This window comes from Ursus americanus, chromosome 21 (assembly GCF_024610735.1).
Source record: "Ursus americanus isolate L20-20 chromosome 21, mUrsAme1.1.p, whole genome shotgun sequence".
Taxonomy (NCBI): Eukaryota; Metazoa; Chordata; class Mammalia; order Carnivora; family Ursidae; genus Ursus; species Ursus americanus.
In genome coordinates, this window is record NC_142147.1 from 21,704,032 (window position 1) to 21,845,349 (window position 141,318).

The window sequence follows — 141,318 nt, forward strand, 5'->3', positions numbered from 1 at the left end:
GGTCCAAGAACATAGGCAGGTGTATTGCCTCTCTTGGCTCTGCTGCTCACCATGTCACCTTCATTCTCCCACAGGAGCAATGGCTGTGGATGCCCCAAGTCTATGCTGGCTGGCTCGTGACCCAGCCCCAAGGCCTATCTCACTGCTGAGCTCTGACATATCATCCTCTTCCCCGTCCTTCCCTTCCTGGACTGTCTCTGGGTGTTTGAACCATCCCTGCCAGACTGGGGGCCCGGGGGCAGGACTCAAGCTGGTTCTTCTCTGGGTGGTGAACCCTGGGGGTGAGGTGGGGGGGCTTGTAGAGTGGACAACTGGCAAGAGCATTCAGTTCAACTATGATGGAAACAAATTCCTCTCTGTATGTTACGGCCTTGAAGATATTAAGTGCAGAGTTCCAGGGCTTGGGAGCCCCTGACCAGGCAGCACCCACTTCTGGAGTCCCTGTGGCCTCTGAGCTCCTAAACTTTGCAGGGCACTTGGGAGCCTTTGGGCAGTAGAAACAACTGTGAGGGAAGCCTAGGTGCTGGGACATAGTGCTTGGCTGTCCCTGCTTCTGTCATCAGTTCACCGTGACTTTGAGCCAGACCCCTTCCTTCTCTGGGCCTCGGGACCCCCTCCCCGCAAACCCCCACTGCAGCTCCTGCATATCTCCAGTGCCCCCCTCACTTCCCCCCATCTCCTGCATAGTCACCAAGTTAGTCAGCCTGGCAGGTGGAGAAAGGTTCTCACTAAGCCAGTCACTCACCCGAGGGCCCAGACAGTGTAACACCATGCAAGTAACACCAAATCCGGCAGTTCAAGAGGTCGCAGAGGTCCAGTGGGAGGGAAGATAGCCCTGGAGAAGCTGAGCTGACTCCAGCACCAGAGGACAGAGAGGAGAATGGTTCCAGGCATGTAGCCCAGGCTTCCCCACCATGCTCTTGGGCCACCCTAGAGAGACAACTTACAGGCATGATGGGCTCCCCAAAGCTGAGTGAAGTGGTTACATCAGTAAGTAACTAAAAGCAATAGAAGAATCACATGGGATGGAGGGTGAGGGTGGAGATTAAGTTGTGTGTACCGAATTGTTAAACTTTGGCTATTAATAGGAAAAAAGGGGCCCCTGGGTGGCTCAGTCGGTTAAGCATCTGCCTTCGGCTCAGGTCATGGTCCCAGGGTCCTGGGATGGAGCCCCAAGTTGGGCTTCTTGCTCAGCGGGGAGCCTGCTTCTCCCTCTGCCTGCCGCCCCCCTTCTTGTGGTCACTCTTTCTCTGTCAAGTAAATAAAATCTTTTTTTAAAAATAGGGGAAAAAATACTGGCCACTCCAGCCCTCTCCTCAATGAGCAAATCTGTCTGGGGCCAAAGGAGACAGAAGCAGAGAGAGAGAGAGAGACAAAGAGACAATGAGAATTAAGGCCCTTCTGTTTTAGACACACACACACCTCGTGACCACCACCTCCCTTGGCCTGGCGACTGTCTCTTCAGCACAGCTCTGTGGCCTGGAACTCTGCATGACCCCTCGTCCAAATCCGCCATTCCCCTTCAGTGCTCTTATAAATCTTTGGCATCAAGGAAAAAGCATAGCTCTGGGCTCAGGTAGCTTTGGCCCGGTGAACTGAATAATGGCCTCCAAAGATATCCAGGTCCAAATTCCCAGAACCCGTGACTATGTTAGCTTCCATGGTGAAGGCACTCTGCAAATGTGATTAAGGACCTTGAGAGGAGGCAATTAACCTGGGTCATTCAGGTGGACCCAATATGATCACAAGGGTCCTCCCCAGAGGGAGGCCTCAGGGTCAAAGTAAGAGAAGACATGCCAAACTAAAGCGGCAGGAAGAGAGAAGTGAGAGATTTACACCTGCTACGCTCCAGAATGGCCTCGGGAGGAGAGCTACTGCTCCCCAGGGACCCATTTTCAAGTAGTAGGAAGTGGCTTTCCAACCACAGGGACAGGAATTGCCCTGGTCTCGGGGCTCAAGAGAGGTTGCAGAAGGCAGGGAGCTGAGGGCAGGGAGCAGGGAGCCCCCAGATGTGGTGAGGCCAGCTCTGAGGCAGCTCCAAGGCCAAGCACCAGGCAGGTGACCTGCCTCGTGACTGGAGGGCCCGGAGGCCAGCACAGTGTCACAGAAAGCTGGTGATCAAGAATCCTGGACTGTGTTACTACAAAGTCACACTACCCCCTCAGTGGGGCTCTCTGGGCTGTGAGCCACCCAAAGGCTGGGCCTGTATCTTGTTGGCTTCTGAAGCCCCCAGGCTGGCATGGATGGGGCCACAGGCTGGCTGCTCAAGGACAGCACTTCCCCAAGCAGCACAGGACGACATGAAAGGGGACCCAGCATCTGAGAAGTTGGGAAATAGTGCATGTGCTGCCCCGTCCCAGAAATTCACGCCCCTATACACCTGCTCCATGAGAAGTCCTGAAGCCGAGGAGCCTGGGGACCTTCCTTAGCCCAGCAGAATTTATTTGGCCACAGGAAACTCTTACTCACATAAGACTGATTATGAACCCCCAACAAGGGCTCTCTGTGGGGCACACTTTGAGAAATGCTGACCTGCATGGAAGGAGTGATTCACTGAGTGGCTGAATGAGTGAATCATGACTTAATTAAGTATTGGGTGAATGAATGGAAGGAAGGAAGGAAGGAAGGAAGGAAGGAAGGAAGGAAGGAAGGAAGGAAGGAAGGAGAAAGGAAGGCAGGGAGGAAGCCCAGCTCCGAATACTGACCCCCACCCACATCTCTCCAAATGCACCTTGCCCCACCACGTGGTAAGGAGCTCAGACAGTGGGGGTGAATCCGGACCCTAATGGTGCTGCCCTATTTCTACCTGGGTTTGTATGAAAAGAGAAAATCTCCTCTGTTGTCATCTTAATCTACTTCCTCCTGAGGGGAGGCTGGGCTATGGTGAGATTCTAGGATGTTCCCCACCGTTCCGGGGCCATAGGGCATAATTTGAATCTCAAGTCTGAGAATACACCAGTGAACTATAAAACAAAAACAAAAACAGATGGCAGAAGGCGGGGAGGGAGGGAGATGGTAAGTGGACAGAGGAAGGGGCAAGGGTTGAGAGAACATTGGACTCTGTTACCCCAAAAGCAGTCCAAGGATTTGTGTACATTTTCTTCAGGAGGTGATCGCAGGAAGCACAAGAGAGGTAGGGAATGAGGACGAGGGAGGGAGGAGAACCAACAGAGCATGCCTTCATGAGCGGGTTATTGCCGAGGTGTGGACAAGGCACCTCAGACCTGTCCTGCCAAGGCCAGGAAGCAAGGGCCTCCGTGCACTCACCCTCCTTGGTTGGCCGAGGGTTGGCCCTGCGTGTTAACACCCTGGCCCTTGCAGTTGCTCCCCACACCAGCAGAGCACATTCTGCAGCCAGAGAACATTCTCCAGCGTGAGCAGGAGAACCTGGGCTGGTGACATCCGGAGTGGGCTGAGGGTTACGGCCGGTGCAGCAGCACCTGTTGCCCTGGGGTGCAGACGGATGTGGGTGTCTGCTTTCCCATTTGTTTGGGGACAGGGCGAGGACGGAGCCGGACCTCAGCTCTGCTGCACCGGGAGGAGATGGCACAGCCCCAGCCAGCCTCAGGTTGGAGCCGCCCCAGAGGGACAGGCCGTGGCGGGACAGGCGGCACGCAGCTCTCTCTCCGGCTTGCACACTTCCTCCTCAGCTTCCTGACTGAGCACTGGGGCGGGCCGGAGGCGGGCCAGCCTGGGCCTGGCCTGGGGAGGCCCACATAGCTTTCCTCGGCACCAGCCCCTCGGAGCCACCATGAGCCAGCCCCGGCCCCCCGGCCTCGGCGAGGCTGCTCCTGAGACCCTCCTGGCTGACCTCATCAGCTACTACCAAGAGGAGGCAGGAGTGGGCCGGCTCCGGGTCTGCAGGCAAGCAGCCCTCACCCACAGGGCCCAGCAGCTCTTAGACACAGGAGCACCCACTCAGTTCCGTCCGCCTGAGCTTCCGGTCCCTGGTCTGGGGACCACTCACTCCTGGGGGGCACCCGGCCCTGCCCAGCACGTCTGCCACAAACTGGTGCAGGCACTAGAGTTCCTGGAGCTTATATCTGTCAACCTACTTCTGTTTCCCTGGAGGAAGGAAATCAGGTCCCTAAAGGTAGGCACCACCATGCCTCTTAGCAAAGGGGTCTCGGGTAGGGGCCAGAGCTCTGCCTCTGGAGGGAACAGCATATCCATCCTGCCCACTGACTCTGGTCCCATTTTACAGTTGGAGAAACTGAGAGCTGAAGAGGTTACTGCAACTTATCTCTGGTCACCAGCTAATGAGTAGCACAGATAGGCCCCAAACTCAGGCAGTGCAGCCTGCAGCCCTAGACCATACTGCGTCCCAGAAGAGGAGGGACCGAGGAGCTCATAATACACAAGGGAGGAGTCTGGCTCTGGAAAGCTTTCCTCTCTTCTGGCCCCCGGCCAGGGCTGCTGGGTTGGGAGCCAGGATATTGGGGCCTCACCCCAGCTCCGTTATTGTCTTGCTACGTGACTTGAGACCAGGTCCTGTCCAGTCTCTAGGCCTCAGTGTGCCCTTCTGTAAAATGGGACAGAGGGTAATCTGATCACGGACCAGATTTCTATTCTGGCCACATGCTCCAGCCCAACTGCTCTCAGGAGCCTCCAGTGCTCCCGGGGCCTCAGCCCTTGGTCCTGCCTGGCCACTCAGCCACTCCGCTGGGTTGTGTCCCATCTCTAATAAATACCCCTGTTTGTTCCAGACATACACTGGGAGCTTCACCTACCAGGTGCGGCCTGTGCTTTCCGAACACACACTGCACACGCTTCTGGGCAGGCTGGGCTACGCAGCCACCTCCGAGGCAGAGTTTTCGCTGGTCCAGGCCATCAGCAAGGAGGACGCCAAGCAGGTGGTGTTTGAGATCTTCCTGGTGAGAGTTGCATGTGAGGCCATTCTGGAAACCTCGAGCAGGCGGGTCCTGGGACTGGGCAGAGAGAAACTGGCTAGACCCCACTTGAGGCACAGCTCAGGGAGAAGGCTGGTGAAGGCCCACAACTGCCCCAAGGGTGCCCAGCCTGGTCCAGGGCTCCCAGAAGGGCTGGGGTCTGAGAGGGCCCTGGCCGAGGGCCCTGACCCTCAGAGCGCTGTGCCAGTGGCCCTGAGTCTTCCTGAGGTCTCGACGCTCCCCTGTGCCCCCCTTGCTGGCCCTCTGCTCCCCTTGGACTCCCAGCGCCGAGCCAGAACACGCTCAGACAGTGAGGAGTTCTTGACCTGCTACAGTGACCTTGTTCTGCACCGGACACCCTTGTTCCCCAAGGACCTTCTCGTGAGCAGCCTGAAGGGAGACCAAGTCCAGGGCCCAGGCCTGGCTCCCAGCCCACCCTCAGGTGAGGCAGTCACCTCCTTAGCTAGCAGCGCTGAGTGGGCCCTGGTCTCTGATGCAGCTCCTGAGGACAGAGTGGTCACCACACCCAGCCAGCTCTGCCTGCCACCCGGTCCCCAGCTGTCAGGGAAGTCCTTGGACCCAAAGCCAAAAGCACAGAGAGAGCCGGCCACCCCAGGGACAGACACTGTTCCTCCAAACACTTTCTCTGAGATGGATGAGCTCTGTGAAGGCCTCTCCCATCTCCTTGGACCCCCAATTCTAGCAGGCCATCCTAGGGGCTTCCCAGGCTCTGGGGTTGAGGAGAATGGATGACCAGAGCCTCTCATGGGGCCAGCGCCAGCTGGCGAGGGTGGCAGCCCAGACAGTAGGATCGCTCAGCTCTGGAGGGCGACTCAGACCCCCTCTCATGTACGAAAGCCCCCCAACACTCACTATGTCCCTCCCGTGGGAGCTGGAGGTACCAGTTCCCACCCAACACCACCACTCAGGCAACAGCTGAAAATGTCACCACTGGATGGTACAGGGACAGACAGCCTGAGACCATGGCTCTTCCACCAGGAAAGTGACTACTTAGAGAGGTGGCAGATCTGGGACCCACAGCTTGACAGGCGCAGGGACCAATCTGCACATCAATCCCTCTGGTCTCAAGTCCCAGCCCTGCCACCTACTGACAGTGTGACTTTCGGCCACTCTCTCTCTCTCTCTGAGCTCTGTTTCCTCACCGGTCAAGTGAGTGTGGTCAGAACTACTCACAGGGGGCTGGGAAGAGTTAGAGAGATGAGGTATGCACAGGTCCCCTCAGTGCCTCCCTCAGGGCGCTTCCTGTCCCTTCACATCCCCAGGCATCTCCAAGTTTCCTTCGGCATTTTTAAGGTACCTGTCACAGGGCAGATGAAAAGACAGCTGTGTAGATAACTGGACACGTAATATACCCTTAGACTCCTCTGTCAGCCTCCCTTCTCTCTCTACGAACTTCTGGTTAACAGAGAACAAACGCACACTCGGGAGCTCAGGATCATATGCCAGCTCCCCATCCAGGGGTCGGGACTCCACTCATCTGGGCTGTGGACCCCCCCACCAGCTGTCTCTTGCCCCCATGTGTGCACGCACATGTACACACACACACACACACACACACACACACACACACACCCTGCACATAAGTGGGCACATCCACAGGTGCTGCTCTCCCCACAGGATTCCCCACCCAAGCAAATGACCCCATCCATGCACGAGCTAAAGCCAGAGGATCCTGTCTAAACCAAGTTCCAGGATTTTCTTGCAAAGTTTTCTCCAGGGGCTCCCAAGGCCACACCAAGCGCCAGAGGCTTGGCCCCTCACTATCCTTCTGACCTCATCTCGTGCCCCTTCCCTGCCCCCAACCCACTTCCGACAAGACACACTGGCCTCTTCTAGGTTTCCAAACAAGCTAAGTCTACCCCTACCTCCCAGCCTCTGCGCTGTTCATTTCCCCACTCCGCACCCCATCCCCCTCTTTCTTGTTACTCACATCTCACCTTAAATGTCACCTTCTTGGAGGGGCTTTTCCCTGGCCACCCACCTATCACATCAGCTTACTTTAATTTTCTACACAAAGACATTTCATTAATTTGTTTTGCATTTCCCCCACTAGAACATAAGCTCTCTGAGAAACTTCACCTTGACTCATTTGCCATTGATTCCAAGGATTCATCAAATGAAACCATCAAATGAGTAGAAAACTTAGAAAATACAGATGAGGGGCACCTGGGTGGCTCAGTCGGTTGAGTGTCCAACTCTTGATTTCAGCTCAGGTCATGATCTCAGGGTTGTGAGATTGAGCCCTACGTCGGGCTCCATGCTCAGCATGGAGTCTGCTTGTCCCTCTCCCTCTGTTCCTCCCCCACTTGCACTCTTCTAATAAATTGATAAAATCTTTTAAAAAAATAAGAAAAAAAATACAAATGAATATGAAAACAAAAGCAGAAGTTACCATAATATCCACCACTGGGAGATACTTAATGTTATGGTGTTAGTGTAATTTCTTTTAGCATGGAAGACGGGGCTCGAACTCACGACTCCAAGTTCAAGACCCAAGCTCATATCAAGAGTCAGACGCCCAACCAACTGAGCCACGCTGGCTCCCCTTGGTTCTTTTTTTATAAATGTGGAATTGTAGTATTTACAGTGTTGTGTTCTGCTTTTATTTCCCAGGCAGATAGTTATTTTAACTAATTTTAGATTTAGAGAAAAGTTGTGAAATAATACAAGGAATTCCCTTACTGTCCTCCCCCCTGCTTCCCCTGAAACTGACATCTTACATAACCATAGTATGATTGTCAAGAAAAGGAAATTAATACTGATACAATATTTACAAAACCACAAACCTTTTTTTAAATTTCACCAGTTTTCCCATTACTACCCTTTCTCCATTCCAGGATCCTATCCAGGATCCCACATTGCATTTGTTACTTGTCTTTCATCTCTGGTCTGTAACACTGTCTCAGCCTTTTCTTTGTCTTTCATGATCTTGATGCTTTTGGTCAAAACTTAATACTGATCAGTTTTATTTCATTGAGTGTCCCTCAATTTGGGTTTGTCTGGTGTGGATTTTTTTTTAAGGCTGGAGTGAAGTTATGCATTTCTGGCAAAATACCATGAAAAACTGATGCTATGTCCTTGGTGCCTCTTATCCAAGAGTTCATGACGTCAATACACCTTCTTACTGGTGATATTTACCTGCTGCATCCCTGGAATAAAGCCCTTGTCTGAGGAACCCTGGTTCCTTTTACTGGAGATCCAGGTGCCTGGTGTGCTCACTGTTACTTGCTGTCACTGTTTCCAAGCCTATTCAGGGCACAGTCAGGAAACCTAAGATGTGTACTAACGCATGCATATACACATGCTCTCTTTCCATATCTACATAGAATTTTAAAACCATGAGTTTATGCTGCTACCTCTGCTTCTACTTCAACACCACAGGGTTTAGTCTACCTGTCCCCCTTTATCTCTAACTTCTTTCTCTAGAAGAGAATGAACCCAGCTCTCTTAATCTAGTCTACTTATTGGTTCAAGTCTATTACTATAGTTCCACAATTGCTAACCATACCTCCATGAGAAACACTTTTAAAACTATAGGACAGCATTTAGGAAGAGTGATTTTTGCCTCGACTCTTCCTGTTGATATCCGGTCGACAGACTGTTTTCCAATTACTCAGCTACTTCTTTATCTTTCCACCCCTCCCGTGTGTCCGTTTTTCACTGGGCATGCTGTCAGGGTCAGCTGTGTTTGTATTCTGTGTTCCATTCCCCCTATATCCTGGTTGACCTTGTGTATTGACGGGGTAACATGCCACGTTTCCTACAGTTCTAAGAGTCAGTTACACAAAAAAGACACATTCACACAAGAATCATTCCCTTCTCCCTGCAATCCCATCCCATCCTTCCCTCTCTCCAGCCTTTGCTCACCAGTCTGTTTGGTTTCTGGGTTATCCTTCCTGCACCTTCTCTGCATCTGTGTCTGTGCTTAGGTCTCTCCTTTCTTTTTATATAAAGGGTAGTGTGCCATAGATACTCCTTTGGATATTGCTTTTTTCACTCAACATTGCTTTATGTCCTGGAAATCACACCTGTTCAGAGACAGCCTCCTCCTTTTTTCTACTCCACTGGGTGGCTCAACCATAGTTTATTTTGCCACTCTGTTACGTAAGATCTTTAGGTTGTTTCCAATTATTTTGCAGTTAAAACCAATGCTCCAATAAATAACCTGGTGCATAGATATTTTCCTAGTGGAGGAAGTATACATTAGACCCCAGAAGTGGGACTGCTGCCTTGCTACCTAAGTGTGGATGTAGTCTGTTAGCTGTTGTCAAACTTCTCTCCAGAAGGGTTGTACAAAATTATACTCCCACCAGTAATGTGAGTACTTGTGTCCCCACAGCCTCACCAAAAGAATGTGTTTGTTGTTTCGGTTTGGTTTGGTTTGGTTCGCCAGTCTGGTAGGTGGAAATGGTATGTCACTGTTCTTTTAATTTGCTTAGTCCATTTGGGCTTTTATAACAAAAGACCACACACTGGTGACTTATACACAACAGAAATTTATTTTTCAAGTTCTGGAGGCTCGAAGTCCAACGTGGTGCCAGGATGGCCGGGTTCTGGCAAAGGCTCTTGGCCAGTCTGCAGACTGCTGACTTCTTGCTGTGTCTTTACATAGTAGAAGAGGCCTGGGAGCTCTGAGAGGTCCCCTCTTACAACAGCACTGAGTCCATTCATGAGGGGTCCACCCTCATGGCTTAATCCCCTCCTGAAGGTCCTCCTAAATACCATCGCCTTGGGCACTATGTTTTCAACATGTGCATTTGATTGGGGGAGGGGGGGACACAAATATTCAGACCATAGCATTTGCATTTCTGAGTGAATCTGGGTGTTTTTCACATTTTTAGATCTTTTTTGTAAATTGTCTTTCACATCTTTTTCTCACTTTTCTATTTGATATTTGGTCCTCTGTCCTTCATTTTTAAAGAATTCTTCATGGGTAGTTAGGAATAGTCACCCTTTGTCTGTTACATAGGTATGTTACATTTTCTCCCAGTTTCTGGTCTTTTGACTTTGTTCATGATGGGTTTTATCACACAATTTAAAAATTTTTTTATTTGGTCAAATTGATTAACCTTTAGTTGTCCCTGGATTTTGAGTCATAGGTAGGAAGCTTTCCCTAAATCGAGGTATTTGCATGTCCCAATTTTTATATTTAGATCCCTAATCACTTGGAGTTTATTCTTGGGTATGGTGTGAGACGTGAATCTATCTCTATCTTTCTCCAAAGGATCATCTCAGCACCATTTGTTAAAAAGTCCATCTTTACTCCAATGATTGGAGATGACATCTTGATCATGTACTAAATTTCCACGTGTGCTTAGGTCTATTTCCGGGCTATTCGATTCCACTGCTCTGTCTATTCTCGCAGCAGGTACCACACTGTTTTAATACTAGAGGTTTTAGAGTATGTTGGAATGTCTGCTAAGGCTAGACCTCCATCAACGTTTTTCTTTTTCAGTGGCTTCCTGGTTATTCCTGAATGTTTGCTTTTCTGTATGAACTTTAGAATAATATGTAGAATTCCATAAAATAGACTGCGGTGTTTCCACTGAGGTGGTATTAAATTTGTAATTTACTCTGGCAGAACTGACATCTTTATGTTGAGTCCTCCTATCCAAGAATGGGATGTCTTTACATTTGTTCAAGTTTTATTTGCTGTCTTTGAGGAGAGTTTTTTGCATTTTTCTTCTATGTTTTTGTACGTATCTTGTTAAATTTATTCCAAAGTATTTAACCTTCTTTGTTGCCATTGTAAACGGGATTTTCACTACCACTACCACCACTGTTTATTGTTTGCATATGCTAATTTTGTATCCTGTACTTCACTAAAATGTTATTGTTTGTGTTAGTTTTACCACTGATTCTTTGGGCTATATTATGGTGTTAATTCTTGACCCCAGCAGAAGGGAGTGCTGAGGCTGCTGGTGCCCTACCACAGTGTGGGTTTTCTCAGGGATATTTCAGGACGAGGGCATCTATGAGGATCTAAACTACGTGCTTCACGAGTGGAGGGGCGGTGTCTTTCCTGTTCACCAGTGCGCACCTGTCGCCCAGCACAGGGCCTGGCACAGGGCTGATGCATGGGAAGTGCTGTCGAAAGACAGGGACAGAGTAGACGCCTGCTTACAGGTGGCCTGAGGACTCCAGGCTGAGCAAATGGCTGGCGAAGACGCTGAAATACTAGCTCCCCGATAGCCCTGATGGAGAAGCAGGTCTTAACAATGAGAATGAAGCATCTCCACAATCCTGGCTTGGAGCAGCCCACCAACAGCTTCCCCCTCCAGGAAGGTGCAAGAAAGTCTGGTCTCTTGTCCGGCCAACTACAGAGAGTTGAAAGGGGTTTGAAGGAGCAGGGAGTAGCCTGGCACCGCTCCAGACCCTCTGTGCCCAACCCTCATTTAACTTACCCCTTCGGAGTCTGTGCAGCTTCTCTCCTCATGAGGGAGAAAACAGAACCCCAGTGTCCAGGGGAGAAAGAAGAAACAGGACCAGAGAAGTGAGGTGACCTGCCCAAGGTCTTGCACCCAAAAAACAGGGGAACTGGGATCCCAGCCCATATTCTGACCCCAAAGCCCAAGTCCCACCCACAAAGCCAAGTGGATCTCAAAAGGTAAAATTCACTTAAAACTTAACCGGCCATTGCCCATTTTTTTTCTGGGCATTTCCTAAGATGAGCCTGGAGCTGCCAACATCTACCCGTCCCAGGCTACAAACAAATCTGCTCTGCCTTTAGGGAAAGGACGAGTGAGAGGTCACCTGAGCCCATTGAGAAAGAGATCTCCAAGAAGACAGACAGACTAGAAAACCATGAGTTTATTGTGTAAGGAATCCAGGGCCTTGCTGGTACAAGGAGTGTCTGTTCCCTTGGCCTGAGAAGCAGTTATGTCTCTCCAGGCCTCTCTCTCGTGCCACAGGATGCAAGGTGCCAATCCAGAGTCCCCATGAGAAGCAGGAACATTTTTAAAAAGAAAAGAAAGGCCCATTGCCTACCCCAGGCTCTGTTATTCCAGAAAAGCCATGAGGTACTTTTCAGAGGTATGGTCCCGAAGGTCAGCCTCAACCAGGCCTGTGACCTGTACCTACTGAAGTGATTAGTCAAGGCGGCCTGATTAACCAGTGACAGCACGCATCCACGCCACTCTGATGGAAAGTGCCAGTCACTGCAGCTGCTGCCATTACTCAGCCAAGTAACCGCATTATGGCCCCGTTTTCTGGGCCACATCAGATGAATGAACATTTACAGGGATGCTTGCTGCATACCGGGCCCTGGTCCAGATCCCTTCCATGAGCCAAGTCCTGAGTAGTGAGCAATTCTCTCAACTGACAGACAGGATACCCAACACTCAAAAGACGTCCAACAACCAACAAGGTGCCAAGTCTTCTTGGAACTCTGGGATGTCCAATTCTAGAAAGTATCAGTCTAGAGAGGTGGCTGTCAAAGGGTGGTCCCTGGACTACAGCCTCATCGTCACCTGGAACGGTGTTAGAGAACAGATTCTTGGGCACACCCCAGACGTGCTCAATTGGAAACTCTGAGGGTGGGCCTCGTGATCCATGTTTAACATGCCCTCCCGGGGATTCAGATGTGCTGACGTTGCAGAACCAGGAGCTAGAGACTCCCAAAGGACACAAGAGCCGGGAGTCAGCAGCAGCTGCAGGTCCCCTAAAACAGTGCTCTTCCCAATGCGCGTTCCGAGGAACAGTAGCACACGTGGAGACTGTTAATGGCTATTCCCAATGAGGGGTTCTACTGTCAATGAGTTTGAGAGTCCCTGGCTTAAATAAAGTTGAAGAGGTGTTTCTATCCCAGGACTGCTTGAGTGTAACTAAACTACTGTACCTTGGGTGTCTCAGAGAAAGTACCCAAGGTGGTGCTTCCCAAATTTCCCGGACTACGGAACCCTCCTTTCTCAGAACACCTATTAGTATCTTCCAGGGCACCTGTGTTCCACAGACCCCAGCCTTGAAGAAGAAAAAGCCAAGAAATGCAGAAATTCAGGAAGACAGCAGTAAATGTGGATACCCACTCTGGACTCCACAAGACTGGCTCTCTCTTGGCTTCTGTTTAATGACAGCCTTTGGCAAGCTCACTATCTTATGTAAACTAGAGGAACACGGAGTTCACTCGGCCTTAGGGGAGCTGCGGGGTTGGGGTTATGAGGGAAAAAAAAGCCCCGTGCCAGTGACCCTGGGGCCCCGGGTGAGTAATCCACTGCCAAAGCCCAGAGGCACCAGGCAGGGTATTATTGTTATTAGATTTTCAACAGGGAGGGCTGACATTTCCAGGAGCTCGTCAATTACTTTAATAACTGTAATTCTTCAGGGTGGTGAGGCCACAGGGATGAATGTTACTCATTCCACAGATGGGAGCATTTGAAGTGAGCACCCCCACCCGGCCCCAGGGCTCTAGGAAAACAAGAGGGCATAGAGTCAATAGCACCCAGGGGTAGACAGGTTCTAGAAACATCTACCTGCTCTCAGAGTTGTAAATGCTTCAATCCTTCCCCAGGTCTGGTGGTGGGAGTCTGTGGGAGGCCCTGGAAGGGTCTCTGACTGAGGTATTCCACAGGCAGGGAGAGGGGTACTTCGCATCTAGGTGAGGGGCTCAGGCGGAAATGAAAGGGGGTAGGAAGAGAAACGGAAAGGTGACATCATTTCTCAGGGTCCACGGTTAGGGAGGGCCTCCTGAGAGCCACGCAGTGGGAGTGCGTCGGACCGGGTGGTCTGTGCCCTCACCCGGCTCCACTCAATGCGGTAGGCAGGTTGAGCCAAGGACATCGTAGCACCAGGCAAGGAGGGAGATGTGATGTGAGGGCAAGAGGGAAGGACAGGTGGGGCCAGAGGGCACCACAGCCGACCTGTGGGTCCTGACTTCCCAGGTCCTGACTTCCTTCGTGCCTTTGCCCCACCTCCAAGGCCTCTGGCAAAATCCTGTTAGGACCTTCTAGCTTATCTCAGTTGTGCCTTGCAAAGGTCATCATCCACATTAGAATTAATATGCAAGCTGATGCCAACAGTAGCCAGATTAGGAGCTCTGGCACCATCTTGGACAGGGAAGTCCCTGCAGGAAGGAAGCCACGCACCAGGAAGTTGAACTGGGAACAGAAAGCCAGAAAAAGCCTGGGACCCTGACAGCCTCAGAGCCACCACACCAGCCCTGAATCACCCACCTCTGCATTTTCATGTGACACAGAAATACACTTCGATCTCATTTTTTTTTAATCACCAGGTACATGAAATATTTCGGAATGATTCTAATCATGTCTCTTGCATATAAAATTAAAAAGCTGACGTGTAAATTAGAATTATTTCACTGAAAATACTGACTAAAAGAAAACCTATGTGCTATTCCAAAAAATTTTGTAACTACCAAGAGTCAAAGCAGCTGCGGCCATTCTGGGGTGTACTCCCCTAATGTCCAACGGAATCCCACCTCGGGGTAAAAATGCGGCGACACCAGCAAATCAAGGATGTCATTGCCCTGGCTTGCTCTGTTGGCAATTCAGAGACGCCAGCCCTTGCCACGCTCCTCCCAGCCATTCCCGAGAGTCCCTGCGGCGTGCCTCCCTCTGCTCTAAACACTAGGCCCCATGCCTACCATGTGCCATCTGACCTTTTTCTGCCCTGACTTCTATAACTGCTCCGCGACCCCTGAGGCCACCAGCCCTGCCTGTCACACGGGGAAAGCAACCCTCGTCCGTGCAAGCTGGGCACCAGCCGATTCGTGGGACACAGCTGGGCTGAGAGATCTCGGCCCCTGCCCTGGCCACTGCAGATACGTGGCATCCGCTCCGCGATGCCAAAGCAAGAGGATGGTGAGCACTCCGGCACCCACACATCCCATGTTGGGAAAGATGGGGCTTAAAAAATGAAAACACATTATCCTACTGGCAAAAGGATGCTGCTGCCGGGAGCTCAAGTCACTGGCCTAGGCAGCACGCCAAGATTAACACCAGGTTTTAGGTGAAGGATTTACTGGCTACCACAAGGCAACACTTTACTTTTTTTTAAATCACATTTCTCCCAAAACAGATGCTCAAATTGAGCTGTGGGGAAAATACTGGACTGTTCGCTTACAAATTCCCAAAGACTGCCCTGGCTCATCAACACACCTGGTGCACCGGCGCTTGCCTCCCCTGGACTTCTGGTCAACCCCTGACATTTGGGAGACACGTCCCCGCTGAGCTCCTGCCCCTCATCCTGCCCACAGCGTCCAAGAACTGGTCCAGGAGTCACAGTGCTCGCCTCCGTCTGGGACAGGACCACCAGGCCTCCAGTCACCCACGTTGAGTCAGAGAGCTGCACGCACAGGTGCCACACGCACGCAGAAGCCAGGATGAGGCCTTCCAACCTTCGTCGATGTCAACCGCTGCTCAGGAAAGGACGAGGCCAGTTTCCCCAAAGTCACAACTGACCCTTCCCAATGTTTACGATCAGTCTTCTCAAAGCTCTCTCCACCCACCTCCAAAATATCAGGAGCACCAGTGCTCCAAGAGCCTTTGCTTGCAAGCCCTGATCTTCCTGTCCAGACTGCCCCCAAGAGAATGTTCTTTCTTTCTCTTACTTCCCACTTGACTCAAGAGACAGCTGTGGCTTTGACGCATTGTTGCAGCTGAGTGAAGCTAAGATATTCTCTGAACCAATAAAGATGATTTCATGCTCTATGGTCCAAAGTGTCTCCTTGGATGGAAAAACATTTCAAAAAGACTTAAGGCCACTTGTGTCTCTTCCCTGGGCCCCAAACTCTCAGTAACTGCAAGGGCAAAGCTCTCACACAAGGCCAGTACAGAGTACGGAGGCCTCAGAAGCCAGGACTGGTGGCTCCTTGCCCCAGCTTGGCCCTGGGCAAACCACCCAGGCACCAGAGCCATTTCCCTGACATAGAACTGGCAGCAGCTCAGGCAAGGCTTTCGTCACCAAGGAGACCAAACACAGTCAGGAGCCAACGCATGATTCTCCTAAGGACGTGGAAGTCCAGATGCCGAGGTGGTAAATGCCACAGCAGCCTCACGCTGGGAAACCACTGAACGATGAGCTCAAGCCAAACCCAGCACAATTTTGTGAAAGTCTAAGACCATTGACTGTCCTCGCGAACTGCTCAGATAACAAGAAAACGATGATACTGGCTCCAGGCACTGCTGGCTCTCCCCACACAGATGTGTGATCTCTAGCAAGGGAAGATGGGCTCTCAGGATGAGGCAGAGAGTGCTTTAAAGTCACCAAAAGTCTGAATTGTGCCAACGCCACTATCACCAGCTGTGTGACCCTGGGGGAGTCCCTTAGCCTCTGCGAACTTCAACTTCTTCCCTGGGAGATGAGGCCACTACCTCACCCTCCTGGGTAGTTGGAAGGGTTAGAGACCCTAAGGCCAGCACAACTTCAGGAGGTTCTTCCCTTAATCACAGGGACCCGGCAGTGGGAAACCATGAGAAGAGGTGCTGGGGGAATGAAGGCTGCAAACACCAAAGGGCATGACAAACCCATTGGTCCCATTTGTCATTTACCCTCAAGGGCCAGAGACCCAGGATGAAGACACTGGCAAAGAGGAAAAGACCATCAGGAAAACAAATGTGTGGGCGCCTGGGTAGCGCAGTCGTTAAGCGTCTGCCTTCAGCTCAGGGCGTGATCCTGGCGTTCCGGGATCGAGCCCCACATCAGGCTCCTCCGCTGGGAGCCTGCTTCTTCCTCTTCCACTCCCCCTGCTTGTGTTCCCTCTCTCGCTGGCTGTCTCTCTATCACATAAATAAATAAATAAAAAATCTTTAAAAAAAAAAAACAACAACAAATGTGGCCAGATACAAAGCCCTCCTGAGAGTAGCTCTTTCCAAATTGTTCCTAACAGCTAACTCGGCAGCAGCGGGCATTTTTGTGCCATGATCTTTCCCATCCTATGAACCACGCTTCTGATTCTCTGGAGTTAATATTCGGTCCCGGTTTTGTTCAAAGAGTTTTAACATTTTCTGCATGTCGTGGTCAGCCTCAATCACCTGGAAATTAAACACACAAGTCACAGGACTGCATGTGACTTCAACATCATCCTCCCTTCACAGATGAAGAGGGATGAAGCGGGAGAGAGATGAAGGCAGGCAGGAGGAGGCGAGGAGGCAGAGAAGTCCAAGGTCACAGGCAGATAAAAAGGAGGGTTAGAGCAGAACAGCACCGGGGTCTAGGTCAATTCACATTCTGAACTATGTTTCCACTTACGAAACCACTACGGTTGCCCCTGCAGCCAGCCCATGAATGATTTTTTTCCCCATCATTTTATATCATCCAATAATGATGGGGGGGAAACAGATTTTACATCCTCAAAAATCCAGTACGGTAATATTTCACTTTCCAGCAACCTCATGGCCTGGAGGCACCATGAGTAGAAGTGTCCGAGCAGCCCACACAGATGTCCCCCATAGAAGTTTGTGCGTGGCTCTCCCTCAGATCCCACACTGGGTGCACATCTCCAACCATCTCGGGATCCATCTGCCTGCCTAAAGAAATTCAGCAGCAGCGAATCGGGAAAGGAGAGGCGAGGGAAGCAGGGAAAGGCGAGGCAGGGTGGGAACAGCACACAGTTAGAAGTGGCAAGTGTCGGCAGGAGAAGCTGCTACACGAAGCCAACAGGGGACTCAAAGACATGAGTGGTCTGGGGCAAACCATCCTACACACCTCAGCACCTCCTAAGGGCGCCACTGTGTAACAGCCCAGGACAGCAACTGGTGCTCCTTCAGATGCCCTGGGTCACCGAGGAGAGGGGCAACGAGGCTCCGTGGCTGCCATCCACTGAAGAAGGGATGGTTGCATCAGAGAGACCACCATCCCAACGGGTTAAAGCCAAAACCCACGTCTAGAGGCTTCGGCCATCTGGAACGCTCCCTCACTGAACTGACAATGCTGGGTAAGTGAGATGCTACTGTGGCCACCGGTGTAATGACACAGGGACAGGTCACCTTCTCTCGGGTCTGTCCGACAGACCCGGAGACTCAGTCCAGAATGGGGACCAGGAGAGAGAAAGGGCCCCTTCTACCCTCCCTGCTTCCTTCTTCTCGAACCTCCAGCTCTGAAGGACGTGGCCCTTCCCCAGACTGCAGAGTGGCTGACCTGCCCTGGGTCACTCCTTCTTCCAGAAAAGTCTCCAGCCCTACCAGGGGGACTTACCAGAACAGGGGCTGTCACAGGGAAAAGGGCCCCTTTGATGAGCCACTCCTCATAGAGGTGGTGAATAGCATTCAGGTATTCCTGCCGGGAAACACACACACACACACACACATATGCACATAGGCCGTCACGAGTGGGGAGGGGAGCAAACCTCTCCACCAAGGATCTCGGGCAGGGGCGTGAACGTTCATGACCACGGGGAGTGGCTTGGACAAAGAGGTCTGCAACCACCAACCTGGCTCAGGTGGACAGCCACAAATGCAGCCCCTCCCTGCACCAGCCAGCCTGGGCATGGAGGCCGTGAGAGGCACCACTCCAGCTGCTTACCGCCTCCCTCCAGCACCGCCCTGCTCACCTCCCCCTCCCACCCGACTTCTCACACTTGCGGCCACTTCTCCATCAGCAAAGCCACCAGTTCCTTCATGGTGGGGTCCACAGGTGCTCCACTGGCCAAGCGTCCTGCGCTGGGCAGCGTCTGAGCCTCCCAAGAGGACTGTGACCCTCACTGGCCTAGGAGACCTAATCCCGCTGCTTCCACCCCACCAGACAACTTGTGACCTGTGGGCCCTCTAGGCCATGAAGACCAATGTCAGAAAGCCCCACCAGGTGGAACCCAGGGGGAAAGAGGCCCGGACACGCACCAAGCCATCGGCGCCTCTGCACCAGGCAGAACTGGACAGACACTTTCTCATACACAGGCCATGGTGCTCTGGCCACCCACGGCCACCTTCCCAAGCAGCAATTTACTGCCAGTCCAAAAGCTCCCAGGGAAACCGCAATGCCACCTTTTCATCTACCACCGAGTTATCCCTTGGCAACGATAGATTTGTCCTAGAGGCCTTGTCAGAAATGCTAAGATAATGGCCCGGTTAATAATGGCTTGGAGGGACTCCAGACTTGTCATTTCTTCAGAACATCTGGGTCACCACACAGAGCGGCTGTGCCCTACCACGGACTGGCCAGGCCCCGCTCCACTGTGCCCTTCCTCCAATCACTCCTGTCTCCAGATTTCAAAGGAGCTACCTAGAAGGAGGCCTATGCCTTCATGGCTGGTATCAACCTTACTGGTGCCTGGGGAAGACAAGCCTGGGTGAGCCTTGACAGCCGGGTGGGTCTTCCAGGGCCCCCAGCCCAGCCCATCCTGAGCTCAGACCCCCATGACATCCCAGGAAATGCCTGCCCAGCCTCTGTCTGTGTACTCCCAGTGGCATTCACATGGGGCATTCAGTTCAGTATTAACTGAGCAACTCCTAGGTGCCAAGCCCTGGGAAGCATGATGGGAATGCAGAGGGAATAAGACCTGATCTTAAAAGGCTCACAGTTTGATGAGGAATGGGGAATAAACGTATAAACAAACAGTTTCAGTATGCTTGTCCTTAGGGCTGTGATCATAAGCCCAGAGGTTAGGAAAGAACAATGGAGGGAAGGTCAGGGAAGGCTTCCTGGAAAAGGTGACATCTGAGCTGAACTTAGAAGGCAGAAGAAACCATTACACAAAGGCACATTTGTATAACTGCAGGGTAAGTGTGAGCGTGTGTGTAGCCACGACTAGTCTCTGTGGCCAGACCATGAAAGGCAGGGAGTGGAGGGAGATAACGCCGATCAGGCAGGATGTGGGGTGGCATGCTATAGCAGGGACTTTACTCTAGACAGCAACAAGACGCCAAAGGGTTGGTGGCCGGGAAATTGCATGAGTGGTGTTCTGTACTGGAAACATCACCGCAGCAGCAACGTGGAGGCCAGGTTTCAGAGGGAACATGGGGAGTGAAGGAACAGGATAAGGACAGCAGTCCACCAGTTACAACAGTCCTGATATAGGCCCTGTGGCCCTGAGCCAGCACCCAGAAGGGCGAGGCACTGGTCAAGTACCAGAGAGGATGGCCTCCGAGCCCAGCACTGCCCTCAGCGCTGGGGATGTAGTTGCAAGCGGGAGGGAGGGTTCTAACGAGGCTCCAGAGCTGGGCACAACGGCAAGCCATCCTCAGGAGGCGGACAGGACACGCCCTGGGGGTACCTGGCGGGGAGCACAAGGGACGCCGTTGGGCACAGAGGGTGCCAACCACGGCATCCCGGACCCCAGGAACTGAGGCAGCTCTGGACTTCACACAGGCTCTCCAGCCACTGAGGAAGTCCGAGTTCACCCTGCGGTATACTCAGTTCCCATTTCTCTCTCCGCAAGGACAGCACAATGATCTCACGGAGGGAGGGGCCGGGCTGGGATGGAGGTGGTTTCCCGGCCATTAAGCGGGTTCAAGGGGGCTCTTACCAGGGGAATGACTGTCTCCTCTTCCCTGCATCTCAGCCGCAATCTCTGGTAACAGGTCTCAGGAGTGGTCCGGAGATACACTGAGATTTAAAAAAATAATATGTGGCTCTAATTACTCTGTTTGTGGCTTGGAAGTGGAGGGCAGGGAGTGGGACAAGGAAGACATGTGGGCAAGGCGTGGAGAGAAACATCTGCCAGCCGCTCTGAGCAGGAGACACAGACCAAAGCCAGCTCCCAGAGGGACCACTGACCAGCCGTGTGGCCGTCAGGCATCTTGACCCTCATCCCGACTTTCATTTTCTTTCCATGTGACCAGCCCCACAGGGTTGCTGTGAGGCTGACCGAGGTTCCACTTGTGCACGAAGCTTCGCATGGATTCTGGCGCAGCGGGTCTCAGTCAGTGTCCTGGTGCTGTCCCTCCTCCCTCCCTCACACACTGAAAAAACTCATTAAATCACAATGGACCCAGGGGAGAAGAGCTGGAGGAACAAAGACAAGGAGGGACCAGAAGCCCCCAGGTCCCGTCTGCCCTTGGAGAGAAGGCTGAATGAACGTGGGAAAAGAATCACCAGTGGTCAGGGCCGCGGCCGCTGCTCCTGCTAGCTGGCAGGCCCGCCAAGCACATCCTCCCTGGGGCCCTGGGACGGAGGTTGGGAGGGGCCTCTCACCTATCAGATCAACGGACATGTCGATGTTCCTCACAATCCAGTCAAACCATTCCGACAGAATCACATAGTCCACTTCAGGCATCTTCCCACTATAACGAGAGGTGTCAGGGTTTTATGCATCAAAAGGATCTGCGGGTGGCTTCTGTGTAAAGGGCGAGGCCCAGGGCGCCAGGGCAGAGCATGACCCACGATACTGGGCCCACGACACCTCCAACCCTCTGCCACCAGGGGACGGATTCTGGTCTAACACAGCAAGTGTCATGGAAGTGCCCAATGAGAGAGCTCATCTGGGATTTAAAAAAAAATTTTTTTTAAGATTTTTATTTATTTATTTGACAGAGAGAGAGACAGCCGGCGAGAGAGGGAACACAAGCAGGGCGAGTGGGAGAGGAAGAAGCAGGCTCCCAGGGGAGGAGCCCGATGTGGGGCTCGATCCCAGAACGCCGGGACCATGCCCTGAGCCGAAGGCAGACGCTTAACGACTGAGCCACCCAGGCGCCCCTCATCTGGGATTTAAACTCCAAGCAGAGAAAGGGGCTTTGAGGCCTGTCCCTGGCGAGCAGGGACAGTGCTCAGGTTGGAAGGCGGAGCAGCAAACCAATTTCACCTCCAGAAATTTATTTTGTGCAAATAATCATGGATGCCCACTGTAGCACCGCCAAAAATAATGAAAAAAAATGAAACCTTAGCACGCCGATATAACAGCAAACCAAGCAGGAACTGAACGAAGGTGTCATAAAATAATATTTAATGACGTGGAAAACGCTCACAATTGAGTGTTTAGTGAGAACAGCAGGACATAAAATTGTGTGCAGTATGACCCAGCTGTATTTTCATGAGAAATCGTTCACACATTTTGAAAAGAGACTGGAAAGAAAGACAACAAAATGCATCCAGTGCTTTTCTCTGAGCTGTGGGACTATAGGAGACTTGAATGTTTTCTTTCTACCTTCCTGTATTTTCCAAAATCAGCAACATAGTACTTCCCAGATCAGGGGTTGGGAGGAGGGAAAGTAACTGCATATTTAAAATGTTAACTGAAAAAGGAAGGAAGGAAGAAATCAAGACAAGAGACTAAGAGTGCAAGGGGCCTGGCGTCTCTCCCCGGCTCCTGCGCATTCCCACCCTCCCCAAAAGGAAACCCACAGGGAAGAGCCAGAGGACGGGCAGTGGGAGGACACACACCTGTCAAAGGCTGGGCAGGAGGGGAATTCTCCCATTTAATGCCCCACCCACCTTGGATACCATCGGGGATCCACCCAGAACAGGGTTTGGCAGGACTGGCTGCTGGACTGGGCCGTGCCTGCGTCCAGGTGCACAGGGCGGTTCCCGCTGCCGATGAATGGCAGGGAGGGGAGAGGAGCCCACTAGAAGGGTGGTCTGGAGCTGGCCCCCTCCTAGGAGCTAAGAATGGACTTCCACCTGGCAGGGAGAAGCGGTGCAGGGACGGGCATGGAGGGAGGAGAGAAGCTTAGACAGTTGGAGGGGGCATCTCTGGGAGACCAAGGCCACAAGCAGCCCTGCCTGGGGCCCATATGACAGGGCATGGCACAGACTGAAGAGGGACACCCGCCCCTAGTCCTTGAGACCGCCATGGTGCCCACAAGGGAGACCGGCTGTGCTCGGGCTGCGCAGCAGGAAGATGTACGGTGCCCGAGAGAGAACAGCAGGGGCAGAGGGGCAGCTGTTGCCACCTGAGAGGTCTTCAGGCATCAGACCTCAGCCAGGAGACCAGCGCAGATGAACATGTGAGGGCTCCCTGAAAGACTGGGGGAGGGCAGTGGGAGGAAAGCGCACAACACTGCAGAGGGGACCGGAGCCAGTGAAATCCAGGAACTAAAGGTAAGGACTTTAGGACCACGAGCTGGTATGGCATGAGGACAGGGGGCTGCCCAGCCCCTAGTTCTTTCCTCCTATCTCCTTAAGAGTAGCCCATTCTTTATTCAGGGTCGCTCCACCGGCCTGAATGCTCCAGGGAAACCTGACCCCACCGCAAGCTTCAGGGGAGGCCCAGTTGGCCTAAGGGAAATACTCTCTTCTCACCAAGCTGAGCCGATCAGGACAAGGCAACCCCTGGCCATAGGTGCCCAGCCTGGACCAGTGAGACATGAGGGAGGTTTGCAGTGGTTGATGGAAACCATGCTTCCTCATACTTAGAGGAAAGTCACTAGCAAAACACCTACCCCCTGGCCAGCAGGTGAGAAGCCTGGTTCTGCCACAGCCATTTTGTCACCATGAGGGAATCATATTGAGGACACAAACAAGACACAGAGTAGGAAAACAAGGCCAGAGCCACTGAATGAAGCCAACCCTGAGCCTGCCATTAAGATAGCAGTAACAACCTCACTGTTCCTACTCTGAGTTGGGTTTCTAAAGTTAGTTGCAGCTGGGAGTATCTGATTTCAGAAACCAAACCACTCTCTCTTTACATGCTTTCCTTCTCTGGGAAACAAAGTTTTGTTCTTCAGAACAGAAGTGACTCGGAGGGAATGAGGATTTCCAAAATGGAAGGTGCTCATCAGCCCCTCCCCTTCTCCACTAACACACACACACACACACACACACACACACACACACACACACAGAACAGACTAGCAACACAGGGTCGTGGGCCAGTCGGCAGCGCGCAGAGGGAGAGTGGCCCAGGGCGGCGGTCTCGCAAGTCACGGACGCTGGACAGTCAGGCATCAGACTCTGCCCTGGAGAACTTCACACATGTCCGCAAGGCTCAAGGCAGATGATGCCAGATCCCAGAGCTGGGAGGATCCCCGATGCTGCCCCTGCTGAGCCACAGTGCAGAACACTTGAGAGCATAGCCTTAACTCAAAACCCAAACCAACCCCACCAGAAAAGAGTGTCACATGTTTCCATGGGGAGGGGACTCACAAGTGCGGGGGTCTCTGCGGCCTGAGCGCCGAGGCTCCCCTGGCAATCAGCTCCAGGTTCTCTCAGGACACGTCCTGGGTGGCTCAGGGGTTTCCCCAGCCCAGCCCAAAGTGGAGGCTTCTCCCACGGGGCTGAGAACAGACAGAGGCAGCGGGACATCCCTTTCTAAGGCTCTCCCGGAGAGGGTCTCTACAGGGGCAGCGCTCTGGGGCAGCCTCCCTGAGGGCAAGGTCTGCAGACAGAGCTCCAGGAAACCCTTCTGAGGCTGCTGGGAGCACTATGGGTGGCGGGAGAATCCAGGACAGCCCGTCACTGGCTAAGCTGAATGAGGAACCCGAGGCCTGGTGTCCAGGACTCAGGGATGTCAGGCAGCAGGCGCTGTTTAATCCATATCTGCAGTTTTCCTCCCAGAAGCTCTGCCCGGCTCCGCCTGTGTTGGACTTAAGAACAGGGTGCCCAGCACCACGACCAAGCCACTGCCGGGGCCAGCGCCTCTCTACAGAAAATCCAACCACATGACTCTCACCAACAGCAGACTGGGTGCCCTGAGGGGGTTTCACGGTGCCTTCCCCTTCCCCAGGGTGGCAAAACCGAGGTCCTGGCTCCACACAAATCCTGCTGGCTGTTTGGCTGGGAACAGTTTGCTGCCACCTTCCCCCTGAGGCCCACCGAGTCCCCAGTTTGCACAGCACAGGTCAGAACAGAAACCTCACACTCCAATGCCAGCCCCCTGTTTACATTATTATTATTATTATTATTTTGCTTTTTGCAAGGTCACTTTAGTCCCAATTTACAGATGAGGAAAACTGAGGCCCAGAGCAGTGAAGCCCAACTCAGTCTGAGCAGGATTTTCAGCCTGGCTCTCCATGGCCCCCAAACCCACATGATTTCCATGACATCACTCGCCCTATCTGGTCTGTCTGAGGATGGGGCCTTTGTGGACACTCCAGTGCCTCTTTGGCCTCAGCTGGAGGAAAGGCACAGCTCTCAAGGTCATGACCCAAGCCCAAGTCCCCAGTCTAGACCAGAGCAGGGGAGGAATCCAAGCTCCAAGGCCAGCTAGGGAGACAGGAGGACCTGCCTATTGTTCCAAACGCAGGGTCTTAATCAACGTCCACCAGCCCCAGGTGAGTCAGCTGTCATTTCCCAGCTGGGTCCCACTCAATTCCCCTACTTCTGTTCTCAGAAAAAGGCAACCAGCAATCTTGTAAAACCTTTGCATTCAATTATTCAGCCCCCGGGGCTTGGGCCACATAATTGCCTGTGAGGCTTTCTCACCACCTTCAGCTTTTCCTTTCAGCCGGGTGCCCACGCCTCACAACGCCTCACAAGTTGCCGGTCGTTAAGGAGGTGATGTAACTGGAATCTTCCTCTTCAGCAATTACCACGCTGCTCTCACACCCCTGGCCAGCATAATTGCACTTAGGTTCTGTCCGCCCCAAACCTGCTGCAGTGGGGGGGTCCAGAAGACGCAGGTCTCTCCCTAGGGGGCCCACAAGGCAAGGATGCCTTCCAGAAATTTTGCTTCAGGGGATGCAGAATGCCAGTATGTGGCCTGCCGTAACCTTCCACCAGGGCCCCCCCAGATCCCAAGCCAAGGTTGGAATGTTTCTCGACGGCTTTTGAGAAAGAGAAAAGGACCAACGGAAGGGCAGCAGCAACTTGCCCCCTGCCCTGGGAAAGGACTGTCCCCATCACGGCACAGTAGGAAGCTTTCTCCTTGAGCACCTGAGGGTGGGGGGAGGCAGGAGGTCAGGCAGGAGCTGTCACGCCACACAAGCCATCCTGGGGTTCCCAGCGCCCAGCTGACCTCCCCACAGGCGGGAACCAAAACATTCTCTTTTAGGTGCAGGCCAAGGATGCAGCTAAACTCAGTTCTAGCATACATTTAGTTTAGTCTCAAAATGACAGTCATCTGTATTTGGGGGGAGCAGAAACCTCTCAAAACATCTACTTTCTCAGTAACACTACATGGTGGCTGACCCACTGCATCGAGGAAAGCTGGCGTTGTAAGGAGACTGACCTCGACGAAAGCCCACATTTCACACTATCCTGCACCCATCACTTCATTAGCTCTGGCTACAAAGACGCTACTGTGCCTCCACACAGAAAACCTTTGGCCTATGGCTGCTCCTCTCCTGGCCCAGGAGTAAACCTGGAGATCCTTCAAACAAAGAAAACACAAGAAAACCCCCAACAACTAAAACCTGAAGCAACAAATGAGAAATGAACAAACAGCAGGCAGCACAGGAAACAGGAAGCCCCGCATTGCAGAACTTTCACCAAGATGGGCCACCTGCCCTCAAGAAAGCCTGCAGGACCGGGCTCTTGCTCTCCTGACCCCAAGGAAACCACAGGAACAAAACTCTCAGGAAAATTGCCTGGCATTAGGGCGGAGAGCTCCTTGTGACTGGCTTCTTCTGAGGCCTTATTCCTCCAAGTGTGCTCTCCAACCCGTAGGACGGTGGCCGCCCAGGGTTCTTTAGCTAGAAATGCAGGTTCTCAGGCCCCACCCTGGACTCCACAAAGCAGCATGTGTGTGTTAACAAGACGTATGGTGATCTGTGGGAGCAGCCCACCATCAGGCCTGGGTGGAAAGAGACAGAGGCCTGACTCCCCCAAGTCGGCGTCCTGGGGGCTCCACCCAGTCTGAAGCTTCTGGCCTTAAAGAAACCCAGAGGTCTGTCACCACTCCCTCATTCCTGCTGCCCCACACAGCAGGCCACGGGGCAGCTCCCCCCGTCCAGCCGCCTGCCCCATGAGGAAGGGCACCAGCCTGCTGATCCCATCTCAGTCCCTGCTCTGCCGAAAGGGTCAACAGTACCTACACCTCAGGGCTGCCTTGAGGGCTCAAAGGGGAGAAGTGTGAAGAACTGGACAATAAATGTGGCACCTGGCCCGCCCCTGGACCACTTGAGCAAATGCCCTTGTTTCCAGGGAACACAGATAACCTGGTACAGGTCACAACTGAATTCCCTGTGCTGGGAAGGTTCTTCTCAGAGCCCCTCCCAAATTTGGGAACTCTGGGACCCGTGGGCGAGGAAGGGGGTACTCCAAGCCACACTGTAAGCATGGTATTTGTTACACATACAAACAGAAGAACACATTACAGAACAGAATGCAAAGTCCACGTGGATTTCTAAGACAAAAGAGGAGACTTAGAAAGCAACTTCGGATTTGCTAGCAGGCTTCTTCCAGCTACAGGGGCTCGGAGGGCAGCAGAGAAGCAACCACCTGTGTGAGCCATCCTCGGCCTCTGGAGGACTTCAGTGAACGGGTTAGAGGAGTACTGCCTTCTCCCATCTCCCTGAAACCGAAAGAGGCAGATGGCCTGGCCCCCAGGCTGCCACAGTGTTCCCAGCAGCCTCTGGAGTGCCCAAGGTCATGCACCAACCAACAGCATCTGGGCTGCACCAAGTGATACCAGCGACCAATCTTCAGGCTCCGATAAGGTCCTCAGGGGAATCCATGCTCTCCCAAGGCCGTATGAACTTGAACCAATTAGATCCCAAGGAAAGGAACAGGGACACAGTAAATTTCTCCTATGGTTCACTGTCCTACAGAAATCCTAACCACGGATGCTAGGCATTCTGGGAGGGCCAGGGTGAGGCATAAACATGAAGTTAACAGGGCAGGAAAGGAGCTCAAAAAAATTAAAAGCTATAGTCTTTTCCTACACTACCCACAAGACAGCCCAGGGCAAGGGCCATGTTTTCTGGACCTATGACCTCACCACAGCCACAGAGATTAGGAAATCAGAATCAGCCATCAGAAGTGCTAGAATGAAGGGCGACGGGCATGAGTACCCAAAGCCCATGGACATCGGCTAAAACTGCCTCCTAGGAAAACAGACTAATGGCTCCTAGGGAAATCCGCCAGGTGTTGGGCAGTCTACAGGTGGGGGCCGCGGGTGGCTAACTGACCAATTTCGTGAAAAGCAGGGTTGGCAAGGACCTGCATAAGGGGCACAAAACCTAAACTAGGCAATTGTTCCATAGGGTCTCCGGAGATAGACAACAGGAATTAGAGATGTGAAGGGCTTGGGGAGGTTCAGGAACTTGGCTGTGCTCACAAAGACAGCAAATTCCAGAGCCAGGAGGGGACCCAGGTTCCCCCAACTCCAACCCTGGGCCTCTGGTCATTCCATTCCAGGTTACTGTCTTCAAAAGGAGCCACTGGCTGCCACACAGAACCGGCCACGCTGATGGCAATTACAAGACAGACAGCCTCGCTAGGCGAAGGGCACAGGAAGTCCCACCCCGCTGCCCAGGGTCCACTTCTCAGGCTATGTTTTCATTAGAGCAATAAACAAACACCAGTGGAGTTCCTTCGTTCTTTCTCTTCCGTCCTCTGCCTGTCCCTCCCTCAGGCGGAGGCATGGATAAGCAGGGAGCAAGGAGAGTGAAGGGCTGGGTAAACCTGCACTGGACACCTCGGCCCCACTGAAATCCCAGACAGCGCAGGGAGGACGGGGCTCTAGCATCAGGCCCACTCCTGCTGGAAGGCTGGAGGACAAAGCTACAGTCAGGACTTGCCCTGGCTGCTGTCCTGACCCCATGGCATTAGCCTAATGCTCTGAATGGATGGGAGCAGAGGCTCTCGTTTTGGGGCCACACAGGCCAATGAGCATGACCCACAGCAGCTCAGGACCAACGGGAGAAGACTTTTTAGTGGCCCCCTCGAAGTAGCTGGGGCCAGAGCCTGGAGAATATGTTCAGCTGGAGACCCAAGAGCAGCCCCAAGTTGCATCGCCCAGCAATAGCTAACGACATGGCCCAGGGGCCAGCCCTGGGCTGGGTCCGAGCTAGGCAAGTACACCCGATGTGGCCGGTCCTCCTGTCCTCAAGGAGCTTATGGGGCTGTGGGGATGACACACAATAGACAATTGAACAAATAAACAGACTAAGTTGAACCACGTGTAACTGCCATTTTTGTAGGTCAAAACTGGTCAAATATTAATAATTCCACATGGTTGAACCTACTTAAAAGTTGTCTTAAATACTATAAAGAAAGGCAACAGGAAGACGTAATTAAAAATGGGAGAGTGGTCTCATCTAGACGGGGTGGCTGGGGAGGGCTGGGAGAGGCGACACTGAGGACAGCTGCAGATGAGAGGGAGCGGGGAGCCAGCATGTAGAGAGTGGCAGGCGGATGTCAGGACAAACCTGACGTCAGGACCTCTGGGTGAGGGAGCTCAAGGCGGGAAGCAGCAGTAATGTGGGGGCTGGCAAGGAGAGGGTGACCAGGAGCACAGCTACTGAGGAGGGAGGGGCATGGAAGGGGTTCATGCTTCAGATTGCAGCCTGTAGCCCATCTCCCCAAGACCCCTAAAATCAGCAGTCCACTGAGCACAGAAATCGGGAGGGTCCCAAGCCTCTGAGGCCTCAGCACGGTGGGCCACCAGAAGTCCCCTATGTCTATATGACAGAGTCCACTCCCATGAAGGCAGAAGACAGCTGAGAGCGAAACTGTAACAAATACTGAGCAAAATGTTCTAGACGGAGTGCTCTGTGGCTCTGGGTCTTCACCCAGCCCCACATCCTCCCCCTTTGCCATGTGACCCACATGGGCCCTCCCAACCTCTCAGCCTGGGGTCAGCTTGTGGGGCCTGCTTTGGCCAATGGGACGTCAGCAAACGTGAAGCTGAGGCCTCCACGCACTCGTGCATTCCTACTGGGGCCCCTGCTCTCCGCTGTCACCATGAGACGTGCCCAGGCTAGCTTGCTGGTCCCGTAGGAGGATGACAGGCAGGAAGAGAGAGATGAGACACCCCAGTCACCCCTGTTGGAGCCATTCTAGACCAGCCAACCCCCAGACATACCGTGGAGCCCAGCCATCTGGGTCAGCAGAGCCCCCTGGCTGACCACCCTTGATGCCTGAGCAATCACAGCAGGAAAACTGTCTGCCACTGAGGGTCTGTGGTCAGCTGTTACAGAGCACGACCATGGCAGGAGCTAACAGATACAACCGGTAGGTACTCAAGAGCTGTCACATGAATAAACACGTTCCAATTTCATTTCTACAAAATCAGTGGTTTCACAAATTATCAATTGTGCAAACTACGGTACCTTCTGTATAGGTTTTCTACAAAAATATATCTTGCGCTGTGAATCGACCGTTCCATCAACCGTACAGGTGATGTCTAAAAGAAAACAAAGTGATTCAAGGACTCAGGTCAGGAAGGCGTGAAGGATGCCTGTTGGTCCCCCCACCTGTGATCTACACCAAACACAAGAACAGAGAAGCTGTGGGAGATGGAGGCAGCCACCAGAGCAATAGTGTGAGTCCGACACGGGGCTCAGCTGCGCTCCGCCATCGGTCTGGGACCCTCCCCACACCCCGAAGCTCAGTGGCCAGTACAGTAACACAGGGACTGACGGCTTGTCAGCAGCGGCCTCTTTCACTGCAGAGGTGAGGCTCAACTGAATTATTGACTTGGGGAAGTGCTAAAAAAAACTGCCAAGTGCTGTCCGGCAGAGTGCTGTCAAGTGGAAAGTGTGGTAATTATGGAGCTAAATAATGTGTGCTTGCTTAAGCAGAGGGATCTGAACGCCAAAGGCAGAGATGCGAGAGGCCTGGGGTATGGCTGACATTTGGGGACTCTGCCCTCAGTGACTGACGGCCTGGCTTTCTGGAGCCCCGCAAAGATGTGAGACCTTGGTGCCTCCTCACAGGGCTGGCTGGGAACCACTGCAGCCCTGTGGAAACTGGGAAGGACTCTGCCCAACTGGGCACACCCTGCTCTCACTCAGCCTGGCCCATAGCACCCACGGCACCCGGACCAGCCAATCACAGGCACCTTCAAAGCCATAACCCAGGGGGCGCCTGGGTGGCACAGCGGTTAAGCATCTGCCTTTGGCTCAGGGCGTGATCCCGGCGTTATGGGATCGAGCCCCACATCAGGCTCCTCTGCTATGAGCCTGCTTCTTCCTCTCCCACTCCCCCTGCTTGTGTTCCTTCTCTCACTGGCTGTCTCTATCTCTGTCGAATAAATAAATAAAATCTTAAAAAAAAAAAAAAAAAGCCATAACCCAGGAATTGCCTGACTCTCTCCTTGCGTTTATCTGTCCATCCATCCTCCTTTCCATTTTCTCCATTCTCTCCTTAGGACTCTCTGCTGCCCATCTACTATGAGCTCCCCACTCATCCATCTCTCCTTCTGCTCCTCTTTCCTCGTCTGTCCATCTCTCTCTCTCTCTGCGTCCTTCATGGGAGATTTCCCTAACTAGAGAAACACACATATGTCCCCTTATATTCAGATCTGTTAGCTACAATTTAGATTTGCAATCGAGTGCCTGCTCAGGGGAAGCAGGGTGGGCAAAGGAGGAAAGTGCCAATCTCAGATGCTCTGACCTGTATCATTTAGATAGATATTTGGGGAAACAGAAATTCATATGGTTCTGCTCCTATCTTTCCATTTTTAGAAGATGCAGATTTGTAGAATGATAGCTCCAGTCACAACCGCCCAGCCCTGGATGGAACCATCCAGCGGAGTGGCTGTGGCAACATCTGCTGTAGGGATCTCCTGCCTCCTTCACAGAGAGCAGCCAAAGCTGGCCTTTCAGGTTGTGCTTTCAATTTTGAGCCACAGGGGCCAATCAGGCTCTCCTCAGCCAGCCTCTTTTCTAAGAGACTCCATCCCTATGCAGACCCGACGGGTCTAAGCAGCATCTCTGTGCCCTGTGATCTGTCCCAACTGGCCCAGGGCTAGACACGGGACCCAAGCGTAGCCAGTCAGATTCTTTCTCCCAAGAATTTGAACCAAGAGCCAGATCTCGTGAAGGTTAGATCAGTGGTCCTCAAACATGCAAGCCAACAAAGCAGGCATTAAAATCACCTGGAGAGCTTGATAAAGCATATATTGCTGGGCCTCGTCTCCGGAACTTTTGCTTCAGCAGGTCTGGGATGGGGCCCGAAACTGTGCATTTCTAACAAGTTCCCAGGAGCTCCTGCTGCTCCAGCTCCAGGCACGCTTGGAGAAGAACTGAGGTAAATAACGTTGAGCCCAGAAGTGGTCAGGTCATGAAGACTTGGGCTCACCGTGGCCTCCCTAGCAATTCTGAGGCTAGCTGAGGTTGCTGTTGGGGGCGCTGGAGGCTGGATTTGGGAGAGCAGCAGGAACAGGAAACCTTGGCCCCAGACACAGAGAAAGCTGAGCAGCGCTCAAGGTCCCGAACAGCTTCCTTGTGAGGTTTCTCTTCCTGGCAATCGTATACCCCCCACGTGAAGAACACTTTCAGAAGGCTGAAGCTGAGCATCTGAAATGTACCTGAGGACGAGTGTGGTGTTCCAGCATGGTGAGCTGCACGTACGTCTGCAGCGTGAGGCCCCATCGACAGGCATCGCGGTACATCAGACCCTGCACAAGGGAGAATGCAGCATTTTACCTCAAAGAGCTCTAGCTGTAGGACTCTGGTCTCTTCAGTCACTGACGGGTTCTCATGAAGCCCACATGGGGCTGCGGTGGGGCCAGGAATGAAACTAACATGGTCTCGAGGCCCTCAGGAGAGAGTGGACAGGCACTGGAGCAGTGCTAGGACAACCAAGGAACAGCTGTGATAGGAGCCTATATAAAGTCCCCAGGGAACACTCATGCAGTCACTTGTGTTTGTGGAGTACCCTGCAGTCACTTCTCCACCCGGCAGTCAACACGTGCCTGTTAAACCTCAGCTTCTCTACTCAGAATCTTCCAGTAGCTTCCCGTTGCGTTCAGAATGAAATCCAAAGCCCTTACCAAGGCCCACAGGGCCCTAGGAAATCACTTCCATCTTCTCTTGTACTCTAATATCCTTCCTCTGACTCAATGTGCTTCCAACCACAGGAGCCTTCTGAGTGTTCCCCCAAACACCCAAGCATGACCCTACCTCAGGGCCTTTGCATTTGCCGTGCCTTCTAACGGAACACTCTTGCTCCAGATATCTGCACTGCTCACTCCCTCTTATGTGTAAGTCTGTGCTCTGATGTCACCTGAGCAGAGATGCCTTCCCCAACTATCCTACTCAAAAGAGTAGCCCTATGCCCATCATTCTCTCTTGCCTGTACACATAAAACAGACCATGTTCCATATTCCACTTGCTAATAATCTAAAATTCTGCTCTTTTCCACATTTTTGTTTTTGTTTTTTTCTCTTGGTGTTAACAAATGAAATTCTAGTGCTCTGCTTTCACCCTGCAGGTGAAAGAAAATCTGAGACAGGTTAGGAGAAAACGTCCTTCTTGTCTGAAGGCTGCACAAACACCTTCCTGCATCAGAAAGCCGATTTGGATAAAGTGATGAATTGAGACTTTTCACAAAACTATCAATCTTGCCCTTCTTTCCAGAGTGGAAATGTGTGTCAAAATATCTAATTCTATTCTACTTTGTGTTATAAAACTGTCATTGGAAATGCTCCTTGTACCACGGAGACTCAGACTGCTGAGACTGGGACTGTGTCCTGTGAAATGTCACCTCTGAGCCCTAACGTATGTCTATGACCTAATTGACCCAATAATCCAGCCCTGGTCTCCAGAGAATATGAATGTTTCTTTGTTACGCTCAAATGAGAATGACTGGCATTCCATCTTCTCCCACATGCACAAAGGCAAAACTTTTCATGTCTCTGAGAGTCTTTGCCTTACTGAAATAATATCCTTTTGCCTGGTTGAGAGGCTTTCATAGCTCCTATCGCCACCCGCCAAATCATACGCCAACCTGTCTTGTGCCTCCCTGCACTGGAATATGAAGGCCAAGGGAGGAAGAGCTTTGGGTTGCTCGCTGCCCGTGTCTAGGACAGTGTCTGGCACTGAAAGGCATGCAGTAGCACTGGTAGAACGAATGAAGGAGTAAGCACCCACTAAGTGTGTGATAGGACACTATGTTCTAGCAAACAGCTGTCAGCCAGGGTAAGGACAGTCCCTGCCACTAGTGGAACTCAGCGCCTACAGAACCACACGAGGAGATGTCAGTGGTGTTGCTGGAAACGAAATGACAGCACCAGCTCCCCTGGTTCTCCGGTCAGACCGAGGTCTGTCACTTGCCACCAGTAAGATACCGCGGGCAACTTATCTGAGCTGCAGTTCCCTCACTCGAAAACTGAAACTAATCATCTGTCCATCACGGGGCAGGAGCCCAGAAGCAACATCCCTTTCTTCATGTCCCTCTTCCCGGACTCAAACCTCACCCATTTCTTGGAAGCAGCCAGAGCAGAGCCTTCTGCCTGCGGCAGACAGGGGAAGGGACGCAAGCACACCATAGACCCTGCTTGCTAGGCCCACCCTTGGGAAAGCAGACAGGGAGCTTCAGGGTGAGCCAGATTCAGCCGCTGGACATTGCCAAGTGCAAACCCAAATCAGAGGCTTCCCAAGGAACCTGGTTACTTAGAGACAGGTCCTGGGGGTAAAGTCTGGGGAGACCTCGGTTCTAAGGAGGTTTTTCTAGGAGAGGGTAGGGGTAGAATTAGCGGCAGGAAATGGACACCCCTGATAGCCAAGACGGACCACTTGGGATAGTTTGCGACAGCTGACAGGAGTCCCCATGATCTGCAAACGCCCAGCCAGGCCTCAGAGACCCTTGACCTCAGAACATGAATATGCTGCCATTTTCCATTTGTCCCCTCCCTCTTCTCCACCAGCCCAGGAAGAGCCCAGAAAAGGCCTGTGCAGGGAGGGGGCAGGCTCAGCACCACCATTCCCAGCACTGAGGTGGAAGCTGGCAGTCACGCAGTAGCCAACACACCCACCAGAGGATTATGACCTCGGACATTTCTCCACTTGGGCACTGGCTCCTGTAACACCTGCAAGAAAAGAAAACATCAGAGGTCTGACATTCCTCAGGATGTGGGCCCCGGGGTGGACCGAAAGAGCTGGGCAACCCTCTCTGCGAAGCCACAACTCCACCTGGATGTGGCTTTCTCACATGCCTTCCCAAAGGGACATCACAACAGTGTCTGTCCCTGCATGCAAGTCTACACACATGCCACCTTTCTGGTGGCCTCGGGAGCTCCCCAAGAGCAAGGCAGTTCTCTTGATCTCTCCTCCGTGTGTTCCATCCCAGCCCTGACTGTCCCCACGTCGTTGGGCTGAGCAGACAGGGGAGAGAAGGCAAGAACGAAGCTACTTGCGGCACTTCCGGCTGTCCTGTGAAGCCCAGCTTCCCTGCTTGGGGGCTCCCCCTCCCCTCCTCCCTCTGGTCTCTGCATTGGGCACGCTGACAGCTAAGAGTCACGATGCATTAGTTCACTTCCTAAACAGGTATGTGCTGGAAAGGATTTAAATGGGGCTCTTGGGGCCAAGATTGTGAGAGTACCTGGATCCATCTGGGGACCTGAAAGTGCATGTGAGCAGGGTCTATAGGCCACAGAAGACCAAAGGAAAGCAATGCGTGGGACCCATGAAGAGTAACCTCCCCCCACCTTCCACACCTCTGTGCCTTTGCTCATGCTGTTCCTTCTGCCCAGTATGCCCATGTCACCTCATTTCACATCAACTTCCATGTCATGGAAACTCCTACACATCTTTCAGACTCCAGCTCAAATAGCGCTTCCTCCGTGAATCATCCCCTGCCCCTCCCACGTGCCCTCTCTGTCTGGGTCTTCAGCGCTCTGTTCCTGTCCCGAGTAGCATGTGCTGCTCTGCTCGATCACAGGCAGCCTTGACCTGTGCTCCCTCTGAGGCACTATCATGCAACACTGACTGAGGACTCCCTGTGCCAGGTGCCACGTTAGGCAAGAGCAAAACCACCTCGGTCCCTGCTCTTATGGAACTTTAAACTTGGGGCACCTGGGTGGCTCAATGGGTTGAGAGTCTGACTCTTGGTTTCAGCTCAGGTCATGATCTCAGGGTCCTGGAACTGAGCCCCGCATGGGGCTGTGTGCTCAGCAGGGAGTCTACTCAAGATGCTCACTCACTCTCTCTCTCTCTCCCCCTCTGCCCCTCCCTCTACTCACGTGTGCACACTCTCTCCATCTCTCTCTCTAAAATAAATGAACCTTAAAAAAAAAAAAAAACTTACTGGGAGAAGCAGACCTTATTCAGATCATCACAGAAATCACATATTTTCAAGCCCCAAGAAGTAGTCTGAAACAAGGATACAGAGGGACCAGAAGAATCCATACCAAGAAGGGTAACCCAGCTGGGGAGGTCTAAGAGCATTGAGCTGAGATCCAAAGGTTAAGTGAGGTCTTCCGAAAGCCACCAAAGCTCTCCATATTCCAGAAGAACCAAACAAGGGTGTGGCCCCCCAAGCCAGCCAGCCAGGGCTGCGATAAGGCTCCACCACACGCAAGCATGGCGACCGTGGCCATTCAGTTACCTCACTAAGCCTCTTTCCTGCTCTGCAACCGAGGTCATTATTGTACCTCCCTCCCAGAGACGACTCTTACAAGGCCAAAATCAATTAGACAACAGAATGAAGCCTCAACACAGTGCCTGGCATACAGCATTATCCCTACTAGGTGCTGACTTTCGTTGCTGTGATTATTTCTGTGGTTGTTTCCTGGCTCCAGGTTCTGACGAGGGAACATTAAGTGCCCCTAAAGTGCCAAGTAGAGTGCCACCACTCAGGACAGGCATGTCAGGAGTCCCTTAGACCCCTGCCTCTCCAGGTGTGTGACTCACTAGGAGGACGCACAGGACACAGCCTAGAGTGATATTCGCAGCTAAGATTTGTTACAGGGAGAGGCTACAAAAACAAAATTGGCAAAGAGAAAGGGATGCACGGAGCAAAGTCTGCGGGGAGACCAGGCACAAGGTTCTCAGGAGCCTCTTTCAGGGGAGTCACACAGGAAGTACTGCTCCCCCCCCACCCCCAGCAGCAAGCTGTGACAACACGGGTGAGGTGGCATCTGCCGGGGAAGCTGGCCTGAGCCCAGAAGTTCAGGGTTTTCATCAGAGTTCAGGCACGTAGGCAGTCTCCGGCCGGCACACGTAAAAATTCCAGACTCCCAGAAAGCAAGCAGGCACAAACAGTTCAGGCAGAGAGAGCCATCTCTATCAGTTAGGAAATGGTGGAACTCTCCCAAAATCTAAGTTCCCACACTCCAGCCAAGGGCCAGCCTTGCACACAAGACGCTCTGAGGACAGCGCTCCTGGGCCTGCAAACTTTTCTGCAAAGCAAGATGAGGGCTACAGAATATTTATTCTTTTTATCAAATCATATGTAAATCTTTTTTAAATTATTTTTATTTATTTATTTATTTGAGAGAGGAAGAGAGAGGAGGAGCAGAGGAAGAGGGACAAGCAGACTCTGTGCCGGGCAAGGAGCCAATGTGGGGCTCAATCCCAGGACCCGGAGATCAGGACCTGAGCCGAAATCAAGAGTCGGATGCTTAACCGACTGTGCCACCCAGGCACCCCTCAAACCATATATATCTTTAATAGAAGTAAAAAGCAAGAAGAGAAAGAAGGAAAGAAAATACCTCTAAACGTATGAAAATAGGAGGATCTATAGTAAAAAGACACAGACACAATTACCCCACTAAACTCTTCCAGAAAGAAGAGGCAGGGTCTTACTGTAGAGGAACTTCTCAAATATCTGTGAGGTTATTCTGAGTGACTGGTCTAGTAAATAAACTAGAAATTATGTTAACTGGCCACCCAGGGTAATATCCCCCAGCTAGGACACGGATATCTCAGATGTAACACTGTAATATTCCAGCCACTCTCAACAGTCTGTAGACCCCTCCTAACCAGACCACAGGGAAGTCTAGACCTGCACTGTCCAACACGGTGGCCATGAGCCACGTGTAGCTCTTACAAACTTCAAATGTGACTAGTCCAAACTGAGATACACCGTAAGTATAAACTACATTCCAGATTTCAAAGACTTGGTATGAAAAACAGTATGCAAAATAGCTCAGTGATGGTTTTTACACTGATTACATGTTGACACGATAACTTTTAGATATAGTATGTCAAATTAGCTATTATTATAATTATTATTATTATTTTAGCAAAACTGTTAGAAATTTCACATTACACATGTGGCTCACATTTTATTTCTATGGGCCATGGCTGGTCTACACCCTCTGTAAGTCACTCCTCGAGCTTTTACAGGTTCTCTCGAACCCGGTATGGAGGCCATACCTCAACTTCTGTTGTGTTGGAGAAGAACTCGAGGCACGTCGTCTTCCCGCTTGCAATGTTGCCCTCAACACAAACCTAACAAAAGACAAATGCACATGAGAACCAACAATCAAGCACATCTAGGGGGAGTATCAGGGAAGACTTTCTAGGGAAGGGCTCAGGTGAACAGCATAAATGATTCAGTCGAAGACCACAATGTGCACACAAAATTCCCTCCACAGGAAATTTCCACAGTCCCACCATGAGCAGTAACAAATGGACTCTCAGCCCTGGTGGCCGCCTACAGGCCCACCACTGATGGCCACCAGGCCACTGCCCTCCAGGACAGACCCTCCCTTATGTTGCCTCCTAGGCCCACTGCCCACCCCCCAACTCTGCCCTTCCCTAGATCAGTCCCTCAGACTCTTAGGTCCAAGTGTCCTGCCTCCTTAACTAGAGTCTAATGGCTTTGAGGCTGGGAAGCATGTATATGGTCTATAGTATGTCACTCACTGCTTTACCCAGAAAGACATGGGCTGCAAAGTATTCGGACAGGAGAGGACTTGGTGGAGCTCCTTGCTGCAGGACAGGCCATAAGATGGGTAACGTATATTGGTACCACATTCAACCTTGCCACCTTAGCAGTGGCTCCTAACATTTTCACAGAAGAGAAAAACGAAGCTTGTGGAAGGGGATAAAGCAGAGAGGACAGTTTAAACCCATACTCTGCTCACACTAACTGCACTGGGCGAGTGGGCTCAGCCATCAGGGCACAGTGACCTTTAAACCCAGACCGGAGGCACCCAGAGAAACGTGAGCCATGCATATGACTTGCCCAAGACGCTGGGCCTGGCCAAGGAAAGAGATGGATTCCCACGTAGGCCTGGCAGACCCTTTTCATGACCCCAGGGCAGCCTCAGTCACACCCCATATAAAACAGGGGGTCACAGTAGGCCATCTCACCTTGCTCCGCCCACTATAAACTCTACCAGTCAGCCGTGAAGGTTTCCTCCCGCCTTGATCCTAACGGGTATCCAGGAGACCAATCACACTTCCAGCAGATGCCAGGCCCCCCTCCAATTTTGGGGCCCCACCAGCTTACTCCCTCAGAATGCAAAACTGCAAAATAAATCTAACGGAGGGCACAAAAGGCAGATCCAATCAGGGCCCTAATGGATTTGATGTTTTACTGCTGCTCTTTAAAGGAAACCACTTTTTTCTCTTCCTAGAAAATGAAGAGGAGCTCAACCTGGACATTGTTCTGCATAGACTTTGTTTCTTTCCTGTTCACTGCAGGAAACATTGTTTAGATGACACCTTCTTCCAGAAGTTCCTGTTCCTATTCTGTGATGGTGATTGACTTCCCGGTTGCAGCTCAGCACAGACATTCCCTAACTACCATCCCGTGTGACGTCCCCTGGGTACTTCAATTCGTCACCTCAAAACCCCTACATACAGCTTCTCTTCTGTTCCAGTCCTCGGGAAAGGCTGCACCATCCACCCCTCAACACCCTGGGTGTCTCCAGCCCGCACCCAGCAACCCAGCGACTCCTCCGGGCCCTGCTTCCCACTCATCTGCGTAAGCTGGCCTGTCCCCCTGGCCCCCAGTTAAGGCCTCTACCCCACGTGGCTGGAAAAGCCTCCCCAATGGCCTCTGTGCCTTCCAGTCTGGCCCAGCAGTGCCCCTCAACCCCACCCACGGTCCACCACCATCTTTTCCCGAGAGGCAAACCACATCACATCCGGTCCAGTCTTTCAGTGGCTCCAGGTGTTGGGACCTGTCTCCAGTCCCTCCTCACCAGCTCCCTGGGGACTGGCCTGAGCCTTGGGCCTGCAGTTCTCTTCCCTCTATGACTCATATTTGTGGCTCCCTCTGCTCCAACACTCCTTCCTCCCCTTTTCATTCATCTCCCAGGAGACTTCAAAGCTCCCCAAGGTTCCCCTCAGTCACTGTCCTCTGGAGGCCCTGCCCCCTACTCACAGCCCCCAGAATCACTGCTGTTCTGGGTCCACCACGGTCCTATTTATTGCCGTCTCCCCCATCAGACCAGGGACTCACTAATAACAGGGACTATTTGGTCCCCAGGAATTTAGAGGATTTGAATGCTTAAGAGCAGCCTTGGGCTGAAATGCACACTCCATACCACTTCTGATGGACCTCCTGCGAGCCTGAAAGCACCCAGGATAGGCCTGGCTCACATCAGCGCCAGCTCAATCATTAATAGCACAATAATGCATCAATTCCCAACCAGCTCAACATAATACCCCTTCTCCTTCTGCAGTGCCTATCATCAGAACCCACCCCACCTCTCATTTCCATAAAGCCAAGTGTTTCAATCACCAATCCTCTCTGTGTGACTTTACTCCTTCCTAAGCCCTCTCCATCACTCCCAAATACCCCACGGGGCTTGCCCTCCCTTTCTGCCCTCTGTAGATCCCAGCCAAGGTATTCCCACCACCACCCACCAAACCACTCCCTTCTGAGCCACAGAAGCTACCGACTTCTAGCTTCCTCAAGGAACTGAGCCTCTGGATTGACGGTGACCAAAATGTTGGTCCCCACCCCAGCCAGCTAAAGGCTCCAACATCCCCATGAACATGAATAGTTTGGCCCTCTTTGACCTTCAACCTCACACCAGCTCCAGTCCCACACCATGGCTGGCATCTCAAAGTCACTACACTGGCTGAAGCCGTGTCTGTGGACCCCCATGGATTCTCTCTGATACCCCCACCCACCCACTAATCTCAGCAATGGAGGGCAGGGGGTGGCTGTGAGCAGACCTTTTTCTCACAGCCAGGCTGCCACCCACTAACCCAAGGTGAAACCAACCTTCCCCACACAGATGAGCACTTTTCAAATCCTTTTGTAATCATTCATCAAGCTGACAGTCCAAATCTACCTAAAGACTTTGATTATACATATGCTCCTACCTGTGTAGACTCTTGATAAGGACACAGCAGAACCTGGTAACAGGTGTCCTCTGGGAAGGGGGTCTGAGGCCCAGCGGTGGAGATAGACTTACTCATCCCTGGAGATCCTCTTATATTTTTGTTTTTTACTATGTGCACATATTCCTTCACTCCCCTCAGCTCTCCCCCCCCCCATATATAATCCTCCCACTCTATTTATATATATATATAATCCCACACTGGTGAGTGCACATAAAACAGGGACTTACCACTGATTTTTTCTCTTTTTCATTTTCTCTATCTTTATCTACAAAAGAAATGAAATCAATTTTTAAAGTCAGTTTTAAGTAATTCACTCTTCTTTGTCCAATTTTTGGAAACCACCACAAAAAAAATGTTTATGCATACTCCCTGGCCTAAAAATGTCTTCCAGTGACATCGGAGTCCCTCCACGGGTGGATGGAGGCAGACCCACCACTGCCGTCTACCTCCATGTGACACTGTGCAGCTTCTGCCTGGGTCCTTTTGGCACCTTTGGGCCCCAACTGTGCTCGGCTTTTTTTTTCCCCCCGCTTAGTATATCACACTTTCCATTTTCCACCCATTTCATATTTATGATCCTCACAGATGGGTCCAGCAAAACACAGGGTAGCCTCCACTGGCACCCCGTGGCTAAGAGTGGGCAGCGGGCATGGATTTCGGCCCAGGGCTGACACCCTCGACCCACCCACCACACAGGTTGGGTACTGCCACCCAACAGCCCGAAGACCGCTGTAACTGAGCTATTATGATGGTGATTCCCATTTCTGAAAGGGCAAGTGTCCACTCCTAGTGGGAGGAGGAAGGCTCCGAGACTAAAGCACCCACCGCCAGCTGGGTACTGGTTAACTGCAGCTCCAGGCCTCTGTCTCTGTCTCCCCCCAGGCCATGAGAATCGGACCTAGAGCGGGGCCGGGACGGGAGCAGCCCCCGTTCGCGGGGGTGGGAGGGTCTTTCTGCTCTCCTGAGGGATCCCCACGGCCCCACCCGTTCGTGACCCCCTGGCGTCAGGGGCAGCTGACAACGACCGCCATCGCCCCTCCACGGCCCCGCAGCCGCGCCGGGACAAAATCCCTGCGCCTAGTAGTTTTGGGTTCAGGCCGGAGGGTGAGGAGGGAGACAGGCGGCCGCTGAGCGCCAGGCGCGGGCCGCCAGAGATAGAACAGAGAGACGCGTTACCGCGAGGCCAGGCCCGGCGCTGCGCCCCCCGCGTCCCCGGGGCGGGGCTCCCAGGCCCCTCGCGCCGCAGCGCCCGGGCGACGCAGCTCCACAGCGGCCGCAGCAGCATTGCCCGGAGGGCGGATCCGACAGCCGGGCTTTCTTCCTGCGAGAGTCAGCGCGAGCGCAGCGGACCGCCTCCATCCCCGCGCCAGGCGCCAGGGCGCCTGCTGGGGCCGGGCTCTTAAAGAGACCTTGTCGCATTTCACCCTGTCTCCGAGAGGGGAAACAATTCAAGGCGAGGACTGAGCCGGTTGCAGCCAGGAAATCTTCCCGCTAACAGGACGCTGGCGGAATGAACGCCGACTTGGCAAGGTTTGGGGGATGGATGGCCAACAATACCCGCAACTGGTTGGTTAATTATTGGAGATTACTTAATTGAGCACGTGTTCTATCCAGGCACCTGGCACACACTTAGGGTGTCATTTATTCTTCCCAACAACCCTGCAAGTGGATATTGTCACTCCCATAATCCTAGCTGAGCTGATCCTCCGAAACTTAGGTAACTTGTTTAAATTGATCAGAAGCATTCATCAAGGGGTGAAGCTGAAATTCAGGCCATCTATCTTGCCTCACAGCCTGCACTCTTTCCTTTGACATTTCCAGGGTCTAGACTGTACATGTACTAGATGCCTCAAGAAAGTATTAAAACAGCAACAACAAAAAACAAAACAAAAACACAGAAAAAACCACAAGGACCCAAAATGGAGTTGCTTATGCTAAGCCCCATCTCACCAAACCCAGACTTAATTGTTTTGACTTTCCCAGAAATGGAACCTTAGGCCGGTCCATCAGGAATAGCCTAGGCAATCAATACTAGTTAGGTAATCTGCTTGATAGACTCCTGCCATCCCCTAAAGCAAACTAACCTTGCAACAAACACCTAGGTTCTTTGCCAGTGTAATATCCTTGTTCCTGCTTCCTTTTGCCTATAAAAGTTTTTCATTTTGTACAGCTCCTTGGAGCTCCTTCCTATCTGCTAGAATGGATGCTGCCCAAATCAAATAAATTTTTGCTCAAACTCTTAAAATGTTTAATATACCTCAATTTATCTTTTAACAAAGGCGCAACCAATATTCCAACTGAAAGACAACTGGGGGCGGGAAGGAAGCCTGTAAATCTCACCCATAGTCAGGTAGCAAAAATTTAGCCCAGGTGTGAGGTAGGTGGGGTATGTATTACTCAACAGGCCCAGGCCATGAAACCTAAGCTGCTGCGCTAAGAACTGTGTGGGCATGCCCATTCTAGGGCTTGGGGGGAGGGGTTTCCTACCTCTCCAAGGAGTACAAGATGCTAGCAGTCACCTCCAAGACAGAGAAGAGGAAGTCATTTGCAAGAGGGTCCACGGAGTCTCTAGATCTGCTACCAGAAAGCCACAACCCCATCTGCTGCTTTCTGTATTCTCTGCCACAGACCCTGGATTATCTGCCACAAACACGTCTTCCATAAACTTCAGGATTAAGTTCAATATTTTTCTGATTTGGGATGAGGCTCTTGGATCAGACTGATCCCCTGGGGGCAGGGGCAGGTTATGAGGCCCAGGCCGTTAATTCAGTCTGCACATATTCCACATCTACTATGTGCCAGACCCTGGGAACCCTGCAGGGAGAGAAGCAGACACAGGCAGGTCCCTGCTTTTCTGCAATTTATATTCCTAAGATATATCAACAAGATATATAAATGCAGTGAAGAGAGGGTGATGGTGGCTGCTCTAGACGGGGTGCCCAAGGGAAATCCTCTCTAAGGAGTTTGTATTTGAGATGCTCATAGTCCGGGGTAGCCCTGCAGCCATTCCTGAACACCCCCCCCCCCACCCAAACTTTCCCTGACAGGAAAGCCCCTACGGAGAGCTGAAGAGCAGTTGTCCTTGGTGCCGGGCGGGGCTGCGCTAAGAGGGGACGGCCTGCGTGCCCCCCGCCCCCCGCTGGGTCCGCAGAAAGGCAGCAAGCGAACCACAGCAGCCCGCAAAGCGAGAATGGCGAGCGGCTGCCCTCCCCGCCTCAGGCGCATGCGCATGAGCGCGAGCGCGAGCAAGGACGTGCGCGAGCGCGAGCAAGGACGTGCGCGAGCGCGAGCAAGGACGTGCGCGAGCGCGAGCAAGGACGTGCGCGAGCGCGAGCAAGGACGTGCGCATGCGCGAGCAAGGACGTGCGCATGCGCGAGCAAGGACGTGCGCATGCGCGAGCAAGGACGTGCGCATGCGCGCGCGAGGGCAAGAATCCTAGAAGGGTGGCGCGCGGCTGTGGTGGCGGTTGCTGTCCCCGCGCGAGGCCTGGCAGAGCTGCGCGGCGAGGTGAGGGAATGAGAGAGAAGTGCTACTGCTGCTGCGACTGCAGGCATGATGGCGACCCTGAAGCCGAAGCATCGCCCTTTCTGCTTCAGTGTAAAAGGCCACGTGAAGATGCTGCGGCTGGTGAGGCCGGGCCACCGGGTGGGGGCGGTATTGGGGCGTGCTCAGGGTCAGCGGGAGATAGCTCTCAAGTATAAAGAGGAATCCTCTGCCGCCTTTTTAGGTCTAGGCCTCCCCAGGGGCTAGGCGGTTCACTGTGCACCCTGGGGGCAGAAGGAGAGAAAGAAGGCACTGTCCTGCCCTTCAGAGGTTTACAGACACATCCAGAAAGCCAGTTAGGCACATCTGCATGAGTGGTCCCTGCTTGGACCTGCACACCACGTACCCAGGTTAGCAGGCCAGGCAACTGCGCTTGTACCCTGCACAGCACAGCGGGGCTGCCGGCTTCCGGGCGTCAGGCACGCCGGGCGCACTGCATTTAGTTCTCAACAGAGGTCTGGAGAGAATGAGCCATCATTTGGAGGAAGGTGGCCTGCCTAGTTAGAGAAGTGGAGACTGTCACAGGAGACTATGTTGAAGGAACTAAAAAAAAAAAAAAAAGGAGAAAACAATTTTTAAATTTTAAAGAGATGACCTATACGGGAGGAGATGGAAATAGTTCAAAGCTACAGGAAAACAGTTCCACTTAATATGAGGAAGAATTTCCTATTGGGAAAGTTCCCCAAATTAAGTGGTAGTATATTCCCAAACAGCAGAGGTGACAGGCATAGATGAGCACCTAGGAAGGATGCTGTAAAAGAGATTGAGACTTCAGGTGAGTGCGTAGAACAAACTGCATACAAGGTCCCTCCCACACCAAAAGTCTGTGATTCTGAGAAATAACTGTAATGTAATACAAGTCAGAGTGCATAAGAGAGGTTTAGGAAACTACTCTGGAGTTTGGAGGACAGAGAGATTACTTTGGGTTAGGAGTAAATAATCAGGAAAGAAGTGACCTGAGGGTCTGGAGTTTTATGCCCAGTACTGAGAGCTCTGGAAGAACACTGGAGGAGTGACAAGATCTTGTGAGAAAGGTTTAGTTTCAGACATATCAATTCCCTCAACAAACATTTAGAGTATTTAGTTGTATTTTAAGATCTGACTTAGGCCCTGGAACAACAAAGACAACCAAGACAAAAGTCCCTGATTCATGGAGTTCTTCAGTTTAGTCAAAGAGACAGACCTATGAGCAGACAGCTATAATATGTGATAAGATGGGGATAGGCCAGAGAGTGAGACATTTAACCAAAGACAAGAGAAAGAGATGTATCGGGAAACTTCCTAGAGAAACAGAGTGGGTTCTGAGGGGCAGCCACCTGAGCAAAGACATGGAGGCAAAAAAACAGCATGATTTATGTAGCAAGTTTTAACAAGATGAGTGTTGCCTTATTTTCTTCATTCAACAAATACTTATTGAAAGCCTGCCATGTTCCAGGCACTGTTCTAGGCTCTTGAGAGATATGAGTGAACAAAGCAAAAATCCCTAGCCCTCACGGCGTTTACATATTGGGGTGGGAGGGCAAGGGAGACAAACAGTAAGCACAATAAATAAATGATGCAGTATTGTAAAAAGTTGTAAGTGCTAGGGAACAAGAGACAAGTAAAAAGTTGTAAGTTCTACGGAACAAGAGACAAAGGAGTGTAAGGGGAGCAAGGCTGCATGTTCCAGCAATAGAGTGGTCAGGTTACGCCTTGTTGAGATGACAACTTAGTAGAGAGTTGAGTGAGGCTAGGGAGTTAGCTATGAGAATATCTGGAGGAAAAGTGTTTAAAAAAGGAATATACATTACAATGGCCCTATGACAGAATGTACCTGAAGGGTTCAAGAAAAACCAAGGAAACCAGTATGGTAGGAGTGGAGTGACTGGGGACACAGTGATAGATGAGGAAGGTTTTGAGTAAGGTTGTATATGATCTGACTAACATTTTTAAAAAATAGACCAGCTGCTATGTTGATAATAGATTGGTCAAAGGACAGGAGGGGATTGCTGCAAGGGCAAGGGTAGAACCAAGAGACCAGTTAGAGCTATTGCAGTAATCTGGGCAATGAGGATAGTGGCTCGGACCAGGGTATTGGGAGAGTAGGCTACAAGAAATTATCATATTTGGGATATATTTTAAAAGTAGCCCCAACATGATTTGCTGATGAACCAGATGTGGTGTAAGAAAAAGAGGAGTCAGGATAACTCCAAAGTCTTTGGCCTAAGCACTGGAAGGATGAAGTTGCCATCCACTGAAAGCCTTTGGGTAAAGCAAATGTAGGAGGAGGATCAGAAGTTCAATTTGAGAATTAAACACTGGAATTATCCTGTGGATAAACTGTGAAGAAATTCTGCTAGAGAAGTAAACAGGAGCTGAATGATGGAAGGCTGAATACCATGGTAAGAGGTAGGCTCTATTCTAAAGATCACAGGGAGCCGCTGAGACATGCATTTGATTTTTGGAAATTATACTGTAATACCTTTGTCATGGTAGTTCAGGGAAGATACTGAAGGGCAGTAGCTATAGGGACGAAGAGGAGGTAGTGGGTTCCCAAGATGGTTAGCATTAAATCAGCAGGACCTGATAATTGATCAATTGTGGGGAGTATTAGGAGCACTGATAATAGGTTTCTAGGGTGGGTGGTAAGCTAGATGGTGGTATCACCAATTAAGATAAGGCATGCAGGAGGAATGGGCAAGATGAGTTCAGTTTTGGATATGGTGAATTTGAGATTCCTATAGGTATTCAGATAGAGATTGCAAATGGCTATGTGTGAGATGTTGAGGACTGCCCTGCAATAGGAACCCGTATTCATCGATTGGGTCATGAACAGAATCTAAAGGAATGCCAGCATTTTAAAAGGATGGGTAAAAGGAGAGAAGCCCACCAAGGGAGAATAGTTGCAAAGTTGTATAAGAACTAGGAAAAGTGACATGCAAGCCAAAGGAGTAGAAGAATAGGGAAAAGATAGCCAATGGCAATTAAGCCATGGGGGTCCAATAGGATAAGAAAAAATGTTCATTAAATTTAGTAATTCTGAAATCATTGATAATCTGAGCAAAAGCAGTTTCCATAGAGTGGTGAAGAAATGTCTGAGATATTAGTGGGATATTTAAAAGAGAACTGGAGACAAAGGCTAAGAGTAATGATAGGAGAGCTGTAAATAATGGATTGGGGGAGAATCCAGTGTGACTGAAATCATAGGAACTTTTAAGAAAATAGATTAATCACCAATGTCAAAATCCATGGTGCAGAAAGTTTACGGAAGATAGGGACTGAAAAAGTGACCCTAGATTTCATAATCCATGAACTCAAGACTGTGGTTCAATAAAGTAAATGAAGTGGTTTGAGGTGAAATGCTGCTAATAGTAATTATACTAATTATAATGAATGGCTTATTTGGTTACTGGTTATATTTGCTACATAATCAAACTGATTAATTTAGAAGTTTAAAGGTAGGATCTTTTTATACTAATAAAGTAATTGAAAGAATTATGAATAAGTAGCCCATATAGGTTTAAGGTTAAAAAGAGTATATAGATGCTACTAGCTGACAGACTAATCATAAAAGTCTAACCAGGGGAAACTCTTGACAGAACCATTTTCCAAGAACGTAGAGACTTTGGATAGAGCTATAACACGACAGCTCCTAAAAACATGATGTTGACAGACTCACTGGGACCTATCAGCTTATTTTTCCTTTAGGTCACTTAACATTTCTGTATTTTATATCCTTATTTGTAAATGAGGAGATTGGATTAGATTATCTTCAGGGGTTTTTTTTACTTAAAATATTCAATTCTGATTGCATTCTACTTAGGTTAGAGAAAATACATAAAAAGTGAAGCATCAGAATTGTTGGGTTTTTTTTTTTCCCCTCTGTTCCCCCACAGGGTTCTTCAGAGAATTGTTTTCCTCTAACAGTTTATTTTAAACTTTTCTCCAGTATTTTTCATGGCAACATTCAAAGTTTAAGTTTGACAGTGGATTCCAAATTGCTAAGACTTAAGGCGTGATGAGCAGATGAAAAGGAATTATAATAGTCAGTATACAGACATTTTTGAAAAGAACTATAGGGAGAAATAGAAAACACAGTTTCTTTAGGAGCAGGATGAATGGAAGGGTGTGTGTGTGTGTGTGTGTGTGTGTGTGTGTGTGTGTGTGTGTTAAGACAATTTGTGTATGTTTATAGTATGATGTGGAAAGGAGCCAATTAGGAGAGATTGAAGGTCTGAGAGAGAAAAGAAGATACGTAGTGGAAAAAGATTAAGGAAACAGATATGGGAAGTGACTGTATTAGTTGTACAAGTGGAATAACAAGAGAGGGACACCTAATTCCCTAAAACACAAAGAGAAGGCAAAATCCATACATTATAGTATTTCCTCTTTTAGGTGTGCGTATATATGGCCTAAACCCATTTATTTAGTTATTTTAGAAACGATCATTTTTACAGCTTAAACTTGCATTCAGTAATCGTTGAATAAATCGTGTTTTTTTTATCCTTATAGGCGCTAAATGTGACATCCATGACCTTTTTTATCATTGCACAAGCCCCTGAACCGTACATTGTCATCACTGGATTTGAAGTCACTGTTACTTTCTTTTTCATAATGTTATATATACTGAGACTTGATCGATTAATAGCCTGTTTATTTTGGCCATTGCTTGTAAGTGTTCAGGTATATTGTTAAAATTAACTATTTTCCTGTCATAGTGAGACATTTTAATAAGCTCTTCTTCAGTTTTCTTAAGCCTTTAAGGAATGTCTGATAGGCTTAGGAAAGAGGAGCTCTACCCATTGCTACTGTGTTCTGTGTTGTCCCTTAGCAACCACAGAGCATAAATTCTCCTCTCAGCTCCCATCTACCAGTAGATGGGAGTGACTCTTCTGTTAGGAGAATTCACTTAAGTGTTGACTTTCTAAAGAAATTTAAATTTAAGATCATGGCTAAGAAAATTATAGAGCATTCTTAATCGTTACCTCCCTTTTAAGTACAAGTTGATATGGCCTCAAAATGGGGGGGAAGGGGATGGAGGCAGATACACAAGTATCCACATCTTGCACACCCATGACCACTAAATGGAAAACCGAAGTAATCTGGGAGGCTGAATAAAGCACAATGTTGTCTTACTTAAGAATGTCTGTAATCATTAATGCTAAATAATTTAACTCATCTTGTACAACCTTATTTAGTAGCAAATGAACTTCACCTGCCATACTTACAGCATTGAGAATAACTGCCCAGTGAAGTGCCAAAATGGTTCTAGAAACTGTCAAAATAGGCAAGTTGAAGATGCTAGTTAAGGTGAACGTGTCCCTTCAGCCTGAAGTATTCTCCAGTTCTAGGAAAAACTGAGTGGCTTTACCTCTCTCTCCTCTTTAAAATTTTATCTCCGGTATCCTATCTCTGTAGGTCTCCCTCCTAAGACCCCCTGCTGCCCTTCCCACTTTTGGTTGGACTGGTAGCTGCATTTAAATCTTCCTTGGCTGCGCTTGTCTCATCTTCCTGGGTTCCAAAGTGCTGATATCCAAGCTGATAAACCCTATTAACGAGAAAATACTTTAGAGCTTTAAAAAGCATGCCTTCAAGTGGTACCTTCTAGAATCACCCTTGAAGGCCAGTGATGAACATTTCAAGCTAGTCACAAACTGAAAAAGTCCCAGAAGGAGAAAGCTGGGAAATAGGATCTTCATAGCAACTCTCCAAACTCCTACTTGATCACACTTTTAGACCTGGACCTGACTGGAGGGAAGTCTAGGAAAAGGGATCACAACCCCTTCGTCAGTTGGCCCTCAGAGTACATAATGTCATTTAGTAGCAGAAAGAGCTAAGCTTAATTATTCCGGAGGTTTCTTCAAGGACATGAGGAGCATGGTTCATATCCTCTTTACTCAAAAAGTTGTATAGTTGCTCTTCACATTCTGCTTTCCAAGGTTAATAAAACTAATACATTTTAGTGGGTTTTTTTTCTCCAAACTACAATAATTCTCTGGAGTTTATTACATGTCCCTGTAATAAACCTGGAGCCCTAAGCTTAACAGAATACACTGGGAGAGAGGGTGACCTATGTGTAGACGGAAATTTAGTCTCCAAATCTCTGAGGATCAAATTTTGCTGATATTGTAATCTCTGAGAAATGATGCTATATGGTCAACTATGGGATTATTCCATTATGAAATCAAGATTCCTCTCTGCTCTTGATCTAGTGGAATCATTTTTATTCAGCCAAGTGTTCAGTGTCTGCTAATCCCAGCTTCCATAATGGGTTCTTTGATAAAACACGAATCTTACACCTGTGAAATTTTCAGTGTAGCCAAGAAGCAAGATAGATGAGCAATTCAGTATAATAGGTGCAGGGATAGATGCATACCCAGGATAGTGTGGAGGCACGGAGGGCAAGAGTGGAGGCTTAGGAGGCAGTAGGAGGTCCGAGCATGCAAGGCTTTATATGCCCTGGGTTTTAAACCAATGGCATTGGAAGCTTTTAGGGGTTTTTAAGTAGGAGAGTGATATGAGCAGCTTACAATTTAGGAAATTGCTGGTTGCAGTGTCAATAATGGATTAAAGAGGAACAAAACTAGAGGTAGGTCTCAGAGACCACTTAAAACTGGTTCTGTAAGCCAGGCATGAAAATTATAAAGGCCTGAAGTACGGTCATAACAGTAACTAGAGAGAAAGGGGTTAATGGGGTAGAATTGATAGGACTAGGTAAATAAGAAGAATTAAAAATACCTGCCATTTAAAATCTTGAGATGATAATGAGATAGGAAATACAGAAAGAATAGGTTTAAGGAGGGGCCAGGGAGATGAATGCTTAAGTTCAGTTTGAGAAATACTAGGTTTAAGTTGCTTATGGATTGTTCAGATAGAAATGTTCAGAACAGGTCTGAAGCTCAGGAGAGTGAGGAGTTAAAGCTGCAGCTTTGGAAGTCATCACATTGTGATGGTAGATAAGCTCTGGGACTGGCCTAAATGGCACGGAGAAAGTGGAGAGCAAGCTGAAGGTAAGACTGGGAAACACCAACATATGGGGTGAAAAGGAGGAGGAGCCAGAGAAAGGCAGGAGAGAATGCAAGGGAGACCCGTGTCACAGAAGGTAAGACAGGAAAGCATCTCAAAAAGGAGTGGTGAATACTGTCACATGTAAAGAGAGAAAAATAAGCCCTGGAAACCATACATATTCACAGGCTGTGTTTCCAGAGGCCCCTTTACCAGAGTGGTGTGCCTCAAGTGGACAGGTAACTGGAAAGCTGAGGGAATGGTTGGACTGAGCAGGGCAAGAGAGACAACTGTAATTAGAGGGGCCACAGAGTTGAGGAAAGTTGGCCAGGGACAAAGAAGGGTCATGAAGAGAATAAGGTCCCTGCAGAGTGGTGCATGGGAATGGGAGCCAGAGCACAGCCCTGGAGAAGCTGCCTGGGGCTCTTCTACTGTAGAAAAAGTGAAGGACACAGATGGCTGACGATTTCAATTAATGTGTCATTGGGGAAAGGTAACTTCTGCCTCATGGCCACAGTCTTCACTGATGAGGAAAAGGCGTGGTCATCTCCATTCAGATTTATCGTGTTTATCACTGTCCCAAAGCCGCAGTAACTGACAGTCTGTACAGCAGGCCTTCTCTGACTGTTCCCTTCAAGTGTACCAATGACAGAAAGCACAATGAGCCAACCCAGGGCTTTGCAGTGCCATCCAAGTACAGGCTCAAAATTTCTTGAAATCTCCTTTCGCTTTTGTTTTTTGTTTTGGTTTTTGGGTTTTGGGGGGGGGGGTTTGTTTCTTGGGTTTTTGTTTTTTGTTTTTTTCTGGTAATTAACATTCTACTCCATGGTATATTGATGTTTGGTTTTCATTATAAAAACAATGTATTAAATGACCATTAAGGATCACTGATATTTCGGGATAGGTGCATCCTTTTCTTTCCTGTAGTTCTCTTGCACTCCCTAGAACACAACTTCTACCTAAAGCCATTCATATACTCGTGCCTGAATGAGTCACGGGAGGCAGGGCGGTCTGACACAGAAGTGTGGCTTGCCTTGATGCAGAGCAAAATATCCAACACAGAGGAATATTAACCTAGGACAGTCTCAATATTTCTTGCAAATGAGAACCTTTTTTCATCCTACATGCATATAATCTTGCCTGTCCGCATTGAACTTACTTTTTAATTTTTTTAATTTTGAGACTGGGAGAGCCGGGGGGGGGGGGGCGGAGGAGGCAGAGGGAGAGAATCTGAAGTTGACTCTGCGCTGAGCACGGAGCCCAACGTGGGGCTCAATCTCAGGACCCTGAGATCATGACCCGAGCTGAAATCGTCAACCAAGCCACCTATGCACACCCCCCATTTTCTTTTTAATAACCACATTTCTAAGTTACCAGGAGTTTGAAGTCTGATATTTCTGTTAACAATACCTTCCTTCCTACAGTTATCTGTAAACAGATATAAACCATTCCAGAATAAAGATGATTTACCTTTCTCACACTATACGTCATAATGTAAGCTGCACCCCTTAAAGCTATTGTTCAGAAGGCAAATGTTTTGTTTCTAGAAATTATTAAATGAATGAGCTACATCATCAGAAATAATAGTATAATCAGCCATTGCATGCAGATGTAGGAAAGTTTTTTTCCTGAAAATTACCATTTTCTGCCAAGTGTATGCAGCTTTTTTATTAATTGCATTTTAGTAATATTATAAAGTTGTTTGGTTTACAGTGTAAACTACTCCACATTTTCTCTTAGCATTCTTGCTTTCCAGTGCACCATTCTATCATAAACCTTCCACACCATACATCATCCATTCCCAACCAGATGCATTCTCCCTCCAACTATATTTAAATAAAAAAGAAATAAAAAAGAAATAAAAAAGAAATGATTGGTGTATCATAGGTTAAGAGAAACACTAGGAATCACTGTAAACCAAATACGATATAGGTGTCATTTTACTGTGGCAGTTTGATTTCCAAAAGAAAAAAACCCCCAAACCACTAAGTTTAATAAAACGAACTTTGAAAATCTCTAGGCAGCTGATTCATTTTTTGGTGATCTTCATGCAAAGCTGACCTTTCCATTCTGTGTTTTAGGATATTATCAACTCAGTGATAGCAGCAATATTCATGATAATCATATCTGTGTTGGCACTGTTACCAGAAACCACAACATTTATAGTCCTTGGAGGGGTAAGTGGAGGTCTTTCTGATTTCTTGCTTTAGGTTTGATTAGTATTCAGATTTACTAGAAAAACAGATATAAGAACAGAAATCTACACTATATTCATCCTTGGGTCTCCTAGGCCAGTTGTATAGTCCCTAGTGGCTTAATATTTTTTGTGTGAGTACAGGCTGTGATTAACCTGAAGGAATATAATTTCACCCTAAAAAAGTTAACCAAATAATAGTTCCTATATGTTCCACATCAATATGTAGAGCTAGACTAGACTGAGAAAAGCTACTGGAATCCGTTACACTTAGCTCTGAGAAACCTGATGTCAAGCAAGACCATGGATGAGTTTCATAGTTCTCCCTTTTAAAGGAAAGGATACATACCACTTGTTAAGGTGAGACAGATTGCCCTGAGCTCAGTTATTCTTTGTCCAGAGCTTTCTTCAGATGGAATATACAAGATGTCTCATGATAAGGTTGTAGGAAACCTTATAAGTAAAGGATTTATCATGAACATTGCTTGAAGAGAAGCAAGGCAGTTTAATCAGAATTAATCCTGGAAGGCAAGCCAAAATAAACAGGAGTCAAATAATTGAGTTTTAGTTCCATCTGATACTCTTATGAGATTGCTTAGAGGAGGTTCAGAGTCGTTTGGCTTTTCTACATTCTGATCTAGAGATGTGAATCAGGAAGTTCTTAAATAAATCTCCCTCCTACTTCCTTGTCTTTCCATAGTATGGGCTGCTTAGGAGAACCAACCATTCTCAGACAGACATGTATGTCACAATCCATGGTTTTTCATCTTACTAAGCCCCAGTCAACTTCATGAGGGATGAGAATTATTCTAGAAATGAGATAGTGCTGTAACAGCAATTTCCCCCAGATATCTTTAAAGATAATCTTATCCCGGGGCTCCTGGGTGGCTCAGTCGGTTAAGCATCTGACTCTTGGTTTTCAGCTCAGGTCATGATCTCAGGGTCCTGGGATAGAACCTTATGTCAGGCTCCACACTCAGCAGGGAGTCTGCTTGAGGAGTCTCTCCCTCTCCCTCTACCCCTCCCCCCCCAAAATAAATATTTTTAAACTTAGAAACAAAAAACAAGATAATCTTATCCCTCTACTATGGAGAAAGAGGGACAAGGCGTAGGATTTACAGTTGAGCCATGAACAACATCGACTGCCCACACAGCTGAAACTTTAAACTCTGACTTCCCAAAAACTTAACTGCTAATAGCCTACTGTTGACAAGCAGCACCAAAAACATAGTTAACACATATTTTTGTATCAAATGTATTATATGCTGTATCTTACAATAAACTAAGCTAGAGAAAAGAAAATGTTTCTAAGAAAATCAAAAGGAGGAGAAAATACATTTACAGTACAGAAAAAAATCCCTACGTAAGGACCTATGCACTTCAAACCCATGTTGTTCAAAAGTCAGCTGTACTTTTATTCACTTATCCATTCACTGATTCATTGTTTACAAAGGTGCGCTTTAGTAGATGCTGACAAAGTATAGAGTTGTGCTGTCCGATGCAGCAGCCATTAGCTACATGTGGCTACTAAGTACTGGATATGTGGCTGGTCTGATTGAGATGAGTATACATGTAAAAACACACTGGATTTCAAAGACTTACCAAAAAATATATATTATTTCATAATAACATTATTATATTGAGGACATGTTAAAATTATATTTTGGACATAGTAGGCTAAACAAAATATGTTATTAAAATTAATTTCACTTGTTTTTTTCTTTTTAATGTGGCTATTAGAAAAAATTATGTGGCTGACATTGGTGACTCAAATTCTATTTCTTTTGGACAGCACTGAACTAGAACATGAGCCTATCCTATCCTCAGATTGCTTATAGCCTAATACAGGGAAGAGAAATGTAAAGAGCTGTATACAAGCTATTGACAGAGTACTGCAGGGCACAGAAAAGAGGAAGCAACTACCTTGCTCTGGCAGTGGAAACGCAGCTTGTCAGTAATAAAGGGGAGATGAGGGGGATGGTTCCAGGTAGAGGAACCAGCAACATGCAGAGTACCAGAGTCATGGTCAGATAGGTAGGAAGTACTCAGTGTGGTCAGAACCTAATAAGCTGAGTTTGAGATTCAGGATGGAAAATGGAGTGGTATCTAGAGCCAAGAGGCCAGACTTCCCGCCATTGGATGGAACTGACCAAATAGCACAAGGAATGATATCCCTCTTTTCCAGCCCAGGCGCCAGCTCTCAAATAGCCAAGAGAGTAAGACCAAGTTCTAGTTTATTCCCTTTACCTTATTTTTTCCCCCTGAGGCCTAGTTAGAATCCCACCCTTTAATTTGGATCATCTATCACTCCAGTTCTCTAAAGTGTGTATCACAGCTCCTGTTCATTGGTTTAATCTTGAGCTGCCGTTAACTTTGGCCCTCCAGTAGGGTTTGTAGTAAGAAAGGCAGTTGAACATTGGGGTAGAAATGTTGATTGATAACTAAATTATCTTCAGTAGGACTTTAAATCATACATGGGGGAGCAAGTCAAGAGATCCAGACAAGTATTTATTTCAGAGCCCACACAACTTCAATATTATTTCTGCTCATCTAAGTTACCTTTTCCCTTTCTCGAGGCAGGTATTGGGAAAACTTGGGAATGAGAATGAAATGATCTCTGAAGTCTCTTCCCATTTTAGTATTAGGTGGAAGTGGAGCAAGCAATCTCAGTACCCTAGCAGGAGAGGAAGCCAGTGGGCAAGCCACTTAAAACCTGTGTGAGTGACCAAGGTCCACACCGTGGCCACCGCAGTGACAAAGTATGTTTGTTTCCAGGTGTTTGGACTCCTGGCAGCAGTGTGCTGTATTGCCGACGGGGTCCTTATTTACCGGAAGCTTCTATTTAATCCAAGTGGTCCTTATCAGAAACACTCTATTCATGACAAAATATAAGTTTTGTAATTTTATATTACCTTTTAGTTCATGTAAGTATTAAATATATTAAATATATTTATTCCTCCACATATTTCTTGTGGTTGTTCTCATTTTAATCTCAATATGGAAACTGGAAGAAGAGATGTGGGACCTCTGTGCCCAGCGCTCACCCATACCGTCATTTCCATGTCAGCACTGATCCTGATCTCATTGGGTTTTCCTCCTCCTGGGCCCCGGGTGGCAGAGAAGAATGCACCTGGACCGCCCTAAATGGTCTCCAGAGCCCTCTTCCTGGCTGGCAGGCAGCACGGAGGGGTGAGGTTGCAGGGATAATGAGTTTCCAGGCTAGGCAGTGGCATGGCATCCCAAATGGCGACGAGGGTGGCTGGAGGGCCTGGTTCATCCGCGGGCAGGGAGAGCTGGGTGCGCGCGAGGGACAGGCGGCCAGCAGCCGTTGGGGCACGCCCCTGGTTTCCAGGGGCCAGCCTGCCGGCGGCGGCACAACCAACCTGACACAGCCAGGCCCCGGAGCCCACCATGGATGCCAAAACCACCAGGACCCCTGCAGGGAGCTTGCAACAGCAGCCGCGTTCCGCACGCTCAGGGTCTGCCGCAGCAGCTCCGGGGACACCCGTACGCTCAGCTCCCGCACGCCCAGGGGTGCCACCCTCACGCTCAGCTCCTGCACGCCCAGGGGCTGCCGCAGCTCCGGGGGGACCCTCACGCCCAGGGTCTTCCACAGTTCCGGGGACATCCTCCCGCTTAGCTCCCGCACGCCCGGGGGCTACCGCAGCTCCGGGGACACCCTCCCGCTCAGCTCCCGCACGCCCAGGGGCTGCCGCAGCTCCGGGAACTCCCTCACGCTCAGGGCCTTCCGCGCAACCAAGGAACGTAGCACCCAGTGCGCCGCAAGGTGCAACCTCAAGGACACCCACCAAGCAACCGCCCGCACCCAAGACAGAAGCTGAGAAGGCCGCCATCCAAAAGCGTGCTGAAGGACGGGCCCTAGTCCCGCTCCAATTCAGGGACAGCTTCAAGCGTTTTTTCTTCTCGCCCACGGGAATGTTGAAGATCCTGAGGCTGGTGAGCAAAGAGCTGGTGATGCAGGGTGGGTGCGGCCTCGGGGAGTGAGTCCCAGGGGGCGCCACCTCCGCAAAGCTTCCCTACTTCCCTTTGCCGGCCAGTTTGCTCTGCCTCATCTTTCCTCCCTCCTCCCTTGCTTCTCCCCACGCTCAACCCTAATTACTAAACCAGCGCTGTTTTTCCTGTCATACTCTGTATTTCTGGGGTTTTCTCTCACAAAGGGAATTAGGGAAACAGTGAAGATAAGAGCAGAAATGTATAAATTAGCAAACAAAAATAACAATTGCCGAAAATTGATAAACCAATGGCTAGTATAATAGGAAATCAAGGGTGAAGAGAGAACATATATTTAAAGTTAGACACCAAACAGGGAAAATAAGCACAAAGGATGAAGAAACTGAGAGGATCCCCAAGAGTACTTTGCAAAACAAATAAACCTGACTAACTGAAAGAAATAGTTTATTTTCTAGGAAAATACAATTACCAAAACTGACCCCAAAATAGAGAAAAACCTAAGCAGACCAATGTAAACACAGAAGAAAATGAGAACTAATCAAATGAGTTTCTTTCAAAGATATATTAGGGCCAGACTTTCTTACACATTAACTCTTTCAGACTTTCATGGGATGGAATTCGGATGCTATTGAAACTTTTTCAAAGAATGGAGAAAGAAGCCCTTCTAAACTATTTTTTCAAAGTAGTATAATACTGATATCAAAACCTGACCAAGTCAGAAAAAGAAAATAGAAATCTCACTTGTATCAAAGCAACAAGTATTAATATATTAGCAGAAAATAGTCAGCACTTTTTAAAAATACACTATGAAAATCTTTAAAAAAAAAAAGGAGGGGGGGCGCCTGGGTAGCGCAGTCGTTAGGCGGCTGCCTTCGGCTCAGGGCGTGATCCTGGCCTTCCAGGATCGATTCCCACATCGGGCTCCTCGGCTGGGAGCCTGCTTCTTCCTCTCCCACTCCTGCTTGTGTTCCCTCTCTTGCTGGCTGTCTCTCTGTCACATAAATAAATAAAATCTTAAAAAATTTTAAAAAATTAAAAATAAATAAAAATACACTATGATGATGCAATATTAGGACTCTATTAAACTAACCAGCATTATAAGTAAAAGGAGAACAAATTAGATTATATCAAATAAGGAAAAGAACACATTTGACAAAAGTCAACAGTCATCTCTGCAAAAAAAAAAAAAAAAGAGAGAGACCCATAAAATCGGAATACATATTTTACTGATATTATAAAAACAAACCCAGAAGTCAGCATCATATATAGTTAAGCATCAGAAGTATTACCATTAAAGGAGGAACAAAGAGGATGCCCTCATCAATACTGTTATTCAGTATTTTTCTGGAACTGTTAATCATCACAATTAAACAAGAAAAATAACAGTTGAAAAGAAGAAGCAAAGTATATCATTTTTTCAGCTGATATCACTGTATATCTAAAAAACTCAAAATCAACTGGGAAACAAGTTAGAACAAGATAATTTCTACTAACTCATTAGTAGAAATGAACAAACAAGCATTTAAAATAGAAGATAATATTTCTCTTTACAACAGCAATCAAAATGGTTAAGTATCCAAGATTAAATGAAATAAATTTGAAAAACCTATATCAAGAAAACTTTAAAAACTCAGAGATATTTTAAAACCACTAAAAATACTGGAAAGACATACTTTGTTCTTGAATAGTAAAAGCGAATTTTTTAATCTTTCAAAATTAGAAGTTAAATGAAATCCCAATTAAAATACCAACTGGCTTAGCTTGGGGAACTTGACCAAGAAACATGGGAGACACAAACAATCTGAGGATGAGTACCGAAAGGGGGACTAGGTCAGACAATAATATAAAATAATTTTCCTATAATCTCAAAAGTGCTAGAGAAGAAATCAGCACCTCAATGGAAAAGGATAGTCTCAAGAGACCCGTATGCACCTGGGAATTTAGTACACAATAAAGGCTGGATTTCAGATGAGCGGGGAAAATACTGGTGTTTCCCAATAAATGACGGGATAATCAACAACTGTTTGGAAAGAAAGAAAACTGGAGCTCTACCTCTTTCTATCAGAATCAGTATATATTTACTCTACTTGTATGTACTTCTTTCCTGTAGGAAATATACACTGTGAACAATGGTTACTTTTCAGGAGATAAGACTAGGGTTGGGTTGAGGGAGAAGAAAGAAACGAGTTATTTTTCATTCTTCTATACTTAATGTGCACTTTATTTCCACGTATTAGTTCATTTCTTGGAAATATGAGAAATTTTACAAATAAAATGTATATACAAAACAATACAGGCAAGTGCAATATAATCAGATTTACATTCTAACAGTTTATGGGTTTGCTTTGTTTTTTACTAGCCCATGTGCATTAAAACAAATTCTGTTTCTTTTATTGCAGGGTCTTATCATAGGAGCGTTAGTTTGTTTCATCATTGCCAAAGCCCATGAGCCGTATATAGCCATCACAGTTCTGGAAATCTTCATCGTTCTTTTTTTTATTCTAATATATATGCTAACCCTTCACCACTTGCTGGTCAATTTAGATTGGTCCTTACTTGTAAGTGTTCATTTTCATAACTCAAATATAAGCTTTGCCCTAGGTCCCAGAGTAAAGTCTCTTCTCAAGTGAAAATAAAAGAGCTATCTCTCTGGACAAGAATATAACTGAGCTATGACAGGGTGTTACCCTAGTCCCAGGGGAGAAACTAGCCTACTACCCAGAAAGATTCCCTGGACACCTCTCTCCACAGCACAACCAACACACATGCTTGCTTCCATCTCATTACGGCACTGAACACATGGTACTTTGCAGCTTGTCCTAAAGAAAATTTCAATTAGTATATTCAGTAGGTAAACACACTTCTCATCTATTGGTTGTAAAACAGCAGATGCTTCTACTTGTCCAACAGCAGCTACTCAAACACTATAACATTTCCTCCCTGCATAAGCAAGAGATGGCATGGCAAAGTTGTAGAAAATTGTCACCCACACACTGAAAGATTGCAGGAGTCAATCTTTTCATGGGTTTTAAGGGTCCATACTCCCAAAGGGCTGCCATGTGGTGGCACTTTTCAAGAAAAGGCATTGCATTGCCTTCTTCAGTAGCTTTTTCAAGAACTTCATATTCTTTACCAACTGAAAAATTCCTGAAGCTAATCCCTCAGGTCTCAGATAAATCCTATTTATTGTGGAACCCGAGGTTCCACATCCGTGCAGACGGGAGAAGAACTACTGTTCTGTCCAGGAACAGACATGGGCCTGCTTCCTGGCCCTGGCATCTTCCTAGCTGTGTGAACTTCAGCCTCAGTTTCCCCATCTATGAAATTCAGCAAAGGACAAAGGTGATCATAATAACTACCTCACAGGGTTCCTTCCTGTAACATTTAAATGTGTTTAAAGCAAACATTCACTTACAAAACATCCATCAGACCCCATAAAGTAGTTAGATGGCTTTTACCATTTTATCTTGCACCGTGAACAATCCTAACTCAGAGGTCAGGCCTCTCCCACATCCCACTTCCTTATAGTACCTTTTTATAACCTTAAGGTAGGATTGGTTGCTATTGAGCTAAAACTCAAAATACATTCTTGAAGCATGTGAGGCATTTTCTGAAAAAGCTGCTGAGCTCTCTTTATCCCACAGAGTGCAGAGCAACAGGAAGCAGACCAAGCAAAATATGAGCAACTCTAATTGGACATATGGAAGACCCTCTAGGGTTATGGAGAGCCGTAAGGATAAAGAGGTTTCCGAGGGGAAACAAAAATCTCTGTCCGCGGAGATTTTCAAGAAGGGAAGGTAAATGGACCGTTTTGAGCACACAGCATGTGCCAGATACTTTTTCATATGTGTTACCTTATTTAATACTCACAACAACCCAGTGAGGTTGTAGTTTAGCAGATGAGAAGACCTGATGAGAGAGATGGAAGGTGCGCTTGTGGCCATAGGCAGTCACTCAGAAATTCAGGCCCAGCTTTAGCCCAGACTCTTTCCAGATTTTTCGCCCTATTGCCTTACGATGGTTTCTCTGTCTCTATCTTCCCTTCATTGTTATCCTCCTCAGATTCTCTAAATTTTATGTTCTCTGTATCTTCTCCTGTTTCCTCATGGTTTCCTTAAAATGTGGAGCTGGATATTAACAGATTATCCTGGAGGGCGGGAACAGGTCCTTAGGGCAGGTGACTGAGGGCTTCACAGCACAAAAGTCAGCTGTGGTCAGGCAGACTAGAGCCCTCTGAGGGAAACTCTGCTGCCATAAAGCTGGAGAACTGGAGGGAGCCTCAAGGCACCATGTTTTGCTGTAAGGTCCAGGGAGAATATCTAGGAAGTGTCTGAGACAAAGGCAAGAACTGGGGGCTCCTAAGAATGAACCAGGAAGGTCCTATGAGAGGAACTGTTCTCACAGTGGTCACAGATGGCTCAGGCCAGCTTTTGTAGAATTGTAGGCCTTTGGTCAACTCTGATAAAGCCGGACCCCCTTTGCTACCTCTGTCCTTGGGTCAGAGCATTCTCTTTCCTTTGGATGACCATGGGAGCCCCGAGGCATGATTCACATGGACATGGCTGGTGAGCTCCCAGGAGCTCCATAGTTGGTAAAATATGAAGAGTGCTCAGTTATTCTGAGGCACAACTGACTAGCAGTAGACATACCAAGCAGCCACATACTAACCAACACAGTTGGTCAGATGCTGTGTGATCTAATTGACTTGGAAGGTTTTTTAGAAGACCCATCAAAACAGGATCCAAAACTGTGTTGTCCTATCCTGTCCCTTCCTTTCTAATCTTCTCTTTCAGATTCCATAAGGTGAAGGATGTGTACAGAAGAGATTGTTCAGAAGGGTAGTTACCACTGGGTGGTAAGAGGGAGACTCTGGCATGGGAGGCAATGTGCTGGTTTAGGGACAGTTTTGGTGCCTAGAGAGGACTACGTGTCACTTCAGAGAGTAGGAGGACTTGGAGATGTGTTGGCATCAAGCTGCAAAAGTCCCCTGGGACCTGATGGAACTGTGGAAAGCCAGAGAACACAGGGCCCATTTCATACTGTCCCTGTTTTAGTGCTCTGTACAGGCTCAAGGGCCCACCCACACACTGGAGGCATCCAGCACACACAGCCCCTCTCTCCTGCCAAGATGGTTTGGTGCCCCCAAGGCAGAGCATTAGGGTAAGTAGTACTGATTTTAAGTGGCAGTTTCCTTAAAGGCTTCCAGGAGTATAGAGTGCCTTATTCCTCTATTCCCATTCTTGTTTGGCAAGAGGCTAATGATGAAAACTCCCAGCAGGGAAATAGAAAGTCTGATCAATCAGGGCTTCAGATGCTCAGGAGAGCAGCATCAAAGAGGACTGGCCTCACGTACAGGCCTGCTGAGATCTGTGGACTCTGGGGCCATATTCTGGCAAGGCCTCCTTCTCTGGGGAGATGATGGAACCTGGGCCGGGGGATCCATACACCAGACTCAATTGCATCTGCTTGCTTCTATGAAGACTATGCCAATGACCCTGACACCCATGGGTCCACCTCTCAGCCAGCCCTTGACTTGAAATCATGGGTCTGCATCAGAGCTAGTGAGTATACAGCTTTCCGCACCCCACCCGTGGTGGGGTCATTGTCTTCATTTTTACACTTCAGTGTCAATCTAGTGTCATCTGTCAACATACCCAAGGAGAGTATGAATTGTAATTACTTCTAAATAGTCTGTATTTTTAACACTTCTATATTATAAAAAATATTATCCAATATAGTCAGAGAAACTAAGTTCTGGTCAAGCAGATGTTTTTGCCAATAGAAAGCAATTTTTAAAAAAAGAAGAAGAAGAAGAACATAATAAGCATTTTAAACTAAAACTCGAGAGAAGTGATGATTCCAAAACTACCAGCAATATCTATACATTTATAAGGAGGAAGTGTCAGCTTTAGAATGTTCCCTTCAAATAAGATTAATGAAAAACCACAGTTCTGGTCATTTCTGATCAGGCTATGCCGCGTGTTTGGAGAACTCCAGGCACAACTGGAATCAGTGGGAGCTGTAGCTAGTTGAATACTATATAATGTTTATTATATATAAATGCTTGTTACAAATACCACATTTTGTGAAACGAATTGTAAATGTTAGTTTTTTCTAATATTCAGTGATTTTTCAAAAATAGTCATTCACTATTAAAGCATCTTTTTCTTTCCCAGTTAAAATTCTACACAATTTTATCTCAGCAATTTGGGAGCTTTATGGAAACATAACAGTCAAGTAACGAATCCATCTCTCATTTTAGTCAGAGGAGGCTACCTGAGTCAATAGGGTATTTGGTCAAGGGGGAAAGAAAAAGATGATGAGTAAAGATGGCACGTGACAAGCCTCAGATGCAGTTTTACTCCATCAGGGGGAACATCTCTCTCTCTCTCTCCCCCTCCTCTCTCTTTCAAAGATGAGGCCAACAACGATGATGTGTCTAAGGCAAAAGGGAGGAGGGGGGTTAGTCCCGAGAAGGCCTCTGGACACTCAAGTCAGGCTGCAGAGGGTCCTAGCCACTTAGTGGCTGAGCAACCCCAGGCATGTTGCTTAGCCCTCTGTGAATTGAGGATCATAAGAGTTTGTTGTGAGAATCAAATGAGATTAACACCCTGGCACAGTATGTGACACAGAGGAAGTGCTCAAGAAGTGTGAGCTATGATAGAATGTTAGATATAAGGCAAACATTAGCTCCAAAGGACAGTTCAGGAGAGCATTTCCTTGTGAGCAAGGACCAGAGTAAATTACAGTAAGGACAGAGTAAACGAATGTCTAATATTCCAGTGAGAAGATGGAATTATGACAGGGAGTCAACGATTGCCTAGTCTACACTTGGTTTATTAGTATTACCATTATTCATTGGCTTTCGTCTAAATTCTCAACCACCTAGGGCCACAGCTAGTTAATTTTTATTTTAAAAAGTTTACATCCTGCTTCTTAGCTGTAAGAGAACTTGTTCACATTTTTTACTATCTTGGTTTACATAATCCTAAAGGACTAAGCTTCTCGCAAAACTGTAAACCGCTGCACCTGCCCCACTGTGGGCAAACTTTTCATTCAGCCCACAGAACCCAGCTGGGTCTTACTTCTAACCCTCACCAGCCCTGCTCCTTGTCCCCCCAGTGTTACCCACCAGGTGTCCAAATAATTAGTGGCCCTCCATGAGGCACGTCACATTCCGTGATAGGGATAGGACTGCTTGCTCAGCAGTCTCAATGGAAAGAACACCTGAAGTCTAAAGAAAGTTTACCAACTGTGTACATTTTGAAGGCGGATATCACAAGTCCACATTTTGATGCACTCACGATCCACTCGATGCCAGGCACTTATCTGGTCTTTTCAGATTCATTATACCATTTAATCCTCAGATCAACCCAATGAATCCCAATCACTATCCCCATGTTTAAAATGAACAAGTTGACACAGAGGGATGATAAAACATGCCCCAGGTCACACATCTAGGAATTGGCAGGCCAAAAGAGTTCATCAACAAAATACACTCCCACAGTACATTTCCCATACCATTTTGACCCTCCGTGACCCATTATCCACAGAAAATGCCCAAGACAGATGCTGCACATTCAAAGTGGGGGAGGGGTGGGTTGTGATAGTTCTTTTCCTCTTATTTGAGTGTCCCTGATGGGAGGCAATAGTGAGAGTAGTTCTGACTCCCCTCCTTGGCAGATACCCAATCTCAGGCAATTTAATAAACCTCTCTAAGCCTCTGCTATGTCCTCTTAAAATAGGGATCATAAGAATACTGACTCTGGAGGGTGTTTGTGAGGGTTAAATAAGGTAATGACTGGGAAACACTGGGCACACTGAAGAGCTCCATCAGAACCATTATGATTCTGTACACTGGGTGGCAGGGCTCCTTGCTAGATTTGGGCACGTACACCAGACAAGCTGACGCTACCAAGTCAAGACGCCAAGACTTAAGGACTTAAAATGTTCCAGTTAGATATCTGGGCCATATCATGGTTCTATCACCCTGAGCTTTTGACCCTCGCCACACTGGTGCCACGGACACACGGAGTACCCACTTCTCCATTATTGCTCTATTACCAAAGCCCAGCCTCTCTCTGCTTATCCTCAGGAGTGGCCCCCATCTACTCATCCTCCGCCCTTTATTTAGCACACAAAGCAGCAGTTTGGGCTAGCAGTTAAAGAACCCAGTACAGGAATCCAGAAGAAAGAACAAAGGCAGCCCACAGATGCCAGGGCATACTCAATTCCAGCCATTTCTCAGGAAAGAACAAAAGTCAACAGCACCAGCATTCACTCTAGAATACCAGGCCTGCTCCTCAGATGGGTTCCTGCCTCCTTAGGATATGTGAACCCACAGAATAAATATGACCCAACTAACTTCGGGGGTATCGGTTCTACCTGCAGGTTTGGGAATGTAATTAAATTAGTAAAGTGCTAATCTAAAATTTAATTTTTATATTAAAAATATATTATGGAATAGAATGCAGAATTTACATTAATTTAAAACAGGATTTTTTAAAATATTATTTATGGAGGTCCGATTCACCCCATACCTCTAGGTGCTTTTCAAGCTCACTTTCTCATGCCCTTTAAGGAGAATATAATGGGAAAGTTGTCAGCTTTTTTTTTTTTTTAATGGTACTTTCTAATGAAATTAAGCCCATTTCTGCTGACAAAGTCCTACCCAGGACCTTAAAATCACATAAACTCATGTCTTGGGAGATGCAAGAAATTTTGCTGCTAACGGTTCCTCTTACAATTAATCAAAGGGAAAGTTTTAAAAAGACATCCATCCTTAGATGGGTGACTGACCAATTTAAATATTGTATGAAATCACGTTACCCTGTAAAGTTGACGGTTTTCCATTCTGTATTACAGGATCTTGTCAACAGTTTCATTACAGCCGTGTTCCTTCTAATAGTTGCCATCTTGGCAATGCAAGAAATGGAAAGAAGACATTTATTCTACGTTGGAGGGGTAAGTCGAAGCCTTCGTGACCATATTTAAGATTAGTATTTCAGGGATGCCTGGGTGGCTCAGTCGGTTAAGTGTCCAACTCTTGGTTTCAGGTCAAGTTGTGATTTCAGGGTCATGGGACCAAGCCCCACCTCGGTCTCAGTGCTCAGCACACATTTGGCTTGAGATTCTCTCCCTCTCCCTCGGCCCCTCCCACTTTCTCTCTCTCTCTCTCTCTTTCTCTCTCTCAGATAAATAAATAAATCTTTAAAAAAATATCAGTATTTCAAAACTCTTTGCAAAGGGAAACTGGCAGACTATCATTACTTCATTTACAGAATAACATCCCTACCACCACCCCTTCTCCTTCTTGCACTGACTTCTTCAGAAGATATAAAGTTGCATAAACTCTAAACTCATGAAAATCTTCATTCTAATACTCATCCTCCAAATAGGTACAAACTCCCCTTTTGAGAAATGTACACACTATTTTTTGAAATGTTGCAACAAGGTATTCTTGTCTATAAATAGGACTTTGACTCTTTTGGATTAGAGAATTATTTTAAAAGCACATGAAAAGAAAAGCACATGAATAGAAAAATAAAAAGTACATTGTCAAAAGTGAATGGCCAAGCAGGAAGGAAGGGAGGAAGGAAGGAAGGCAGGAAGCTCCCAGCATGTGCCCCACACATGGCCAGGCATGTTCTGACTTCATTTTTACAATTCTCATTTTTACATATATGAGAATTGTCCCAAGCCTGGGACAAGCTGGGACTCAAATCCTCATCATATGAAGAGCACAAGAAATGGCAGATTAAATGCTTTGAAGATGGAGGGTGGGAAGTGGGGAGGTGAGACTTTGGTTCAAGAAATTAAGCAATGGGAACAGAAATTAATCCAGAAAAAAAAAAGTTTGACTTCTTTGAATTCATTCCATAATCAGTAAATATTTGTCAATCCCACTGGATTGTGCCAGGCCCAGGCTTACAGTTGGGGACAGAGTCCCTTATCCCTGAAGGAGTTCACAGATTATCTGGGGCAAGACCTATCTAGGGAAAGTTCATTCAAGCAGCCAGGGATTAAGTGATAGTAAAGAGAAACATCCAGAGCAGGCAGGATTTGGGAGGCACCGAGTATCTTTGGTACTATGCACTGCTGGTACCCATCTGCTAACTCAGCCACCAAGCCTTCTCCTACCTGCCAGGATTCCCACCATCTGGACCCCATCAATTCTTACTTGGATGACAGGAGCCCCCACCACACCCCACTGGTGTCCCTGCCTCCAGTCCTTTTCACCTCATGGCTACTACAAATGGACTTTCTGACTGCAGCACCTGAGCTCTCCCCTTGATAAAGTCCCAAATTCTGCACTTCCTAGCCTCAACTCTGCCCCCGCCCTCACCAGATCCAGGGCTCTCAGCCACACCATACTCCTTGGAGACCCCTGCCCACCATCTTAAGTTCTCTTCCTCCCAGTTGGTCCCTTGGGAATTCCTTCCTGCCCTTTTCAGACAAAGCCCAGGAATCCTTTCTACTGAGCGGCCTTCTCAGGACCTCATACCTATCTGGAGCCTTCCAGTGAATACTCTTCTTTGGTCCTTTCCTGGTGCCTCAGGCAGCAGGCGGGTCGTTACCGGCAGCAAAACCCACCATTTCCAAAATTCCTTTCTCTGGGAATTGCAGAAAGTGCCACAGCAGCCGGCGAGGCAGACACCAAAGAGTAGTGCTGGATCAGAGGGGACAGGCGGCCACCTGAAGCCCCCTGCCCCCTGGGATGGGATGGGGAAGACAGGTAGCTGCTGAGCTGCAAAATAACCCAGCCTTTCCTTCCCCTGTATGGTCTTGTGTCTGCCAGACCCAGTGCCTCACAGCAGCAATCGTGTGTATCCTGGATGCAGTTATGGTCACCAAAAAGATGAGGGATAAAATGAGAAGAATCCTGGGACTCGATTTCGAAAGCAATTCCTCCCTGCTCCTGGAACCCAAGAAGTCACCCTGGCCAGGACCCACACCGGCACCCGGGAAAGCACCCACGCCGGCAGCCGGGAAAGCACCCACGGCGGCACCCGGGAAAGCACCCACGGCGGCAGCGGGGAAAGCAGGCAAGCCGGCAGCGGGGAAAGCAGGCACGCCCGCATCCTCAAAAGCACCCACGCCGGCAGCCTCAAGAGCAGGCACGCCGGCAGCCTCGAAACCACCCACGCCCGCACCCTCAAAAGCACCCGTGGCGGCACCCGCAAAAGCACCTGCAAAAGCACCCGCGAAAACACCCACACCGGCAGCCAGGAAAGCACCCACGCAGGCCCCCACCTCGGATGCCAGGCGCACATCCACCCGGGCATCCTCGATGGCATCCTCAAAGGTATCCTCTCGGCCATCCACGATGCCACCCTCGCGCGCATCCTCGCTGCCACCCTCGCGGAAATAAGCGGACATCTGACGCGTCGGTTAAACATCTGTGCCTCGTCCCTCCCGCTCGCTAATCCCACCACTGAGCTTGTATGCTGTCACCCAGCCCGGCCCACATGCGATCATAAAATCAGGGCTTCTAAGTCGGGAACATTTCTGCTTCTTCGTGTTGCCTTGTGTAAAAGTCGAGTTACCTTTCTTTCGTGGCCGCTGCGCGCGGCGCGGGAGGAGGCTGCCCCAGGGGGCGGTGGCCAGGGCCTTGACTCGGCCGGGGTTCCCGCCCACGCGACCCGCCCGCGGCTTAGGGGGGGGGGCACCGTGTGGGGGTGGGCGGCCCTGGAGGCGGCCGGCCCGGCACCCATTGAGGTCCTCGCGGTGTGACGGGGCGGCCCGGAGCCAGGTGCGGCGGCGCGCGGGGGAGCGCCAGGCGTTGGCCGGTCCTGGCGGTTGGCTGAGCGGGATCTCTGAGCGGGTCGGTCGGTGGGCAGCAGGCTCGCTCAGAGGCCAGGCCTGTCCGGGGACAGCAGGAGAGATCGGGCAGGCGGTGAGAAGTTAAGAACTCCCACGCAAAATGGCTGACAAAGGCAAAAAGGGCAAACCGGCAGCCCCAGCGCCCGCAGCTGCGCCCCCGCCCCCTCCCCCTCCCCCGCCGGACACCAAACCGGAAGACAAGAAAGACCAGGAGCCCAAGAAAAAGGAAAAGTCCGTGCAGCCCAAGAATGAAGTGGGCACGAGGAAGGGGTGTCGCCGCTACAAGTGGGAACTCAAGGACAGCAATAGAGAGTTCTGGGTTATGGGGCACGCCGAGGTCAAGATCCTGAGCTTCGTAAGTTGGTCTGGTACCCCTGGGCAGGGGGTCCAACGATGGGAAGAGGGAGCAGGAGCAGGCTCCAGAGGGGCTCAAGAAGGGCTGTAGGGCCAGTGCGAGCCCTCCGCCGTAGCTCAGGTGCGTGTCTCCCAGCAGGGCTGCCTAATAGCTGCAATGATCATGTTCACGGGGACCACAGTGCACCCTCTCCTGACCCTCATCATCACCATGGAGTTGTCCGTCTTCTGCTTCTTCTTCATTATCTACACCTTTGCCATCAACAGATACATGCCCTTCATCCTGTGGCCCATTTCTGTAAGTGGGACGAGGTGGGGGGTGCCTGAGACTGGGGTGCATTCACGCGTATGTCTTGGTACCTGAAAGTAACTGAAGAGAGGCGCCCCCTTCCACATTTGTGCCCAGGGCACGGGCTCAGCACCTCCAGTGAGGGCAGGGTAGCCACAGCCGAAGTTAGGGAGAAAAGGCTCTCAAAGAGCCCAGTTTGGGGATTGGGGGAGTGGGCCTCTTTGGTGGTCCATCTGGTGGTCAAAGGAAGAGGTCTTTGCTTTCCTGAGGCTTTGCTGTCCATGGGAGCAGGGGAGGTGTAGCAACTGGCTGTTCCTCCCACTTTTGTGCCAGCTCACACTTAAGTGGGGAGATCACCCCAGAAGGTACCCCATCCCCAGAATTCAAAGAAGAAAACCAATCTTCCAACAAATCAGTAAAATAAAATGAAAATTTTAAAGAAATCCCTTCTACAGCAGTCTAAGATCTCCAGTGACCATCCCTGTAAAGGATGTTAAGCATAGGGGCATCTGGGTGGCTCAGTTGGTTAAACATCTGACTCTTGATTTTGGCTCAGGTCATGACCTCAGGGTTGTGAGATCAAGCCTCTGTAGCGCTCTGCACTGGGCATGGAACCTGCTTAAGATTCTCTCTCTCCTTCTCCCTCTGCCCTTCCTCCATGCACATGTTCTCACTCTCTCGCTCTCTCACTCTCTCTCTTAAAAAAAAAAAAAAAGGATGTTAAGCCCAGCAGAATGTTAAGCCCAAAGCAGTCATCCATTGGAACGGGAGCTGGGCAAGTTACCCGACCACTTGTGGCCTCTGTTTCCTTCATCTGTAACATAAGGACAGTAATCACCTCTCATGGGATTGTGCCTGAGAAATAAATGCAAAATGCTTGATGCTGTGCCTGAGGACTCAGCGACCCGAATCCCTGGCCATCACCTGTGTAATCACAGAGCACACCCACCGAACTCCTGAACTCCCGTCTCACTGCACATTCACAGGGTGCCTCCAGGGCACTAAACTCAGGGTTTCACTCACTTTACATATGAAGTGGTCTCAGAATGGCCAAATGATGTACCCCCAGGTACTTCAGCTAATAAGTGGCAGAAAAAGGATTCAAATCTAGCTTTGTCAGTAGATTCTGAGTCCCTAACTGCACTCTGTTCTGCTTCCTCATAAAAAATTATTGGGGCCCAGGGATTCATAGGTCTCAGCAGTATAGGGGAGGACCCCCAATATAGGCAGAAAGGAGAGGAGGACCAGATAAGACTCTTGGGAGAGGGCTAAGCAGAGGACAAAGTAAAGGGACAGCCAGAGGGCAAGTTCCCAGCCAAGGAACTCAAGAGGATACTTTTAGTTCCAGCAAAATGAAAAATCAATAAACCTTGAAAATCCTCCTACTGCATCTACCTGAAACTACTAGGGAGAACATAAACACACCTGCCGTAGCCGAATGGCTGGGCCGGCAGGGAAAAAAACGAAACACCCAAGTGCCAGAAATGAAAAACAGGAACGGTGAGCAATAAGCTGCTGAAGGGTGGGTGGGAACAGCCCATGAAGTCCTGCCCCAGGAGGCAGGAGTGGAGATTTTCCTGCTCTTCAGTTAGAGGAGGTGAGGCCTTGGTCCCAAGCAAAATGGAGATGTAGAACTGAGACCCCTGCATAAGCCAGCACCCTGCAAAGACAGGGAAAAGATAGGCAGAGAAGACACCTTCCACCCACACAAAGGAATAAGAAGCCATGTTCACCTCTGTCTGAGCTCTGAGTGGAAAAAAAAAGAAACAAATAGAAAAAGACTACCTTGAGAAAGAGAAATCTTGGGCCTGAAATTTGTACAGATTTGGTTTGAATTTTTACTACTTTCATCCTAGAAACCTTCATGCAGCCTAGAAAACTTGTGCCTGGGAGTTAGCATAAAAAACTGTTCCTAATTTAGTGATGTTCCGATGATGTCCTTGGGACTCCTGACAGAAACAAATGCAAAGTCACAATCAAAGCATAAAGAGATTCTCACAGGACGGGTGGGGGTGGGGGGAAGGCTTGTCAAAACAAACTTACAGTTCAAAACTACAAAACACCTGATTTTAAAATGCCCATGTCCAAGAATTGAGAATCAGCACACAGCAAATGGGAGGATCAGAACCCTGAGAATATGTGATTACTAGAAGAGCTGTCTGAAAATAATAAGAAATATACTTAAAATAATTAAAGATATAAACAGAGTCCTAAGAACACAATAAGGCACTTTTTATTCTGAGGGCAGAATAAAAAGATTTTTTAAAAAATATAAATATCTAGAATTAAGCATACAGTTATTGAAATGTCAATAAGTGGGTTATAAAGCATACCAGACAACGCTGGAGAATTAGCAAGCCAAATGGTGTGGGGAAATTACCCAGAATATGGCACTGAGAGATAAAGAGAGAAAATATGAGAGAAGCTGAGATGGAGAAAATGGAATGAGAAAATCCATCATAAGCCTAATAGGAATTCCAGAAGAAGAGACTCAAAAGAATGGAAGAGGGGAAATACTCAAAGTGAAAACGACTGAGAACTCCCCAGACTTAATGAGTGACATCACTAAAAATGGCAGAATTGGGAACGCCAAAACTCTGTCTCTCCACTAAAACAACACTGTCAAAAACTGTCAGAATCAACCTTTTCAGAGCTCTGGATTCTAATTTTAAAAAGCTTATGGGGTGCCCGGGTGGCTTAGTTGGTTTAGCGTCCAACTCTTGGTTTCAGCTCAGGTCGTGATCTCAGGGTTGTGAGATTGAGTCCCACGTCAGGCTCCATGCTGGGCATGGAGCCTGCTTGACTTTCTCTCTCCCTCTCCCCCTCCACCCCATTCACTCTCTCTCAAATAAATAAACCTTTTTAAAAAACTTAAAACACGGGGTGCCTGGGTGGCTCAGTTGGTTAAGTGTCTGCCTCCAGCTTGGGTCATGATCCCAGGGTCCTGGGATCGAGCCCTGCATGGGGCTCCTTGCTCAGTGGGGAGCCTGCTTCTCCCTCTCCCTCTGCCTCTCCTCCAGCTTGTGCTCTCTCTCTCTTACTCTCTCTCAAATAAATAAAATAAAAATCTTAAAAAAAAAAAAAAAACTTACAACAACCAGGGAAATGCTTAATGAAGAAAGAAGCTGTTGAATTTGCTAAGAGAGTCTTGTGGCATTTTAATGTATCTACCCACCAACCCTCACATCCTAGCTTGTCCATTGCCATGAAGACAGTAGCCCACTTCCCTGGTCACATTCTTCACTGGTGGCAGAGGGAACAATACAGACCTTGTTCTCAAAAAAATTATGGTGGTGTGTTTTTACCTGTCTGGTGGCTCCTTGAGGGATGGGCCCAGGAACTTGACTTTGTTTCACCTGCCACAAAGCTTTTTCAGGGCTGAAACAGCCCCCTGGATAGCATTTGTCAAAAGCATTTAAAGGCATATCTACTAACTATAACCATCTGAGGCAAGGGAAATCAAATGAGGCAAGCAATGGACCAGAAGTTTGGAAAGGAAGAGGCTCAGGAAGGAGATTCAGTGCGGAATAAGAGCTTTGAAAACCTACCACGCATACCAGGGAATCCAGAAGTCCACACACATGCTGAGGGCTGGACACATGCTCTCAAAAGACCCTAAGCTTTTGCCCCTTGCTACCTTTAGGCTCTGCACAAGCAGCAAGTGAGAACAGAGTTCTAAACAGCCGGGACAAGTGTTGAAGGAGTGCCTCAACACAAAACCGACTTGCAAAGACTGGTAGAGAATTTTTGTTTGTTTCCAGATATTTAAGGAAATCTCTTTCAAATCACTACCTGACCATTAAACTAGTGAAACAGGGACTTCAGTGGCAGCACTGGAAGAATACAGTCTTTTTTTTAGAAAAAAGTCATTAAACATACAATTGTCTACACCTCACAACAATCAGCAACAACAAATCCTGGGGAAGGAGAAGAATATGGTTTACAGAGTAACTACGTTATAATATTCAAAATGCCCAGAATTATAAAGCATGCAAGGAAATAAGAAAGTCTGTCCCATTCATGGGGGAAAAAATTAATAGAGACTGTCTCTGAGAAAGCCCAGATATCAGATTTAGTAGACAAAGAGCTTAAATCTGTTCTTAAAATGCTTAAAGAACTAAAACCAGGAGAACAATTCATGAACAAGTAGAAAATGTCAGTAAAGAGAAATTATTAAAAGGAGCAAAAAAGAAATTCTGGAGCTGAAAGAATATAACTGAAATGAAAAACTGACCAGATTGGTTTAACAGTGGATTTGAGCAGGCAGAAGAATGAATCCATGAACTTGAAGATAGGTCAATTGAGATTATCCAGTCTGAGGAAGAGAAAGAAAAAAAGAATGAAGAAAACTGATGAGACCTATGCAGCAAAGTATACTAACATATGCTGAATCCCAAAAAGAAGAGAGAGAGAAAGGGGAAGAAGGAATATTTGAAGAAACGGTCAAAAACTTTCCAAATTTGATAAAAGATACAAATCTACACATCCAAAAAGGACCAAGTAGGATAAACTCAAAGCGATCCACACTGAGACACATTATAATCAAACTGTCCAAAGACAAAGACAAACTCTTGAAAGTCACAAGAGAGAAGCAACTAATTTCCTACAGGGCATCTTTAATAAGATTAACAGCCAATTTTTCATCAGAAACCACGGAGCCCTGAGGCAGTGGAATGATGTACTTAAAGTCCTGAAAGAAAGAAAACAAAACAAAACCCTGTAAACCAAGAGTTCTATCTTTCAAATTTGCTATCTGTTATGACTTGAATTGTGTCCCCTAAAAATATGTTGAAGTCTTAACACCTAGTACCTGTGAACATAAGCTTATTTGGAGATAAGGGCCTTTGCAGATGATCTCGTTAAGATGAGGTCATTACAGTGGGTTCTAACCCAGTATGACTAGTATCTCTATAAAAAGGAGAGCTTTGGACACAGAGACAGACATGTTCAGAGGGAAGGTGATATGAGAAGACACAGGAAGAAAAAAGGAAGGTAAAACAAGCCAAGGAATACTTAAAGTTACCAGAAGTTAGAAGAGAGGCCAGAACAGATCATTTCCTAGCACCTTCAGGGGAGCATGACCCTGCCAGCACCTTGACTTCAGACTTCTGGCCTCCAGAACCATGAGACAATAAAGTCATAAATTTGTGTTGTTCTTTTTTTTTTTTTAGTTGTTGTTGTTGTTGTTTTTAATTTATGTTGTTCTAAGCCACTTAGTTGATGGTACTGTGTTACAGCAACTCCAGGAAATAAATACACTACCCTTCAAAATGGAAGTTATCCTTCAAAAATTACCATTCAAGGGGCACCTGGGTGGCTCAGTTGGTTAAGCATCTGCTTTCAGCTCAGGTCATGATCACAGGGTCCTGGAATCCAGCCCCACATCAGGCACCCTGCTCAGTGGGGAGTCTGCTTCTCCCTCTCCTTCTGACCCTCTCCCCTGCTTGTGCTCTCACTCTCTCTCTCTGTCCCTTTCAAATGAATAAATAAAAAATATTTTTTTAAAAAAGTAGCATTCAAGAGGCACCTGGGTTGCTCAGTCAGTTGAGCACCCAACTCTTGATTTCGGCTCAGGTCATGACCTCAGGATCATGAGACTGAGCCCCACATTGGGCTCCACACTCAGTGCGGAGCATGCTTCTTTCTGTCTCTCTCTCTCTCCCTGTCCCTCTGCCCCTCCCCATGCTTGCACATGTGCTCTCTCTCAAATAAATATTTTTTAAAAATTATCATTCAAAAATGAAGGAGAAATTAAGACATTCCTAGATAAAACAAGTTGAGGGAATCTGTTGCTAGTAGACTCGCCCTATAAGAAATGATAAAGAGAGTTCTTCAGGCTTAAATGAGAGGACACTAGACAGTAACTTGAAGCCATAAAAGAATAAAGAATACCGGTAAAGGTAACTACATAGGTAAATATAAAAGCCAGTATTATTGTAGGTTAGGTTTGTAACCTCTTTTTTTCCTGATATGATTTAAAAGATGAATGCATAAAGCAATAATTATAAATGTGTTAATGGGACTGTATGTAAAGATATAATTTGTGATGATAACAGTAAGAGTTTTTGTGTACTACTGAGGCTGAGTTGGTATCAATTCAAACCAATTTCTAATTGGTATCAATTATAAATTCAAAAATTTATAATTTAAGATATTAATTGTAACCCCAAGGTAACCGCTAGGAAATTAACTAATGTATAGAAAAAGAAATGAGAAGGGAATGAAATTGGTACATTACAAAAAATTAAACAGAAAAGAAGGTAATAATGGAGGAATTGAGGAACAAAAAGGTATGATATACAAAAAACAAAGATCAAAATGATAGAAATAAGTCCTTATCAGTAATTACTTTAAATGCACATGGATTAAATCTCTAATTAAGGCAGAGATATCAGAATGGATTTTTTAAATGATCCATTTTAAAATGATACAATATGAACATAAGAGACTCACTTTAGTCCAAAGATACAAATAGGTTGAAAGTGAAAATGGGAAAAGGTACTCCACATAAATAGTGACCAAAAAAGAGCTGAGGTGGCCATACCAACATCAGATTTAATGAAAGACGTGAATTCTCAAAGGTGTACCAAGAAAAATAAATAAACACAAAACCACACATAGGCATGTCATAGAGTCACCACTGATCACCAGAAACAAAGGAAAACTCAAAATCAAACCAAGAGAAAAGACAACTTATCTTAAAAAACAACAACAACAAAACCCCTCAAACTACGAGACTTAACTTCATATATTTCAACAGCAGTGACAGTGACCAGAAAACACTGGAATAATTTCTTTAAAGGGGTGAGGTGGCACAAGAGTAAAATGAAGAAGTTTTTAAACAACGAATGAAACAATTTCTTTTCTCTAACTCTCACTGAAAGAACTCCTAGAAGATGTACCTCAGGAAGAAGGAAATTAAACCAAAAAGAAATGTACACCATGTAAAAATGGAACAGTAAGCAAAGAGCCTAATGAGTGTGTGGATTGACCTAAATAAACATTAAGACAGAACTAGGGTTTTAAAAAATATATTAATAGTTTGGGGAGGTGGGGAGAGAACACTAGCGGCAGGAACACAGTAACATGTTAAGACCACAGTAGTGGTGTATGATAACAGCGAAAAGTCATTGATTTGGAAGGACATTTGGTAATAATGTTAACACTAACATATTTGGACATAATTCTGTATTCTGCTAAAGAATAGAATTCTCAGGTATATAACATCGAACCTATTGAGGGGAAAGCGTGAAAAGAGAATAGAGTTAATTCAATAGAAGGGAAAAGGGGAGGGGAGGACATGTGGTATATGTTAAATAGAAAAAATAAAATAAAATGGTAGAAATAAATCCCAATATGTCAGACATGGTGACAAATATAAATGGACTATAGTCTTCACTTAAAAGACAGAGGACTCTAAGAATAGATTTTTTTAAATCCAGCTATAAGAGATGGAAAAAATAATGAAAATACTAACTAAAAGAAAACTGGCATAGTTTTAATACCAGATTAAACCAATTTTATGTGTTTTTTAAGTTTATAAAGATCACCACGTATAATAATTTTGAACTTGTATGCACCTAACAAGATAGCCCGCAAATATAAAAAAACAAAAAGGAACTTACTTATAAGGAAGAATTGGCAAACAGCAACCACAGTGGTAGATTTTAACATGCCTCCTTCAGCAATTGATAGCTTGATCCGATGACATTATTGAACATATGGAACCATACACTCAACAGAACAGGTTATATATTCTTTTCAAGTACACTTGGAACAATCATAAAAATTACCCTTGGGGCACCTGGGTAACTCAGTAGGTTAAATGACCGACTTTTGATTTTGGCTCAGGTCGTGATCTCAGGCTCCTAGGATCGAGCCCCATGTTGGGTTCCACACTCAGCGGGGAGTCTCTGAGATTCTCTCCCTCTTGTTCTCCCTCTGCCCCTTCCCCTGCTCATGCTCTCTCTCTCAAATAAGTAAATAAATCTTCAAAAAAAAAAATTATCCTCAAGGCACCTGGATGGCTCAGTTGGTTGGCTGTCTGCCTTCGACTCAGGTCATCATCGCAGGGTCCTGGGATCAAGCCCTGCATTGGGCTCTCTGCTTAGTGGGGAGTCTGCTTCTCCTGCTCCTTCTGTTTTTTTCTCTCTCAAATAAATAAAATCTTAAAAAATTTATCCCCAATAAGACCACAAAGCAAATGTAGATAAATAACAAGTAACTAATATCATATAGACCATATTCTCTCATTTCAATGTACTATAATTAGAAATCAATCAGTAAAATTTAACTAAATTTCCAAGTGTTTGGGGGGAAATCTAGTGTGTTCCCCAAACATATGAGGATTTAGCATTTATGTAGTATTCACAGATAATGTCTGTAGAATGTCCCTAAACTATTCAAATTCAAATCTACATAATTAGAAAAGAAGCCTGAAAATTAATAGTTATAAGAAGGTACCAAAACAAAACAATGGAATTAAGAAGAAGGCAATGCCAAAGATAAGAGCTAAAATTAGTGAAATAGGAAACAAAGATCCATAGTGAGGACTAATAAAACAAAATATCTAGTTCTTTGAAAAAGACTAATAAAGTGGATGGACCCCAAGGCAGGGAAATAGAGAATGAACAAAGAAAAATATTAGTATAAAGATCAAGAAGAGGGCGCCTGGGTGGCTCAGTTGGTTAAGCATCTGCCTTCAGCTCAGGTCATGATCCCGGGTTCTCGGGATTGGGTCCCGCATCAGGATCCCTGCTCCGTGGGAAGTCTGCTTCTTCTCCCTTTGCCCCTCCCCCTGCTTGTGTTCCAGCTCTCTCTCTCTCAAATAAATAAATAAAATCTTAAAAAAAAAAAAAAAGATCAAGAAGAGATTTTTAAAAATTACAGGGAAAATGTGAATTTTTATGCCAATAGATTGGAAAGTTTAGATAATAGGTAATTTCCTAGAAAAAATATAAAATTGACTCAAAAAGAAATAGAAAAACAAGTTATAAAAAATTCATCCATATTTTCATCTGGCACTTGTTTCACTTTTTACATTTAAATCTTTTGGTTAATTTGGAGTTATTTTGGGAGCCTGGATGGCTCAGTTGATTAAGTGAAAGCCTTCAGCTCAGGTCATGATCTCTCTCTTAAATAAATAAATAAAATCTTACACACACACACACACACACACACACACACACACACACACAAAACCAAAGCTGGGGCACCTGGGTAGCTCAGTCAGTTGAGGAATCAACTCGATTCCAGCTCAGGTCATGATCTCAGGGTTGTGAGATCAAGCCCCGTGCCAGGCTCCGCACTCAGCATGGAGTCTGCTTGAGATTCTTTCCCTCTTCCCCAACCCCTGACCCCGTGCATGCACATGCTCTCTCTAAATAAATAAATATATATTTTTTTAAAAAAGCCAATGCTAGAAGATATCTTTTATTTAAATTTGTGAAACACAAAACAGTATATACTGTTTGTGAATATATAATATGGAGGAAAATATGAATACACTCTTGGGAAAAGTACCTATTAGCTCCAATGTGTGTGGCTGCCTCTGAGCGAGCGTCATGAAAGGGCTAGAATGGTGACACTGTGGCTCCACAAAGTTTTACTGCTGGTTTTTTTTTTTTTTTTTTTAGCAATGTAAGCAAATATTGCAAGATGTTAACATCTGTTCAATCTCAGTGGTTCGTGGCTGCTGGAGGTGGGAGTGGGGATGGGATATTTGAAATGTATTAAAATTCAAAAACCTGAAAAAGAAAAGAAAAGGCCCGCAACAAATAGCCGGGGAAGGACAATTAACAGAAAAACGGCATCACGAAAACCAAAGGGAAGGGAGGGCCTGGTCCAGGGCTGCCAGTTTGGCTGCTGCCCACAGGATTAAGAGGGTGCACAAAATCTGGTCTACCATCACCCCACGAGTAATGCGGGAGGAAGCTGGCTTGCAGTGGCCATACTTTGGCCAACTCTAAGCTTGGCTATGCTGGAGAGTGGCCGTGCGTGGTACCTGCAGGGAAAGCAGTCCTTCTGCCCAGTCTGGAAACATGTGGACCTTTTCAGGTAGGTAAGGGAAACAAGTGTGGGGCAAGGGTAAGATTGAGGCCAGAAAGGATGGGAAGGAAGGCTGATGATGGAGGAAGTGGTGTGGCCTTGCCAAGGGCAGAGTGTCCAGGAAGTAAGGCAGGAGGGGGGTGGGGGCAGGGGTGGAGGAGCCAGCTGCCAGGCTCCTGACTGGGGAGGCCAGAATCCAACAGAGCCTCCTGCCAGCGACACAGCCCACCCTGAATCCAGAGAGGGGAGCTGGCCCCGAGAGTAGAAAGATGATGGGGGGTTGTACTCACCATTAAACTGAATAGTTGTGCATTTACTTAAATGAGTATTGGAGGGGGAAAAAAAAAAAAGGAACAACTAGCCACTAAATGTGTGATTTCAAAGGAAATGGCAGCAGAGGGGGCTCACGAAGGCAGTTAAGCAGCCTGAGCTTTGGGTCTCCACACAAACAGCCCCGCCCTGGGGACCACAGCATGTCCACCCAGCTGAGGTATACTTATCTTCACCTACGTATTTTTAAAATTAGGCAGAAGTTTGGAAATCATCCCCTCTGGAGGAAGTGATGCCAGGTTGGGTGTTGATGGGGGTTTGGTTCTGGTTGAGACAGACTCTCCTATCTCCCACGCTTTCAGGACCTTCTCAATGACCTGTTCGCCTTCATCTTCCTTGTGGGGGCCGTAGTCCTGGCTGTGAGAAGCCGACAAACCATGCCCATGAACTACTTCATTGCTGTGGTGAGTCTTCCGTGTTGGGCACTTTATTTGCTCAGAAATCACCTCTTCTGGAGAATGGTGTTTCCCCCTGACTTAAGGAAAGGACTTCTTTTCTTTTCACAAAATCTTGGGACCCACGCAAAGTTTAAAAGTAAAGTTGGCCAATGTTTCCAAGGAAGAAGCCACTTAAATAAAGAGGCTATCCAGGGAGCCAGTGGAGCTAAGGGCTTCCTCCTCCGAGCTGCCCTGATCCCCAAACCAATGGGCCACACCCAGGCTGGGTTTTAAGAGAAGACAGATGCCTGCCAGGTTGGGGGGGGGGGTTGGATAGGGAGGCTGAGGTTGGGGGAGGGGCAAAATCGGAGTGTCTCTGGTCTGGAAGTTTGGGGGGACCAAGGGATGTGTTAACCAGCACCTGCTGACAAATTAGAAACAAGGAGAGACTATGCCAACTTTGGAATGAAGAGCAAAAGTTCATTCCTTTGTTTTCCAGATTCTTATCGGTGTGGCTGGACTTTTCGCTTTAATCGATATATGCCTTCAAAGAAAACATTTCAAAGGCAAGAGAGTCAAAAGGAATGTGCTGATTCCCCCTCCAGGAAAGGACCAAAAGGGTGAAAAGCCAAAGGAACCAGAAAAGCCGCCGGAAAAGGCACCACCAGAAAAGCCCAAGGATAAAGGAAAGGCAGGCAAGAAATGACAGGAAGGAGATCCTGGCTGTCAAAGTGACAGCGTGTTTTACTGCAAAATATGTGTCCACTGTCTGTCTTTTCTCTCTAGAATGGTTTTCCTTTCCATCCTAATAACCACCTTTGCTTGGAAAAGAAATTCCTCTTTAAATGGATTTTAAAGCTTAAAGTTGACGTAAACATTATTTTGTTCATTCGACAAAAGTTACTGGACATTTTGGTGCAGTGGGCAAGAAGAGCTGGGCCTCTTGGGGTGCCTGCAGGCCACTGGGCACACAAGGTTTGAGGGACCAGCAATGTGGGTGACACCGGCTGTCAACAGTGACCAGCCGAAAGGTCCAGAGTAAAACAAGAGACTCCAAAACAAAATGAACATTTTGATATTTCTATTTTCCTTTTTTTTTTTTTTTTAAAGCATCCAGCTAGTCCCTGTGAGAAAAATTGGTTCTTGGCCTTTCTTACTCTTACTTTTCAGTTTAGCATTGGTCCTCGTGTGAGGGGCGCTCGGGAGGAGGGCAAAGAGGTGGTCTCATCCCCTCAGGGCTCAGGGCCTCCAAAAGCCAGAGTCAGGCTGGCATATGGGCCAGGCAGGATGGGCACAGGAAGAACTGGGGGGACTCCAGCCAGCTCTCTGGGCCCTGCAGTGTCTCCCTCAGTGAGGACCTGAGCATAAGCCCTGAGCCAGGTTCAGCTGGGCCCTGGAGCCACAGTTCCCGCCCGCAGGCCTCAGTCAGGGCTCCAGTCTCACTGGACAGACCAGCCATGTGGCAGAAGGGTCATCCTTATAAGACGAAAGCAAGGTCCCAAACTGATCCATGAGGAGCTAGAAGAGATATGGGGTAATGGGTGCCCCCCAGCCCAGCCAGGAACAAGGTGAGAGGCAGGCTGAGAGGGTCAACTGGGCCTTCGGAACCATAGTAATGACTCAGGCCTCTGCCCTGTGTGCCACGAGGAGTCCCGTGGCAGGGTCCACGTCTGCTGGAAGACCACAGACTCGGCTGCTGCAGAGCAGTGAGTAAGGCTGGAGAGAGGCTGCAGCCCGGCGTTTGGTGGGGGAGTAGGCAGAGCCTGAGCCTGGACGGCCCCAGCCACAGCCGCCCCCCCATGCTTCCAGTCACTACTCCCTCTGTAGCCCCCACAGCACCCCGTGCAGGCTGGGCAGGATGAGGCACAAGCCTGCCAAAAGTGGGAACTAGAGGAAGGGATCTTGTAGAGAAAAACTCAAAAGTGCACCCTATCCCATGATGTGACCCAAAATTCCTCTCCTAAGTATTGAGCCCAGAGGAATGGTGTTCTAGAATGTTCATAACAGCCAAAAGGCAAAAAAGAGCTTAAATGTTCAAAAGGAGATAAACTGTGCTACATTCACAAAATGGAATACTACTCAGCAATAAAAAAAACCACATTGATACAACAGGATAATAATGATAAAACATTCAAAATGACGACTCTCACATCAATTAAGTGAAAGAAGGCAGACACAAAAGAAGGACATACCCTATGATTCCATTCCTATGAAGTCCAAGAACGGGAAAATATAGCAAAAGAAATGGACAGACCGATTGCTTCAAGAGGAGTCTGAGGACTGATTACAAAGGGGCATGAGGGTATGAGAAAGTTCTTTATTTTCATTAGGGGAAGTGGTCACACAGGTGTATACATTTGTCAAAGCATTCAACTGTATACTTAACACCTGTGTATTTCATCACATGTAAATTTTATCTGAAAATGTAAGCTAGGGGCACCTGGGTGGCACAGTTGTTAAGCGTCTGCCTTCAGCTCAGGGCGTGATCCTGGAGTTCTGGGATTGAGCCCCACATCAGGCTCCTCTGCTAGGAGCCTGCTTCTTCCTCTCCCACTCCCCCTGCTTGTGTTCCCTCTCTCACTGGCTGTCTCTCTCTCCATCAAATAAATAAAAAATCTTTAAAAAAAAAAAAAAAGAAAATGTAAGCTAAATAGGAACGTGTTCAGAATCTCATGGAAAAGGGTAGACCTTGCTGAACTTCTTTGTGTGGCCACTCTTCTCAAACCCTGGAGCCGGCTCTCTGAGCAGGCTGTGGTTCCCCATATCCTGACAGAGAAGGCGTGCAGTGGGGCTGGGCTGGGGCCAGAACATAACTTGATGCAGCCACCTGTCATGCGGAGAAAGGGACCCTGGGACAGGGCTGTGGTCACCAGAGACTTCAGGAAGATGCCACTTTGGAGCAAAACTACATCAGGTGAATATCTGCTAGGAGCAGGGAACGTATCACCTATGGATCTGGTCAAAATGCAGATTCTGAAAAACCCTAACGCGTATATTCAGAGTAAAGATGGATACTGTGTGCCTAAAACAAAAACTGTGAAGAGGATAATAAACAACAGTTCTTAGTCGGGGGGGGGGGGTTATTAAAAAGATTTTAAAATTTAACAAAAGGGTTGACTAATAGACCGTGATATGGAAAATCAAGTCCACACTGCTTGGTAAAATATAGGAACTTGAAAGATTAAGAGAAAATCCCAAAAGCTTTCAGAGCAAGAGAAACAGCACAAAGATATTACTGACATGAGAACAAAACCAAACATCAAAGGCTACCTGGATATTAGAAGACAACAAGGCAGGGGCACCTGGGTGACACACGTGGTCGAGCATCCTACTCTTGGTTTCAGCTCAGGTCGTGATCTCAGGATCCTGAGATTGAGCCCCACATTGGGCTCTGCACTGACTGACTCTCCCTCTGCGCCCCCCCCAAACAAATACATCTTTTTAAAAAAAGCCGGGGGAGCGCCTGGGTGGCACAGTTGGTTGAGCGACCAACTCTTGGTTTCAACTCATGATCTCAGGGTCATGAGATCAAGCCCCACACTGGGCTCCACACTGAGTGTGAAGCCTACTGAAAAATATATATATAAATAAATATAAATAAAATTAAGGTTAAATGAGGTCATAAGGGTGGGGCCCTCATCCAACAGGATTATTGTGCTTATAAGACATCACACAGCTCATTTACATTCTCTATACAAGTGCACAGAGGAAAGGTCAGAGCTCTCACCAGAAACCAAATTTGTTGGCACCTCTGTCTTGGACTTCTGGCCTCCAGAACTGTGAGAAAATAAATTCTGGTTGTTCAGGCCACCCAGGCTGTGGTATTTTGTTATGGCGGCCCAAGGTGACTAGTACACTAGTCCAAGGAACAAGCAACAGAGCCCTTGCAGATGAGGAAGAATGGGATAATTCCCTGGGATTTTGTTTTTACCATTCTCTTCCACCCCAGCCTCCAGACAACACCAGAGCATCAACGGCAATAATGGCAGCAGCCGAACAAGCAGGAACTCAAAACTCCAAGATACAGAAAGCTTCCTCTCTGACCAGAAGAACCACGGTCCCAAGAGCATGGAGGAAATCCTTTGGTTTTTTTTCTCTCTGTATCAGACACAGTGGCAGGAAGTATGAAACGGAGTAGAGAAACTAAACAAGCTTTATAGACAGAGGACCCTGCAGAACTTGAAAGTGTCAAGGAGACCATGAAAAGGAAAGATCTCAAGAGAAAGAGCCCATCAAGCTGTATATGAATTCCTGAGACCAACGCCAAGCAGTGGATGCATGGATTTCACCCCAGATAGCAGACCAGAGGCCTGGAGAAGTAAACCGCAGGGAGTGCCATGACCCAGGCCTCAGACTGGAAACGCAGGCACACACGGCACAGATCGGAATAGCACTGCAACCACAATGGATAGGACATCTGGACAAAATGTCAATAAGGATATGCAGGACTTGAACAACACTATAAACCATCTACTCCTAACAGGTGTATGTTGAACACTATCCCCAACAACAGCAGAATACACGTTCTTCACAAATGCATATGAAACAGTCTGTAACATAGCCCAGATGTTAGGACACAAACCAAGTCTCAATACACTTAAAAACACTGAAATCATGCAAAGTGTCTGCTTTGATCACAATGGAAAGAAGCCAAAAATGAATAACAGAAGGAAAACTGGAAAACTGACAAATACATGGGAACAACCAATGGGTTACAGAAGAAATCAGAAAAAGAAATTAGAAAATACTTAGAAATGAATGAAACTAAAATATAACATACTAAAACTTATGAGATGCAGCAAAGGCAGTGCTCAGAGAGAAATTTACAGGTGTAAATGCCTACACTTAAAAGGAAGAAAGATCTCAAACCAATAACCTAACTTTACACCTTGATGAACCAGTAAAAGACCAAACTAAACCCAAAGCTAGGAGAAGAAAGGAAACAACAGAGATTAGAGCAGAGATAAATAAAACACAGAGTAGAAAAATAATAATCAAAAAATCCAAAATTTGGTTATTTGAAAATATCAGCAAGATAAACAAACCTTTACCTAATGACAAAGAGGAAAAAAAGACTAAAGTCAGAATTGAAAGTGAAGACACTACTACTGATGATAGAGAAATAAAAATAATTACAAGATAATTCTATAACAGTTGTATGCCAAAAAATTAGATGAAATGGACATACACACAAGAAACACACAAATTACATAAACTGACTCAAGAAGAAATAAAAAATCTCAACAGATCTACAAAGGATTGAAATAGTAACCAAACACCTCCCAACAAATAAAAGTCCAGTACCACCAAACATTTAAAGAAGAATTAATATTGGGGCGCCTGGGTGGTGCAGTCGTTAGGCGTCTGCCTTCGGCTCAGGGCGTGATCCCGGTGTTCGGGGATCGAGCCCCACGTCAGGCTCTTCCGCTGGGAGCCTGCTTCTTCCTCTCCCACTCCCCCTGCTTGTGTTCCCTCTCTCACTGGCTGTCTCTATCTCTGTCAAATAAATAAATAAAATCTTAAAAAAAAAAAAAGAAGAAGAAGAATTAATATCAACCTTCTCAAACTCTTCCAAAAAACAGAAGACAAAGGAACACTTCCTAACTTATTTGATGGGGCCAGCATTACCTTGATAATTAGCTAGATAAAGATATCACAAAAAAAGAAAACTATATACCAGTATTTGTTATGACTATAGATGTAAAAATTCTCAACAAAATATTAGCAAACCAACTGTAACAGCACATCAAAATTACTATACACTATGACCAAGTGGGATTTATCCCAGAATGGCCCTGCAAAGTTTTTGAAAACTGAATTGAGGGGCACCTGGGTGGCTCAGTCGGTTAAGTGTCTGCCTTCAGGTCAGGTCATGGTCCTGGAGTCCTGGGATCGAGCGACACGCCAGGCTCCCTACTAGGTGGGGAGTCTGCTTCTCCCTCTGCCCCCCCCCCCGCCCTGCTTGTGCACGCTCTCTCTCTCAAATAAATAAAATCTTTTAAAAATTGTTTAAAAAAAAAGAAAAGAAAACTGAACTTACACTGAAGCCACAGTTCAATGGTGGGTAGGATATTGTGGCCCAAATTTAACCAGTTAATCGCCTGCTTAAAAACAAAAAACAAAAAAGCAAAACAAAACAAAACAAAAACCCATTATCTCTACAGGAATTAAACAAATCCAGAGTTCATAGCATAATATTAAAAATGTCCAAGATACAATCAATATTTACTTGCTATATTCAAAACTAGAAAAATCTCAACATTTTATGAGAGAAAAGACAGTCAATAGACAACCCAAGAATAACACAAATGGTGGATGATTAGACAAAAACTTGAAAGAGAATATTGTAACCACGCTCTAAGAATAAGTGAAATAGATAGATAGAAAGTCTTAGTGAAGAAATATAAGATATAAAAAAAATCATATGGAAATTTTAGAACTGAACACAATAACCAAAATACAAATCTCACTGGATGTGCTTAATAGCAGAATGGAAATGGCAGAGGAAGGAGTTAGTAAACTTGAAGATCAATCAATAGAAATTATTCAATTTCAACAAAAGAAAGTAATAAGATTGAAAAAAATGAACAGAGCCTTGGGGACTTTAGAGACAATACCAAAAGGTCTAATATTTGTGTCACTGGATTCCCACAAGGAGTGGAGTAAGAGTGGGGCACAAGAACTTTTTGAAGAAATGATGGCTGACAACGTCCCCAAATCAGCAAGGGACATAAATTTACAGATACAAGAAATTCAGTAAACTTCAAACCCAGATACATCCTAATCCAATTTCTGAAAACTAAAGATGAAGAAAAAAATATTGAGAGCACTGAAGAAAAATGATGCAATACTTTGAATGACTGAGGATTTCTCATCAGAGACCATGGAGCCCAGAAAGAACCGGGCAAATCTACACATATTATTGAAGATGTCAACTTTTCTCTCTCAGTAATTGATAGAACAAGTACACAGACAATCACCGAGGATATAAAAGAACTAAATACCACCAATAATCAACTTGATCTGACATTTACGGAACACTTTGCTCAACAAATACACTTTGTTTTCAAGGACACAGAGAGCATTCACCAACATGGGCCATATCCTGAACTATAAAATAAACCTCCATAAATGTAAAAGAATTAAAATCATACAAAGTATATTCTCTGGCCATAATGGAATTAAACTGGAAATCAATAATAGAAAGATGACTGCAAAATCCCCAAATGTTTAAAAAATTAAACAATATACCGCTAAATAATCTGCAGGTCAAAGATAAAGTCTTGGGAGAAATTAGAAAATGTTTTGAAGTGAACAAAAATGAAAACACAACATATCAAAATTTGTAAGATGAAATGAAAATAGTACTTAGATATTTATAGCACTAAATGCTTATATGAGAAAAGCATAAACAAGATGTCCCAGATAAATACCAACAAAAAGAAAGTAGGTTTGGTGAAATTAATATTAAATGAAATAGACTTCAAAGCTAAAAACATTCACTAGGAACAAGAGAGATCTCAAAATGATAGTTAATACAAACTTAATATATGCCAGGCATGATTCTTTTTTTTTTCCTTTTGCTAGGCACTGTTCTAAGACATTTTTATATATTAACTCATTTAATCCTTACAATAATTATATGGCTTAGGTAATATTATTATTGCCATTTTGTGGATGGAGAAACTGAGGAAAGATAAGTTAAGAAAGCAATAGAGGGGCGCCTGGGTGGCTCAGTCATTAAGCGTCTGTCTTCTGCTCAGGTCATGATCCCAGGGTCCTAGGAAATCCAAGGAAAAGTAATAAATCTAAAACTTTAGTGAGGAGCTTTAATATACCTGTTTCAGTAAGTCAATACATCAAGAAAAAGAAGGGTAAGTATAGAGGTGGCTGGGTGGTGCAGTCAGCTGAGCATTGAACTCTCGGTTTCAGTTCAGTGGTGGTCTCAGAGTTCTAAGATCAAGCCACGCATCCGCTCCTCGCTCAGCGGGGTGGCTGCTGGAGATGGTCTCTCTCCCTCCCCCTCTGCCCCTCCCCCAACTCCTGTGCTGGCGCGCGCTCTCTCTCTCTCTCTGAAATAAACCTTAAAAAAAAAGAAGGGTAAGCATACAGAGAGTTTAAATTACATAATCAACAAGATACATAATGGATACATGGATAAGTTTTGTACCCAACCAAAAGAGAATATTAATATTCAATCTTCTTAAGCATACATGGAACACTTGTAACCCCTGACTATCTATCAGGACACAAAGAAAATCTCAACAAATTCCAAAAAGCAGAACATACAGACCTGTTCTCTGAATAAAATAAATAACAAAATTTGATGTTCACCACCAACATATAGCCAAAAATTCACCAAACCGAAAAATTTTAAATACCCCTTTAAATTATTCTTGGATTAAAGAGGAAATTTAAAATGGAAACTACAAGCAAATGAGAAGTGGCTAAAAACTGAGCATTATTTTAAGGATGTGTCCTAAGCAGTCCTCAGAGAAAAACTTAGAGCTTTAAATGCCTTCATTAGGAAACAAGAAAGACTTAAATACAACACACAATAAATAAAATGAAATGAAATGAAAACTAGAGGTTAATTGTATTTATGAAAATAAAGGCAAAAATCCCCCATAAAATACTAGCAAAATGAATCTAGACGTTTATCAAAGGAGCTAAACAACATGACCATTAAAGGCACATCCCACAAATGTAAGGACAGTGAGCCTTGGGAAAAACTGCTATTGTCAGTCACCACATTCATAGTTTAAGAAGAAAAACACCACGTTCTAAAAAGAGAAATCTGTATGGCAAAAATGCAAAGTAAAACACAAATGATAAGCCAAGAAAAACTATTCATAACTCAAATTTCAGAAAAAGTACTAATTTCCTGAATATATGCATTCTTATATATCCATTTTTTTAAACCAACAATTAACAGAAAAACATACAAAGTATGTGAAAAGTCAGTTCTCAGAAAAGCAAATGCAAATGGTTGTTACATATGCAAAAAAACAAAAAAAAAACCCCTTGATCCACTCATAACTAGAGAATTGCAAATTAACACTGCCCCTAGGGATTTATTTCTAAATACCTTCTCCATTAAAAGAACCAGAGTTTCTTGGAGGAACTCGGACTCTAGGGCTGGGATGGGGAGAATACAAAATGAACCTGACGCATCTTATAGGGTCAGAAAATAAGGAAATGGGGGGGGGAGATGGGGGATGGGTACCCAGAAGCCCACCAGCAAGAGCTAATAAAGGCCAAAGATGAAACAATTTAACCAACAAAATGAAGCGTGATAGTATTTAATTATAACCCAAAGAATAAAATAAACAAATCAGTGTAGGAGAACAGAAAATACTCCTTAGGCAGGAATGTAAAGGGAACAGAGCCACCCTTCTTCATGCCACAGCAGACACTTCCGGTACCATTCGAGGGATGGGTTCTGGGCTGGGCCAGGATAGGCTCCCACGGAGCTCCCAGCCTGCGGCAGGAACGACAGCGGTCATAGGCACTCAGTCGCGTCAAGCAGGGGCACCCCTCCAGTTCTCCTTGCCTCTTCCTGGGCCCCCTCAGCCACCCTAGTGAGTCACCATATTTTTTTGCGTGAGTTCCCTTTCAGTAAAGTGAGACAGAGATGCCTTGAAATAAAATGCAACCATTTTAAGTGGAGAGTTTGACGTGCTTCGACAAACGTATGTTTCTGGGCAGCTACCACCCTCATCAAAATAAAAAAAAAACACTGCCAGCACTCCAGAGAGCTTCCTCCTGCCCCCACCCCAGGTCACCACTGATCCGATTTCCCTCACCATAGCTGAGTTTCACCTGTTCTAGAAATTCATAAAAACGGAATCACACAGCACGTACCCTTTTGAGCCTGGCTTCTTTCATTCAACATAATTATCCGCAAAATGCACCCCTATTGTGGATCTGTCAATGGGTTATTTCTTCCTCCTACTGAGAAGTATTTCAGCCTGGGGATGCCCCACAGTTAGCTTATCCTCTGAGCTGTAATGAACCACTGCGCAGTGCGCAGTTTGAGCTATTAAAAATAGAGCCGCTGTGAACGTTCAGGTCCAAGTCTTTGTAAAGACATGTGCTTTTGCTTCTCTTGGGCAAATACCTACGCATAAAATGTCTGGGTCGCACGGTATGCCTCTCTCTGACATTTTAAGAAACTGCCAAGCTGTCTTCCGCAGTGGAGGGCCTCACTTCCACCCCCCTACAGGGCTGTAGGAGAGTTCCAGGTGCTCCACATCTTCCCCAGCACTTCAATGGTGGAGTCCCCTTTTATGAGCCATTTTAATAGGTGTAAAATAGTATCTTATTTTGGCTCTAATTTGCATTCCTAGATGTCTAATGATATTGAATATAGTTTCGAGCACTTACTAGACATTCATATATCTTCGCTGGATTGTTCAAAACTTAAGCCAATTAAAAAAATTGGGTTGTTTTCTACTTATTATTGAGTTACAGTTTTGAGCCAAATTAACACTGATTGATATCAGGTTGTCCTTGTTCTAACCCTCACCTGGCCTCTTCCCAGGGGATCTAGAATAAGATCCAAACACCAGGCTCTGGTTGTCTACCAACTGTCTCCTTCCCCCCACCCCAGCCGTTCGCTCAGTCCTTTCTTCCACAAAGGCTCCTGGCAACCCATGAACCAGCCATAACCAGCCAGACACCTATTACCAAGAATCATCTTATTCAGGATTCTCTGGACACATTGTTGACCCACTCCCCACAAATTAAGCTGATGCGTCCTTGCATCCTACAAATGCAATCTTTCTAGCACTGCTGTTCAATCTATCAATAAATGAGTGAATGAATTCCTCTTACCTGGCAGGAGAGGCCATCAAAGTCTTCTTTGAGGAAGTGACACTGTGGGATGATCACAGAGTAAAGAGAAGATCATCAGATAACCAAGTGGAGGAGAGCATTCCAGGTAGCAGGGTCAGCACGCACAAAGGCCCTGGAGTGGGGAGGGAGCGTGGTTTGTTCAAGAAACTGTAAGGTCTGTGAGTGGGAGAGACAGGGAGCAGAGGACACCAAGGGATTATGTTTTTAGTCTCTCTACCAAGACTCTGAGCAAGATGGGAATCTCCCAAGGTTTGAGGGATAAGGGAAATGGAGGTGATCCTGACTGAGGATTTAAGCATCCTTCTGGCTGCCAAGAGAGGAAGAAGAGAGGCCTCTTAAAGACACCCTCACAGCAGTTCAGGGAGGAGACAGGAGTACTCTGGGGCCTCCTGGAGGTCTTGGTGGTAGTGAGAAGTGAACAGAAACAAAGCTTTAGGAGGTGAAGATGTGCCAGCTTTGGTGATGGGCTGATGGTGAGGGTGAGGGAGAACAAGGACAGCCCCGAGTGTCAGATCTTGGGGTGGAAGGTTGGATGGCGGTGCCCTTCATTGAGGCCCAGGCTCCATCTGGGAGTCCCCCGGGTATGAATGGGGCGAGGGAGCAGAAGGCAGGCTGGGGCAGCCAGTAGAGGAGGTTGGGTTGCCCAAAGATGGGAGGGGTGGCCAGGGGAGAAAGAGGGAGTGAGGTCGGGAGCTGACAGCTAGATCAAAAGCGCAGGAAGACGAGACAGGGGTCTTGTCTTTCGGACGCCTAGATTCCTGGGTCCCGGACACGCGCAGAGACCCGGGCAGGAAGCTAGACGACGCAGCGAGTGTATACAGCCCTTCAGGGCAGGCAGAGAAGACTGGAAGCCCCGACGGGGCGTTCAAGGGCAGCAAAAAGAAGGTCTCGGAGTGCCGGGCTGGGGCTGAGGGGAGAGTGCGCGGGGGTGTGTGGGGGCCCCAGGCCAGCCCCGCGGACAGTCCCGCCCAGCGGGGCCCAGAGCAACTCGGGCAGCCGGGGTCCGAGGCGAGGACGGGAGGAGGAGGAAGGAGGAGGAAGGAGAGCGGAAGAAGCGAGCGAGGCAGCTGGGGAGCCGGAGACTGCGAGGAGGGGAGGAGGGGACCGGGCAGGAGGGGCGGGGCGGCGGCGGGGCGGCGGGGGGATGCGCCCCCGCTCCCGTGTCTCGCCTTTTTCTCCTTCCGCACAGCCCGGGTTTCCGCTTCCCTCCCGGGCGCGGGGTGAGGGAGCGGGGCCGCGCCTCGGTCCCTGCCGCCGCCGCCATGTGGCCCCCAGACCAGGAGCCCGACCCGGACCCCGACCCGGCCCCGGCGCGCGCCGGCCGCTCCCCGCCCGGCGCAGCGATGCCCGGGCTCCGCGCCCTCCTGCCGGCGCGCGCCTTCCTCTGCTCGCTCAAAGGCCGCCTCCTGCTGGCCGAGTCGGTGAGTGCGGCGCGGGGCCGGGGCCGGGGGCGGCGAAGGCGCCGTCGGGACTCCCGGACCCGGCCGAGCCCCGGGAGCCGCGGAAGGCGGGCGGAGCTGGGCGCACTTCCCCAGGCGTCGGGTGGCGCCGAAGCTCAGCGCGCGAGGCAGAGGCGAGGAGGGGCCCGAAAACAGGCCCTCCAGGCTCCCTAACCCAACGTGGGGGGCCGGTCGGGAAGCCTGGGGCCGGGGCACGTCGACGCGACGGCCGAGCGCCTGGAAGTTCAGCCCGGCGCTGTGTGACCCCGGGCACCTCCACCCGCTCTGGGCCCTCGGAACAGCCCGCGGCCCCACATCTTCTGGCCTCTGTCGCGGGCACTCCGCTCCGCAAACCCTCCCGCTGTCCCCGGCCGCGCCCCGTGAGGAATCAACCAGCTCGGCGCTTCACTACGCCCGGGTCGGGGCCAGGGTGGGCTCTCCGCGCCCTTGCCCGCTTTCCTTGGCGCAGGGAGGGCCGGCCGGGCCTTGAGCTGCCGGGCGGAGGACGGGGTGGACTCCGGCCAGCCGACACGGGGAACAGCGGGGAAGTGGGAAGGAGACCCCCGGGATTGGGTGAGGTCGGGGCAGCACAGTGCGGGGTGTGTTCGCAGACCCCTCCCCCCGGGTGCAGGGGGCGGGGGCGGGAGCCCAGCGGGGTGACTTCATCCCCCTCCTCCCCTTCCTCGCTCGGATCCAGCCGCCCCGCCCCCGCCAAGCTCCTTCCTCCTTCCCGCAACCCCCACCCCGGCCCATCAGGCCTTTGTCTTGGGGACACTACGAAACCTCCTGCACCATCCGCGGGTGGGGCGGGGGACTCGGTGCTGGGCCTCCTTGCGGGGAAGGGGCCGGGGCCAGGGGCGGCGGAGGCGCCGTCGGGCGCAGGGGAGGCAAGATAAGGAGCAGCTCTTGTTATTTAGATCCCCCGCAGTTTGTCAGTCCCTGTCGTTATTCCCACTTTGCAGACATGAAAGCTGAGGCCAGGGCGTCTAGGGGATTTGACAGGTGGGTCACTTGAGGGCCAGGTGACAGAAGAGTGAGAGTGGGGATCAGAGGAAAGAGGCTTCTGCCCCAGACCTCTCCTCCTACTGCCCAGGGCAGATGGTAGGAGGCCATCCTGCCACTTCTGCCCCTGGGGTCAGCCCAGAGGTCACCAGCCCAGCTCCCAAGTGAGGAACCAGGGCCCAGGACAGCCCACACTCTAGGGAGTCACCTCTGGTTGGTCACCCCAGTCCTACCCTGGAGATTGATGGGCGCCATTTTTGCAGAGAAGCCTTAAATCTATAGGCCAGCAAGGGACACAAACCCCAACCCCACTCAGCCCACCTCATGGGGGGCCCTTGGTGTAGCTGGATGTCAGGAAGCCAGATCTAGGAGGATGAAGAAGTAGAGAGGAAGAACGGGTTAGAGTTGATCACAAGGGGAGCCACTCTGGTCACTCTTCCCTCCCTCTGGTCATCTCTGGCTGCCTCCAGGCCCAAGCAAGTGGGGAGGCTGACAGGGACAGGAAAGGGGAGGAAGTAGCCACCAGGAATCAGGGAATGAGGAAACAGGAATGGAGAGAGGGGTCCCCAGAATCTGGCTTTGGGGGGGGTGGACTGGAAGGGGAGGGACATAAGAAGAGCCTTCTGCGGAAGAAGTGCAGCAGGAGGTATGGACAGGGCTGGCTCAAGGTCCCATGCCTTGCTTCCCTGGGAGGCCCCTCTGTGCCTTAATTTCCCTTCTGTTCGAGTTGAGCTCAGCTACTTCCTGGCCATGTTCAAGGCAGATTTGGGTGCCCTGGGGACTCCCTGGCATCTCTGCAGCTCATTTGTCTGAAGCAGCCACAGAGTTTCCTGTGGGGCATCTGGGTGTCCCTACAGGGCCCTCCCAGCCCCACTCCAAGCTACTCAGCCATGGACATACTCAAACCCCGCCCAGCCACAGTGACAGAAATCAGGACAGATGAAGGCCAGCACCCACAGGGCAGGGTTGCTTAAGAACTACAGCTGTGTGGTCAGCCAACCCTGGGTTCAAATTCTGGTGCCTTTTTATTAGCCGCATGACACTGAGCAACTCACTTCCCCTGTCTGCACCTCAGTCTTCTGATCTGTGAGGTGGGCTATGAGCAGCACTGTGCACAGGTGGTTGCGAGGATGCCCCAAGCCTCGCAGGCCCTGGCCGGGGGAAGAGCCCCTCATCTTGGTCTGCCCTGCCCTGCAGGTCACATGGTCTGCAGAACTAACGGGGGCGTCAGCACCTTCCCTTTGCACGAAGGCTGGCTGGATGAGGCGGCAGGGCCTGAAGTGTCAGGGTCAACATTCCCCCTCCTGGAGGTTTTTTTCTTCGTATGGATTGGCAAACGTAGAAAACCCAAAGAGTTACACTGTTAATGCCCGTATACCCACCGCCTAGATTGTACAGTCGTTAACCTGTTGTCAGATTTGCTTTATCACATTATCTTATCCATCTGTCCACTAGTCCAATTTCGTTTTTGATGCAGAATAAATTGCCCACATCAGTACATTTCAACCCTGAACACTTCAGCATGCATATCATTAAGTAAAGTTTAAGACTTGTATAGTTTTTCAGCTAAAATTTACACTCTTGGGAGTTGGGTATAATTTTTTGAAATGGTTCTTGCTTTGTGAGCTGCCTCTGAGACGGCTGAGGTTTGATTTGCCCTGCTGGGCACCATCTGAGTTGGGTGGATTCTGCCTAGAGCTTGCTGGGGTGGGGGGCACGGGGTGAGCAGCAGCACGAGGCAGCCTCCTGGGGGGCTGGACACGTGTGGGAAGCTGGGGCTTCCTGATTGGGTCCTGGCAGGGCGCTGGCACAGAATCAGGGTGCAGAGCTGTGCCCAGAGGCATTGGGGTAGCACGTGGTCCAGGGCCCCATGATGGGGTTCTAATCCTGGCAGCTGCCTCCCCTGCTGGGGCGTCCTCCGTCCCTGGCTGCAGAGCCCTGGGCCAGGAGATGTGCAAAGGTTCTGATTTTTCCTCCCCTCACCTCCAGGGTCTCTCGTTCATCACCTTTGTCTGCTATGTGGCATCCTCTGCATCTGCCTTCCTCGCAGCGCCTCTGCTGGAGTTCCTGCTGGCCCTCTACTTCCTCTTTGCAGATGCCATGCAGCTGAACGACAAGTGGCAGGGCTTGTGCTGGCCCATGATGGTGAGGCTGGGCCCCAGGACGAAGGGGCTGGCTGCATTTCCGCCCTCACCCTTTCTTCCGTGCGCCAGAGGGGTTGTTTGCAGTTAATTGGAGCCAAGCCCCACCACTCGGCAGGGCAGCCGTGTGACCCAGAGCCCGCTGCCTTACCTCCGGGAGGTCCCTGGGTGAGGCAGGGAACCCCAGCTGGCATCCTGGCTCCTGACCAGCAGGTGGCGCTGGTGCTCCCATTTGGGCCTGGAGGAATGAGCCTCAGCCTCAGGAATTCAAGCCATTTGCACAAGGGCAGGACAGGTTAACTGAGGACTTGCAGGGCTTACCCAGACCTCAGCCATCTGGCAACTTGCTTGGTCACCTGGGAAGCCTCAGAGCCCCCCCCAAACTTTGTTTTTTGAGAAGGGACAGAAAAGCTGCGATTGGACCCTGGCCTCCTGACTTCATATCCAATATGCTTCCTGATGGGCTGCACCCTGTATCCCCCTTTTAGGGACAGGTGAGCAGAAACCATGATACACAAATGGATCTGCCACAAGGATGTGGCACCGCGAGGCCCAGGGCCAGGTCTCCTCATTGGAGAGCTAGCAGGGAGCAGGTGAAAGGTTTCCAATGTCTTTCTCACCGAATGAGGAGATATGCATAGGGGCCCAGCCACAGGTCAAGCTGCAGCCTGGCCCACGTCCTGTTGTCCACTGGGCAAGGACGGCCAGCTGGAGCGGGAACAGGGCAGCCTCAGCTGCTGGCAGCCTCCAGGGGCACCTGGGCAGGGGCAGGAATGGGGGTGGGAGAAGGACCAGGGAGTGCAAGGTGGGGCCAGGACAGGGCCCAAGTCCTGGGGATGCTGGACTGCGGGTGCTAGGTGTGTGTCTAGCCTACGGGGCCAGTCATCCCCTGGGAACAGTGGGTTCCAGCCCATTCCTGCTACCTGGTGTCCTTCTGAGCCCCTGCCCCAGTCTGGGCTCCCAGCTGTGCTCCAATCCTGGGAGCCGAGGGCAGTGACCACACCCATCTCTCCCCAGGACTTCCTGCGCTGTGTCACAGCTGCTCTCATCTACTTCGCCATCTCCATCACAGCTGTCGCCAAGTACTCAGACGGGGCTTCCAAAGCAGCTGGGGTGAGTAGCCACCCTAGCCCTGGAAGGGGCTGCCCAGCGATGCCCCCTCAAGTTCACCCCTGCCCTGATGGAAACCCAGATGCCCCTTGGACACTCAGCATCTGGGGCAGAGTCTGTCCCCGCTTAGGCCCCTTGGGCTGTCACGGGGATCTCAGCGATTCCAAAGTCCTCTTACTAGAGATTTAATCTGCCCCAAGTTTTGAAGGCTGTTTACCCAACCAAGATAACAGCTCATTTTCCTACTTGTCCGTACTGGGTGGGGTGTGTTTGCCAACCCGAGCTCCTTAACCCAGCAGATGGAGCGGGGTGGCAGCTTCTCCACTTCCCCCCGGCTCTGGGACCAGGCACTCCTAGCTCCTGATGAGGTCTCATCCACCCTGTCCCCTATCCCACAGGTTTTTGGCTTCTTTGCCACCATCGTGTTTGCAATTGACTTCTACCTGATCTTTAATGACGTCGCCAAATTCCTCAAACAAGGGGACTCTGCAGAAGAGAACACAGCCAACAAGGCGGAAGGTGGGTGGCCACCCTGGGGGTTTTCACCTGGGAACCCAGCCTCTCAACCCAGGACTGTTGCTGGGGACCCTGCTCTCCCTTAGGGATACTTGCTAGTTTGAGGCTGGAGGAGCATTTTCTCTTCCCATATGGGCAGGATGTGTGTTCACAGCCTGGTTCTGTCCCTTCATGGGGCACTGCATACAGCAGGCTGGCTCCCCAGGGCGTCTGCCTTTCCAGGAAAGGCAAGGTGAGGGCAGGCCTGGCACCTTCTCCTCGGTGAGACCTTCCCTGATGAGCCCCCCAGGCAGCCAGTCCCTGGGCTGCAGAGCAGCCACCTGCCCTGAAACCCAAGGTCCCCTTGCCCAGTTTCACCGGCCCGTGGCTCAGGGGCCAGAGAACCAGGCTCTCGTCCTTATCTGCGATACCCACACAAGCTCAGGTTTATAAGCCAGCAGAAGCCATCCTTCTGCTAAAAATATATGAGGCTCGCCTCGTCTCATTCTGCACTTCAGCCACTCCTACGTTCAATGTCCCTAGACATTTTCCTTAAACCTTTGTGACCTGCCACCAGTTGCCTTCCATGAGTGCTTCTAGACCACCACCCCAGTGAACAAGCAGGAAGTGGCAGTGGAGACATGTTTGAGTATTATGGGCCTTGGGACCTGGAGATATATGTATGATGGTTTTTTGCTGTAAAATGATTCCTAGCTCATGTGTTAGAATGAATACAGCAAACCTACAAAATCATACCAGTCTAGCCCTTGCCACAGGGCTAGGGAAGTCAGGGTTTACAGAGGCTCTTGGAGCTCATCCATGACCTGGCAACAGTGTGAGGACAGATTGGGGTTCTGAGACAGAGGTTGGTCAGGAAAGGGGTGTCCCTCCCTGAAAATAGCAATTGGCACTGGGGCTGAGGCAGGAGGGTTAGTGACTTGGGTGCTTTTCCTCCGTGGAGGGGGGGTTCCAGAAGGCTCTACAGAGTACTCTTCAGTATTGGACTTCTAGGAACCCTTCAGTCATACCTTAGAGAGGCCCTTAACGTCATAAAATGTGTCCGATCACCATATAAAATTAGGATTGGGGGCAAGAGGGATTGAAACTATAAGGTGCCTAAAAAGAAGCTTCCTGATTTTGTAGTATATTTTACTTTCTTGTGCCAGAAAATAGCCGTCCCCAACCTGCCTTGCTGAATTGCACGGTAGAGTTGGGGTTTGGGGTGCAGATATATCACACTGACATCCCCAGGTGAGAAGGGCCCAGGGAACCCGGGCTCCCCGCTCCATGTGACCATGCCCCGGAGGTGACAGCAGCTGCCCCTGCAGGGTCCCAGACCCCAGGCCAGCCCTCACACCAAGCTGACACCACCAACAGCGCAGTCAGCACAGGAGCGGCCTGAGCCCGGGGCTCCAGCCAACAGCTAGAAACCCAGCCAGTCTCCCCAGAAACAGCTTCCAGGCACCGCTGGCCTGGAAACTCCCACCAAGCATCCCGTCTGTTTGACTTTCAGAAGAGAATTCCGACTCTGACTCTGACTGATGTCCTCCCCGCCCCGGCAACCCGAGCCCCGCGGGCCCCCACTGCCGCACCTTCGGACCAGGCTTGCCGCCGTGGTCAGGGCACGGCGTGTGCTGGGAGAGAGGCGGTGACTTCTCAAGCGGCAGCATCAGCTGCTGACGGAGCTGGCCTCCTCATGGCCCCAAGGTGACCTGCCCAAGCCCAGCATACAAAACGGCACCCGTCTAACCACTGCACACACGGGGGCATCGTGAATATTCTGCCACGTCTCATTTCTGCCCCACAAACCTTAAGCCTTGTAACCTTTCTGCCAAAAATAAGCACAAGGGGACAAAGCTCATGGAGCCTTGTTACCTCCATCACAGGAAGCAGTTCAGGCTGGAGACCCACCAACAGCATAAACCAAGTAGGACGGAAGCCACCACGGGGCCAACCTGCTAGGCCCCAGGGATTTTTGTCTGCATTTGGTGTCCCACTCATGCCAGGCACTTTGTCGAGAATGATCCTTCCAAGATTCTTTTGTTCAAGGAGCACCAATACCCTCTTCATTTTTGAAGCAGGGAGAAAACCGACCTTTGCTCTCATCTAGGAGCAAGCAGGTCACGGTGCCCATAACGGTGCCTCCCACCCTGGGGAGCCACGTCTTCGCCAGGTGACATGACAGTTGGAGATTAGCTTACCAGATCCAAAAGATCAAGGGTACCTAACCACAAAATAACTGACAGCATTCTGGGGGGCTGGGCAGGCCCAGCCGAACCCTTTCCTGGGGGCCCACCGGCCGGCGAGGGGCTCTCGGGCACTCAGGATGATGATATGTTTCTCGACACCAGAGCAGGTCTCCTGACCGCCTCTCGAGAGGTGAGATGTGCCTTCTGTGTTCACCTAAGCACATGTGCTGTGTGTCTATGTTCAATGGGATTTTATAACTTTATATGTATTTTTTTTTTTTACACAAAAGTAGCTTTTTAAATGGCATTTCCTCTGTCCCAAGAGGTCTTATGAATGAGCCAGATCTGGACCCATGTCTTGGGCATTTGTAACCTTTGTTCTTCTCTTGCATGTGAAAAAAGCCATAATGGATTAAACCAGACTGACTATGTGCTTGGAGTATATGTGTTTGAAAACACCTCACACCTCCCAGAGCAGTGCAATCCAGCGTCCTGTTCAACACAGACGAGTCCTAACGATGGTGAGTCCTGACAGCTCAGGGTTTCAGCAGACACACCCGCACCAGCGGCACGCCACACACCCCTAAGCATCTGATGCATGTACTCTCCCTCAGTCCTCACATGATCCTGGGTCACTAAGTCCAGGAAACCAATAGAAGGTTCAGGAACTTGCCCAGGTCACCAGAGCTCCTTTGAGGGAGCTTATGTCTCATGTGTCACGGTAACAACCCACGGCACCCCTGAGGTAGCCAGAACCTGGGGCACTCCTCCTGGTTTGCAAACTGGTTGCACAAGGGACCTTGGAGTTGAAGCTTGGGAGGAAGCTGGGTTGGCATTTGGCCCAGGCATTCTCCAACTTTTACACGCATTCGAAAACCTGCCTGAAAGTTGATGAGCAGATGCCGAGAGGGATACACGGTGGGAGTTTCTGCTCCACCTTGCATGCCCCACTAAGCCAGCCAAGCTGCCTGTCGACACCCATCCCATGGCCGCTCGCGTGGACACGGACTGTGCTCAGCCCCCACCTCCCAGGCCTGTCCCGGGAACTGGGTCCACAGCCTTTGAAGGGACAGAAGGGAAGTCTGAGTGAGGAAAGAGACGATGCCACTTTTACGTGTCCATTTATTAAACAAGAACTCCTTCATGACAATTTAATACAATATTTATTAGCGATTAGTGTTGAGAAAATTATTTCCCTCTACATACAAAAATACAGATTTGAACACTATGAAAACAATCAGGACAAGTACCATGAAAAACAGGTCCTTCAAAAGAAATAAAGGGGCAAAATTGAGGGCAATGTGAGGCTCTGTCTGCTGTCAGGGGCAAAGAACCAGGAGCAAAGGCTTTGGGGCCCCAAAACCACTCCAAGTGGATAGAGTCAAACCCACGAGCCAGGGTTTGAGAAGCCAACAGCATAAACCAACGTGTGCCCAGTGGGCATCACCTCAGAATGCCCCACAGCTATGTCCAAGCTAGTAAAGGAAATAGACTTTTAAGAAGTAAAATGTAATAGTTATTAAATTAACATTGCCCCCCCCAAAGTGCCACTGGGCCAAGTACCAATGAATAATCATACTGGAGTTATTAGCCATCTGACTCGACTTCCTTTGTTAAAATAATTACATATTCTGACCCTTCAAAAGGACAAAAAAGAAGGTACAATCTTATGTTTCAATAAATCCATTCCTTCATGTTGCAACAGCTCAGCTAGTTTACTTGAGATTCTTCTTGACCAGACAGAACCCGCGTCCCACAGGGGTAGGAAAGCCCAAGGAGCAGCTAGGGTGTTAGCCGAGTCTCGATTTCATCAAGCTCCTCACAGCAGGGCATCTATAATTTGTCCAGGCAGAAAACCAGAAAGGGCCAGCGAGCCCACCCCACGCATACATAGCCCGGGCAGCACGTCTCCCGAGGGCAGAGGGCAGCCGGCAGCAGAGCGGGAGGGGTGGCCTACGCTGGTCCTGGGAGACACCTGGCCGGAGAAGGCCCTTGGCCTCACCAGCCTGCGACAACGGGGCTCTTCGCCGTTCAGACCCAAAGGGGAAAGTCAGAGCACCGCGGCTATCTATTCTTCTATGAAACCACTTCCCTCTTTCGGTCTGAGGTGAGCAGTGGCTCTCTCTAACTGAACAAGTGCGTTAAAAATGCCAATCGCAGTTATACTGATTAATAATTATTTCACAGAAATATACTCTTACTCTCAGACTGTTGAAATAAGCCGAAACAAGTCGTTGGGGAGAAAGCAGCAGAGAGAAGACAGGAATAGCCAAGGTGGTTTTTTTTTTTTTTCTTTTTTAAAATACGTAACAAAGTTTAAAGGGATAATGGCCAAACCTCAAAACCATCATTGCTAAAAGCAATATTAAAAGGACACAATCTAAAATCATGCTACAAAAATAGTGTCATCTGGTTTAACTAAATGTACATCTTTTCAATTCCATGATTGACAAGTGTTTATGTGACTGACACACGGAAGGCACCGAAGGTGAAGCGATTATTATTTGTCTTAAAATATACAAAGACAGAATTACCTACTTTGGGGGGAAAAAAAAATACAGTCATACCTGTAATAAATAGTTAAGTGTTTTTGCCACGGGTTCCTGAACCCCTACAAATTTCAACATATACAAATAGTTTCGGTCCCTACATTCTCTCTGAGGGACCCACATCAAAATCAAGTTACAAAAGCACTGGTTTTATCCACTACATCAGTTTCATCATGAGGCAGGATTGGAAAACTCATTTTTTAAATGGGTTACAGAGTAAAAGCACTGGAAGCAGGCAGCCCCTGTGTGGGTCTGGGCCGGCTTGGCGGTCCATCCAAGCCTCCTGCCCTCATCCTCCCCCTGGGGGAGCAGGTCCTCCCCCAGCCCTTGGATCAGCCAGTTCTCCCTTCAAGCCCTGATGATTTGCCTTCCTCGCTTCTGCAGAGAGGCAAACAGTCTCAAAACTTGGAAAAACTGATTCTGGAAAAGGCAGGAAAGCAAAATGGCCCACAGAAGGAGGCAGCCATCAGTTAGACCTGCCCCACCTGGCGTGGGTCCAGGCCCCCACACTGTCCTCATTTCCTGGTAAAACGGGGTGCTTCCTACTGGGGTTTAGCAGTGTCCTCCAAAGACGACTTAGATTTGACAGGTTCAGACTACCACCCAGTCGCACACAAACCATCCCCTGAATCAGCTGTGTCACACCTCCTCTCCTCTGAGGCACAATTAAGAAAAGAAGCTCTGGGCCTCGCCCTAATCCCATCAACAAAGCTGATTAAGGTCATTTGAGACAAGTTCCATTAGAACCATAAAAGTTCGGATAGCTCACTACAGTCCAGGCTATTAACCCCGTAATGAAGGCTCTTTAGCCTTTCTGTACAATACATCCCAAAGAAAACATGCCACTCCCAGGTGTCTAATAAGCCAGTCACCTGAATTAAAGTCTTGGCATAAAAATGTAGACAACAAACGAACCCTATGAAAAAGATGCACTATTAAAGGGCCCATAATCTAAATTTTACTCTAGGCAAGTTGCCATTGATTCAAGCTCAGTGGGCTTGTAGGTTAACTTTTTTCTTTACTGTTTATGGAATAAGAAAAACTATAAAGGGGGAAAAAAATCCCCAAGGTTGAGAAATGACATCCAAATGGAATAAAAATGTAATCTAGACCAAGAAGGGAAAACACATCAGGACCCATTCCTCTGTTTCAAGTGTAAGAGTGTATAAATGCCATTTACTGGTGTAAGGAAAAGTCCACCAGAAAAATTCATTTTCAGAAGAAAATTCCAGATCTAACAGATATTGAGGGGGTGTTTTCTGTCAGAGATGGTTTCAAAAAAGCAATGTACAGGGTCAAATATTTCAAATCACCTTTTCAACCAGACAGTTCTTATGATCTCAACAGTATCTGCTGAGAGGAGAGGAAACACAAGGTTTTATAAAAAGCCAGGAAGGTTTACAAAGCTGAAGACAGGCAGCGTTAGACCTGTATCCTCTCCAGGGACCCAAACCAGAATCTGAGTCCCCCTGTCCAGACTCGAGGAGACACTGGGAGCCCATCCAGAGCGCCAAGGCAGACTGTCCCGACATGCAGCTTTTGCTCTCAGGCTCATTCCGAACACAAGATCTCATTTCTTCCAAAGCAAAAGGATAGGAAGGTAGTTCACCAAGTACATTTTTTCAAAATGGCCTGGGTCGGTCACCACGTGTGATGTGGTGAAGGGTCCCCGGGGACACAGTCTGGGTGTGCTGAGCCCCTCCCTCCTCTGACCTCCCAGCCCTGCCCCTGCTCCCACCTCTCCAGCCTGTCGCCTGGCTGGTCCTCAGAGTGGGTGGTGATAAGGTAAGAAAGACTCGAAGACAGAACCCCTAGGTTCTGCAAAGTTCACTAGGAACTAAAAAAGCGTTTGGGGACCTCACAAGCTCATGGCAGTCTCTAGGGCAAGAAGCAACTTTTTATTTTTGCTAGAATCAATCGGCACAGCCTTCAGCCAGGAAAGTGTTTTTTTATTTTGTTTTGCCTTTTGCTACCTGTTTAATGTCATTATTTTCTTATAAACAAGATATGGAGAAAATGACAAGTGGCAAGATGACTTCATGGTTGCTTGGTTTTGAACACGGAGGCACAATGGGGACTACTGCCTTCCAGAATCACTAAACTGGCCACACGTTGCCTCCACATGCTATTCGTTTGTTAGGGCCAGTTCTGAGAACCCACAGAAAATCCTGCACGGCCAGAGATTAGAACTCGGTCCACCTCTTAAACACATGGAGAGGTGAGGAATTTCTTCCCAAACAGCAGAAGAGTGTCTACATGAGAAGGTGAGCTGGGCCCACACACAGGCCGTGACACATGGAGGCATTATTCCAGACTTATCGTTGCAAGCAAGAATTCACAGACGTGTGCAAAGAGTTAGTGCCTCCTCTCCCCAAGAGACTGCCTGTGGCTTAACTGAAGCCTGAATCACTAAGAAAGCATCAAAGAAAGGCAGATGAAACTGCAAATTTTAAGAGTAGACATGTTTTCAGTGGAGTCAGAAGCTCTCACCAGAAGCCTCCAACACATCAGACCTACCTCACGCCTACCCACAGGCAACAGCGTCCCTGCCAGGGGACTGTCATGGTGCCCTGAGGGCTGGGGGTGCAGACTGCCTCCCAGAGCCAAGCCCGCAGAGCCGGGCTGGGTCCCCACTGGCTTGGGTGTGGCCAGGCTGGCCTCTGCCCACACTGGCACTTCAGCTCGGCTTGCTGAGGAAGACAAGGCATTGGGACTGGACAGGCTACTCTATCCCTGCCTTTTGCTAGGCAAACGTAATCTCTCTTGGACAAGTGCTGCTGCACAAAGTAAAAAAAAAAAAAAAATCTAAAATAAAATACTTTAAAATCTCACAGAAGTGTGATTTAATCTGTGACTGCCTTCGTCCTTCCCTGGCTGTCTGTGAGGCCAAAAAGTATCTTTAGGCCTCCGTGACTGTCATCCGTCTGTTTGCAAGGGAAAGACCTCTCCCTCCATGCCTTCAGCAGTGAGAGAGGAGGATACAGGAGAATCAGAGGGAAAAAATACCACATCAACCAAATCAGTGCCAAGATCAACTTTCTCTGAAGACGTCAGTGTTTGCATCCATCTAAAACCACCAGAGGTCCCACCAAATGCTTGCGGATTTCAACCATACCGTCTCGTCTCCAGGAACAAAGTCCAATTTACACAGCAACTGCAGTTCCCATCAAGTTTGGCACCCACTCTGAAAGCCAGCATCATCCTACCAGAAAACTGAGAAACACCAAGATGGCCTCAGCCTTAAAATGCCCCAAACCAAATGGATGTGGTCCACACTGGAACTATTAAATGCACAAAAAGGCTTCCTTCAATTTCCAAAAAAAAAAAAAAAAAAAAAAAAAAAGTCCTGTTAAGCGCCCCCTAAATCTAGATTGTCTTGTTTGTACACAGAGGCAACACAAGGAAAATGCAAGCGTCATCACACTCGCCCTAGACAGCCAAATTCCCCCCATGAGCGCTCACCGCCACACCGCCGTGCGCGATGGTCTGCGTCCCCGTGTCACCCAGGTTAGAGAACTAGAGAGCGGGCCTGGCTGCTGCTGGTTGTACTGGGAGCTAGTTAAATACAAAGAAATATATTTACAAAAACCACGGGGGAGCCTCACGGCACAAAGGATATTAAATAGTTACAGGGACATAAATAATTCCAAAGATTCTAACGCTACGACGCAAACTGACTCCGGGTCCCTCTGTGGCACAAGGTGCCATCACTTTTTATCAACTGTAAGCATTTACACTTTCGATGGGCTTCAGAACCATTTCTTGCAGCTTTCAACACATCCTCAGGAGACCCATAGGTCCTTTTTCACCAGATGATAAACTGGTTTTACTGCAGTGACTTGGGAAAACTTGGGCAACGATCCTGCCCGAGTGGTATTCTTTTTTTCGATCTCACTTCAAAGGCGGCTTTTTATTGAGGCCAAGTAACATGATTCCCAGCAGATTTCTGATAAAGTTCAGGGTGGTCCTTCCAAGCGGCCCGCTGAATGCAAAGCTGAGTCTCTGTGACCCTGTGTCTAACTGGAACTCTCAGAGGGAGATAAGCCCATTTTTGACGATGCAGACACACTCAACAAATGCAAAATAAATACACAAAATGAACAGATAAAATCCAGATGTCATAATCTCCTCCCAAGTCACTACATCTACCAAGTTCAAAGTCTGCGAGCCATGATTTGTGCTGCCTCACAACACACGCGGGCAGGGGGCTCGATGGGACCCGCGTGGGAGCAGGGGGTCAGCACGGGCAGACCGCCACCCCAGACGCAGACAAGGAGCTCCCACGTGTGACCCGGGCTGCTGCCCTGGACAGGAACCGCAGCAGAATTCGGATCGTACTGGTGGTTGGTCCAGGGGGCTAACCCATCGCCCCGACCCTTCAGACATGGAATCGCCGGCCTAGCAGTGGGACCTGCGCTGGGAAATCAGATGCTCTCTTCCACAAAGCAGGCGACACCACACGCACAGGGCTGGAGGCTTTCTCACGCACACGGTGCTCCCCACCGCCCGACACGCTCGCGTTCGCACCCCCCATTACACAGCGGCCAGCCACGGCTGCCATCGGTCACCGCTAGCTGAGGTCGCGGGGGCTGTCCCCGGGGCCGCACACTTGTCCCCTCAGCAGGACGGGTCTCCTCCCAGGGGGACAGCTGCACGCAGAAGAGTAGAGCGAGAAGGAGGTTTGTAAACATTAACAACAGCTCAGAGGGGGAAAACCCGACAAGGTAAAACTATTTTTCCGTGAAAGATACAATTCGTCTCCAACAGGAAAAACACAAAGAACAAAAAAACACTACAGCATCAGAGGGGCTCGTTGAACACGTTCACCACATAACCTTCACTTTCTCAAGAATCATTCGAAACCCGACAGAACTGGAATTTTCCCCAACAACTTCCCAGATCAGTGTTCATGGTTAGGACCCTGAGGCACAAAAGCTACCCCTGCGCCTCCCGAAACATCAGTGAAAGCACATGTCGTGGTGGAAATTCAAGTATTTTCAAACCCTAGACAAACCTACTCAGAATCACTTTACAGCTGTCCCCGGGCATTCATGAAGTTGCACAGGTCCCTGCAACAGAGGTGTGTCCCCACCTATGGTCCTCATGAAGCCAGCAAAGGGGCAAGAATTCTGGCTGTTGGAATGGATTGTATTTTGTGTGTGTGACTTTCACCTGAGAAGGCCAAATTGCAGGAAGTCTGCAACTCAGCCTCCAAGGCGTAAGGGTGGGTAGGAAACTGGAAAACAAGCTGGTCCCGTATTCCTGGAGGAGGACGTGGATTCGGGGAGGTGATGCACTGGAGGAGCCATCGAGTGATTTCTCAGCAGGGCAGGAAATGAAGGGCGACCTTCCCGCATGGCAGCAGGCCTGCCGCGCTGTGCCAAGAGGACAGCAGCTCTTCCCATCCCCACAGAGTCCAGACCCGGCAAACAGCTCCAGCAGCACACCCGTGGCCAACCCCTCAGCATCTCCCGAGGCGCTCCGGGCCTGAGCTGGCTGTCTCGGCGGCTCAGGGATGGAAGACGAGGAGCAAGGGAAGGTCCAGGCGGCAGGACTACACGCTGCCCCGGGACCCGCGAGGGGCCTGCCCAGCAACTGCTGCTAACTCTTGAACCCTGCACCTTCATTCCTTGATTTTTTACCCCTCCTAGCAGCTCCCATTAATCCAAAGTCTTGACTTGTCACAAAAACCTATGACAGAGGGGCTCAGAGTCTGATATGAAGCCTGTGCTTGGGGACAGTAAGGACCTGGAGGAGCCGTGACAGCCAGTGAGGCCGGCAACTCCCACGGCCACCAGGTGCTGCAGAAGCTGCGGGCCTCTCCCGCCGGCCTCTGTCTCAACAAGCTGGCTACCGGGCCTCCCTGCCTCACAGACTGGCCAACAGGGCCACTCGGAAAACCCTTTCCCATAATGAACTTTTACCGAAGAGGACGAAATTCAGCTTAATCACAGGATAATCTGACGCGACGAGGGAAAGAAAAGTTGGTGGAAAGGATGGGCATGAGGATGGGAGGGAGGAGGGCTGTGGCAGGTGGGCTCATGTGTCCAGGCGCTGGATCTCGGGGCGACCGTCCACGTCTCTGGACTCCGTGCGGGCTCGGATGTAGTCACTGGCACTCTGCTGGCGGACACTGACTCTCCACTTCTGTACTGCCAGGAATGTGTTCACCGCATACACCGCAGTTGCCAAGAAGCCAAATATCTACAAAACACAGGCACTGTTAGTCCTCGGACACATCAGCCGCCGACAGGGTGTCTGGGCAGGACCTGTCCCCAGCAGCTCACGTTGACCCGAGCTTTACCCACCACGCCCAGACCCACTGATCTCTGGCTGTCAGACTACGGACAAGTGTGCGGTTAAACACGACCAACATAAAGTCCCGCCTGACCTGCAGACAGCCTAAGGTTTCTCTGGAAGTATTTTGGATCTATTAAGAACCACACACACACACACACACACACACACACACACACACACACATCACAGAAGTGCCTCTTTTTCATGGCCACTGGTCTCAGGTAAGAAAGTACAATGTAGTAACCAAAATACCAAATAGACAGAAAATGAGGGTCTCGCACTGCCTGACATTCCAAATCACAGCCCCCAAGCCTCCGCCTGCCGCTGGCTGCCTCCCCCTTGGGCGGCTCCAGGCGGGCAGCTCTGGGTAAGCAGCAGCAGCATTTTAATGATTTGCTAATGACTCATCAATCTACTGAGTGGTACCTGGGAGAACAGCCGGTTTAGTGCTTTTTACAAACCTTTCAAACTGTCCTTCACCACGCAAAAGGGCTACATAGTCATTATAAATACAGAACAATACAGAAATGCAAAGCACAGAGAACCAAAGTCTTAGAAGATCTGGTTCCCACCCTACCCCCAAAGTCATTCTACCTTGAGGAGCAAAAAAAGTCATCTGACTGCTAAATGGTGTCGGGACTGCCCTCTCCTTCATTAAGATCCCCACACTGACAGGTAAGGCCCTCAAAAGCAACATCACTAACAGACATCCAGGGCTCTGTTGGGAACAGACTAAAAGGGTGATTCTCAAATTTGAGTGTGCACCTGAATCACCTGGAGGGCTTGTTAAAACGTATTTCTGATTCGGGGGCTCCTGGGTAGCACAGTCGGTTGAGCGTCTGACTCTCTGTTTTCAGCTCAGGTCATGACCTCAGGGTCGTGGGATTGAGCCCCGCGTCAGTGAAGTCGGCTTGAGACTCTCTCTCCCTCTCCCTCAGACCCTCCCCGCTGTGCTCTCTCTCTCTCAACTAGATAAATAAATCTTTAAAAGGCAGGGGGGCATTTCTGATTCAGTAGCTCTGGGGGAGCCTGGGAATGGCATTTCTAAAAAGTTCCTTGGTGATGCGGAGGCTGCTATTCCAGGGACCACACTTTGAGAACTACAGCACTGAAGGAACCAGGACCCCCACTGGCTCAGCAACAACGTCATTAGCAAAGAAAAAGCTAAAGAAGAATGAGCAGGACACATGCTAGGGGACAGAGGGGAGCGAGTCACAGGGCTACAGATCGGCCTATGTTTCAACCAATTGAGTCCACTTACCACGGCAGCAATTTCTGCTCCGGTTTTGTGGTTTAAAGCAGCCAGTACAATCGAAGCAATAAAGAAAAAGAAAGTGCTGAGTCCAGTGTTGACCAAATCCTAAAGAAAAAGATAAAGTCACTTGGAAAGAATTATTTCATCCTTTGCCCTAAAAGCAATGGAAGGATTTTGAAAATAAGGAGCACAATACCCAGCCTCTCTGATGGTTTTCGTCTTGATGGCCCAGGGGTACTGGACCCACGAAGGAAGGCAGAGGTGGTACTGGCGTACGACGTCTATCACCTGATGTATCACCGCGGCCAAACTCACATTTTAGCCAACCATGCTGTCATTTCTTAATGAATTATTACGGAAACCCAAACTGGCTGGCCCATCAAGGACATGCACGTTAATTACCACCTAGAATCCTATTGTCATCTTTTAAAAATACATTCAGATCACCTTGGCATGGACAACACTCCCCAGGAGTCCAGAATGTACTGAAACGGGTGAAATCCCCTCCAACATCCCCTCATTCATGTGTGACATTACAAGCGCACTGTTTTCAGACCTGGACAACACACTTAGCCAGACCTCATGCTCTTTCTTACGCGTAGTCTTTCAAGGCTCTGTGTGGCTAAAACCTAGAGGATCTTCTCCTAAACTTTCTGAGAAGCAAATGAGGTTATATACCCACGGCTTCAAAGATTTAACTCCCATCTTAGTTGTTGAGAGGAACAGAGCACAGTGATTAAATCCCACAGCCTGACTGGGTCCTAACCAACCATGACTTGGGACAAGCCACTTCACTTGTGTCTCACGTGGGAACGGTACCCCGCCTCACAGAGTTCTTCTAGGGGTCAGGGAGCCACGCACGTGAAGAGCCGAGCCCTGCACCTGGCTCACGGTTAGCGTTCCCTGTATATTTACTGATGCTTCTGTTATTTCTAGTGTGACAACGGGCCTCTGACAGCCTGGGTCCTACCAGAATCCCTCTACAATCTCTACAGGGAGACAGAACCCAGAGAACACACTAGACTGTTAAAGCGCAGGCTGTGCATCAACACTTGGTGGGGGTCCTCAAGGGCCATCTCTGCTTTCTAAAGATGCAAAAAAAGCAACGTTCTCATCATCTCATCACGAAGGTACCGAGCTTATGCAGCAGGAACCCCTGGGGCGGGCTTCTGCAGGGGCTCACGGGGAGCTGCGAGCACCGACTACAAAACTCTGTCCAGAAACGTCTGCCCGCAGGACAGTTTTTAGCTGTGGCCAATGCGCAGCAAGGGCAAATTTTTCACAAATTCAAACCAGGAAGTGTTTAGTTAAAATGCTCAGTTCTGGGTACGGTGCTGTAGGGATAAAGAAGAATATAAAATGTACTTTCTGAACCAAAGACTATTCAGAAGTGGGGGGAACGTTTTATGATACAATGCTGAGGCCAGACATCAAACAAAACTGTATGTACATTAGGGGTGACTATGTAAAAAATATAAATATGGTCAAAGGCCTATACGCATCAAAGGTTTGTTTTGTTTTTTTTTTTAAGATTTTACTTACTTATTTGTCAAGAGAGAGAAAAACAGGGAGAGAGAGCATAAGCAGGGGAAGCTGCAGGCAGAGGGGGAAGCAGGCTCCCCACTGAGCAAGAAGCCCAATGCAGGACTTGATCCCAGCACCCTGGGATCACGACCTGAGCTGAAGGCAGATGCCCAACTGACTGAGCCACCCAGGTGTCCCCGCATCGAAAGTTTTAAAGAGATTCATGTTGTTTGTCTATGTGATTTCCACATTTGGAAATTCATCTTAAATATCATACTAGCGCAGAAAGGTCTAAGTATAAGGATGTTCATGATAGGACTTAAAATAGCAAAAAAAAACCACCAAAAAAACAAAAAACAAAAACCGGGAAGCAAACAAAATGCTCACAAACAGGGGATTTGTGAAATAAAATGGTATCTCCACAATGGAAAACTATGCGGTCATTAAAAATAATTATGTAGTTGTACATTTAACATGGAATATATTTAAAATAGTTTAAGTGAAAAAGCAGGATTCTGATGGTTCCATTCTTCCCGCCTCACACATCACAACATCCACGTCTATGGGAGAGCTGGTCTACCTGGTCTGGAAGGTGACACCAAGTATTCCAAGGGGTTATCCCAACGGGCTGTATCACGGATGACTTTTTAGCAGCTTTACTGAGATATAACTCATATGCCATATAATCGGACCAATTAAAATGTACAATTCAATCACCACGATCTAATTTTAGAACATTTTCAGCACTCCAAAAAGAAACTCATTAGCAGGTAATTCTTCATCCCTCCCCGAATCCTAGGCAGCCACTACTAACCTGCTTTCCGTCTCTGTGGATCTTCCTATTCTAGACACTTCATATAAATAGACTTATATAGTATGTGGTCTTTTGTGACTGGCTTCTCCCCCTTGCAAGGATCACTCATGTTGGAGCGCGTATCAACCCTTCGCTCCTTTCTCTTACTATGTCGTGTTCTGCTATATGGATACGCCACATTTTACCTACCTTCCCAGCCGTTTTTGGACATCTGAGTTGTTTCTACTTTCCCGTTGTTTTGAATAACCCTCGTATGAACTTACAAGCTTTTGGGTAGACCTATGTTTTCATTTGTCTTGGATCATCACATGATTTTATCTTTTTCGTTTATTATCTGTATCTTCCAGTTTTTCTGTAATAAACACTGCTCTGCACAGCTTAAAAGGCTTAAAGGTTCACCAGCGCAGGTGTCTGTCAGCATCAACTACTTGAGTTCCGTGTCCATGAAACAAAAATCAAGGCTTATAGGTTCATCCTTCACATCAGGGGGAATACACAGACGTGCCCTCTGACTGGGTTTTGGGGGTTTGTAGTCAACAATGGTGATTAATTTTTTTTTTACTGCTTTTACTGGGACATGTACTCTATCAGCCACAATCTTTCCAGTTTGCCGCAGCCGTCCCCACGCCCTACCGTCTCACAACCCCCACCACTTTTGCTTCCGGTCTGGCCCCTAGAACACCCAAGGTTGCAGCCCCTCCTCATGCTAGAAGACAGAGGAAATCCACCCTCACACACACGCTCCTGGCTGTCTCTTTCAGTGACACACCAGTCCGTACAGGGGTGAGCCCCTGTAACTCCAATAACAGGTCAACAGGATGTGGCCCAGAGGGTGCAAACCCAAGGCCTACTGGCCATATCTGGCCCACAAACAGGTTTGACTTGAACAGCAGTCAAAACAAATTTGAACATGCCAACATTTAAACACCAGAAGACGGGACATAAAAAACTAACTTCTTAAAAAAAAAAAACAACAGGGGCGCCTGGGTGGCACAGCGGTTAAGCGTCTGCCTTCGGCTCAGGGCGTGATCCCGGCATGATGGGATCGAGCCCCACATCAGGCTCCTCCTCTATGAGCCTGCTTCTTCCTCTCCCACTCCCCCTGCCTGTGTTCCCTCTCTCGCTGGCTGTCTCTCTCTCTGTCGAATAAAAAAAAAAAAAAAAAAAAAAACCACAGCAGCAGCAGCTTCTAGCTGCCCTTGAAAAGCTGTTCCAGAAGTGCCCTGAAGCAACTACACAGTCAGCTGGGGCTGAGGAAGAGAACCACCTGCCCCGTCGCCCCGTCTCCCGCCCATCCTCTCAGCTGCCCAGCCCCGGCAGGCCCCGAGTCTACAACCCTACTCCGGTCCCAGCGAATGGGCTGTCCAGCAACGTGCCCTACCCACCCTTCCATACTCCGTGTCCACTGGGCACCCACTCATCTTTCAAGGCCCAGCTGGCATCTGGCTTTTTCTCCAAACATCCTCCTGCTGACTCCCACTCCAGGCTTCTGCCCCGAGGCATCTACTACCCCTCTGCCCGGGTTCCACCAGGCCTCACACAAAACTGATCTTACGGAGCACGCTTACCAAAGCACGAGCAGCTTGCACCGACCTGCCCTGTGCTTTCGGTTCCCAAATCCTGCACAAAGCAGGTGTTCAATACATGTCTGCGGGACTGACCACAGGTGAGACGGCTGTCAACAGGTTCAGCCCTAGGCTCGCACTGCAATCGCTCCCGAACCACTGGGGCCTGTGGCTCACTCTGATGTCAGCTCACACGTGGATGAGAGAGGAAGTTCACGGCCACTAGTCCACACCATGCACGGCCTTGTGCTCAAGTGGCCCCAGTACCAAAGGGACAATCATAATACTGACCATAGTGGCATATACCCTCCGTGGAATCCCCGTTGTGCCAACTGTGTGTGTGTGTGTGTAACGTCACTGATCCTAACCTAATTATAACCCATAATACGAATAAGGCAGATGTGTTACTATGTTCTACTTTTACGGGTAAGGAAGCGGAGTCCCAGAAAAGATGAGTGTGGTACAATAAAAAGTATGTATTTGGTCTTTGTACCCAGTTCCTTGGCAATTCCTGAGTGACAAGAGTGTCTTTTGTGATTCACAGGGAGCCCCTCTCAACCATTCCTGAGTTTATGCTAATGAGGTGACTTGCGGGAGCCCCTGGATGGTTTCAGGATGGGAGCTGGCTACCAGAAAAAACCAACCAGGCTGTTAGAGGGTTGGCACTTTCAGCCCCACCCCCGCCAACCTCTAGGGAGGGGAGAGGGGCTAAGGCTTGAGTTCAGCCTCCAAATGGCCAATGATTTCAATTCAGTCGTGCCTACATAATGAGATCTCCATGGAAACCCCCACATGCCGGTTTCAGGGAGCTTCCGAGCTGCTGACTATGCACCTATGCTGGGAGGGTGCTGCGCCCCGACAGAGGCTCCAGCACGCTGAGACTCTTCTGGATCCTGCCCTCCACGTACGCATCTCTTCCCTCTGCCTGTTCCTGAGTTGTATCCTCTACAACAAACCACTAAGCACAAGCAGAGCACTCTTCCCAAGTTCTGTAAGCTGCTCTAGAGAATTATGAGCCCGAGGCGGCAGATCTGCAGTTGGTGCAGGTCACCTGGGAGCCCCGTCTGTGGCGGGTGTCCGCAGCGGGGGCAGTCTCGTGGGACTGAGCCCTTCTCCTGGGGGTCTGTGCCAACTACAGGAGTTGGCGTCGGAACAGAGCTGAACCTCTGGACACCTCGTTGGTGTCAGACAATTAGAGAACTGCTCGGTGTGGAAAAACTACACAGATTCGGTGTCAGAAAAAAAGACTTATTTGGTGTGAAAAGTGGTGTCAGGAAACACTACATCACGAGTCATGGCCAAGGCCTTGAGCAGGTGGCCCATCTGGGTGACTCCGACTGTCCTCACTCAACACCCAACCTGGGTTCTTGATCATGAAGGTCTGCAGGGGTGAGCCAGGGCCACCGAGGCACAGAGAAGGAGGACCAAGGAGGAAGAACAGCCAGGACAGTGTGGTGTCATGGCAGGCAAGGGTGGAGAGTACAGCAGGAAGGACAGAACATTCCATGGCAGTTCCGCTCACACCATTCAGTCGGGGGGGGCTCCAGAAACATGGAGGCCCCAGTGATCCCCACCAGAGGGCCTTTCAGGGACATCAAGTTTATCTCTTGACCCAGATGGCGGCTCCACAATCTTTATCATTCGTCACGCAACTGTACATTTTAATGACTTTTTCTGAGTGAGCCGTATTTGACAGTAAGAGGTGAGAAAAGAGAGATGGGGAGCAGGGAAGTAGAGAACCCAAGCGCAGGCTTCCCTCCTTGTTAGGAAGTTCGGTGAAGCCCTACGTGAGGGGCTCAGAGTGCTGGCTAAGGAGACCGGGAGCCCCCAGCAGGCTTTCGGTGGTGGGCAGGGGAGGGAAGAGAGGGACGGGGGGAGGGAGGAGGCCTGGGCCACTAACTAAGGTAAACACAGGTGGGACACAGAGGTGTCTGAGCCCCTCACATACAGAGAAAAACAAGTATCACAGGGTAAGTCCCACAGATTCATCAAAAACAAACCCACAGCTAACAGAATCTTGCCGCTTGCATCAAATCATGCTTGTATAAAATATATACTTTGCAGCTTCCTCCTTATTTACCATTTTCCATGAATATTTTTGCATCAACAAAAGCTCCTGAAATGACCATTTTTCTAACTCTATACCACTCACACCCAATTTTACTCATTAGGTGGCTCTACTGAGGACAAAATATCCCCCCCACCTTGTTGGAGAAACAACACGGCCAAGGCCAACCCTCTGTAGCAACTCAATGAACTGTGTCCAGCCCCGAACTCACTTTCTCTCCCCTCAAGGAGAACAGAGGACCTGACCTCCCCTCAGTTCAGTACCATTTCCTCAAGTTCATACACTCAGGCACTCTTCTGCTGAAGAAGCATACGCCTTCATCTGCTCTAAAAGGGCGGAAATTCTGGAAAGGATCCCAAAGGACTGAAAGTGTTCTCAAGTGACCACATCACCCAGGCGTTTGTCCCACCTAACACTGACCAGAAGTATGTGAACTTTCCAGTGAAAAAGGTGCACTTCAGGGGGCGCCTGGGTGGCTCAGATGGTTAAGTGTCTACCTTCGGCTCAGGTCATGATCTCAGGGTCCTGGGATCGAGCCCTGTATCAGGTTCCCTGCTCAGCGGGGAGCCTGCTTCTCCCTCTCCCTCTACTGCTCCCCCTGCTTGTGCTCTCTCCCTCTCTCTGTCAAATAAATAAATAAAATCTTAAAAAAAAAAAAAAGATGATGATGATGCACTTCAATATGACCAAATCATGTGATAGTCAACAAACAGAAAGCCCTTCATGTTTAAAATAGAAAAATCAGAATTCCAGAAAGCTCACTAAAGAGGTATTTCTGGGGATAAAGGCCAGTATGAATTAGTTATTAAGCTGCGGTATGAAGTCTTTTAATAGATTTATAGCTGTCAAATCAGTAGATAAGACTGAATTAGGGGCACGAAGCCAAACCTGGCAGAGTCTGCAGGGGAAACCTGGTTGATAGGAAACAAGGGCCCCTCGCCTGCGATAATATTACTATCTCTCGGAATGGCAGCAGCACACACCGGCTTGAGGTCCCTTATACACACGCTCTCATTTCATTCTTAAAACGAGCCTGCGAAATACTATCGTCTCCACTTTACCCACCCGTGGGGCTCTAGGTGACCTGCCCAGGATCCCACACGGCCCTTAAGAGCCACCTTGTACTTGAACACCGATCGATCTGACTCAGCCCCTGCTCTGCACCTTCCCAGCAGCCACCTCTCTGTCAGGCCTTCTACCACGTGCACTGTGGCTGGAGGCGGTCTAGAAGTTGGAGGAGGTTTATGAGATTCTCCTATGCTGTTGAGTCTGTAAGCGTTTTGTTTTTTTGTTTTTTTTTAAGATTTTATTTTTAAGTAATCTCCACACCCAACGTGGGGCTCTAACACGCAGCCCTGATTCCAGAGTCACACACGGCACCGACTGAGCCAGCCAGGCGCCCCTGGGAGAATTTTTTAATGGAGAACATAAACTTTATCTTAAAAATAGCTGAGATGCTATGGGGCGCCAGGGGAAACAGTTCGTGGAGTATCTGACTCTTTGTGATCTCGGGGTCATGAGGTCGAGCCCCGCATCAGGCTCTGTGCTCAGCACGGAGTCCACTTGGGTTTCTCTCTCCCTCTCTCTCTCCCTCCACCCTTTCCACCCCACTGCCACCCCCTGGCCCCTGTGCACACACGCGCTCTCTCTCTAAATAAATAAATAAAATCTTAAAAAAAAAATAGCTGAGATGGTAAAATCTGTCACAAAACCAGGACAAAACCAGCTGAGTTTTCGACTGATATCAGCTTTTCTAGTTCAGCTCTGCTTTTATTTTCCCTCCTAGGAGTTTGAACGCCACACAGTATTCTGTCAGGAAGACTGTCTCCTCTCGGTACCCCACAGGATCACCATGGGAATGGCCCTGTCAGGCAGGGTGACCAGCTCCAGCTCCTCCCTGGCTCCTTCCCACGGCGCTGTGTACGCCCAGTCCTAGGCAGCAGGAGAGGAGCTCACGCCAGGGTAGGTGGGCTGCAGCACCCCGCTCTGCTCCTGCCATCCTGCACCCTCTCAGGAGCGGGGTCCCCACAGGCTTCTCCTGCCACAGGCACATAAGTGTGAGGCAGCTGACTGTGCTTTCCTGTGACTGACTGATTCCCGTGAGCCCTTGCGCATGCTTGTTTGTGAAGAAACATCAAGAAAACCAAGTGCTACTAAGTTTCCTTTCTCATTTAGCAGAGTAAGGAAAAGTGACACAAGATGGGCCTGGGTAGGTGACCAGCCCTGAGCTTCCCATGCCCATCTGAAGGTAAGGCTGTCAAAGGGGGGGGTTAAGAACCCAAACCCTTGAGAGCACATGCCTCCACTCAAAACTCGGATCAAACCACCAAACCCTCCGCGTCCTCCCAGTTGCTTTGAATTTAATGCTAACCCTAGGCTTTGTGAGTCACCGGCATTTTCATTCATATTTTCAATGCTTCTTGAATCAATACTTTTGGAAATGGCTTTTGGGTCCAGTGTGAAACATACGCAAACATACTAATTCCATTTTTTTTCTTTCCAGGTTCTGTAAATATCAACATTACCAATCTTCTCAGAGGATCATAAAATTGAAATGACATCTTTAAAGGGGTCAAAATAATTGTTATGTGATGGTTCTACCATTAGTGAAGATTCCATTTACTTTATAGTTCTATTCAACCCAGTAAAGAAAGTTAAAATTTCACAGCTGCATTACAATCAACAAAGTATCAAAACGAACTGGAACCAAACCAGACTGCGGAGAGATTCCAGCTTGCCCTCGGAGCCGAGGAGCACCCCGTCCTGTCGAGGTCAGAGAGTGGTGATGCCTTGTACTCACTGTCAGGTTCCAGTTGATCTGGGGGATCCTCATGTGAAGGTTCAGACTGAACAGGATCAGCAAGACGCCAGTCACCACAAACGCGCTACAGCTCACAAACTCAAAAAAGTAGAGGCCTTCACACGGGGAGCACTCCATGATGGTCTCTATGCAGATGAACGCAATCAGGGCCAAAATCTAGGGAGGAAATTGGAAACACACACACGTGTGTATATTTAGTACACATCCGTGGACATATGTGCCTGCCGCATTTAAATAAAACTCCACCGCCACCACCATATGCGGCCAGGATCCCTCCGGGGACGGCGGCATCACTGCCGGCAGTAAGATCTGATGAAATTCTTACGTAACAACAGGAATGGGGGCCTTACCAAAAGGATGGAATTCCTAACGTGAACACCTACACCCCACCGCAGTGCCCCCCACCCCTGCCGACACCATTCGGGTGCGGCTCGGACCTTGAGAGGAAACAGAGAGGAATGGCTCTGCGATGTTTTCAGTTTTTCCTCTGTCACTAGTAAGTGAACGCTGCCGACACACGTTTCTAATTTCTAGTCCCTACCACAATTATGCCAAACACTGAGAGGGCAGGGTCCAAATGGTGTCTATTTATGCCATCTGCAGCTACCCTGGGGGTTCAGGCAGAGGTCACGCAGGCTGACTGGGACCCTGGAGGTCTTCAAGACAGGGATGGGTATTACCCCCTCTTCTCCCGATTACAAGTGCTTAAAAACGAGGTCCACCTATTTCATTCACGAGCTACGCTTTTCAAAAGTGATCACTAGACTTGGCCATTAAAAAATCAGAACAGTGGTTTATAAGAACATTGAAAAATCTACCAATAAGAGCACCAATGTCTTTCTGAAAGACCGAAGTAACACTCCAGCAATATGTCCCAAGAGATCGGAGATCATAGTCAAACAGGTATCGATGGAAATTACCAGGTGAGCTTTTAAAGAAGATTCATTCCAGGCAAAGGAGGCAGCCCAAAGGCTAAGCTGATGGTCCAGTGATCGAAGAAAGGTCAGGTGGTCTTGCACCTAAAACCAGATCAATCTGGGACTCCCAGCCTCTAGTCTAGCACTTCTCTAACCAAGCACCTCGCAGCCTACCATGTGTCCAGCCTGGGCCAGAACCTGAGGCGAGCCCCCACTTCAAAGGTCCAGGAAGTGTAGGCAGGCGACTCTGTGGTCCCAGATCAGTCCTTAGGGCCAGCAACATCGGCATCACCAGAAAGCCGGCTGGAAGTGCAGAATTTCTGCCTCTCCTCCTTGACCTACAGAGTCAGAATGGTTGGTTTCTTAGGGTAGGTTGTTCGTTTGTTTTTTACAAAATCCCCAGATGATAAAGTGTGGGAAACATACAAGGCTGTTCTGTGGTCCTTCTCTGGCTCCTGGAGTCCCACACGTGCCTTTCAGTGCACCACTCAATGCCACCTCCTCCCCACGCCTTCCCTGATTGTCTCTCTCCCTGCCAAACATTATTTGATTCCAGCCTCTCCCAGAAAAGCTTGTTCATGTGAGATTGCATTCTACCCTTTACTATACTTGCCATGATGCCTCCCTCTGCCTTCTGAGCTTTCTGAGGGCAGAAGCCAGCCCACCTCTCTCCACCCAAGGCCCCAAGCACAGTTACTTGCACACCACCAGCAAATGGGGGGGGGCGGGGGCGGTGGCACTAAAAACCCACACCCACAATTGCTGACGTGCTTGGCAGGGTCTCCACGTAACAGGCAGGGCAGGGCAGCTCCGCTCTATTCATTACCAATACTTCCGCGCAGCAATCATAGAAGACACCGCTCCTATCAATACATGCTTTGCACTTTTAAGTCAGCGCGTTAGAGACAGGGGTCCTTACGCACCCACTTTGTCCTTTTCCTAACTGCTGTTATAATTTTCTATAGAACCAGAGACTTGAATTCTCCATCTGAATTACATGCCTGACTTGCAATCAATTCACAAAGAAGTAGTTCATATAAGGAAACTCCTAAACTTTTTCTTCCCCCCTGTAATTGGATCTAGTAATCTTGGGCAAGAAATAACACCCTGTACTGATGACTTACAAATGTTTCTGGTATGCTAACTTCAACCATATTTGTGTGGGAAGGTAACACCTACATTCTTAAATATTAAAATAAAAACAGTTTCAAGAATATGCAAATCTAGTAGGCCACTCAATGCAGCAGTGAACAAAACAAAAATGTGCTGTCCAGCTCATAGTGTAATGAAGGAGAAGCTCTTAAAAATGGAATTAAAAGTACAGTATGCTAGGCAGTGTGAAGTGCAAAGGGGGAAAAAGCAAAGCAGGGAAGGAGAATGCAATGTAAACTAGGGCAAAGGTGTTTGAAATTTTTGGGAGAGACATGGAAGGCCTCACTGAGAAGGTTCTAGATTTATTACAAAGTTCATTACAGTCTATTACAAAGGATATTCAAGTGAAAGAGAACGTCAACTGCCTCCATTCTGACCTCAGTCTGTAGTCTAATTCGAGTTCTTTCAAGCTTATCTCTCCACTCAGGAAAAACACCCTGCAGGCAAAGCATTCCCGTGTTGGAAAGCGGAACTACCCCCTCCAGCAACAGGGACTGCCCTGAGCCAGCAAGACCCCGTGGAACCCCACGACAATCATCAACCTGACAATCATCATCGACCTGACCTTTACGGCCCAGCTGCCCGTACCTACAACCTTTGTCCCACATTTTCCTTACCTAAACCTAGAAGCATTTTCAGCACTTGAGAGAGAGAGAGAGCTTTGAGAGGTCTGTCTTCCCGGTGTCCGCCTCACTGGAATAAATTCCTTAGTTTCACCACCACTGTCTCTCTGCCCTTGGATTGTGTCAGTGGCCAGCAGCCAAACCTGGTCTTTGTGGAACCCCTGGGGCCGGGTGCTCTGGCACCCGGGTTACTAAAGGATATAACTGAACAGCAAATGAAGAGATACACAGGGCGAGGTCCAAAAGGGTCCTGGCAGAGGTCACCTCTTGCGTTCAAGTTTTTATAGTGCTCCATCTGTAACCCCCTTCCCCTTCCCAGAGATGAGTGTGGGGTTGAAAGCTCCAACTCTCTAATCACATGGTTGGTTCCCTGGCAACCAGCCCCCCCATCCCTAGGTGCTTGCAAAAGTCCTCTCATTAACACAAACTCAGACGTGGTTGAAAGGGGGTTGCTAAGAATATCAAAAGACACCTCTTAACCATGTAAGAGATTTCAAGGGTTTTAGGAGCGCCATACCAGAAATGAGATGAAGAACAAACATATATTTCTTACTCTAAATCACACTATCACAAGTATTCGTATGTAGACAGAGGTACGGATAGATACGCACATACACACAACTATACTCATAGTAATGTAATCGGTCCCCTTTTGGTATGTATTTAGGCGGCTTCTAATATTCTGGTTCTAATAAACAGTACCTTTTTTTGCCTGCCTTCTGGCAGAGCAAATGTCAAATTCTCCTCCAGCACAGTGAAGCCTAACAATCGTTGCTGAAGTAAAAGCTACCTATTGACCCACAAGAAGAAAATAAGGGCTCGAAATTATACTGGAAGCCAACAACTTCAAGGCAACCCAAGAATCCAAAGTAATTCCACTCCTAACAGTTTTGCAGTGGACGTACGTCACATTGTAAAATAGCACAGAGATGTTCAAAGAGATGCAAAAAGTAACGGTTGCTGGATTTGCGACTTGGAGGATTGTGCAACCCCTGGACAGAGCCCTTCCCATGGCGCACCGACCAACGGACCAGGAGTATTTTCACAGTCGGTAAGTAAACTGAGATTAAAAGGTTGTCAGGTTTCCACCACTGCAGATAATTAGGATTGATCAAAGAGCAGGAAGGGAGGGAGAAAAAGAATTGGCTGATTATGTTACTAGTAAAACTTTTTTTAAATTTCTGGGGTGCTCGAGCGGCTGAGTTGGTTAAGCGTCTGCCTTCGCCTCAGGTCATGGTCCCGGGACCCTGGAATCCAGCCCCGCACTGGGCTCCCTGCTCAGCGGGGAGCCTGCTTCTCCCTCTCCCTCTGCTCCCCTGCTTGTGCTCTCATGCTGCCAAATGGATGAATAAAATCTTACAACGAAAAAACTTTTTAAAATTGCCTAGAACCCAATGGTTCTACAGGTGGGAGTGTCAAGCATCAAGACCTTTCTGGAGGGTGCTGGTTATCAACAGTGCTGTTCCCCAGTACGTCCCGTTCTCCTCCTTCCAGGCACACTGCAGGGCCGGATGTCTGTGCTGTAAGATGTTTCCCAGGCAGATTTATTCTCAGGATGATGGAGTTTATGCCTCAGAACGCCACGCCTGCTGCTCCGGCTTCGTATCACAACTCCTCTGGGCCAGGTGGTAATGGAGTAACAATGCGCGTTTTGGGGATTCGGCTAATTGGAAGCTGAGTGAGAGACAGGTCTGAGCTGACATCATGCAGAAGAAACAGGCCCTAAAACTCACCAGACAGATCAGGATTATATTCAAGAATGCAGAGTATGGGGGTACCTGGGTGGCTCAGTTGTTAAGCATCTGCCTTCGGCTCAGGGCGTGATCCCGGCGTTCTGGGATCGAGCCCCACATCAGGCTCCTCCACTGGGAGTCTGCTTCTTTCCTTTCCTACTCCCCCTGCTTGTGTTCTCTCTCTCGCTGGCTGTCTCTCTGTCAAATAAATAAAATCTTAAAAAAAAAAAAAAGAATGCAGAGTATGCAATTATAAACACACTATACGTTTTCTCCGTTTGGGGCAGAAATCACATGAAATAGAATTGATCAGAATTCCGTGGTCTGTATGGCAGAAGTCTGCGGCGGTACCAGAGAGCACGAGCACGTGTGTGTGGTCTCGAGATGACAACTCCTGCATCCCAGTCAGTCCAATGATATCTGATGAACCTTGAACTGACAACGTCGGGAAGCACCCCCCTCGCCGAAACCGGCACACAAAACGGCCTCCAGTGCGTTGCAACAGACTGAACAAATGTGCCAGTGACAACCCGCAACACGCGCATCCGTGAGCTGATGCATGTGGCATAACAGCACATGGACTGTCATGGCGCTGCGCTCAATATAAAACAGCGGCAATCGAAAATCTGAATTGCTCTGGTGTACACCGACCTTTCACGTTGCTTCTGCATACTTTCTCAGTATTAAACTGATCGTACTACGTATTAGCGGAGGCCCAAAACAAAAACAGATAGAAAACATTTTTAAAATTCATAATTTTGTGTTTCTCATTAAAAAAATACTCTCATACCTAGTTTTCTATTTTTAATTTTACATATTCTTCCTTAAAGTGGGCCTCCAAAATCACATCAGTCTCAAGCCACTTAAAGCCTGGGCCCACTGGGTTTAGGTAACCAGAGGTTTGAGGGGGTGAGAGATGTGTTATTTTGGCTGTGGCCGGTAGGCACGCTGCCCTCTCCCTGCCACAGCAGCTGGCAAAGTCCCAGGAGCTCGTGGCCTCTGAGTAAGGCTCACAGGAGATGAGTGCATGGCGTGCAAGAGAAGGAAACCTCCCATGTGTTCAGCTGTGGAGATTCTGGGTTTGTTTGTCACGGCAGCATAATCCAACTCATACTGACTAGAGAGGGCACGCGGCATACTGTTAAATCTCACAACATGTCCTAGGTATCTAGTACACAACGGCAAAGTTTACGGGATGAACACGTCACTCACTCTTAAAGACACCAGATCCAAACGGCTTTACAAACTCTTACTAGATTGTCAAGGTTAAGGTACAGAGATATTGCCCATGTTATCTATACTTTTAAAACAAAAGAATAAAATATTCAGAATTTCATTTCACGAGTCCATCTATGTGGTGGGACTGTGGATAGACTTTTTTTTTTTTTGGTTCGCTTCTTTTATTTTCCAAAATGTCTACAATGAGTATATGTGCTTAAAAATAAATAAATAAACTAAATATTCTCTATATAAACACTTTTTTTGAAGCATCCAAGTTTATTATGAGTTAAATGTTAGTGATCTCCAAGAATCAATCCTTATTTCTTTTGAAACCACCCATGGATATTTTAAAATGACATTAAAAACTCTAATGGAAAATAAAAGTCACTCTGCAAGTCCATGTTGGTCCCATTTCTTTATCAGGAGAGTTCATCATTTCCGAAGCCTTCGTGAGAGCACAATCCAACTGCCCAGCCGCCACTGCACGGTAAGTGCAGGCCATGGGCACAGACCAGCCTAGAGGCCAGCACGTAACTCTGATTAATGTGATGGCAAGGAAACCCCAGAAGGAACAGTGACCTAAAATCCGTGAAGACATCTTCAAAGATGAGACAAAACCCTAACCTTCCTTCATCACCAGTTTATCAATGGATCTAATGAAACTCATTTAAAGATATTCACATAAGCAAAAATCACAATATTTAAAAGTAATTTTAAGGAGCCTTAAAACCACCAGATGCAAAAAGGACTGCCCATACGAAGGCTGTCTCCAACAACGTGGATCCGTAGTGGCTCCTATGTGGCCAGTTTCTTTAGTGACGCTGATCGCTCCATGGCACCTGAAGGCTTGCTGGGCTTGGAGGTCTCAGTACCAACGCAGCCAACACACCCCACTATACACACAGACAGATTATTATCCAGGTACGAAGGCTCAGTGTCCACAGACGCGCTGAGGTTTGGAAGACAGAGGGGCACTGAGGGCTGGAGAAGTCTTCCTGGAGGGCACTGGAAACATGGTCTTAGAGGAGAAGCAGGAGACAAACTGAGGTGGTGCCTGACTTCCAAACGGAGATCCTTGGTTGGGAATGATGTGCAGGGTACGGCAAGACCTTGCCCCTGACCAAAGTACCTCAGTTTTCATGTTTATATTCCCATTAACAGTGGGTCCTAAACTTTGCTGACCAAGGAACTGAACACCTGTTTATAGTCTTCCGAACTAACGCTCAAGGAAGTATGCAAATCGTCAGCCTAGTTTTTACACTGGGAAAATATTTCTGTCGTGCTTTTTAAAAAAATATTTGGGGGGGGGGGGCGCCCTGGGTGGCTCAGTCAGTTAAGCGTCCAACTCTTCATTTCGGCTCAGGGCATGATCTCAGGATTGAGCCCCGTGTCAGGCTCGGTGCTCAGCATGGAGTCTGCTTGAGATTCTCTCCCTCTAACCCTCTTCCCACTTGCATGCATGTGCTCTCTCTCTCTCTCGAAAATAAAACAAATAAATAAAATCTTAAAAAAAAAAAAAAGTACTGTTAAGTTTGAGAACTAATGCAGCCTGACCCTTTCAGGGGCAGAGGGGGAGCCCTCCTGGCGGCAGCCCCTGCGGCCACACGGCTCTGGGCCTCCTCCCGTTAAGCCCGAGGCCGTTTCCACCCTAACTGTATCCCTGGTATTGGGGTACTCCGAGCACATCGACATCGGGACAGTTCTGACAAGCCCCACAGTAAAAAATCTGTTTACCTTCATTTGACACGTGGACTGTGTTACCTGAACACAGAATTTTTTTTTCTCCTCAGCACATCTATTAACACTCTATAGCGGTGTTCGGAGGGAAGCAAGTTTGGGGAAAACAGAAAGCACGTGCTGGTCGGCACTCCACTTCGTCAGGTGGCGCACAGTGTAAACGCACAAAGTGTGACACAGAAGCTCGTTTCCCCAGAGGGACAGCAACCCCCGAGGACGCCGTGGACTGAGCAGTGCACGCACACACGGGCTCCGAAGCACCTTCAGAAGCTCCACGCTCTCAGCAACTCTAGCTCAAAATTAAGACGTCTCTCTTCCCACCAACACTGAAAACATACTAGAGTGACGAGACAGAGCTGGTATCTAGCCTCCAGGACTGCCGCCGCCTTCATGACGGGCCAACAGCGAGGCCGGGGAGGGCAGCAGCCGCGCCTCAGGAGCCAGGGCGTTCTCCCCGCGAGGCCCCGATGGGCGCCGGGGCTGGGGCCACGGAAGGGACACGAGGCCTCTCCCGCCACCTTCCTGCATCCTGGGGCCCGGGGCTGTACGCTGCTCCGTGAAGCACAGGCTGCGTAAACGACAGATCACCTCAAAACAGAAGCCCCAGGCCGGACGCCAGGCCGCAGGGTCTGCGGAGGGGCTCAAACGGCTCCGAGAACGACGGCTGGCGTCCAGGAGCACCCATAATGCAGGCGTGCTCTCAGGCCCTGTGCGGGGCGCCGGCCACTCACGGGGGCTCATGCCCACGCGGGAGGCAGGCGGCATCGCCATCGTGCCACCAGAAGATTCGTCCAAGGCCAAAGCTGTTGTTGCGCATGCCTCGTTCCCCTACACCAGGCGTCTAACCTCTCACCGCCCAGGGTCCGGTCCCTCCGCGCACTCTTGGGGAAGCGCATCCCTGCACGGTTGCTCTTCAGGGAACACAGGACGAGACCCGCGCGGCCAGGCCCACGAGGGCCCCTGACGAAGCTCACAGCTTGGTTACTTGTTCTCAACGGGATCTAACTACAGCCCCAGCCTCATTTTTCTACGAAAAGTGACCCACGAGCTGCTCCTCTCAAGGGAGGCCATCCCCTGAGGAAACAAGGTTTAAAAATTTTCCCTCCTCGGGGCGCCTGGGTGGTGCAGTCGTTAAGCGTCTGCCTGCGGCTCAGGCGTGATCCCAGCATTCTGGGATCGAGCCCCACGTCAGGCTCCTCCGCTATGAGCCTGCTTCTTCCTCTCCCACTCCCCCTGCTTGTGTTCCCTCTCTCGCTGGCTGTCTCTGTCAAATAAATAAATAAAATCTTTAAAAATAAAAATAAAAATTTTCCCTCCTCTCCCCTGAGACAGTAGGGCAACGAGCAAATTTTTTGTTGTTGTTGTTGTTGTTCTCAAACCAGGGAGCTAACTGCAGTGTCAATGGACTGGAGCTCTGGATTGGAGAGAGGCGGAGAATTAAGAGAAGCACCTGCTCTGGAAGGGCCGAGACGCCCTCAGGCGCTAAAGCCACCCAGGCTGGCAGGGAGCACTATTTAGGCAGAAGAATTCGTTCAGCAAAAGAGCCGAGGGGCAGAGGCAAATAAGTGCCTCATTGTTGAGAAGGGAGAGAGAGAGCAAAAAGGGAAGGCTGCCAAGGACTCAGGGCAGAAAGGAGCAAGAAGAAAACAGGAGACAGGGGAGGTGACCAGCGTCTGCTGCTGGGCCAGGTATGCCCCACGGGCACCCACATTCCGAACCGCTTCCAACCCCAAAGGCTTCGCTTTCGTTTCTAATGAAGGACAGAAGGGATCCGGCTGTGGCTGCTCTGAGAAGCTGTCGGCCTGGTCTGGTCGGAGCTTGGCCCACATTACGAGGCCAACTCGACCAGTGCCCCTGACGTATTTTCCAAGCTGGGTTCTGCTCTGTCAATAATTTTGCCATTTTCAGATCCTAAAGCCAGACATAAGATAAGAGCTGAACTCAAGGGAATGCATGTCAACCTCTTTGTTGGGCAAAACTCTCACCTTTAACACGAATTACTATGCTTACAGCAGAAGTGAGCTCGATCTCACACACACCCGCACACACGCGTTAGACCCACAGGTCACTTGTACACAATGGCTGGCCACAGCATGCCGCAGTCTTATTAGACAGATTAAAATAGGCTTATTTTTGGACACCCAACGACGTAGAGCACACAAACAGTGTTCGAATGAAGTGCAAAACATTTTCTTAAAAAAAAAAAAAGTTTCGAAAACCTTATTATGTGGTTTGATGATAGAATTGCACATGACTTCAGAAAACCACAGGACGGTCAGCATCTTTCTTGCCAAAAAAATGCCCACAACATTTTCCTGCAAATGCCACCCTGCCCCAAAAGCTACATTTTCAGACCGTTTAAAAATTAGTGATGGAGCAAAAACAACATACATGCAGAGGACATAGGAAACAAGCTGCCTTCAAACCGTCCACATGTGAAGATGGCTAACTATGCTGCTGGCATTCCTCTCCCCCTGCCTTTCTCAAATCCTGGCTTCATGGATAAAGCTGGAATCCCAGGAAGCAGGGTCACATCCCTACAGGATTCAAAAGCAAAACCTGCCTCCCTTCCTTCCTCCCCCTGCTTTAACTCTCGGGCAGCTCCCCACCCTAGCATCCCCCACAAACCACCTTAAACAAATGACAAGGGCACTGTTTTTCTCACTGAATGAGAAACCAGCCGTCCAAGAGGAGCTTTTGGCTAAAGATTAATTTAGGCCGCAACAGTGAGCCGCATATCCTAGGAGGCCAGGAGGCAGCCCAGCTGGAAAACCCAGCACAGGCCTGAGACTCAGAGCCCTAAGAGCCCCGAACCCGTGCGTCATCCAACTGAGGGAGCGTCCAAGAGGAGAGGAACCTACCTCAACGGCCAAGCCCGTGACCCCTGGGCCTTGCACACAAATCCGGGGACTACCATCCAGCAGGCTTTGTAAATGGTGTCCCCAGCTCCAGAGACAATAGGGCCAGTGGCCCTCCTAAGAAATTCAACGTTTGCTGAGCACTTCTACTGTGGGTCAAATGATGCGGTGGGCACTGCCACAAGCACTCTCACTTTATTTAATCTTCATCCCACCCTGTGAAGAACATATGGTTGGTCTGCTTGTTTTTAATGGAGATATAATACACATACCACAAAATCCACCCATTTAAAGTATACAATTCACTGGGTTTTAGTACAAAGTTATGCAACCATCCCCATTATGTAATTCCAGAGCATTTTCATCGTCCTAAGAGGAACATGTTTGTTTGTGTGTTTGCTTGGGGGGGGGGGGGCAGCGCGGAGAGAGAATCTTAGCTGCATGTGCAGCAGAGCCCGACCCAGAGCTCCATCTCACAACCCTGAGATCATGACCTAAGCCAAAATCAAGAGTCAGACGCTTAACCGACTAAGCCACCCAGGTGCCCCAAGGAATATGAATGGATTTTTAATCCCCATCTTGTTGATGACAAAAAAAAAAAAAAGAGGGCAAGATGTTAAGCAACCCATCCATGATCACGAAGTCTCCAGCAGAGCTGGGCTGAAACCCATCCCTGAACCCTTTACAGCACTGATCCCTGCGGATCACCCCTCCAGCCACCCTTGGCTTCCGCTGCTCTGTTCTCACCCTGCCTCCCCGCAAATGGTGGGCGCTCCCCAGGGCTGTGCCTCTGCAGCTTTCTCACCAAACACGTGTACCCAGCAGATTTCCCTGACCCATCTCCGACTCCCACATGTACTTCTCTCGTGTGAAGTCTATGTAAGCTCCAAATCCAGGCTGCAACACCATGCTGGGCGTCTCCGCCTGAACGTCCCCTGGCACCCACAAATGGGCCACCAAAACCCCCTTCCCTGACTCAGGTAATGGCATCACTGGCCATCGGCACAGCCACTGGGCACAGCAGTTCAAGAGCTGGGACTCTCGAGTCTCATGCCGTCTTTTCGTTTCAGCTCTGCGAAAGCCCTGCGGCTCCAGGCATGCTACGTCTCTTCTCTGGGCCTCTATCCACCCATCCGTAAAAGGGGTGGAGACAATGCTTATCTTGCAGGGTTGCTGCGAGATTAGATATAAAATCCTTAGCGCGTGCCGGCACAGAGCAAGTGCTGAGTGACCAGCAGCTGTTGGCATTACAGTGTGAAAGGTCCAAGAGAATCCGGACTGTCTTCACTGGCTGAGTCCGGCCGGGAAGTATGTATCAGAATCTTCTTCCTTCTGAAGGCTGAATAATATTCCATCACACGTACACACCACATTTTGTTTCTCCATTCATCTGTCCATGGACACTGGGGCCGCTCCCGCCTTTTGGCTATCGTGAATAATACTGCTGTGAACATGGGTGTGCAAATCTACATTTGAGTCCCTGCTTTCAACTCCTTTCAGGGTACACCAGAAGTGGAACTGCTGGACCAGGTAATAATTCCACTTTTAGTTCTTAGTAATCAAAAAATTGAAGCATAAAAGAGATGAAAGTATAAAAATCAAAGTAATAAGTAAGCCCTTATAACATAAATTTGAATAGAAGATACTAATATGAGCTTTTTTCTTAAGAAAAAAAAAAAAAAAACAGCTGTGGGCGCCTGGCTGGCTCAGTCAGTTAAGTGTCTGCCTTCAGCTCAGGTCAGGATCCCAGGGTCCTGGGATTGAGTCCTGCATCGGGCTCCCTGCTCAGTGGGGAGTCTGCTCTCTCAACTCCTCCCTCTTACTTGTGTGCTCGCACTCTCTCTCACACACACACTTGCTCTCGCACTTTCTCTCAAATAAATAAATAAAATCTTTCTAAAAAAGGAAAAAAGCTGTATCCACTGAAAAGGCCTAGAAATACAAAGTCAATAATACGAAGCATCCCTAGAGCCCAGACTGAGGTCTCTAAGTATTATTTTACACTAACAGGAGTAAGAACTTCTAGGAGAAATGACTGATTTCAGGTCTGGGGCAGGACATACACAAGACAAGCCTATGGGAAAGCAAGTACACTGTCAACGACTACTGAGGTTTCGTCAGGTCTCAGGAGTCACCTTGAAGGGGCTCCCAAAGACCAACAAGACAATACAAACAGATACATTTATATATATGTTTATATACATATTTATAGTGTATATTATAATATATTACATGTATTATACATAAATGTATACATTTCAGTACACTGTATACATTTGAGTAACATTCAAATCTTGGTTTCTAAATACTATCATTTTCCAGTGGAAGGAACCAGAGCTCCTTGGAGAGTTCCAGGGCTGGGGTAGAAGATGATGAGCCTGGAACTCTTGTGTCTGAGAACGAAGGGAACATGTCTAAAGGACATTGGAGATGGTTCAAAGGGGTTCCCACTGGCCAAATCTGGGACAATCTGAGCATCAAAACAGAGAATAATCGTTAAATATTAAAGTCCATGAATAAAACGTGAACCCGCGAACCCATCCTGACACAAATAAACGGGGAAGAAGAGAAAACTCTTCCTTTCAGTTGAAAATCCAGCTAATAAATACAGAAGGAATGAGAATGATGGATCCATACAATCGCCATTCGGCCACCATCCTAACACCTGATTCAAGCAAGAATCAACGGATATTAAAACTAATGAGTGAAAGTTTGAGGAGTCACAGGATATTTACATAGTCTAAAAGTATCTCCCCACAAAAATACTTACGAATTATACAGAGAAAAAAAAAAAAAAACAGTAACTTGAGAGTGGAGAAGCCTGGCAGATATCACTTTAAGCAAGTTCAGATCACCAGTTCCGTATCTACGTCAGCGGCCTCTGATAGGACGCACTGAAAAGAATGCATCATTATTTCTGCGGTATTCCCAACAATACCACAAAATAACCAGAATCTAAACACGAGAAAACGTCAGACAAACCCAAATTGAGGGACGTGCTACAAAATAACTGGCCTGTATTCCTCCCAAATGTCAATGTCACAAAACAAAGGCTGAAGAACTATTCCAGACTGAAGGGGATGAAAGAGAAATGACAACTGAATGCAACGAATGATCCAGGATGTTCTTGTACTATGTGTAACAGTTTGGAGACAACCAGAGACACATGAATAAGGCCTGCAGTTCAGCTTTCGTACATTGTATCAGTGCTAATTTCCTGACTTTGACCATAGTACTGTGGTCTGGTAACAACACGGTCTTGTCTTTAAGGGCAGTGAAATATTTAAGGACAAAGAGGCATCCAGTCTGCACTACAAAAGACTCAAAAGACTGAAAATGCTATATAAATACACACATACACGTGTCTATACACACAAAGAGAAAGGATAAGCAAAGGTGGTAAACAGCTAAGACTTGGAGAATCTAGGAGAAAGTAGGGATTACTCTGTACTACTCTTGCAACTTTTGTGTAAGTCTGCGATTATTTCAAATTCAAAAGTCTTTTTAAATGACTACAAAAATACTGAAATATATTAAATACATAAAAGCCATGAGTTTTTAATGGGCATTTCAAGGGGAAAACCACACTGTTCACCTTTGGGGGTTGGTAAAGCATCAGCCTGTTATGAGGAAAGCAGATAAAGGACAAGAACCACGCAGGTACCTTGCTTGCCTTCCCCGTACAAACTGTATTTCAGGACAATCAAATGGATGATGAGGAAAAGTTCCTTACAGAATTCTGGCTAGTAAATGCAGAAGGAATGGCAGAATACGAAAATCACCAGTTGGTAATGGACCTGGGCCAGAGTTTCTCAACCTACCTGAAAGCTAGATGTTAACTTGGTAGGAGTTAATTAAAAAAATAATAATAATATTTTTTTTTTTTTTTTTTTTTTTGCCTGCCAACTTATCAAAATCATCCTCCTAACTCCCATTTGTGTCACCCTCCACTAAAGCTTTCTCTGGCTCTTAGGACGCCGGGCTGGCTCAGTCAGTGGAGCGTGAGACTGTTCATCTTGAGGTTGTGGGTTCGAGTCCCATATTGGGTGTAGAGATTACTTAAAAATAAAAAAATAAAAACAAGTATTAAAAAAAAAAAAAGCTTTCCTTGGCTCTTCAGCCCCATTACTCTTACCTCACTTGGACGTCCTGTAGCTCTTGTTCTAACCACTGGTTCACATACTTGGTTCACATGGGGATTTTTTCAAAATTCTGATACCAACACTGTACTCCAGAACAATGTTTCCCGAACCTGGCGCTATTGACACTTTGGACCGGCTAATTCTTTGTTCTGGGGGGTGTCCTGCGCATCGTGTGATCCTTAGCAGAAGCCCTTGCCTCAGCGCCAGTACTCAACCCGGCCCCCGCAGTGGCAACAAAAATGTCTCCAGTGTCAGCTATTCCCCGAGGGGCAGAATCTCCGGCCTCCAATCAGAACCATGGATCCAGCCTATGTTCATCATAGGCTGTTAAGCTATTAAGTCAAAGGCCGATGCGGAATTTTTAATAGATGGATCAGACTCAAAACACTCGTACTCACCAATGGTGTCACTAAAAGTGAGACAATCAGACACTTTGCCTTCTGATGTCAATGCAACAGGAGGGACGGAGCAGCACCCATAAAGCTCCCTTACCATCCCCCCAAATCAAGGGGCCAGAGTCAACTAGTTTACGGGAACTGGAAGAGTTAGAGAAGCGTGTTAAATTGACGCTGAAGAGGGCACCAGCCAAATTCCGAATGTGGGCAATGCTACACAACACGTTACCTCTTCTCAGCCACGAACAAACAGCATAAAAGGAGAGGGGGGCTGAAGCAGATCCACAGAGACCACGAAACATACTGAGCACAGGCAACATGCAATCCTAACTGTTTAGATCCTAATTCAAACAAACCAAAAAGGCACTTTTGAGATCCCTGGAGAAAAAGAAATACATTCTGGATATGTGAGGATATGAAGGAACCATTAATTATTTAGACGTGATACTATCGTGGATGTGTCATTTAGGGGGAAAGGTCCTTAGCTGTTAGAGATGCTTTACAGTATTTAGAGCTGAAATGCTACGGTATCTGAGACAAGTTCTAGAGGAGGACAGCCAGAGAAAGGGAGGGGGGAGTTGGTAAAAGAAGAACACGGAATGTTGTTAACGGCTGAAGACGGTGAAGGGGATGTGGGGACGCATTAATACTATTCTCTGTACTGGGATGAAGGGTAATTTTGTGTCAACTTGAGCGGGCCAGGGGGTGCCCAGATTAAACATTGTTCCTGGGTGTGTCTGGGAGGGTGTTTCCAGGTGAGGTTCACATTTGAATCTTAAGTAAACTCGGTAGATTGCCCTCCCCAATGCAGCTGAACACCATCCAGTCCACTGAGGGCCTGAATAGAACAGGGCGAGAAAGAAAGAATTCGCCCCTTTCTTCCTGCCTCACTGCTTGCGTCCCACCTTCTCCTGCCCTTGAGTTGGAGTTGACATCATCAGCTCTTGGGCTGACAGGACTCTGAATTACACCACTGGCAGTCCTGATCTCTAGCCTGCAGACAGCAGATCACGGGACTTCTCAGCCTCCACGACCACGTGAGCCTATTTCTCACAATAAATCTCCTTTTATATCCTACTAGTTCTGTTTCTCTAGAGAACCCTGATTAATACAACTAGTAAATGTTTGTAAGTTTCCATAACAAAAATCTTAATTTAAAAAGAATGTCAGGGGCGTCTGGGTGACTCAGTTGGTTACGTGTCTGCCTTTGGCTCGGGTCATGATCCCGGGGTCCTGGGATCGAGTCCCATTTCAGGCTCCCTGCTCAGTGGGGAGTCTGCGTCTCTCTCTACCCCACCCCTGCTTGTGATCTCTCTCCCTCTCTCTCGCTCACGCTTTCTCTCAAATAAAATCTTTAAAAAAAAAATGGACTTATATCCAGAATATACAAAGAACTCTCTAATCTTTACAGTAAGAAAACAATTAAAAAGTGGGTAGAAGAGGGGCGCCTGGGTGGCTCAGTTGGCTGGGAGTCTGCCTTCAGCTCAGGTCATGATCCCGGTGTCCTGGGATCAAGTACCCCACTGGGCTCCCTCTTCAGCAGGGAGTCTGCTTCTCCCTCTCCCTCTGCCCCTTCCCCCAGCTCGTGCTCTCTCTCTCTCACTGACTCTCTCGCTTGCATTCAAATAAATAAGTAAAATCTTAAAAAAAAAAAAAAAAGTGGGTAGAAGACACCTCATGAAAGAAGATACATACACAGATGGCAAAGAGACACATGAAAAGACCCTTAACATCATTTAGTCACTAGGGAAATGCAAATTAAGATCACAATGACATACCACTTCACACTCACCAGAATGGCTACAATTTAGAAAATAACAGACAATTCCCAGAGATGGAAAGAATGCAAAGCCACTGGAACTCATATACACTACTGGTGAGAATACACAATGGCATAAAGCCACTCTGCAAACGGTTTGGCAGTTTCTTATAAAGCCAAACATACACTTAATACCATATGGCCCAGTAACCCGACTCCTAGGTGTTTGCCCTAGAGAAATGAAAATTATGATCACACAAATACCTATACATGGTGTTTACTACAGCTGTATTTATAATCAACAAAAACTGGAAACAATCTAAGTGGCTTCAATGAATGGATAAGCAAATAGTGGTATGCCCATAAAATGGAATACTACTTAGCAAAAAAAAAAAAAAAAGGATTAAACTATTGATACACACAGCAACATGGAAGAATATTTCAAATGCATTATGCTAGGCAAAAAAAGCTGGACTCAAATGCTACAACATTGTATGATTCCACTCATATGACATCCCGGAAAAGGCTAAACTATAGGGATAGAAACTAGATATACTGGTTGCCAATTGTTGGATGGAAGGAGAGGGAATGATTAATAAGAACATGGCAGCACGGGTCAGTTCTGGGCTGATGAAACTATTCTGAACTCTGATTGTAGGGGTGGACAATGACTACATATTTGTCAAAACTCACAGATCAGTACATTTTAAAAAGTGAAATTTATTGTATTCAAATTAAAGAGAATGAAAAACACTATTATGTATCAACTTAAAAAACGTAAACCAAAAATGAAAAACAGAAAAAAGAAAATGCTGTGAAGTCTACTGATAATGAAAAGCACGCTATCATCCTGTTATAAAGCACTCTGCATGTAGCGTGTGCGTGTTTGTGTGTGTACACACCCATCCATACACACGCAGGCACAAGTGTTACGCATAATGTGCATAACGCTCCTCTCTGATTAGTAAGATTCTAGGAATTTTTCTTTTTTTCTTTTAAGGTACTGGTATTTTCTGATTTTTTTTCCTAAAATAAATTAGTAGTATTTTTATGATTTCTTTAAAAAATAATCTTGAAACAAGCAGATAAAAAGATAAACACAAGCTCCTCTGGGAAGCTTTTCCTGGTTTCTCCACAATTAGCCTTTCTCCCTCCAGGCTTCCCTTCGATGTCCACCAAGCAGGCTGCCCTCAGTCTCATTTTCTCTGTAGCCCTTAGCCTCTCCTGCTGACTGAGCTGACGGAGGAAATGCCTCCAACATACTTTGCTCCCGTGCTCACTCATTTACAGCATGGTGGTGCCTTGTCTCAGGAATCACGTCTCTCTGGTTCCCTGCTCCATCCCCCTGTAAGGGCATTCAGTAAACAGCGGGTTAATGACTGACCGGTCAACGAGAAATGAACAGGCACCTAATAAATGACCATTAAACCATACCCACAGGTAACTGGACACTATCCAAAGGGCGATAGTTAATGTTTCGTGTCAATCTAGAACACAGGTTCAGGTGAAAGGCTTTGGGGATGGCCCTTGCCCATGTAAGTTTCTAGAAATTATTTGGAAGAAAACACGCACGGCTGGCTTATCACTTGCCATATTTGTGGATAAGAGACTTGGGATTATTGGGGCACCTGGGTGGCTCAGTCATTAAGCGTCTGCCTTCGGCTCAGGGCGTGATCCCGGTGTTCTGGGATGGAGTCCCACATCAGGCTTCTCCGCTAGGAGACTGCTTCTTCCTCTCCCACTCCCCCTGCCTGTGTTCCCTCTCTCACTGTCTCTATCAAATAAATAAATAAAATCTTAAAAAAAAAAAAAAAAGAGAGAGAGAGACTTGGGATTGTTAATTCGTAAGATAATAAGCTTCAAAATTGCCCCAACAGGATAGAGGGCCAGACTAATGCCGTAAGGTAGACTCTGGCGTACATTTAAGGGTCAAAGATTCAGTTACAGGAATGAGGAAGAGCGCAGTCATGTTAATCAGAGTCAAGTGAAAACAGAATTTAGGTCATTTTAGGTGACATCAGTCACACTGAAGCTGAATGTCAGTAAAGGATGAAGTAAAAGACTTAAATTTTGATGGCAGGGTTGAACTGAGTGGTCACAAATCTTTTCTCATCTTGGACGTTTCATCCTCACATCTACAGGATAAAGTCTGTTAGTTTGAAAAGATATTAAGACCAAACTCATTTAAATGCTTATTTTTGGGGGGCGCCTGGGTGGCTCAGTCAGTTAAGCGCCTAACTCTTGATCTCAGCTCAGGTCTTGATCTCATGGTCATGAATTCAAGTCCCACACTGGGCTCCAAGCTGGGTGTGGAGTGTACTTTATTTTTTTTAAAGATTTTATTTATTTATTTATTTGCGAGAGAGAAAGAGAGCATGAGTGGGGGGACAGGCAGAAGGAGAGGGAGAAGAAGACTCCCTGCTGAGCAGGGAGCCCAATGTGGGACTTGATGCCAGGACCCTGAGATCATGACCTGAGCCGAAGACAGATGCTTAACTGACTGAGTCACTAAGTGCCCCTGGAGCTTACTTTAAAAAAAAAAAAAAAAAGTATATTTTTGTGATTCCCTGCACATGCCAGGAAGATCCAGAGCATTATTTTAAACATTTCCTGACTTCTAAAACGAAAATAAATAAAAGAACAAAAACACCACAGCACTAAGATTTCTCTCTAGGCTCAGCAGGCCAAAGTCCCTGCAGGCCAATAGCCTATTCGCTATAGAAAATAAAAACAGGGCACCTGGGTAGCTCCATCGGTTAAGTGTCCGACTTTTGGTTTTGGCTCAGGTCATAATCTCAAGGTCATGAGACTGAGTCGTGGGGAGTCTGCTTGACATACTCTCTCCCTCTGCTCCTCACCCCCACTCACATGCTCTCTCCCTTTCTAAAATAAATAAATAAATCCTAAAAAAAAGAAAAGAAAAGAAAAAAGGAAAAGAAAGGGAAAAAAAAGAAAAAACATTGGGCATTGGCACAGCTATGAGAAGAGGACAAGAGCAACTAACATGCCAGCTTTCTAGACACAGCCCTGAAAAGGTGGGGGGGGGTGCTCCAGGGAACTGGAACATACAGAGCAGGTAGCAGAAAGGGAAAGCGATCTGTCAGTCGCTCGTAAACTTAAGGGCTCACCCCAAACTGGACACGTGTAGACCTGACCTTAAACAGCACAGTGAAGACTTTGAGAACTGAACTATGGGACAGGTCATCACACAGGTCTCCGACTGACCCCTGGGTAGCACACACAAGGGGATGATCTAAACAGCACCACAAAGGCTCTGCAACAGAATTGACATCAAATCCTCAACCCCACAGAAGGCTGGCTTGCCACCTGAATCCAAGCAGGCTGACTGCCTTCTAAAACAAACAAAACAAAGATCAACATTCTTCACAGTATTTAAACAAGACCAGAGTCTCAAAATATAATAATCAAATGTCCATGATATAATCCAAAATTACTTAGCATACAAAGAACCAGGAAAATCTCAAATCACATGGAAAAAGAAAATCAACAGATGCCAGTGCTGAAACGACACAGTGCTGGAATTATCAGGTTACAAAGCAGCCGTAGTAAAAATAATCCAAGGAAAAAGGACGGATGAGTACTCTTGAAACAAACAAAGTCTCAGCAAAGAAACTGAGATATAAAGAACCAAGGGGTGCCTGGGTAGCTCAATAGGTTAAGCATCCAACTTTTGGCTTCAGCTCAGGTCATGATCTCATGGGTCATGAGATCCAGCCTGGTGTCAGGCTCCACGCTCAGCGAGGATTCTGCTTGAAGAGTCTCTCCATCTGCCCCTTTCCCCACTCCGGCTTGCAGGCACATGCAGTCTAATAAGTAAATAAATCTTAAAAAAAAAAAAAAAAAAAGCAGCAAGTTCAAATTTTAAAACTATAAAACACAATATCCAAAATAAAAAAACTCAATGGATGGGCTAAAAAGCAGAATGGAGTTGATCAAGTAAAAGAACCTCAAGATAAGTCAAGAGAAATTACCAAATCTGAACAATGAAGAGAAAAAAAAATGCAGAGAACCTCAGGGACCTATGGGATAATACCAAAAGGTCTACTTATTTCTGTCACTGGAGTCCCAAAAGTAGAGGAGAAAAAAACGTGAAACAGAAACAAGCATTTGAAGAAATAAAGGCAGACAACTTCCCATATTTGACAAAAGACATAAATTTAAAGACTCAAGAAGCTAGGCAAATCCTAAACAAAAAATTAAAGAAGTCTGTGCCTGGGTGCGTCATAATCAAACTGCTGAAAAATAAGGGGAAAAAGTCCTAAAAGCAGCCAGAGAAAAAAGATGCATTGTGCATAGTGAAACGATGATTTGAATGATGCAGATTTATCGTCAGACACCATGGAGGCCAGAAAGAAAAGCACTGTCAAAGTACTGAGAAACAAACTGACAGCCCAGAATTCTATATCCAGCAAAACTATCCTTCAGGTTTTAAGGTGAAATAAAGACATTCTTAGAAAAAGGAATTAAGAGAATTCAGACCAGCAGACCTGCTCTAAATGAAATGCTAAAATTTCAAATCTTGAGATAGAATGGATCCCAGAGGAAAACCTGGAATGTCAGGAATGAAAGCAGAACAGAAATGGTAAAAATCTGGGAAAAAACAATGGACGGATTTTCTCCTCTCAAGTTCTTTAAAATATGTATGACGGTTGAGAACAAAATTTTAACATTGTTTGATGGGGTTTCAGTGCATATGACAACTAAAATGAGGGAAAAGGGTAAAGAGGTAAATGAACCGGGGCGACTGGGTGGCTCAGTCAGTTAAGCGTCTGCCTTTGGCTCAGGTCATAATCTCATGGTCCTGGGATTGAGCCCCACATCAGGCTCCCTGCTAAGTGGGGAGCCTGCTTCTCCCCTACCCTCTGCCTGCTGCTCCCCCTGCTTGTGCTCTCTCTGTCAAACAAATAAATAAAATAAAATAAAATAAAATAGGTAAGTGAACCTATGTGGTGGTAAGGTTTCCGTGTTTTACCTGAAGTAGTAAAATAGTAATTATAATTAGATTGTAAAATGTTATAAAGTAGTTCTTAGAGCAAATACTTTACAAAGCTACTGAAAGACGTATACGGTCAAAATTCCGCAGATCAATTACAATGGAATCCTAGCAAATATCCAAATCATCCGAAAGAAAAGAGGAAAGGGAAAACCAAGGAACAAAGCACAAAGGGAAAAAACAGAAACTGAATCATAAAATGGTAGGCCTAAATCAAAACATATTAATAATAACATCTAATGTTATGAGATGTAAATAGTCTAGACACACACCAATTAAAGATAGACACTGTCAAAATGGATTAAAAAAAAGGATCCAGGGGTGCCTGAGTGGCTCAGTCGTTGAGCGTCTGCCTTCGGCTCAGGGCGTGATCCCGGAGTTCTGGGATCCAGCCCCACGTCAGGCTCTTCCACTGGGAGCCTGCTTCTTTCTCTCCCGCTCCCCCTGCTTGTGTTCCCTCTCTCGCTGGCTGTCTCTCTCTCTCTGTTAAAATAAATAAATAAAAAATCTTAAAAAGAAAAAAAAAAAAAGGATCCAGCTATATGCCGTTTTTAAGAAACTCACTTCAAATATAATGATTTAAGTAGGTTAGAAGGAAAATGATAGGAAAACATACACCATACAAACACCAATAAGAGAAAGCTGGAATGGCATATTAATATCAGACAAAGGACACTCAGGGCATAGAAAATTACCAGGGATAAAAAGGGAGATTATATAAAAAATAAAAGCTTCAATTCAATAAAAAGGTGTAATAATCCTAAATATGTACACAATAGAGAGTCTCAAAATACATGAAGCAAACACTGGTCCAAATGACAGAAGAAATGAACAAATACAGTTGAAGACTTCAACAT

The 141,318-nt window shown here is 48.0% G+C and overlaps 7 protein-coding genes across 12 annotated transcripts in view; 5 read left to right on the forward strand and 2 right to left on the reverse strand.

The window, feature by feature from the left end:
* The first annotated feature begins 3,703 nt into the window (after positions 1-3,703).
* LOC123803474 (uncharacterized) lies at positions 3,704-7,274 on the forward strand. Its single transcript, XM_045814968.2, has 2 exons — positions 3,704-4,093; positions 4,707-7,274. Exons 1-2 carry the CDS (start codon positions 3,752-3,754, stop codon positions 5,640-5,642), a joined length of 1,278 nt encoding a protein of 425 aa, XP_045670924.2. The 5' UTR covers positions 3,704-3,751; the 3' UTR covers positions 5,643-7,274.
* A 4,428-nt stretch (positions 7,275-11,702) lies between these two features.
* On the reverse strand, positions 11,703-43,306 carry TK2 (thymidine kinase 2). Of its 5 annotated transcripts, XR_006782888.2 has the most exons (11): positions 42,044-43,303; positions 41,095-41,132; positions 37,937-38,011; positions 34,594-34,647; positions 32,146-32,235; positions 29,945-30,018; positions 20,991-21,079; positions 20,323-20,402; positions 18,057-18,137; positions 17,568-17,681; positions 11,703-16,894 (listed from the first exon to the last, which is right to left on the reverse strand). XR_006782888.2 is itself a non-coding variant. In XM_045814930.2 (10 exons), exons 1-10 carry the CDS (start codon positions 42,150-42,152, stop codon positions 16,796-16,798), a joined length of 789 nt encoding a protein of 262 aa, XP_045670886.1. In that variant the 5' UTR covers positions 42,153-43,300; the 3' UTR covers positions 11,703-16,795. The 5 variants fall into 5 exon arrangements, 2 of the variants coding, with proteins under 2 accessions (XP_045670886.1, XP_087726604.1); XM_045814930.2 differs by lacking the exon at positions 17,568-17,681 and having other exon boundaries at positions 42,044-43,300; XM_087870478.1 differs by lacking the exons at positions 17,568-17,681; positions 42,044-43,303 and adding an exon at positions 41,234-41,300.
* A 978-nt stretch (positions 43,307-44,284) lies between these two features.
* LOC123803459 (chemokine-like factor) lies at positions 44,285-56,550 on the forward strand. 2 transcript variants are annotated; one of them, XM_045814940.2, is made up of 4 exons: positions 44,285-44,495; positions 48,903-49,061; positions 53,477-53,572; positions 56,365-56,550. In XM_045814940.2, the coding sequence occupies exons 1-4, from the start codon at positions 44,421-44,423 to the stop codon at positions 56,479-56,481; spliced, it is 447 nt and encodes a 148-aa protein (XP_045670896.1). In that variant the 5' UTR covers positions 44,285-44,420; the 3' UTR covers positions 56,482-56,550. The 2 variants fall into 2 exon arrangements, with proteins under 2 accessions (XP_045670896.1, XP_087726602.1); XM_087870476.1 differs by having other exon boundaries at positions 56,170-56,455.
* Positions 56,551-56,582: 32 nt separating this feature from the next.
* On the forward strand, positions 56,583-69,066 carry LOC123803488 (uncharacterized). The gene is made up of 4 exons (XM_045814986.2): positions 56,583-57,546; positions 59,961-60,119; positions 66,427-66,525; positions 68,360-69,066. Exons 1-4 carry the CDS (start codon positions 57,001-57,003, stop codon positions 68,930-68,932), a joined length of 1,377 nt encoding a protein of 458 aa, XP_045670942.2. The 5' UTR covers positions 56,583-57,000; the 3' UTR covers positions 68,933-69,066.
* Positions 69,067-69,233: 167 nt separating this feature from the next.
* Positions 69,234-83,266, forward strand: CMTM2 (CKLF like MARVEL transmembrane domain containing 2). The gene is made up of 4 exons (XM_045814996.2): positions 69,234-69,739; positions 69,878-70,036; positions 80,707-80,808; positions 81,281-83,266. Exons 1-4 carry the CDS (start codon positions 69,485-69,487, stop codon positions 81,485-81,487), a joined length of 723 nt encoding a protein of 240 aa, XP_045670952.1. The 5' UTR covers positions 69,234-69,484; the 3' UTR covers positions 81,488-83,266.
* A 9,543-nt stretch (positions 83,267-92,809) lies between these two features.
* On the forward strand, positions 92,810-105,390 carry CMTM3 (CKLF like MARVEL transmembrane domain containing 3). Its single transcript, XM_045815069.2, has 5 exons — positions 92,810-93,059; positions 96,069-96,224; positions 97,238-97,333; positions 97,729-97,849; positions 99,339-105,390. The coding sequence occupies exons 1-5, from the start codon at positions 92,901-92,903 to the stop codon at positions 99,365-99,367; spliced, it is 561 nt and encodes a 186-aa protein (XP_045671025.1). The 5' UTR covers positions 92,810-92,900; the 3' UTR covers positions 99,368-105,390.
* Positions 105,391-105,883: 493 nt separating this feature from the next.
* The window catches only part of CMTM4 (CKLF like MARVEL transmembrane domain containing 4), a 60,210-nt gene continuing 24,775 nt past the window's right edge, over positions 105,884-141,318 (reverse strand). Inside the window, exons 2-4 of the mRNA XM_045815068.2 lie at positions 118,890-119,066; positions 110,125-110,223; positions 105,884-108,767 (exon numbers count right to left, since the gene is read on the reverse strand). Of these exons, the coding sequence (XP_045671024.1) occupies positions 108,603-108,767; positions 110,125-110,223; positions 118,890-119,066 (441 nt within the window). The 3' untranslated portion in view covers positions 105,884-108,602. The remainder of the gene's footprint in view (positions 108,768-110,124; positions 110,224-118,889; positions 119,067-141,318) is intronic.

Excerpts from the sequence above, each read along its gene's own strand:
- LOC123803459 (XM_087870476.1), top strand. The coding sequence starts at position 44,421 with ATGATGGCGACCCTGAAGCCGAAGCATCGCCCTTTCTGCTTCAGTGTA. Across the intron at positions 44,496-48,902 it reads ACGTGAAGATGCTGCGGCTG|GCGCTAAATGTGACATCCAT; the intron begins GTGAGGCCGGGC and ends TTATCCTTATAG. Across the intron at positions 53,573-56,169 it reads CATTTATAGTCCTTGGAGGG|GTATTGGGAAAACTTGGGAA; the intron begins GTAAGTGGAGGT and ends TTCTCGAGGCAG.
- CMTM3 (XM_045815069.2), top strand. The coding sequence starts at position 92,901 with ATGTGGCCCCCAGACCAGGAGCCCGACCCGGACCCCGACCCGGCCCCG. Across the intron at positions 96,225-97,237 it reads GCTTGTGCTGGCCCATGATG|GACTTCCTGCGCTGTGTCAC; the intron begins GTGAGGCTGGGC and ends ATCTCTCCCCAG. Across the intron at positions 97,850-99,338 it reads CACAGCCAACAAGGCGGAAG|AAGAGAATTCCGACTCTGAC; the intron begins GTGGGTGGCCAC and ends TTTGACTTTCAG.
- TK2 (XM_045814930.2), bottom strand. The coding sequence starts at position 42,152 with ATGCTGCTGCGGCCGCTGTGGAGCTGCGTCGCCCGGGCGCTGCGGCGC. Across the intron at positions 41,133-42,043 it reads GCGCCGGGCCTGGCCTCGCG|ATAAAGATAGAGAAAATGAA; the intron begins GTAACGCGTCTC and ends TTTCTTTTGTAG. Across the intron at positions 18,138-20,322 it reads AGGAGACAGTCATTCCCCTG|GAATACCTGAATGCTATTCA; the intron begins GTAAGAGCCCCC and ends GTTTCCCGGCAG.
- CMTM2 (XM_045814996.2), top strand. The coding sequence starts at position 69,485 with ATGGCTGACAAAGGCAAAAAGGGCAAACCGGCAGCCCCAGCGCCCGCA. Across the intron at positions 70,037-80,706 it reads TCATCCTGTGGCCCATTTCT|GACCTTCTCAATGACCTGTT; the intron begins GTAAGTGGGACG and ends CCACGCTTTCAG. Across the intron at positions 80,809-81,280 it reads TGAACTACTTCATTGCTGTG|ATTCTTATCGGTGTGGCTGG; the intron begins GTGAGTCTTCCG and ends TTTGTTTTCCAG.
- LOC123803488 (XM_045814986.2), top strand. The coding sequence starts at position 57,001 with ATGGATGCCAAAACCACCAGGACCCCTGCAGGGAGCTTGCAACAGCAG. Across the intron at positions 57,547-59,960 it reads TGTTGAAGATCCTGAGGCTG|GGTCTTATCATAGGAGCGTT; the intron begins GTGAGCAAAGAG and ends CTTTTATTGCAG. Across the intron at positions 60,120-66,426 it reads ATTTAGATTGGTCCTTACTT|GATCTTGTCAACAGTTTCAT; the intron begins GTAAGTGTTCAT and ends TCTGTATTACAG.
- LOC123803474 (XM_045814968.2), top strand. The coding sequence starts at position 3,752 with ATGAGCCAGCCCCGGCCCCCCGGCCTCGGCGAGGCTGCTCCTGAGACC. Across the intron at positions 4,094-4,706 it reads AGGAAATCAGGTCCCTAAAG|ACATACACTGGGAGCTTCAC; the intron begins GTAGGCACCACC and ends TGTTTGTTCCAG.